The sequence below is a fragment of the Ranitomeya imitator genome, chromosome 1, assembly GCF_032444005.1.
Source record: "Ranitomeya imitator isolate aRanImi1 chromosome 1, aRanImi1.pri, whole genome shotgun sequence".
Taxonomy (NCBI): Eukaryota; Metazoa; Chordata; class Amphibia; order Anura; family Dendrobatidae; genus Ranitomeya; species Ranitomeya imitator.
The window spans coordinates 2848421-2992599 of NC_091282.1; the positions used below are offsets into that span (position 1 = coordinate 2848421).

The 144179-nt window shown below is 50.4% G+C and overlaps 1 protein-coding gene across 2 annotated transcripts; it reads left to right on the forward strand.

Annotated features, from left to right (window-relative positions):
• The first annotated feature begins 1881 nt into the window (after positions 1 to 1881).
• Positions 1882 to 75901, forward strand: HINT2 (histidine triad nucleotide binding protein 2). 2 transcript variants are annotated; one of them, XM_069745453.1, is made up of 6 exons: positions 1882 to 2175; positions 62487 to 62614; positions 71251 to 71403; positions 71477 to 71581; positions 75605 to 75677; positions 75757 to 75901. In XM_069745453.1, the coding sequence occupies exons 1-6, from the start codon at positions 2019 to 2021 to the stop codon at positions 75846 to 75848; spliced, it is 708 nt and encodes a 235-aa protein (XP_069601554.1). In that variant the 5' UTR covers positions 1882 to 2018; the 3' UTR covers positions 75849 to 75901. The 2 variants fall into 2 exon arrangements, with proteins under 2 accessions (XP_069601554.1, XP_069601549.1); XM_069745448.1 differs by having other exon boundaries at positions 1900 to 2137.
• The last annotated feature ends 68278 nt before the right edge of the window (positions 75902 to 144179 follow it).

Genomic DNA, 144179 nt, shown 5'->3' on the forward strand with positions numbered 1-144179 from the left:
CGGGACCCGGGAGATCGGCTGCAGGGGGCGGGACCCGGGAGATCGGCTGCAGGGGGCGGGACCCGGGAGATCGGCTGCAGGGGGCGGGACCCGGGAGATCGGCTGCAGGGGGAGGGACCCGGGAGATCGGCTGCAGGGGGAGGGACCCGGGAGATCGGCTGCAGGGGGAGGGACCCGGGAGATCGGCTGCAGGGGGAGGGACCCGGGAGATCGGCTGCAGGGGGCGGGACCCGGGAGATCGGCTGCAGGGGGAGGGACGCAGAGAGCGGCTGCAGTGGGCGGGACCCGGGAGATCGGCTGCAGGGGGAGGGACCCGGGAGATCGGCTGCAGGGGGAGGGACCCGGGAGATCGGCTGCAGGGGGAGGGATCCAGGAGATCGGCTGCAGGGGGCGGGACCCGGGAGATCGGCTGCAGGGGGCGGGATCCGGGAGATCGGCTGCAGGGGGCGGGACCCGGGAGATCGGCTGCAGGGGGCGGGACCCGGGAGATCGGCTGCAGGGGGAGGGACCCGGGAGATCGGCTGCAGGGGGCGGGACCCGGGAGATCGGCTGCAGGGGGCGGGACCCAGGAGATCGGCTGCAGGGGGCGGGACCCGGGAGATCGGCTGCAGGGGGAGGGACCCGGGAGATCGGCTGCAGGGGGCGGGACCCGGGAGATCGGCTGCAGGGGGAGGGACGCAGAGAGCGGCTGCAGTGGGCGGGACCCGGGAGATCGGCTGCAGGGGGCGGGACCCGGGAGATCGGCTGCAGGGGGCGGGACCCGGGAGATCGGCTGCAGGGGGCGGGACCCGGGAGATCGGCTGCAGGGGGCGGGACCCAGGAGATCGGCTGCAGGGGGCGGGACCCAGGAGATCGGCTGCAGGGGGAGGGACCCGGGAGATCGGCTGCAGGGGGAGGGACCCGGGAGATCGGCTGCAGGGGGCGGGACCCAGGAGATCGGCTGCAGGGGGAGGGACCCAGGAGATCGGCTGCAGGGGGAGGGACCCAGGAGATCGGCTGCAGGGGGAGGGACCCGGGAGATCGGCTGCAGGGGGCGGGACCCAGGAGATCGGCTGCAGGGGGAGGGACCCAGGAGATCGGCTGCAGGGGGAGGGACCCGGGAGATCGGCTGCAGGGGGAGGGACCCGGGAGATCGGCTGCAGGGGGCGGGACCCGGGAGATCGGCTGCAGGGGGGGGGACCCGGGAGATCGGCTGCAGGGGGAGGGACCCGGGAGATCGGCTGCAGGGGGGGGGACCCGGGAGATCGGCTGCAGGGGGAGGGACCCGGGAGATCGGCTGCAGGGGGAGGGACCCAGGAGATCGGCTGCAGGGGGAGGGACCCGGGAGATCGGCTGCAGGGGGAGGGACGCAGAGAGCGGCTGCAGTGGGAGGGACCCAGGAGATCGGCTGCAGTGGGAGGGACCCAGGAGATCGGCTGCAGGGGGAGGGACGCAGAGAGCGGCTGCAGTGGGCGGGACCCGGGAGATCGGCTGCAGGGGGCGGGACCCGGGAGATCGGCTGCAGGGGGCGGGACCCGGGAGATCGGCTGCAGGGGGCGGGACCCGGGAGATCGGCTGCAGGGGGCGGGACCCAGGAGATCGGCTGCAGGGGGCGGGACCCAGGAGATCGGCTGCAGGGGGAGGGACCCGGGAGATCGGCTGCAGGGGGCGGGACCCAGGAGATCGGCTGCAGGGGGAGGGACCCAGGAGATCGGCTGCAGGGGGAGGGACCCGGGAGATCGGCTGCAGGGGGAGGGACCCGGGAGATCGGCTGCAGGGGGCGGGACCCGGGAGATCGGCTGCAGGGGGGGGGACCCGGGAGATCGGCTGCAGGGGGAGGGACCCGGGAGATCGGCTGCAGGGGGGGGGACCCGGGAGATCGGCTGCAGGGGGAGGGACCCAGGAGATCGGCTGCAGGGGGAGGGACCCGGGAGATCGGCTGCAGGGGGAGGGACGCAGAGAGCGGCTGCAGTGGGCGCCTCCGGCCGGCAGGGGCCGCTCCTCCCTCGTCCGTCTCCCTCCAGGATCCAGCGTCTCTGATGACAGCGCGAGAGAAGAAACGGATCACGTGCTCCAGAAGTCACCAAAGGAAGAGCCACAACACCGTAATCAGGGCGTGGCCACAGGCGGCGGACACCGAGACTACCGGAAGTGACCGGTGCGTACTGACCGACGCCGCACACATCACCTGCATAAGTAATCTCCCCCGTATAGTGTGTGGTATATCCCGACCTCCCCCATAAGTAATCACCCCCGTATAGTGTGTGGTATATCCCGACCTGCCCCATAAGTAATCACCCCCGTATAGTGTGTGGTATATCCCGACCTCCCCCATAAGTAATCACCCCCCCCCGTATAGTGTGTGGTATATCCCGACCTCCCCCATAAGTAATCACCCCCCGTATAGTGTGTGGTATATCCCGACCTCCCCCATAAGTAATCACCCCCGTATAGTGTGTGGTATATCCCGACCTGCCCCATAAGTAATCACCCCCGTATAGTGTGTGGTATATCCCGACCTCCCCCATAAGTAATCACCCCCCCCCGTATAGTGTGTGGTATATCCCGACCTCCCCCATAAGTAATCACCCCCCGTATAGTGTGTGGTATATCCCGACCTCCCCCATAAGTAATCACCCCCCGTATAGTGTGTGGTATATCCCGACCTCCCCATAAGTAATCACCCCCCCCCTATAGTGTGTGGTATATCCCGACCTCCCCATAAGTAATCACCCCCCATATAGTGTGTGGTATATCCCGACCTCCCCCATAAGTAATCACCCCCCGTATAGTGTGTGGTATATCCCGACCTCCCCATAAGTAATCACCCCCCATATAGTGTGTGGTATATCCCGACCTCCCCCATAAGTAATCACCCCCCGTATAGTGTGTGGTATATCCCGACCTCCCCCATAAGTAATCACCCCCCATATAGTGTGTGGTATATCCCGACCTCCCCCATAAGTAATCACCCCCCGTATAGTGTGTGGTATATCCCGACCTCCCCATAAGTAATCACCCCCGTATAGTGTGTGGTATATCCCGACCTCCCCCATAAGTAATCACCCCCCATATAGTGTGTGGTATATCCCGACCTCCCCCATAAGTAATCACCCCCCATATAGTGTGTGGTATATCCCGACCTCCCCCATAAGTAATCACCCCCCATATAGTGTGTGGTATATCCCGACCTCCCCCATAAGTAATCACCCCCCGTATAGTGTGTGGTACATCCCGACCTCCCCCATAAGTAATCACCCCCCATATAGTGTGTGGTATATCCCGACCTCCCCCATAAGTAATCACCCCCCATATAGTGTGTGGTATATCCCGACCTCCCCCATAAGTAATCACCCCCCGTATAGTGTGTGGTATATCCCGACCTCCCCATAAGTAATCACCCCCGTATAGTGTGTGGTATATCCCGACCTCCCCATAAGTAATCACCCCCCGTATAGTGTGTGGTATATCCCGACCTCCCCATAAGTAATCACCCCCCTATAGTGTGTGGTATATCCCGACCTCCCCATAAGTAATCACCCCCCGTATAGTGTGTGGTATATCCCGACCTCCCCATAAGTAATCACCCCCCGTATAGTGTGTGGTATATCCTGACCTCTCCATAAGTAATCACCCCCCGTATAGTGTGTGGTATATCCCGACCTCCCCATAAGTAATCACCCCCGTATAGTGTGTGGTATATCCCGACCTCCCCCATAAGTAATCACCCCCGTATAGTGTGTGGTATATCCCGACCTCCCCCATAAGTAATCACCCCCGTATAGTGTGTGGTATATCCCGACCTCCCCATAAGTAATCACCCCCATATAGTGTGTGGTATATCCCGACCTCCCCATAAGTAATCACCCCCCTATAGTGTGTGGTATATCCCGACCTCCCCCATAAGTAATCACCCCCCTATAGTGTGTGGTATATCCCGACCTCCCCATAAGTAATCACCCCCCGTATAGTGTGTGGTATATCCCGACCTCCCCATAAGTAATCACCCCCGTATAGTGTGTGGTATATCCCGACCTCCCCATAAGTAATCACCCCCCGTATAGTGTGTGGTATATCCCGACCTCCCCCATAAGTAATCATCCCCCGTATAGTGTGTGGTATATCCCGACCTCCCAATAAGTAATCACCCCCCGTATAGTGTGTGGTACATCCCGACCTCCCCATAAGTAATCACCCCCCGTATAGTGTGTGGTATATCCCGACCTCCCCATAAGTAATCACCCCCGTATAGTGTGTGGTATATCCCGACCTCCCAATAAGTAATCACCCCCCGTATAGTGTGTGGTATATCCCGACCTCCCCCATAAGTAATCACCCCCCGTATAGTGTGTGGTATATCCCGACCTCCCCATAAGTAATCACCCCCCATATAGTGTGTGGTATATCCCGACCTCCCCCATAAGTAATCACCCCCCGTATAGTGTGTGGTATATCCCGACCTCCCCCATAAGTAATCATCCCCCGTATAGTGTGTGGTATATCCCGACCTCCCCATAAGTAATCACCCCCCGTATAGTGTGTGGTATATCCCGACCTCCCCCATAAGTAATCATCCCCCGTATAGTGTGTGGTATATCCCGACCTCCCAATAAGTAATCACCCCCCGTATAGTGTGTGGTATATCCCGACCTCCCCCATAAGTAATCACCCCCCGTATAGTGTGTGGTATATCCCGACCTCCCCATAAGTAATCACCCCCGTATAGTGTGTGGTATATCCCGACCTCCCCATAAGTAATCACCCCCCTATAGTGTGTGGTATATCCCGACCTCCCCATAAGTAATCACCCCCCGTATAGTGTGTGGTATATCCCGACCTCCCCATAAGTAATCACCCCCCGTATAGTGTGTGGTATATCCCGACCTCCCCCATAAGTAATCACCCCCCGTATAGTGTGTGGTATATCCCGACCTCCCCATAAGTAATCACCCCCGTATAGTGTATGGTATATCCCGACCTCCCCATAAGTAATCACCCCCCGTATAGTGTGTGGTATATCCCGACCTCCCCCATAAGTAATCACCCCCCGTATAGTGTGTGGTATATCCCGACCTCCCCATAAGTAATCACCCCCCGTATAGTGTGTGGTATATCCCGACCTCCCCATAAGTAATCACCCCCCTATAGTGTGTGGTATATCCCGACCTCCCCATAAGTAATCACCCCCCGTATAGTGTGTGGTATATCCCGACCTCCCCCATAAGTAATCACCCCCCGTATAGTGTGTGGTATATCCCGACCTCCCCATAAGTAATCACTCCCCGTATAGTGTGTGGTATATCCCGACCTCCCCATAAGTAATCACCCCCCGTATAGTGTGTGGTATATCCCGACCTCCCCATAAGTAATCACCCCCCGTATAGTGTGTGGTATATCCCGACCTCCCCATAAGTAATCACCCCCCGTATAGTGTGTGGTATATCCCGACCTCCCCATAAGTAATCACCCCCCGTATAGTGTGTGGTATATCCCGACCTCCCCATAAGTAATCACCCCCCTATAGTGTGTGGTATATCCCGACCTCCCCCATAAGTAATCACCCCCGTATAGTGTGTGGTATATCCCGACCTCCCCCATAAGTAATCACCCCCCGTATAGTGTGTGGTATATCCCGACCTCCCCATAAGTAATCACCCCCCTATAGTGTGTGGTATATCCCGACCTCCCCATAAGTAATCACCCCCGTATAGTGTGTGGTATATCCCGACCTCCCCATAAGTAATCACCCCCGTATAGTGTGTGGTATATCCCGACCTCCCCCATAAGTAATCACCCCCCGTATAGTGTGTGGTATATCCCGACCTCCCCATAAGTAATCACCCCCCTATAGTGTGTGGTATATCCCGACCTCCCCATAAGTAATCACTCCCCGTATAGTGTGTGGTATATCCCGACCTCCCCATAAGTAATCACCCCCCGTATAGTGTGTGGTATATCCCGACCTCCCCATAAGTAATCACCCCCCGTATAGTGTGTGGTATATCCCGACCTCCCCATAAGTAATCACCCCCCGTATAGTGTGTGGTATATCCCGACCTCCCCATAAGTAATCACCCCCCTATAGTGTGTGGTATATCCCGACCTCCCCCATAAGTAATCACCCCCGTATAGTGTGTGGTATATCCCGACCTCCCCCATAAGTAATCACCCCCCGTATAGTGTGTGGTATATCCCGACCTCCCCATAAGTAATCACCCCCCTATAGTGTGTGGTATATCCCGACCTCCCCATAAGTAATCACCCCCGTATAGTGTGTGGTATATCCCGACCTCCCCCATAAGTAATCACCCCCGTATAGTGTGTGGTATATCCCGACCTCCCCCATAAGTAATCACCCCCCGTATAGTGTGTGGTATATCCCGACCTCCCCATAAGTAATCACCCCCCTATAGTGTGTGGTATATCCCGACCTCCCCATAAGTAATCACTCCCCGTATAGTGTGTGGTATATCCCGACCTCCCCATAAGTAATCACCCCCCCGTATAGTGTGTGGTATATCCCGACCTCCCCATAAGTAATCACCCCCCGTATAGTGTGTGGTATATCCCGACCTCCCCCATAAGTAATCACCCCCCGTATAGTGTGTGGTATATCCCGACCTCCCCATAAGTAATCACCCCCCGTATAGTGTGTGGTATATCCCGACCTCCCCATAAGTAATCACCCCCGTATAGTGTGTGGTACATCCCGACCTCCCCATAAGTAATCACCCCCCCGTATAGTGTGTGGTATATCCCGACCTCCCCCATAAGTAATCACCCCCCGTATAGTGTGTGGTATATCCCGACCTCCCCATAAGTAATCACCCCCGTATAGTGTGTGGTATATCCCGACCTCCCCCATAAGTAATCACCCCCCTATAGTGTGTGGTATATCCCGACCTCCCCCATAAGTAATCACCCCCCGTATAGTGTGTGGTATATCCCGACCTCCCCATAAGTAATCACCCCCCTATAGTGTGTGGTATATCCCGACCTCCCCATAAGTAATCACCCCCCGTATAGTGTGTGGTATATCCCGACCTCCCCATAAGTAATCACCCCCGTATAGTGTGTGGTATATCCCGACCTCCCCATAAGTAATCACCCCCCTATAGTGTGTGGTATATCCCGACCTCCCCATAATTAATCACCCCCGTATAGTGTGTGGTATATCCCGACCTCCCCATAAGTAATCACCCCCCTATAGTGTGTGGTATATCCCGACCTCCCCCATAAGTAATCACCCCCGTATAGTGTGTGGTATATCCCGACCTCCCCCATAAGTAATCACCCCCGTATAGTGTGTGGTATATCCCGACCTCCCCATAAGTAATCACCCCCCGTATAGTGTGTGGTATATCCCGACCTCCCCATAAGTAATCACCCCCCGTATAGTGTGTGGTATATCCCAACCTCCCCCATAAGTAATCACCCCCCCGTATAGTGTGTGGTATATCCCGACCTCCCCATAAGTAATCACCCCCCTATAGTGTGTGGTATATCCCGACCTCCCCCATAAGTAATCACCCCCGTATAGTGTGTGGTATATCCCGACCTCCCCCATAAGTAATCACCCCCGTATAGTGTGTGGTATATCCCGACCTCCCCATAAGTAATCACCCCCCGTATAGTGTGTGGTATATCCCGACCTCCCCATAAGTAATCACCCCCCGTATAGTGTGTGGTATATCCCAACCTCCCCCATAAGTAATCTCCCCCCGTATAGTGTGTGGTATATCCCGACCTCTCCCATAAGTAATCACCCCCGTATAGTGTGTGGTATATCCCGACCTCCCCCATAAGTAATCACCCCCCGTATAGTGTGTGGTATATCCCGACCTCCCCATAAGTAATCACCCCCCGTATAGTGTGTGGTATATCCCGACCTCCCCCATAAGTAATCACCCCCGTATAGTGTGTGGTATATCCCGACCTCCCCATAAGTAATCACCCCCCGTATAGTGTGTGGTATATCCCGACCTCCCCCATAAGTAATCACCCCCGTATAGTGTGTGGTATATCCCGACCTCCCCATAAGTAATCACCCCCGTATAGTGTGTGGTATATCCCGACCTCCCCATAAGTAATCACCCCCGTATAGTGTGTGGTATATCCCGACCTCCCCCATAAGTAATCACCCCCCCCTATAGTGTGTGGTATATCCCGACCTCCCCCATAAGTAATCACCCCCGTATAGTGTGTGGTATATCCCGACCTCCCCCATAAGTAATCACCCCCGTATAGTGTGTGGTATATCCCGACCTCCCCATAAGTAATCACCCCCGTATAGTATGTGGTATATCCCGACCTCCCCCATAAGTAATCACCCCCCGTATAGTGTGTGGTATATCCCGACCTCCCCCATAAGTAATCACCCCCGTATAGTGTGTGGTATATCCCGACCTCCCCATAAGTAATCACCCCCGTATAGTGTGTGGTATATCCCGACCTCCCCATAAGTAATCACCCCCGTATAGTGTGTGGTATATCCCGACCTCCCCCATAAGTAATCACCCCCCCTATAGTGTGTGGTATATCCCGACCTCCCCCATAAGTAATCACCCCCCGTATAGTGTGTGGTATATCCCGACCTCCCCCATAAGTAATCACCGCCCGTATAGTGTGTGGTATATCCCGACCTCCCCATAAGTAATCACCCCCGTATAGTGTGTGGTATATCCCGACCTCCCCCATAAGTAATCACCCCCCGTATAGTGTGTGGTATATCCCGACCTCCCCCATAAGTAATCACCGCCCGTATAGTGTGTGGTATATCCCGACCTCCCCCATAAGTATTCACCCCCCCTATAGTGTGTGGTATATCCCGACCTCCCCATAAGTAATCACCCCCCGTATAGTGTGTGGTATATCCCGACCTCCCCATAAGTAATCACCCCCGTATAGTGTGTGGTACATCCCGACCTCCCCATAAGTAATCACCCCCCCGTATAGTGTGTGGTATATCCCGACCTCCCCATAAGTAATCACCCCCCGTATAGTGTGTGGTATATCCCGACCTCCCCCATAAGTAATCACCCCCCGTATAGTGTGTGGTATATCCTGACCTCCCCCATAAGTAATCACCTCCCGTATAGTGTATGGTATATCCCGACCTCCCCATAAGTAATCACCCCCCGTATAGTGTGTGGTATATCCCGACCTCCCCCATAAGTAATCACCCCCGTATAGTGTGTGGTATATCCCGACCTCCCCATAAGTAATCATCCCCCGTATAGTGTGTGGTATATCCCGACCTCCCCATAAGTAATCACCCCCGTATAGTGTATGGTATATCCCGACCTCCCCATAAGTAATCACCCCCGTATAGTGTGTGGTATATCCCGACCTCCCCCATAAGTAATCACCCCCCCGTATAGTGTGTGGTATATCCCGACCTCCCCATAAGTAATCACCCCCCGTATAGTGTGTGGTATATCCCGACCTCCCCCATAAGTAATCACCCCCTTATAGTGTGTGGTATATCCCGACCTCCCCCATAAGTAATCACCCCCGTATAGTGTGTGGTATATCCCAACCTCCCCCATAAGTAATCACCCCCCGTATAGTGTGTGGTATATCCCAACCTCCCCCATAAGTAATCACCCCCGTATAGTGTGTGGTATATCCCGACCTCCCCATAATTAATCACCCCCGTATAGTGTGTGGTATATCCCGACCTCCCCATAAGTAATCACCCCCGTATAGTGTATGGTATATCCCGACCTCCCCCATAAGTAATCACCCCCCGTATAGTGTGTGGTATATCCCGACCTCCCCCATAAGTAATCTCCCCCTTTATAGTGTGTGGTATATCCCGACCTCCCCCATAAGTAATCTCCCCCTTTATAGTGTGTGGTATATCCCGACCTCTCCATAAGTAATCACCCCCTTTATAGTGTGTGGTATATCCCGACCTCCCCCATAAGTAATCTCCCCCTTTATAGTGTGTGGTATATCCCGACCTCTCCATAAGTAATCACCCCCCGTATAGTGTGTGGTATATCCCGACCTCTCCCATAAGTAATCACCCCCGTATAGTGTATGGTATATCCCGACCTCCCCATAAGTAATCACCCCCCGTATAGTGTGTGGTATATCCCGACCTCCCCCATAAGTAATCTCCCCCGTATAGTGTGTGGTATATCCCGACCTCTCCATAAGTAATCACCCCCCGTATAGTGTGTGGTATATCCCGACCTCCCCCATAAGTAATCACCCCCCGTATAGTGTGTGGTATATCCCGACCTCCCCCATAAGTAATCACCCCCCGTATAGTGTGTGGTATATCCCGACCTCCCCCATATGTAATGTCCCCCGTATAGTGTGTGGTATATCCCGACCTCTCCATAAGTAATCACCCCCCGTATAGTGTGTGGTATATCCCGACCTCCCCCATAAGTAATCACCCCCCGTGTAGTGTGTGGTATATCCCGACCTCCCCCATAAGTAATCTCCCCCCGTATAGTGTGTGGTATATCCCGACCTCCCCATAAGTAATCACCCCCGTATAGTGTGTGGTATATCCCGACCTTCCCATAAGTAATCACCCCCCGTATAGTGTGTGGTATATCCCGACCTCCCCCATAAGTAATCACCCCCCGTATAGTGTGTGGTATATCCCGACCTCTCCATAAGTAATCACCCCCGTATAGTGTGTGGTACATCCCGACCTCCCCATAAGTAATCACCCCCCCGTATAGTGTGTGGTATATCCCGACCTCCCCATAAGTAATCACCCCCCGTATAGTGTGTGGTATATCCCGACCTCCCCCATAAGTAATCACCCCCCGTATAGTGTGTGGTATATCCTGACCTCCCCCATAAGTAATCACCCCCCGTATAGTGTGTGGTATATCCCGACCTCCCCATAAGTAATCACCCCCCGTATAGTGTGTGGTATATCCTGACCTCTCCATAAGTAATCACCCCTGTATCGTGTGTGGTATATCCCGACCTCCCCTGTTGTGAATTCTGTGGTCAGGCTCCCTCCTGTGGTCATGAGTGGTACTTCGGCTGGTTCTGTCTATGAGCTTCCTCTGGTGGATGTGAGTGGGGCTGCGGCTTCTGAGTTTCCTTCCTCAGGTGATGAGGTTAAGTCGTTAGGTGCTGCTCTATTTAACTCCACCTAGTGCTTTGCTCCTGGCCTCCAGTCAATGTTCTAGTATTGGTCTTGCTTTCTCCTGGATCGTTCCTGTGGCCTGTCTATCCTACATAAGCTAAGTTCTGCTTGTGTTACTTTTTGTTGCTATATTTTCTGTCCAGCTTGCTATATTGGTTTTTCTTGCTTGCTGGAAGCTCTGAGACGCAGAGGGAGCACCTCCGTACCGTTAGTCGGTGCGGAGGGTCTTTTTGCCCCTCTGCGTGGATGTTTGTAGGTTTTTGTGCTGACTGCAAAGCTATCTTTCCTATCCTCGGTCTATTCAGTAAGTCGGGCCTCTCTTTGCTAAATCTATTTCATCTCTGTGTTTGTATTTCATCTTTACTCACAGTCATTATATGTGGGGGGCTGCCTTTTCCTTTGGGGAATTTCTCTGAGGCAAGGTAGGCTTATTTTCCTATCTTCAGGGCTAGCTAGTTTCTCAGGCTGTGCCGAGTTGCATAGGGAGCGTTAGGCGCAATCCACGGCTACCTCTGGTGTGGTGTGATAGGATTAGGGATTGCGGTCAGCAGAGTTCCCACGTCTCAGAGCTCGTCCTATGTTTTGTGGTTTTTGTCAGGTCACCTTGTGTGCTCTGAACTTCAATGTCCATTGTGTTTCTGAATCACCTGTTCATAACAGCCAAAAGTACTAATGCTTCTCAATAGAGGGAAAAGAGAAGTTCTGAGACCATTTTGTTTTCTCTGCACTGTGTTTTGTCTTTTTTTTCCCCTAGACATTTGGGTGGTTCAGGACACAGGTGTAGTGATGGACATTAGAAGTCTGTCTTCATGTGTGTATAATCTCACTATAAGTGTACAGAATATTCAAGACTATGTGGTTCAGAATTCTATGTTAGAGCCAAGAATTCCTATTCCTGATTTGTTTTCTGGAGATAGAGCTAAGTTTCTGAGTTTTAAGAATAATTGCAAACTGTTTCTGGCTTTGAAACCTCGCTCCTCTGGTGACCCAGTTCAACAAGTTAAGATAATTATTTCTTTATTACGTGGTGACCTTCAAGACTGGGCATTTTCTCTTTCGTCAGGAGATCCTGCATTATGTAATATTGATGCATTTTTCCTGGCGCTCGGATTGCTGTACGATGAGCCTAATTCTGTGGATCAGGCAGAGAAAAATTTGCTGGCTCTGTGTCAGGGTCAGGATGAGATAGAGGTATATTGTCAGAAGTTTAGGAAGTGGTCTGTGCTCACTCAATGGAATGAATGTGCGCTGGCAGCAATTTTCAGAGAAGGTCTCTCTGAAGCCCTTAAGGATGTCATGGTGGGGTTTCCCATGCCTGCTGGTCTGAATGAGTCTATGTCTTTGGCCATTCAGATCGGTCGACGGTTGCATGAGCGTAAAACTGTGCACCATTTGGCGGTATTATCTGAGCATAGACCTGAGCCTATGCAATGTGATAGGACTTTGACCAGAGCTGAACGGCAAGAACACAGACGTCGGAATGGGCTGTGTTTTTACTGTGGTGATTCCACTCATGCTATCTCTGATTGTCCTAAGCGCACTAAGCGGTTCGCTAAGTCTGCCACCATTGGTACGGTACAGTCGAAATTTCTTTTGTCCGTTACTTTGATCTGCTCTTTGTCATCCTATTCTGTCATGGCATTTGTGGATTCAGGCGCTGCTCTGAATTTGATGGACTTGGAATATGCTAAGCGTTGTGGATTTTTCTTGGAGCCTTTGCGGTGTCCTATTCCATTGAGAGGAATTGATGCTACGCCTTTGGCCAAGAATAAGCCTCAGTACTGGACCCAGCTGACCATGTGCATGGCTCCTGCGTATCAGGAGGATATTCGCTTTTTGGTGTTGCATAATCTGCATGATGTGGTCGTGTTGGGGTTGCCATGGCTACAAGTACATAACCCAGTATTGGAATGGAAATCAATATCTGTGTCCAGCTGGGGTTGTCAGGGGGTACATGGTGATGTTCCATTTCTGTCTATTTCATCATCCACCCCTTCTGAGGTCCCAGAGTTCTTGTCGGATTACCGGGATGTATTTGATGAGCCCAAGTCCAGTGCCCTACCTCCGCATAGGGATTGTGATTGTGCTATCGATTTGATTCCTGGTAGTAAGTTTCCTAAAGGTCGACTGTTTAATTTATCTGTGCCTGAGCACACCGCTATGCGGAGCTACGTAAAAGAATCCTTGGAGAAGGGTCATATTCGCCCATCATCATCGCCATTGGGAGCAGGGTTCTTTTTTGTGGCCAAGAAGGATGGTTCGCTGAGACCTTGTATTGATTACCGCCTTCTAAATAAAATCACGGTCAAATTTCAGTACCCCTTGCCGCTGCTGTCTGATTTGTTTGCTCGGATTAAGGGGGCTAGTTGGTTCACCAAGATAGATCTTCGTGGTGCGTATAATCTTGTGCGTATTAAACGGGGCGATGAATGGAAAACAGCATTTAATACGCCCGAGGGCCATTTTGAGTACCTGGTTATGCCATTCGGGCTTTCCAATGCTCCATCAGTATTTCAGTCCTTTATGCATGACATCTTCCGAGAGTACCTGGATAAATTCCTGATTGTATACTTGGATGATATTTTGGTCTTCTCGGATGATTGGGAGTCTCATGTGAAGCAGGTCAGAATGGTGTTCCAGGTTCTGCGTGCGAATTCTTTGTTTGTGAAGGGGTCAAAGTGTCTCTTTGGTGTTCAGAAGGTTTCATTTTTGGGGTTCATTTTTTCCCCTTCTACTATCGAGATGGACCCTGTTAAAGTTCAGGCCATTTATGATTGGACTCAGCCGTCATCTCTGAAGAGTCTGCAAAAGTTCCTGGGCTTTGCTAATTTTTATCGTCGCTTCATCAGTAATTTTTCTAGTATTGCTAAACCGTTGACTGAGTTAACCAAGAAGGGTGCTGATGTGGTCAATTGGTCTTCTGCTGCTGTGGAAGCTTTTCAAGAGTTGAAGCGTCGTTTTTCTTCTGCCCCTGTGTTGTGTCAACCAGATGTTTTGCTCCCGTTCCAGGTCGAGGTTGATGCTTCTGAGATTGGAGCAGGGGCTGTTTTGTCGCAAAGAAGTTGTGATGGCTCGGTGATGAAACCATGCGCCTTCTTTTCCCAGGAAGTTTTCGCCTGCTGAGCGTAATTATGATGTTGGCAATCGAGAGTTGCTGGCCATGAAGTGGGCATTCGAGGAGTGGCGTCATTGGCTTGAAGGAGCTAAGCATCGCGTGGTGGTCTTGACTGATCACAAGAACTTGACTTATCTCGAGTCTGCCAAACGGTTGAATCCTAGACAGGCTCGTTGGTCGCTGTTTTTCTCCCGTTTTGACTTTGTGGTTTCGTACCTTCCGGGCTCTAAAAATGTGAAGGTGGATGCCCTGTCTAGGAGTTTTGTGCCCGACTCTCCGGGTTTGTCTGAGCCGGCGGGTATTCTCAAAGAGGGGGTAATTTTGTCTGCCATCTCCCCTGATTTGCGGCGGGTGCTGCAAAAATTTCAGGCTAATAGACCTTACCGTTGCCCAGCGGAGAAACTGTTTGTCCCTGATACATGGACGAGTAGAGTTATCTCTGAGGTTCATTGTTCGGTGTTGGCTGGTCATCCTGGAATCTTTGGTACCAGAGATTTGGTGGCTAGATCCTTTTGGTGGCCGTCTCTGTCGCGGGATGTGCGTTCGTTTGTGCAGTCCTGTGGGATTTGTGCTCGGGCTAAGCCCTGCTGTTCTCGTGCCAGTGGGTTGCTTTTGCCCTTGCCAGTCCCGAAGAGGCCCTGGACACATATCTCTATGGATTTTATTTCGGATCTCCCCGTCTCTCAAAAAATGTCGGTCATTTGGGTTGTTTGTGATCGCTTCTCTAAGATGGTCCATTTGGTACCCTTGTCTAAATTGCCTTCCTCCTCTGATTTGGTACCATTGTTCTTCCAGCATGTGGTTCGTTTACATGGCATTCCGGAGAACATCGTTTCTGACAGAGGTTCCCAGTTTGTTTCGAGGTTTTGGCGAGCCTTTTGTGCTAGGATGGGCATTGACTTGTCTTTTTCCTCGGCTTTCCATCCTCAGACAAATGGCCAGACTGAACGAACCAATCAGACCTTGGAAACATATTTGAGATGCTTTGTTTCTGCTGATCAGGATGATTGGGTGTCCTTTTTGCCTTTGGCTGAGTTCGCCCTTAATAATCGGGCCAGCTTGGCTACTTTAGTTTCGCCGTTTTTCTGTAATTCTGGTTTCCATCCTCGTTTCTCTTCAGGGCAGGTTGAGTCTTCTGACTGTCCTGGTGTGGATACTGTGGTGGATAGGTTGCAGCAGATTTGGACTCATGTGGTGGACAATTTGACATTGTCTCAGGAGAAGGCTCAACGTTTCGCTAACCGCAGGCGCTGTGTGGGTCCCCGACTTCGTGTTGGGGATTTGGTTTGGTTGTCATCTAGTTATATTCCTATGAAAGTTTCCTCTCCTAAGTTTAAGCCTCGTTTTATTGGTCCGTATAGGATTTCTGAGGTTCTTAATCCTGTGTCTTTTCGTTTGACCCTTCCAGCTTCTTTTTCCATCCATAACGTATTCCATAGGTCATTGTTGCGGAGATACGTGGCACCTGTGGTTCCATCCGTTGATCCTCCTGCCCCGGTGTTGGTTGAGGGGGAGTTGGAGTATATAGTGGAGAAGATTTTGGATTCTCGTATTTCGAGACGGAAACTCCAGTACCTGGTTAAGTGGAAGGGTTATGATCAGGAAGATAATTCCTGGGTCTTTGCCTCTGATGTTCATGCTGCCGATCTGGTTCGTGTCTTTCATTTGGCTCATCCTGGTCGGCCTGGGGGCTCTGGTGAGGGTTCGGTGACCCCTCCTCAAGGGGGGGTACTGTTGTGAATTCTGTGGTCAAGCTCCCTCCTGTGGTCATGAGTGGTACTTCGGCTGGTTCTGTCTATGAGCTTCCTCTGGTGGATGTGAGTGGGGCTGCGGCTTCTGAGTTTCCTTCCTCAGGTGACGAGGTTAAGTCGTTAGGTGCTGCTCTATTTAACTCCACCTAGTTCTTTGTTCCTGGCCTCCAGTCAATGTTCCAGTATTGGTCTTGCTTTCTCCTGGATCGTTCTTGTGGCCTGTCTGCCCTGCATAAGCTAAGTTTTGCTTGTGTTACTTTTGTTCACTATATTTTTTGTCCAGCTTGCTATATTGGTTTTTCTTGCTTGCTGGAAGCTCTGAGACGCAGAGGGAGCACCTCCGTACCGTTAGTCGGTGCGGAGGGTCTTTTTGCCCCCTCTGCGTGGTTGTTTGTAGGTTTTAGTGCTGACCGCAAAGCTATCTTTCCTATCCTCGGTCTATTCAGTAAGTCGGGCCTCACTTTGCTAAAACCTATTTCATCTCTGTGTTTGTATTTTCATCTTAACTCAAAGTCATTATATGTGGGGGGCTGCCTTTTCCTTTGGGGAATTTCTCTGAGGCAAGGTAGGCTTATTTTTCTATCTTCAGGGCTAACTAGTTTCTCAGGCTGTGCCGAGTTGCATAGGGAGCGTTAGGCGCAATCCACGGCTTCCTCTAGTGTGGTTTGATAGGTTTAGGGATTGCGGTCAGTAGAGTTCCCACGTCTCAGAGCTCGTCCTATGTTAGTAACTATCAGGTCACTTTGTGTGCTCTTAACCACTAGGTCCATTGTGGTTCTGAATCACCTGTTCATAACACTCCCCATAAGTAGTGTTCTGGAATCACTGCGTTGAGAAACACGTGATGGTGTCTCCGCGGTGTTGGATGTTTTGGTCTCCCCGAGGCCAATCATCTGTGCCTTTATAGCCTTTTTACTAGGCACTGCTCCTAATAGCCAGATTCCTACTCCACACTGATGAGGGGCAAAAACCCCGAAACAGCTGTCTGTGTATGGATACCATGCTTGGCATAGGTGGCTTTCCTTCATAGGATGCTGCCCTTCCCGTGGTTGTTCCTTCCCGAGGAAAGGCCTGGCTATTCACTGCTTGCGTCGAGAAACACGTGATGGTGTCTCCGCAGCTTCTTTGCATACTCCCCATAAGTAATCACCCCCGTATAGTGTGTGGTATATCCCGACCTCCCCCATAAGTAATCACCCCCGTATAGTGTGGTATATCCCGACCTCTCCATAAGTAATCACCCCCGTATAGTGTGTGGTATATCCCGACCTCCCCCATAAGTAATCACCCCCCGTATAGTGTGTGGTATATCCCGACCTCCCCCATAAGTAATCACCCCCATATAGTGTGTGGTATATCCTGACCTCCCCATAAGTAATCACCCCCCGTATAGTGTGTGGTATATCCCGACCTCTCCATAAGTAATCATTCCCCGTATAGTGTGTGGTATATCCCGACCTCCCCATAAGTAATCACCCCCATATAGTGTGTGGTATATCTCGACCTCCCCATAAGTAATCACCCCCGTATAGTGTGTGGTATATCCCGACCTCCCCATAAGTAATCACCCCCCGTATAGTGTGTGGTATATCCCGACCTCCCCATAAGTAATCACCCCCGTATAGTGTGTGGTATATCCCGACCTCCCCATAAGTAATCACCCCCCATATAGTGTGTGGTATATCCCGACCTCCCCCATAAGTAATCACCCCCCGTATAGTGTGTGGTATATCCCGACCTCCCCATAAGTAATCACCCCCGTATAGTGTGTGGTATATCCCGACCTCCCCCATAAGTAATCACCCCCCTATAGTGTGTGGTATATCCCGACCTCCCCCATAAGTAATCACCCCCCGTATAGTGTGTGGTATATCCCGACCTCCCCATAAGTAATCACCCCCCTATAGTGTGTGGTATATCCCGACCTCCCCATAAGTAATCACCCCCCGTATAGTGTGTGGTATATCCCGACCTCCCCATAAGTAATCACCCCCGTATAGTGTGTGGTATATCCCGACCTCCCCATAAGTAATCACCCCCCTATAGTGTGTGGTATATCCCGACCTCCCCATAATTAATCACCCCCGTATAGTGTGTGGTATATCCCGACCTCCCCATAAGTAATCACCCCCCTATAGTGTGTGGTATATCCCGACCTCCCCCATAAGTAATCACCCCCGTATAGTGTGTGGTATATCCCGACCTCCCCCATAAGTAATCACCCCCGTATAGTGTGTGGTATATCCCGACCTCCCCATAAGTAATCACCCCCCGTATAGTGTGTGGTATATCCCGACCTCCCCATAAGTAATCACCCCCCGTATAGTGTGTGGTATATCCCAACCTCCCCCATAAGTAATCACCCCCCCGTATAGTGTGTGGTATATCCCGACCTCCCCATAAGTAATCACCCCCCTATAGTGTGTGGTATATCCCGACCTCCCCCATAAGTAATCACCCCCGTATAGTGTGTGGTATATCCCGACCTCCCCCATAAGTAATCACCCCCGTATAGTGTGTGGTATATCCCGACCTCCCCATAAGTAATCACCCCCCGTATAGTGTGTGGTATATCCCGACCTCCCCATAAGTAATCACCCCCCGTATAGTGTGTGGTATATCCCAACCTCCCCCATAAGTAATCTCCCCCCGTATAGTGTGTGGTATATCCCGACCTCTCCCATAAGTAATCACCCCCGTATAGTGTGTGGTATATCCCGACCTCCCCCATAAGTAATCACCCCCCGTATAGTGTGTGGTATATCCCGACCTCCCCATAAGTAATCACCCCCCGTATAGTGTGTGGTATATCCCGACCTCCCCCATAAGTAATCACCCCCGTATAGTGTGTGGTATATCCCGACCTCCCCATAAGTAATCACCCCCCGTATAGTGTGTGGTATATCCCGACCTCCCCCATAAGTAATCACCCCCGTATAGTGTGTGGTATATCCCGACCTCCCCATAAGTAATCACCCCCGTATAGTGTGTGGTATATCCCGACCTCCCCATAAGTAATCACCCCCGTATAGTGTGTGGTATATCCCGACCTCCCCCATAAGTAATCACCCCCCCCTATAGTGTGTGGTATATCCCGACCTCCCCCATAAGTAATCACCCCCGTATAGTGTGTGGTATATCCCGACCTCCCCCATAAGTAATCACCCCCGTATAGTGTGTGGTATATCCCGACCTCCCCATAAGTAATCACCCCCGTATAGTATGTGGTATATCCCGACCTCCCCCATAAGTAATCACCCCCCGTATAGTGTGTGGTATATCCCGACCTCCCCCATAAGTAATCACCCCCGTATAGTGTGTGGTATATCCCGACCTCCCCATAAGTAATCACCCCCGTATAGTGTGTGGTATATCCCGACCTCCCCATAAGTAATCACCCCCGTATAGTGTGTGGTATATCCCGACCTCCCCCATAAGTAATCACCCCCCCTATAGTGTGTGGTATATCCCGACCTCCCCCATAAGTAATCACCCCCCGTATAGTGTGTGGTATATCCCGACCTCCCCCATAAGTAATCACCGCCCGTATAGTGTGTGGTATATCCCGACCTCCCCATAAGTAATCACCCCCGTATAGTGTGTGGTATATCCCGACCTCCCCCATAAGTAATCACCCCCCGTATAGTGTGTGGTATATCCCGACCTCCCCCATAAGTAATCACCGCCCGTATAGTGTGTGGTATATCCCGACCTCCCCCATAAGTATTCACCCCCCCTATAGTGTGTGGTATATCCCGACCTCCCCATAAGTAATCACCCCCCGTATAGTGTGTGGTATATCCCGACCTCCCCATAAGTAATCACCCCCGTATAGTGTGTGGTACATCCCGACCTCCCCATAAGTAATCACCCCCCCGTATAGTGTGTGGTATATCCCGACCTCCCCATAAGTAATCACCCCCCGTATAGTGTGTGGTATATCCCGACCTCCCCCATAAGTAATCACCCCCCGTATAGTGTGTGGTATATCCTGACCTCCCCCATAAGTAATCACCTCCCGTATAGTGTATGGTATATCCCGACCTCCCCATAAGTAATCACCCCCCGTATAGTGTGTGGTATATCCCGACCTCCCCCATAAGTAATCACCCCCGTATAGTGTGTGGTATATCCCGACCTCCCCATAAGTAATCATCCCCCGTATAGTGTGTGGTATATCCCGACCTCCCCATAAGTAATCACCCCCGTATAGTGTATGGTATATCCCGACCTCCCCATAAGTAATCACCCCCGTATAGTGTGTGGTATATCCCGACCTCCCCCATAAGTAATCACCCCCCCGTATAGTGTGTGGTATATCCCGACCTCCCCATAAGTAATCACCCCCCGTATAGTGTGTGGTATATCCCGACCTCCCCCATAAGTAATCACCCCCTTATAGTGTGTGGTATATCCCGACCTCCCCCATAAGTAATCACCCCCGTATAGTGTGTGGTATATCCCAACCTCCCCCATAAGTAATCACCCCCCGTATAGTGTGTGGTATATCCCAACCTCCCCCATAAGTAATCACCCCCGTATAGTGTGTGGTATATCCCGACCTCCCCATAATTAATCACCCCCGTATAGTGTGTGGTATATCCCGACCTCCCCATAAGTAATCACCCCCGTATAGTGTATGGTATATCCCGACCTCCCCCATAAGTAATCACCCCCCGTATAGTGTGTGGTATATCCCGACCTCCCCCATAAGTAATCTCCCCCTTTATAGTGTGTGGTATATCCCGACCTCCCCCATAAGTAATCACCCCCTTTATAGTGTGTGGTATATCCCGACCTCTCCATAAGTAATCACCCCCTTTATAGTGTGTGGTATATCCCGACCTCCCCCATAAGTAATCTCCCCCTTTATAGTGTGTGGTATATCCCGACCTCTCCATAAGTAATCACCCCCCGTATAGTGTGTGGTATATCCCGACCTCTCCCATAAGTAATCACCCCCGTATAGTGTATGGTATATCCCGACCTCCCCATAAGTAATCACCCCCCGTATAGTGTGTGGTATATCCCGACCTCCCCCATAAGTAATCTCCCCCGTATAGTGTGTGGTATATCCCGACCTCTCCATAAGTAATCACCCCCCGTATAGTGTGTGGTATATCCCGACCTCCCCCATAAGTAATCACCCCCCGTATAGTGTGTGGTATATCCCGACCTCCCCCATAAGTAATCACCCCCCGTATAGTGTGTGGTATATCCCGACCTCCCCCATATGTAATGTCCCCCGTATAGTGTGTGGTATATCCCGACCTCTCCATAAGTAATCACCCCCCGTATAGTGTGTGGTATATCCCGACCTCCCCCATAAGTAATCACCCCCCGTGTAGTGTGTGGTATATCCCGACCTCCCCCATAAGTAATCTCCCCCCGTATAGTGTGTGGTATATCCCGACCTCCCCATAAGTAATCACCCCCGTATAGTGTGTGGTATATCCCGACCTTCCCATAAGTAATCACCCCCCGTATAGTGTGTGGTATATCCCGACCTCCCCCATAAGTAATCACCCCCCGTATAGTGTGTGGTATATCCCGACCTCTCCATAAGTAATCACCCCCGTATAGTGTGTGGTACATCCCGACCTCCCCATAAGTAATCACCCCCCCGTATAGTGTGTGGTATATCCCGACCTCCCCATAAGTAATCACCCCCCGTATAGTGTGTGGTATATCCCGACCTCCCCCATAAGTAATCACCCCCCGTATAGTGTGTGGTATATCCTGACCTCCCCCATAAGTAATCACCCCCCGTATAGTGTGTGGTATATCCCGACCTCCCCATAAGTAATCACCCCCCGTATAGTGTGTGGTATATCCTGACCTCTCCATAAGTAATCACCCCTGTATCGTGTGTGGTATATCCCGACCTCCCCTGTTGTGAATTCTGTGGTCAGGCTCCCTCCTGTGGTCATGAGTGGTACTTCGGCTGGTTCTGTCTATGAGCTTCCTCTGGTGGATGTGAGTGGGGCTGCGGCTTCTGAGTTTCCTTCCTCAGGTGATGAGGTTAAGTCGTTAGGTGCTGCTCTATTTAACTCCACCTAGTGCTTTGCTCCTGGCCTCCAGTCAATGTTCTAGTATTGGTCTTGCTTTCTCCTGGATCGTTCCTGTGGCCTGTCTATCCTACATAAGCTAAGTTCTGCTTGTGTTACTTTTTGTTGCTATATTTTCTGTCCAGCTTGCTATATTGGTTTTTCTTGCTTGCTGGAAGCTCTGAGACGCAGAGGGAGCACCTCCGTACCGTTAGTCGGTGCGGAGGGTCTTTTTGCCCCTCTGCGTGGATGTTTGTAGGTTTTTGTGCTGACTGCAAAGCTATCTTTCCTATCCTCGGTCTATTCAGTAAGTCGGGCCTCTCTTTGCTAAATCTATTTCATCTCTGTGTTTGTATTTCATCTTTACTCACAGTCATTATATGTGGGGGGCTGCCTTTTCCTTTGGGGAATTTCTCTGAGGCAAGGTAGGCTTATTTTCCTATCTTCAGGGCTAGCTAGTTTCTCAGGCTGTGCCGAGTTGCATAGGGAGCGTTAGGCGCAATCCACGGCTACCTCTGGTGTGGTGTGATAGGATTAGGGATTGCGGTCAGCAGAGTTCCCACGTCTCAGAGCTCGTCCTATGTTTTGTGGTTTTTGTCAGGTCACCTTGTGTGCTCTGAACTTCAATGTCCATTGTGTTTCTGAATCACCTGTTCATAACAGCCAAAAGTACTAATGCTTCTCAATAGAGGGAAAAGAGAAGTTCTGAGACCATTTTGTTTTCTCTGCACTGTGTTTTGTCTTTTTTTTCCCCTAGACATTTGGGTGGTTCAGGACACAGGTGTAGTGATGGACATTAGAAGTCTGTCTTCATGTGTGTATAATCTCACTATAAGTGTACAGAATATTCAAGACTATGTGGTTCAGAATTCTATGTTAGAGCCAAGAATTCCTATTCCTGATTTGTTTTCTGGAGATAGAGCTAAGTTTCTGAGTTTTAAGAATAATTGCAAACTGTTTCTGGCTTTGAAACCTCGCTCCTCTGGTGACCCAGTTCAACAAGTTAAGATAATTATTTCTTTATTACGTGGTGACCTTCAAGACTGGGCATTTTCTCTTTCGTCAGGAGATCCTGCATTATGTAATATTGATGCATTTTTCCTGGCGCTCGGATTGCTGTACGATGAGCCTAATTCTGTGGATCAGGCAGAGAAAAATTTGCTGGCTCTGTGTCAGGGTCAGGATGAGATAGAGGTATATTGTCAGAAGTTTAGGAAGTGGTCTGTGCTCACTCAATGGAATGAATGTGCGCTGGCAGCAATTTTCAGAGAAGGTCTCTCTGAAGCCCTTAAGGATGTCATGGTGGGGTTTCCCATGCCTGCTGGTCTGAATGAGTCTATGTCTTTGGCCATTCAGATCGGTCGACGGTTGCATGAGCGTAAAACTGTGCACCATTTGGCGGTATTATCTGAGCATAGACCTGAGCCTATGCAATGTGATAGGACTTTGACCAGAGCTGAACGGCAAGAACACAGACGTCGGAATGGGCTGTGTTTTTACTGTGGTGATTCCACTCATGCTATCTCTGATTGTCCTAAGCGCACTAAGCGGTTCGCTAAGTCTGCCACCATTGGTACGGTACAGTCGAAATTTCTTTTGTCCGTTACTTTGATCTGCTCTTTGTCATCCTATTCTGTCATGGCATTTGTGGATTCAGGCGCTGCTCTGAATTTGATGGACTTGGAATATGCTAAGCGTTGTGGATTTTTCTTGGAGCCTTTGCGGTGTCCTATTCCATTGAGAGGAATTGATGCTACGCCTTTGGCCAAGAATAAGCCTCAGTACTGGACCCAGCTGACCATGTGCATGGCTCCTGCGTATCAGGAGGATATTCGCTTTTTGGTGTTGCATAATCTGCATGATGTGGTCGTGTTGGGGTTGCCATGGCTACAAGTACATAACCCAGTATTGGAATGGAAATCAATATCTGTGTCCAGCTGGGGTTGTCAGGGGGTACATGGTGATGTTCCATTTCTGTCTATTTCATCATCCACCCCTTCTGAGGTCCCAGAGTTCTTGTCGGATTACCGGGATGTATTTGATGAGCCCAAGTCCAGTGCCCTACCTCCGCATAGGGATTGTGATTGTGCTATCGATTTGATTCCTGGTAGTAAGTTTCCTAAAGGTCGACTGTTTAATTTATCTGTGCCTGAGCACACCGCTATGCGGAGCTACGTAAAAGAATCCTTGGAGAAGGGTCATATTCGCCCATCATCATCGCCATTGGGAGCAGGGTTCTTTTTTGTGGCCAAGAAGGATGGTTCGCTGAGACCTTGTATTGATTACCGCCTTCTAAATAAAATCACGGTCAAATTTCAGTACCCCTTGCCGCTGCTGTCTGATTTGTTTGCTCGGATTAAGGGGGCTAGTTGGTTCACCAAGATAGATCTTCGTGGTGCGTATAATCTTGTGCGTATTAAACGGGGCGATGAATGGAAAACAGCATTTAATACGCCCGAGGGCCATTTTGAGTACCTGGTTATGCCATTCGGGCTTTCCAATGCTCCATCAGTATTTCAGTCCTTTATGCATGACATCTTCCGAGAGTACCTGGATAAATTCCTGATTGTATACTTGGATGATATTTTGGTCTTCTCGGATGATTGGGAGTCTCATGTGAAGCAGGTCAGAATGGTGTTCCAGGTTCTGCGTGCGAATTCTTTGTTTGTGAAGGGGTCAAAGTGTCTCTTTGGTGTTCAGAAGGTTTCATTTTTGGGGTTCATTTTTTCCCCTTCTACTATCGAGATGGACCCTGTTAAAGTTCAGGCCATTTATGATTGGACTCAGCCGTCATCTCTGAAGAGTCTGCAAAAGTTCCTGGGCTTTGCTAATTTTTATCGTCGCTTCATCAGTAATTTTTCTAGTATTGCTAAACCGTTGACTGAGTTAACCAAGAAGGGTGCTGATGTGGTCAATTGGTCTTCTGCTGCTGTGGAAGCTTTTCAAGAGTTGAAGCGTCGTTTTTCTTCTGCCCCTGTGTTGTGTCAACCAGATGTTTTGCTCCCGTTCCAGGTCGAGGTTGATGCTTCTGAGATTGGAGCAGGGGCTGTTTTGTCGCAAAGAAGTTGTGATGGCTCGGTGATGAAACCATGCGCCTTCTTTTCCCAGGAAGTTTTCGCCTGCTGAGCGTAATTATGATGTTGGCAATCGAGAGTTGCTGGCCATGAAGTGGGCATTCGAGGAGTGGCGTCATTGGCTTGAAGGAGCTAAGCATCGCGTGGTGGTCTTGACTGATCACAAGAACTTGACTTATCTCGAGTCTGCCAAACGGTTGAATCCTAGACAGGCTCGTTGGTCGCTGTTTTTCTCCCGTTTTGACTTTGTGGTTTCGTACCTTCCGGGCTCTAAAAATGTGAAGGTGGATGCCCTGTCTAGGAGTTTTGTGCCCGACTCTCCGGGTTTGTCTGAGCCGGCGGGTATTCTCAAAGAGGGGGTAATTTTGTCTGCCATCTCCCCTGATTTGCGGCGGGTGCTGCAAAAATTTCAGGCTAATAGACCTTACCGTTGCCCAGCGGAGAAACTGTTTGTCCCTGATACATGGACGAGTAGAGTTATCTCTGAGGTTCATTGTTCGGTGTTGGCTGGTCATCCTGGAATCTTTGGTACCAGAGATTTGGTGGCTAGATCCTTTTGGTGGCCGTCTCTGTCGCGGGATGTGCGTTCGTTTGTGCAGTCCTGTGGGATTTGTGCTCGGGCTAAGCCCTGCTGTTCTCGTGCCAGTGGGTTGCTTTTGCCCTTGCCAGTCCCGAAGAGGCCCTGGACACATATCTCTATGGATTTTATTTCGGATCTCCCCGTCTCTCAAAAAATGTCGGTCATTTGGGTTGTTTGTGATCGCTTCTCTAAGATGGTCCATTTGGTACCCTTGTCTAAATTGCCTTCCTCCTCTGATTTGGTACCATTGTTCTTCCAGCATGTGGTTCGTTTACATGGCATTCCGGAGAACATCGTTTCTGACAGAGGTTCCCAGTTTGTTTCGAGGTTTTGGCGAGCCTTTTGTGCTAGGATGGGCATTGACTTGTCTTTTTCCTCGGCTTTCCATCCTCAGACAAATGGCCAGACTGAACGAACCAATCAGACCTTGGAAACATATTTGAGATGCTTTGTTTCTGCTGATCAGGATGATTGGGTGTCCTTTTTGCCTTTGGCTGAGTTCGCCCTTAATAATCGGGCCAGCTTGGCTACTTTAGTTTCGCCGTTTTTCTGTAATTCTGGTTTCCATCCTCGTTTCTCTTCAGGGCAGGTTGAGTCTTCTGACTGTCCTGGTGTGGATACTGTGGTGGATAGGTTGCAGCAGATTTGGACTCATGTGGTGGACAATTTGACATTGTCTCAGGAGAAGGCTCAACGTTTCGCTAACCGCAGGCGCTGTGTGGGTCCCCGACTTCGTGTTGGGGATTTGGTTTGGTTGTCATCTAGTTATATTCCTATGAAAGTTTCCTCTCCTAAGTTTAAGCCTCGTTTTATTGGTCCGTATAGGATTTCTGAGGTTCTTAATCCTGTGTCTTTTCGTTTGACCCTTCCAGCTTCTTTTTCCATCCATAACGTATTCCATAGGTCATTGTTGCGGAGATACGTGGCACCTGTGGTTCCATCCGTTGATCCTCCTGCCCCGGTGTTGGTTGAGGGGGAGTTGGAGTATATAGTGGAGAAGATTTTGGATTCTCGTATTTCGAGACGGAAACTCCAGTACCTGGTTAAGTGGAAGGGTTATGATCAGGAAGATAATTCCTGGGTCTTTGCCTCTGATGTTCATGCTGCCGATCTGGTTCGTGTCTTTCATTTGGCTCATCCTGGTCGGCCTGGGGGCTCTGGTGAGGGTTCGGTGACCCCTCCTCAAGGGGGGGTACTGTTGTGAATTCTGTGGTCAAGCTCCCTCCTGTGGTCATGAGTGGTACTTCGGCTGGTTCTGTCTATGAGCTTCCTCTGGTGGATGTGAGTGGGGCTGCGGCTTCTGAGTTTCCTTCCTCAGGTGACGAGGTTAAGTCGTTAGGTGCTGCTCTATTTAACTCCACCTAGTTCTTTGTTCCTGGCCTCCAGTCAATGTTCCAGTATTGGTCTTGCTTTCTCCTGGATCGTTCTTGTGGCCTGTCTGCCCTGCATAAGCTAAGTTTTGCTTGTGTTACTTTTGTTCACTATATTTTTTGTCCAGCTTGCTATATTGGTTTTTCTTGCTTGCTGGAAGCTCTGAGACGCAGAGGGAGCACCTCCGTACCGTTAGTCGGTGCGGAGGGTCTTTTTGCCCCCTCTGCGTGGTTGTTTGTAGGTTTTAGTGCTGACCGCAAAGCTATCTTTCCTATCCTCGGTCTATTCAGTAAGTCGGGCCTCACTTTGCTAAAACCTATTTCATCTCTGTGTTTGTATTTTCATCTTAACTCAAAGTCATTATATGTGGGGGGCTGCCTTTTCCTTTGGGGAATTTCTCTGAGGCAAGGTAGGCTTATTTTTCTATCTTCAGGGCTAACTAGTTTCTCAGGCTGTGCCGAGTTGCATAGGGAGCGTTAGGCGCAATCCACGGCTTCCTCTAGTGTGGTTTGATAGGTTTAGGGATTGCGGTCAGTAGAGTTCCCACGTCTCAGAGCTCGTCCTATGTTAGTAACTATCAGGTCACTTTGTGTGCTCTTAACCACTAGGTCCATTGTGGTTCTGAATCACCTGTTCATAACACTCCCCATAAGTAGTGTTCTGGAATCACTGCGTTGAGAAACACGTGATGGTGTCTCCGCGGTGTTGGATGTTTTGGTCTCCCCGAGGCCAATCATCTGTGCCTTTATAGCCTTTTTACTAGGCACTGCTCCTAATAGCCAGATTCCTACTCCACACTGATGAGGGGCAAAAACCCCGAAACAGCTGTCTGTGTATGGATACCATGCTTGGCATAGGTGGCTTTCCTTCATAGGATGCTGCCCTTCCCGTGGTTGTTCCTTCCCGAGGAAAGGCCTGGCTATTCACTGCTTGCGTCGAGAAACACGTGATGGTGTCTCCGCAGCTTCTTTGCATACTCCCCATAAGTAATCACCCCCGTATAGTGTGTGGTATATCCCGACCTCCCCCATAAGTAATCACCCCCGTATAGTGTGGTATATCCCGACCTCTCCATAAGTAATCACCCCCGTATAGTGTGTGGTATATCCCGACCTCCCCCATAAGTAATCACCCCCCGTATAGTGTGTGGTATATCCCGACCTCCCCCATAAGTAATCACCCCCATATAGTGTGTGGTATATCCTGACCTCCCCATAAGTAATCACCCCCCGTATAGTGTGTGGTATATCCCGACCTCTCCATAAGTAATCATTCCCCGTATAGTGTGTGGTATATCCCGACCTCCCCATAAGTAATCACCCCCATATAGTGTGTGGTATATCTCGACCTCCCCATAAGTAATCACCCCCGTATAGTGTGTGGTATATCCCGACCTCCCCATAAGTAATCACCCCCCGTATAGTGTGTGGTATATCCCGACCTCCCCATAAGTAATCACCCCCGTATAGTGTGTGGTATATCCCGACCTCCCCATAAGTAATCACCCCCCATATAGTGTGTGGTATATCCCGACCTCCCCCATAAGTAATCACCCCCCGTATAGTGTGTGGTATATCCCGACCTGCCCCATAAGTAATCACCCCCCGTATAGTGTGTGGTATATCCCGACCTCCCCCATAAGTAATCACCCCCGTATAGTGTGTGGTATATCCTGACCTCCCCATAAGTAATCACCCCCGTATAGTGTGTGGTTTATCCCGACCTCCCCATAAGTAATCACCCCCGTATAGTGTGTGGTATATCCCGACCTCCCCCATAAGTAATCACCCCCGTATAGTGTGTGGTTTATCCCGACCTCCCCATAAGTAATCACCCCCGTATAGTGTGTGGTATATCCCGACCTCCCCCATAAGTAATCACCCCCGTATAGTGTGTGGTATATCCCGACCTCCCCCATAAGTAATCACCCCCGTATAGTGTGTGGTATATCCCGACCTCCCCATAAGTAATCACCCCCGTATAGTGTGTGGTATATCCCGACCTCCCCATAAGTAATCACCCCCCGTATAGTGTGTGGTATATCCCGACCTCCCCCGTAAGTAATCACCCCCTTATAGTGTGTGGTATATCCCGACCTCCCCATAAGTAATCACCCCCATATAGTGTGTGGTATATCCCGACCTCCCCCTATAGTGTATGGTAACATAGTTATTAACCCCTTCACCCCCGAGGGTGGTTTGCACGTTAATGACCGGGCCAATTTTTACAATTCTGACCACTGTCCCTTTATGAGGTTATAACTCTGGAACGCTTCAACTGATCTTGGCGATTCTGACAATGTTTTCTCGTGAGATATTGTACTTCATGATAGTGGTAACATATCTTTGATATTACCTGCGTTTATTTGTGAAAAAAACGGAAATTTGGCGAAAATTTTGAAAATTTCGCAATTTTCCAACTTTGAATTTTTATGCAATTAAATCACAGAGATATGTCATACAAAATACTTAATAAGTAACATTTATTCAGTCGCCATGACAGCACAACGAGAGAGGGGATCCGCCCTTCAGGGACAGGAAACCTCAGACATAAAAAGGGCGGCACCTCACTCCCCCGCCAGTTGGTTTCCTGTCCCTGACAGTGGAACCTCTTCAGGCAGACCTTTTTTTTTGAAGAAGGTTGAAGAAAGAAGTCTTCCCACTCCTGACAGGCCGGATCAGGTAGCGGGGGTCCCCTGCCTCGGCCTAGTCAGGAGGCCGGTAGCACCACACGGCAGGGGGACTGTTAGTGTCGGTGAGAGCAGGAGGAAGCAACCCCAAGGGGTTAGCTTCTAGGTGTCACATTACCTTGTGAGTATACGCCGCCGTGTCTACGTGGCCTCTGGGGTCTGTCCACTCCTGCCTTGGTGGTCCGTCTTGGCCGGAGGACGCTGCCGTCCTCTGTTCGGCGCGTCTGCCCTCGGCGCCGCGGCTGTGACCGGAAGGGGCGTGTCCGGATGACGCAGCGAGCGGCGCCGGGCGGTGGCGCGGCCGCGCATGCGCGGTGGCGTTCTTTCGCCGGCTAATGGCGGCGCCCAGGGGCAGGGGGAGGATACTGGCCGCAGGGAGTTCGGCGCTCAGCGTGGGGCACGGCGTGCAGTGGCCAGAGCCTATCGGTAGTTAATACCGATCGTTGACACCTGGAGGAAGCCCTGCTGACCCCCATCCGGGGGTGGTACCCAGGGGGATGTATTTAAGAGCCGCACAGATGCCCATCCTGGTTCCTGTCCATTTCCTAATGGAGTCACCGGAGGGAACTCCGCAGCTGTGCGGTGAACAGCAGCAGCCTTTGGAGCAGCCACAAACAGGAAAGTCTGAGAAGCTCCCAGCGGCGTTCCAGTGGCAGTAGTCGTGCTGGTGGAGCTAAAGCTGCTCAGAGGTCCACCAAATCCTCGGGCCGTAGGAATTCTCCGGCCAAAGAGGACCCCCCGATCACGGTACCGTTTACTTCAAGGATGGGTAAGTGAGCTACGTGAAAGTACGCTTTCTGATTGGTGTCCCTCCTTGTATTCCCTCTCTCCTTATTTAGGGGAAAAAATGTGCTTCCAAAGCTAAACATAGGGAGTGTGCCGTTTGTACAGAGCCTCTCCCAGATGGGCATAAAAAGAAGCTGTGCAGATCCTGCATACAGCACTTAATAGAGGAGGAGGCCCCTGACCTGACGTCTACCCTTAGGGACATGGTCAGACAGGAGATCAGGGACTCCTTAAAATCCAGTTCTCATAAGAAACAATCCAAGAAGAGAATACTAGGTTCATCCCCTGTATCAGAGATGGATTCCGATAGTGTGAGCTCGGATTCTCATCCATCATCTTCATCTTCAGAGGACGTAGAGTCTAGCCGAACATGTCTATCATTAGATAGGATTAATCATCTGGTGAAAGCTGTCAACAACACCATGGGGATTGAAGAGACTCAGCCAGAATGCTCCATTCAGGACATTATGTTCAGGGGCATAGACCGTAAATCCCGAAGGGTTTTTCCTGTAGTGGAGAAAATCAAGTCTCTGATTTTGAAGGAGTGGAAGAAGCCCGAAAGAAAGGGGTCACTTCCGCCAGCATTTAAGAGAAGATACCCGTTCGAGGAAGAAGCTTCAGCTTCTTGGGACAAAGTCCCGAAGTTAGACGCAGCAGTGGCCAAAGCATGCAAAAAGTCTTCTCTTCCATTTGAAGATTTAGGTAACTTAAAGGACCCGCTCGATAGAAAGGCTGATGTGTTCCTTAAAGGAGCTTGGGAGACTTCTGCGGGATCCCTGAGACCGGCAGTGGCGGCTACTTGCACAGCTCGGTCCTTGATGGTGTGGCTAGGCCACCTGGAAGATCAACTTAAGGATAAAGTTACATAGTAACATAGTAACATAGTTAGTAAGGCCGAAAAAAGACATTTGTCCATCCAGTTCAGCCTATATTCCATCATAATAAATCCCCAGATCTACGTCCTTCTACAGAAGTTCCTAGAAGTGAAATCCTATCATCTATGCCCATGATCCAAGATGCTGCAGCCTTCCTTTCGGATGCATCAGCGGATTCGGTCAGGCTGGCCGCAAGATCTTCAGCCTTATCCAACGCAGCCCGCAGAGCACTTTGGATTAAATGTTGGCCAGGTGATTTACAAGCTAGGTCAAGGCTATGCGGCATCCCCTGTGAAGGAGTTCATCTGTTCGGTCCGGTACTTGATGAGCTGCTTGAGAAGGCGGGCGACTCTAAGAAGCGGTTCCCTCTATTAAGAAAACCTTTTTATAGGCGTGACTACAGCAGGGGATGGTCTTATCGCCGCAGATCTGATAGAGAACCAAATAGAGATTCATCCAAATATTACAGCAGCAGCAGAAGAAGAGGTAGGGGGTATATGTTTAACACCCCTCGGGACTCGAAGAAAACTCAATGACTAGCGGTCCAGGTGGGCGGTAGGCTTTTAGCTTTCTACCCAGCCTGGTTGAGGATCACCAACAGTCCATGGATACTCAGTATCATTAAAGAGGGATTAAAGTTCCAGTTTCATTAGATCCCTCAGGACAAATTTAAACTAACTCCTATCCGTTCTTCTCCTGCAGAACAGTTGGCGTTGGAGTCAGAAGTTCAGGATCTCAGACAAAAGGGGGTTCTTATTCGGGTACCCACGGAAGAGCGAGGTAGGGGGTTCTATTCCCCGTTATTCTTGGTAAAGAAGCCAGATGGGTCATACCGTACCATTATTAATCTGAGAGGCCTGAATGAATTCTTGCTAATCCCATCCTTCAAAATGGAATCTGTGAAAACGGCAATAAAGCTTCTTTTTCACAAGTGCTTCATGGTGGTCTTAGATCTAAAAGACGCCTATTACCATGTTCCGATACATGCAGATCACCAGCGTTTTCTCAGGGTGGCGATTTCTCTTGCCGGCACAGTGGAGCACTTCCAATATCAGGCACTCCCCTTTGGTGTTGCAGTCGCACCCCGGGTCTTTACTAAGGTTATGGTAGAGGTTATGGCACACCTTCATGAGCAAAACATACTGATAATTCCTTACTTGGATGACTTACTGATCGTGGGGCATTCAGAGTTACACTGTAAAGAGCAGTTAGAGAAAGTGATGGTAGCACTTCGTAACTTAGGTTGGATTGTCAATCTTAAAAAATCGCGTCTTCAACCCTCCACATCACAGCAGTTTTTGGGTCTTATTGTAGATTCAGCTCAGCAGGAATGTCGCCTGCCAGACTCAAAAGTTGATGCTATCCACCGGCTGGCCTCTAGAGCAATTAAAAATCCCGTAGTCTCCTTGAGAAGTGCTATGTCTCTTTTGGGGTCACTTACTTCTTGTTTTCCGGCGGTGATGTGGGCACAGTTTCACTCTAGGTCTCTTCAGTGGGATGTCCTACGTAATTTTCGGCGACTAGGCGCCAACCTAGATAAGAAATTCTCTCTATCCGTAGAGGCCACGGTTTCACTAAGGTGGTGGACGCACATCCCTAATCTGCGTAAAGGGGTACCTTGGACATATCATATATCACGAGTAATAACAACTGATGCTAGTCCCACGGGGTGGGGAGCACATTGGGAAAATAATTACGTTCAGGGTCTATGGTCCCGATCTGAGCAGGACTCGTCTTCCAATCTGAAAGAATTGATGGCGGTGGAACGCGCCTTGGATAGGTTTCTTGTACCTCTACAGGGTAGACATGTTAGAATACTCTCTGACAACCAGGTGACCGTTGCTTATGTGAACCGCCAAGGAGGCACACGGTCTACGTCATTAATGAACGTTACAAATCGTATTTTTCAGATGGCCGAAAATCACCTACTCTCCCTTACGGCCCTTCATATAAAGGGGAAACTAAATACCATGGCCGATTACTTAAGCCGCAACGAGCTCAAACAAGGGGATTGGTCTCTAAAACCGGCTGTCTTCAATCAGATCGTACGGTTGTGGGGATGTCCAGAAATAGATCTGTTTGCCAGTCGAGGAAACAAGAAGCTCCATCAATTCTGTTCCCTAGACCCAAGAGACAACCCGTACGCAATCGACGCTCTTCTGATCTCCTGGAACTTCAGTCTCGCCTATGCGTTTCCCCCTCTGAATCTAATTCCTTTAGTTCTGAGGAAGATTCGGGAAGACAAAGCCCGAGTTATAGTAATAGCTCCATTCTGGCCCAGAAGGTCTTGGTTCCCATGGTTAAGAAGCATGTCCATTTCCCAACCATGGATTCTCCCAGAAATTCCAGACCTCCTCTCCCAGGGTCCAGTTTTGCATCCACGAGTAGCCAACTTACATCTGACAGCGTGGAACTTGAGAGGTCACTTCTGAAAAAGAAGGGATTCTCTCAGAACCTTGTAAATACGCTGCTTAAGAGTAGGAAAGCCTCCACGACTAGCATTTATGTTAGGATATGGAGGAAGTTCCTATCAAGCTCAGGAGCACAGATCGATCAGAAACCTGATATTACTCAGATCCTAGAATTTCTACAGAAGGGCCTAGATTTAGGCTTAGCCACCAGCACCCTTAGAGTTCAGGTTTCGGCTCTAGGGGCACTATATAATTCCAACATAGCTAGTAATCACTGGATAACAAGGTTTTTCAAAGCGGTCACCAGATCCAGGCCAGTTATTAAACAGAGAATAGTTCCATGGGACCTAAATCTTGTGCTCTCGGCTCTAACACAAGCTCCGTTCGAGCCCATTGACTCTGTCCCGATCAAGATCCTGTCTGTCAAAACAGCCCTCTTAGTTGCCCTCACATCGGCAAGAAGGGTTAGTGATCTGCAAGCATTGTCCAGGCAGCGTCCGTATATGCAAATTACGGAAGATAGAGTGGTGATGAGGCCTGACCCTCTTTATCTTCCAAAGGTCGCGTCAAAATTTCATAGGTCCCAGGACAGGAGGTAATCTTGCCTTCATTTTGTCCTAATCCCTCTAACAATAAAGAACAGAGATTTCATTGTTTGGACGTGCGTAGATGCCTTCTCAGATATATTGCAGTAACAGACGCCTGGAAAAAAGATCATTCCTTATTTTTATCCTACCAGGGAGTTAGGAAGGGGCTTAGGGTATCAAAGAATACGCTAGCCAGATGGATTAGGGAGGCCATATTTCTTGCTTATACCGCAGGTGGCGTGGAAATTCCAGAAGGCATAAAGGCACACTCCACTCGTGCGGTAGCCACATCTTGGGCTGAGAGGGCAGAAGTGTCGATTGAAGACATCTGTAAGGCGGCCACATGGTCTTCTCCATCCACCTTTCTTAGACACTATAGGTTAGATCTAGGTGGCTCCTCCGACCTCACGTTTGGGAGAAGGGTGCTGGAGGCGGTTATCCCTCCCTAGTCACTTTTTTCACTTCTCTGAAAGTCTCTCGTTGTGCTGTCATGGCGACTGAATAAATACGTACGCTACTCACCTGGTAGCTGTGTTTTTTCAGGAGCCATGACAGCACCCTTATATTCCCTACCCTCTTTGTTTATGGGTTCAACACTTCCTTTAGTTAATTCCTAAGTTTAGTCACTGGGTGAATTGTACCATATATTAATATTGTCTATGTGCTACTAACCTAGAAGGTCCTTTCATACTCTGTAAACCAACTGGCGGGGGAGTGAGGTGCCGCCCTTTTTATGTCTGAGGTTTCCTGTCCCTGAAGGGCGGATCCCCTCTCTCGTTGTGCTGTCATGGCTCCTGAAAAACACTGCTACCAGGTGAGTAGCGTACGTATTTCCCACATGTCTACTTTACATCAGCACAATTTTGGAACCAAAATTTTTTTTTGTTAGGGAGTCATAAGGGTTAAAAGTTGACCAGCAATTTCTCATTTTTACAACACGATTTTTTTTTAGGGACCACATCTCATTTGAAGTCATTTTGAGGAGTCTATATGATAGAAAATACCCAAGTGTGACACCATTCTAAAAACTACACCCCTCAAGATGCTCAAAACCATATTCAATAAGTTTATTAACCCTTCAGGTGCTTCACAGGAATTTTTGGAATGTTAAAATAAAAATGAACATTTAACTTTTTTTCAGACAAAATTTACTTCAGCTCCAATCTGTTTTATTTTACCAAGGGTAACAGGAGAAAATTGACCCCAAAAGTTGTTGTACAATTTGTCCTGAGTACGCCAATACCCCATATGTGGGGGTAAACCACTGTTTTGGCGCATGGGAGAGTTCGGAAGCGAAGGAGCGCCATTTGACTTTTCAATGCAAAATTGACAGGAATTGAGATGGGACGCCATGTTGCGTTTGGAGAGCCCCTGATGTGCCTAAACATTGAAACCCCCCACAAGTGACACCATTTTGGAAAGTAGACCCCCTAAGGAACTCATCTACATGTGTTGTGAGAGCTTTGAGCCCCCAAGTATTTCACTACAGTTTGTAACGCAGAGCCGTGAAAATAAAAAAATAAAAACTTTCCCCCCAAAAAATTATTTTTTAGCCCCCAGTTTTGTATTTTCCTGGAGGTAAGAGGAGAAATTCAACCCCAAAAGTTGTTGTCCAATTTGTCCTGAGTACGCTGATACCCCATATGTGGGGAAGAACCACCGTTTGGGCGCATGGCAGAGCTCGGAAGGGAAGGAGCGCCATTTGGAATGCAGACTTAGATGGAATGGTCTGCAGGCGTCACATTGCGTTTGCAGAGCCCCTAATGTACCTAAACAGTAGAAATCCCCCACAAGTGACCCCATATTGGAAACGAGACCCCCCAAGTAACTTATCTAGATGTGTTGTGAGAACTTTGAACCCCCAAGTGTTTCACTACAGTTTATAACCCAGAGCCGTGAAAATAAAAAATAATTTTCCCACAAAAATGTTTTTTTAGCCCCCCAAATTTTTATTTTCCCAAGGGTAACACGAGAAATTGGACCCCAAATGTTGTTATCCAATTTGTCCTGAGTACGCTGATACCCCATATGTTGGGGTAAACCCCTGTTTGGGCGCATGGAAGAGCTCGAAAGGGAAGAAGCACTGTTTTACTTTTTCAACACAGAATTGGCTGGAATTGAGATTGGACGCCATGTCGCATTTGGAGAGCCCCTGATGTGCCTAAACAGTGGAAACCCCCCAATTATAACTGAAACCCTAATCCCAACACACCCCTAACCCTAATTCCAACGGTAACCCTAACCACACCTCTAACCCTGATACACCCCTAATCCCAACCCTATTCCCAACCGTAAATGTAATCTAAACCCTAACCGTAACTTTAGCCCCAGCCCTAACCCTAGCCCTAACCCTAGCCCTAACCCTAGCCCTAGCCCTAATGGGAAAATGGAAATAAATACATTTTTTTAATTTTCCCTAACTAAGGGGGTGATGAAGGGGGGTTTGATTTACTTTTATAGCGGGTTTTTTAGTGGATTTTTATGATTGGCAGCCGTCACACACTGAAAGACGCTTTTTTATAGCAAAAAAGTTTTTGCGTCTCCACATTTTGAGACCTATAATTTTTCCATATTTTGGTCCACAGTCATGTGAGGTCTTGTTTTTTGCGGGACGAGTTGACGTTTTTATTGGTAACATTTTTGGGCACGTGACATTTTTCGATCGCTTTTTATTACGATTTTTGTGAGGCAGAATGACCGAAAACCAGCTATTCATGAATTTCTTTTGGGGGAGGCGTTTATACCGTTCCACGTTTGGTAAAATTGATAAAGCAGTTTTATTCTTCGGGTCAGTACGATTACAGCGACACCTCATTTATATCATTTTTTTATGTTTTGGCGCTTTTATACGATAAAAACTATTTTATAGAAAAAATAATTATTTTTGCATCGCTTTATTCTGAGGACTATAACTTTTTTATTTTTTCACTTATGTTCCTGTGTGGCGGCTCGTTTATTTGCGGGACAAGATGACGTTTTCAGCGGTATCATGGTTGTTTATATCCGTCTTTGTGATCGTGTGTTATTCCACTTTTTGTTCGGCAGTATGATAATAAAGCGTTTTTTGACTATTTTTTTTTTTTTTTTTTTTTTACTGCGTTCACTGAAGAGGTTAACTAGTGGGACAGTTTTATAGGTCGGGTCGTTACAGACGCGGCGATACTAAATATGTGTACTTTTTTTTTTTATTATTATTATTTAGATAAATGTATTTATGGGAACAATATATATATATTTTTTTTCTTTATTTAGGTCACTGAATCACAAGTCACACTTACCGCAGCTCACACTTACACTCAGGTCACACTCAGCTCGCTCACACTTACCGCCGCTCACACTTACCGCCGCTCACACTTACCGCCGCTCACACTTACACTCAGGTCACACTTACCGCCGCTCACACTTACCGCCGCTCACACTTACCGCCGCTCACACTTACACTCAGGTCACACTTACCGCCGCTCACACTTACCGCCGCTCACACTTACCGCCGCTCACACTTACCGCCGGTCACACTTACACTCAGGTCACACTTACCGCCGCTCACACTTACCGCCGCTCACACTTACCGCCGGTCACACTTACCGCCGCTCACACTTACCGCCGGTCACACTTACCGCCGGTCACACTCAGCTCGCTCACACTCACTAAGATTTAAAGAGATTTTTTTCCTCTCTCTTTCCCCTCAGCTGCAATCCACCTTGCTGTTCAATGCACTTCCAAATACCGTGGAGAAGAAGGTGTTTAAAGGGAATCTGTCACTCCAAAAATCGTATATGAGCTGCGGTCACCGGCATCAGGGGCTTATCTATGGCATTGTGTAATGCATTCTGTAACGCTGTAGATAAGCCCCTGATGTATCCTGAAAGATGAGAAAAAGACGTTATATTATACTCACCCAGGGGCGGTCCGGTCCGATGGGCGTTGTGGTCCGTTCCGGGGCTTCCCATCTTCTTACGATGTCGTCATCCTCCTTGCTTCGTGTCGCGGCTGCAGCGCAGGCGTACTTTGTCCTGTTGAGGGCAGAGCAAAGTACTGCAGTGCACAGGGAAAGGTCAGAGAAGCCCAGCGCCTGCGCACTGCAGTACTTTGCTCTGCCCTCAACAGGACAGATCAGTATGTCTGCACCGCAGTCGGGGCAAGAAGAGGACGTCATCGTATGAAGATGGGAGGCGCCGGACACAGACCGCGACGCTCATCGGACCTGGACCGCAGCAGGTCCACCCCTAAGTGAGTATAATATGACCTGTTTTTCTTACTTTTCAGGTCACATCGGGGGCTTATCTACAGCATTACAGAATGCATTACAGAATGCTGGAGACAAGCCCCTGATGCCAGTGGGCTTGGCTCATATACGATTTTTGGGGTGACAGATTCTATTTAATATATTTGCTTTTTCCTCGTCATCTACCTGCCTAGGCTGCAATCCATCTGCTCAGAAGACGAAGGAAAACAAGCTGCTTTGTGTCCAGGACCGTAACACCGCCAGCATGATTAGGTCTTTACCAGCCGTCTTATGCAACCCCTCAATGGCTCCTTGGCACCTCGGACTTCCCGCAGAGGTGGCTCTGCTTCCCCTCTTTTGGGACTTTGGCTCCCACTGGATACCCTAGTATGGAGATGTACCACCCCCCAGCTTCCTTAGGGACCTCTCGACCACCTGGTACCTTTCTACTAGGTCGACCAGGTCATCCGCATTCCAGGGATCCCCCTGGGCAACCCATGTCTGCACCGACTTTGGTAGGGAGTAGATAAATCTGTCTATTACAACCCTGTCCACCATCTGGGCTGGAGTGGAGAACTCCGGCTACAACCATTTCTGTACCAGATGCAGCAAATCGATCATTTGGGAGTGAGGAGGTTCATCACTGCAATACACCCAGTGATGAACGCTTTGTGCTCGGACAGACATAGTTACCCCAGAAAGTGGCAGTATCTTTTTTTATTTTGGCTTATTCCTGGGCATCTTGTAAGGCCAGGTCATAACAAGCCTTCTGGGGTTCGCCGGTTAGATAGGGGGCCAGCACCTCTGCCCACTGGTCCGGTGGCAGACTCTCTTGCTCCGATACCTACTCAAAAACACTCAGAAATGCCTCTTCATCATCACCCGGGGTCATCTTCTGCATGGCTCGTCTTACCGCCTTCCAGTCCTACGTGTTGTGACCTGGCATGTGGAACGGGCTTCCGGTCTCTCCCGAACCGCCTTGGCAAGCATCTCAATCTGCTGCTGCTGTTGTCTGAACTGGTCCTGATGCTGTTGCTGCTGTTGTTGCATCTGCTGGATAAGCAACTTACTCGTTTCCTGATGTGCCAGCTGTTGCTGCGTGTTCACCAGGTGCTTGAGCAAGTCCTCCATTTTGCCTGTCGTCATCCGCTGGCTTGTGGCCTCCTTTACCCAGGACATGCGGTTTGACCACGGCTGCTGTTGGTGTTCCCAGAACGTTGCCCGCATTCGAAACACCACTTCAGCGGTATACAGGAGTAGAAAATAGGTACAGTGTCTCTTTAAATCTTTGGTTGGTTTTTAAAATGGTGGCATAAACCAAGAAGAAGGGGAAAGTAAACACAGCCCTTCAGGCAAAAACAGGAAAGCAACAAAGAAAACAAAATGCTGTACACAGTCTATACATTTACGGGGAGCTGCACGCTCTGCAGCACAACAGGTTCAGTCTTTCCTCCTCAGGACACAAATCACTGCTGGACAAAGACTGCCTCTGGAGCCCAGACCATGCCATCATAAACCACATAACATTCATTTCAATACCTCCACAAACATGTCATGACCCCAGTCTGTTCATGTAGCAGATAAACTTCTCTTGGGTATATTACAATCCCCCCTTGTCCAGGGTTACCTTCCAGGAGCTCCTGCTCCACAGGCTGACTCCTCGTCAGTCCAAGGTCCTCAACAGGGCGGCGTCTTTCTCAGCGTAGGGCCATCCCAGGCTCTTTTCACACATGTAGCCTGTCCAGTTGCTATTCAGGACGCTCGTCCAACACCCAGGCCACCAGGTCCAAAGCCCCACCACGTGCTATTCAGGTAGACAGCACTCCCAACACATAGGCCTTTCCAGGACCTACAATACAGACCATTCAGGTCCAAACACTCTCAACCATGTGACCCACACCCTGGGTCCAGAGCGCCGACCTGGGGAATGAGTTGTGTACTGTATATGCATAACTGGGGGTAACTCCAACTGATAATTCCCTGGGCTGAGAATGGCCGACACCCGATATGGCCCAATCACCCTGGAACTCCAAGACCCCGTTGCACACTGCCACCTGATGTTTTTGGTGGATACCCATACGTACTCATTCACACCCAGGTCCGGACCTGAACGTTTATTTCCATGCAAACATTTGCCACAGGACGGAGAATTATTTGAGGAATTGACAACAGAGGCGTCCCCCTGTGTCACTACACTTACACCCCCACAATGCTCCGAGGGAACCACCACCCTCATCTGACCCTTCCTCCTAAGAGGTCTCTGACGCATCGGGTAAACCTGTAGTGAGGGTAAAGTCTTGCCCATAGTCCCTGGCAGCGTCTCTGCTGCCCCCACAGAAGGGGAAGGGGTAGGTTTTAGAAGAACGGCAGAGATCGTAGCTCCCAGGCAGCAGTCCTTACACGACTGACCCCAGCTAACTACTTTCCTGGACCGCAAGTCTATGACCGGGTTATGTCTTTCCAACCAAGGGAGTCCTAAAACCATGGGAGTTGGTATGCCCTCCAAGACGTAGCATGATAAATACTCTTCATGACAAGCCCCTAAACGCAGATGTATATTGTCTACAACTTGTGTAATGCTCCCCTAGCTGAGCGGAGCAGAGTCAATGGCCTGGACGCTTAAAGGGACTCTGTCACCTGAATTTGGAGGGAACAATTTTCAGCCATAGAGGCGGGGTTTTCGGGTGTTTGATTCCTAGGGTAACTAGTCGCCAGAAAGGCTGCCTGCTATGTACTGGCTATTGGGCACGCTACAATGAGGCGATATAACTACTCCCGCTCAGGCAGGAACAATAATTATCAACGCCACAGTCGCTACAACGACTCCCAAAGGCTCAGAACAAAGGTATGCTGCCACCAGCTTCGATTAAACGGGTCCGAAGCTAACCCAAAACAGTAGTGTAATTCCCTTCAGAAGACTTGGGGTACGTTTTAGAACAGGAGAACGAATCTAGTATTTTAAATATTTTACTCCATTAAAGATTAAGGCAGTGTTTATACTAAGGTATAAAAGATGTTACAATATGAGACAATTGAAAATATGTACCAAGTAATTATAAAATAAAGGGATTAAATGAGAATTAACACTTACATGTGTTCAGGTCATTTCAGGCAAAACCAGGCTAGTGGGCGGAGCTCCCAAATGTCCCAGTACATCAGGACTGGCAGTGAGGGCTCCTCAAGTCAGACTCAGTCAGACTCTGCAGACTCTGAAGACTGGGCAAAGTGGAGTCACTTAAATAACCACAGCCTCGTGACTTCACTAACAGGGCTGGTTTCCTCAGACCTTCCTATCTCTTCAGCCTTACTAAATTTAACACAAGTTTGTCTAATGCCTGTATCTCCGCTACAGAACATGTCAGAATCATAACACACCCAGCATTCATCTTGTATTAACATTGGCGTTCTAATGAGACTAAATTTGGGCTTGATGGGATGCATAGTTCCAGAGAAATCCATACTCTGTCCCTGTTGGAACTAGAAGCCCGCGTTTACCGTGGCAGATAGATCCGCCGATGGACGTTAACAATATGTACTTTTTATTTTCCTAGCCTAAATCGTTGTCCCAATATCTTGCAATATTAGGACAAAGGACCTCATGTTTTAAAGAACTTCTATACCAGTCCTAGCTAGTACAGATGGGAGGGGCGAGTAAGTTGCTCAGAGCTTTGAATTTATGGCCAGAGCAATAAAAACCTCTTCTACACATACATTCAGAAAAGAAGGGTTTTTTTTAGCCCGCAGCATGGGTCTGAAGGGCAAAGCTATAAAATCATATTATATTTCATACAATATCGTGACAGTCATTAAAAAAAAAAAAACAATTCCTGAAATCCTGGTGTTTGTTCATTGTGTCTCCCGAAAATCGGAATAGAAAGTGATCAACAAATGTCATGTGACCGAAAATGGTCCCGCAAATAATGAGCCGTCACATGACTCTGTTGGCCGAAATATGAAAAATTATAGCTCTCAAAATGTGGTGATGCAAAAACTAGTTTTTTAAATAAAAAGCGTCTTTTAGTGTGTGACAGCAGCCAAACATACAAACCCGCTATAAATCTGGTAGCGCTGTAATCGCACCGACCAAAAGAATAAAGTCACCTAATCACTTATACCGCACGAGGAAAGGCGTAAAAAATAAAACCAGTTTTTCACCTGCTGTTGATTTTTTCATTCTGCCTCCCAAAGATTACAGTAAGGCTCGGCGCACATTTATCCTGCGTTCTGCGCTGAGCGCTTACACCGGGGCTTCCATGTACATCTCTGAAATACATGATTCAAACGGAACCTCTGGCTGAAGATTCCCTATAATGAGACAGATGGAGACACTGTGGACGCCGTCTGACCTGTGATCCGGCGGTGTCCGTCTTTTTAGTCATACATAAAAGCGCAGGCAGCCAGTTTTGTGCGCTTCTGAAAAGGACCCCACTGAACAGAGGCCAGAACGGAGTCCAGAGTAACTCTGCTGCCTCATTATAGTGAATGGATCGGGGGTTTCATCTGTCACATCACTCAGAGATTTAGATATACACCCCGAAGTAAGTGCTCAGCGTAGAGCGCCGGATAAATATGATCCCAAACGTTATGTAAAATGTTCCTAATAGAAGCTTCAACTCAATCCACAAAAAAAGCAAGTCCCCACTCAGGTCCGTCATCTGTTAATGGAAATATCGGGGGCTTCCACGTTACTGGTAGCACAAAGGCTCTGGAAAAGCGTTATGGCTACTCACCCCCCTAATAGAAATTCTGCACTTCCAAATTCAAATGCCCCCCTCCGTTCTGAGCCCCACAGTGTAACTAAACCACATATATCATCCACATGTTTGGCATTGCTGTAGTGATGAGTAGGGTTGAGCGAAACGGGTCGAACATTTTCAAAAGTCGCCGACTTTTGGCTAAGTCGGGGTTTCATGAAACCCGATCCGACCCCTGTGCGGGGTCGGCCATGCGGTACGCGACTTTCGCGCCAAAGTCGCGTTTCAATGACGCGAAAAGCGCCATTTCTCAGCCAATGAAGGTAAACGCAGAGTGTGGGCAGCGTGATGACATAGGTCCTGGTCCCCACCATCTTAGAGAAGGGCATTGCAGTGATTGGCTTGCTGTCTGCGACGTCACAGGGGCTATAAAGAGGCGTTCCCGCCGACCACCATCTTACTGCTGCTGATCTGAGCTTAGGGAGAGGTTGCTGCCGCTTTGTCAGAAGCAGGGATAGCGTTAGGCAGGGTCCATTAACCACAAAACCGCTTGTGCTGCAGCGATTTGCACTGTCCAACACCACCCTCGGTGTGCAGGGACAGTGGAAGTTTTTTTTTTTTTTTTTTTCCCCTCAGCGCTGTAGCTCATTGGGCTGCCCTAGAAGGCTCCCTGATAGCTGCATTGCTGTGTGTACGCCGCTGTGCAAACCAACTGCTTTTTTCAAAGCACAAATCCTCTTGTTCCTTCCTTTCTGCACAGCTATCTTTTTTGTTTGTCCACACTTTTTATTTCATTTGTGCATCAGTCCACTCCTTATTGCTGCCTGCCATACCTGGCTGAGATTACTGCAGGCAGGGAGATAGTAGCTGCCTGCCATACCTGGCTGAGATTACTGCAGGCAGGGAGATAGTAATTGTAGGACATTCCCTGTGTTTTTTTTTGTTTTTTTTTTTGGTGGGAGATTAAGATTGGCAATTTGGCATTTCTGCTAGAGTGCCATCCCTGTGTGTGCCATCTCTCTCACATAGTGGGCCATAGAAAGCCTTTTCATTTTTCTGTATTTTTTTTTGTGGGGTGTATAAATTCTCCCTGATAAAAATACAGTGGGAGATTAATATTGGCCTTTGGGCTTGTGTGCCAGTCCTGAGTGTGCCATCTCTCTCACAAATAGTGGGCCATAGAAAGCCTATTTTATTTTTTTTTGGGTTTTATAAATTCTCCCTGAAAAAAAGGGAGATTAATATTGGCCTCTGGGCTTGTGTGCCAGTCCTGAGCGTGCCATCTGTGCCAGCCCTGAGCGTGCCATCTCTCTCACAAATAGTGGGCCATAGAAAGCCTATTTAATTTTTTTTTTGGTTTTATAAATTCTCCCTGAAAAAAAGGGAGATTAATATTGGCCTCTGGGCTTGTGTGCCAGTCCTGAGCGTGCCATCTGTGCCAGCCCTGAGCGTGCCATCTCTCTCACAAATAGTGGGCCATAGAAAGCCTATTTAATTTTTTTTTTTGTTTTATAAATTTTCCCTGAAAAAAGGGAGATTAATATTGGCCTCTGGGCTTGTGTGCCAGTTGTGAGCGTGCCATCTGTGCCAGTCCTGAGCGTGCCATCTCTCTCACAAATAGTGGGCCATAGAAAGCCTATTTAATTTTTTTTTTGGTTTTATAAATTTTCCCTGAAAAAAGGGAGATTAATATTGGCCTCTGGGCTTGTGTGCCAGTTGTGAGCGTGCCATCTGTGCCAGTCCTGAGCGTGCCATCTCTCTCACAAATAGTGGGCCATAGAAAGCCTATTTAAATATTTTTTTGGTTTTATAAATTCTCCCAGAAAAAAAGGGAGATTAATATTGGCCTCTGGGCTTCTGTGCCAGTCCTGAGCGTGCCATCTGTGCCAGTCCTGAGCGTCCCATCTCTCTCACAAATAGTGGGCCATAGAAAGCCTATTTTTTTTTTTTTTTGGGTTTTAGAAATTCTCCCTGGAAAAAAAAAGGGAGATTAATATTGCCCTTTGGGCTTGTGTGCCAGTACTAAGCGTTCCATCTCTCTCTCTCTCTCAGTCAGTGGGCCATAGAACGCCTATTTTTGGTTTTATTTGTTTTCTAAATTCTCCCTGAAAAAATCATTTTATTTTATTTGGTTTCTAAATTCTTCCTGATAAAATCATATTTTTTTTATTATTTTTTTTTCTAAAGTCTCCCTGAAAAAAAAAAAAAAAAACAGTGGGAGATTAATATTGGCCTTTCTGCTTGTGTGCCAGTCTTGACTCCTGGGTGCGTCATCTCTCAGTCAGTGGGCCATAGAACGCCTATTTTTGGTTTTATTTGTTTTCTAAATTCTCCCTGAAAAAATCATTTTATTTTATTTGGTTTCTAAATTCTTCCTGATAAAATCATATTTTTTTTATTATTTTTTTTTCTAAAGTCTCCCTGAAAAAAAACAAACAAAAAAAACAGTGGGGGATTAATATTGGCCTTTCTGCTTGTGTGCCAGTCTTGACTCCTGTGTGCGTCATCTCTCACTCAGTGGGCCATAGAACGCCTATTTTTTGTTTTATTAGTTTTATAAATTCTCCCTGAAAAAATCATTTTATTTTATTTGGTTTCTAAATTCTTCCTGATAAAATCATATTTTTTTTATTATTTTTTTTTCTAAAGTCTCCCTGAAAAAAAAAAAAAAAAAACAGTGGGAGATTAATATTGGCCTTTCTGCTTGTGTGCCAGTCTTGACTCCTGTGTGCGTCATCTCTCAGTCAGTGGGCCATAGAACGCCTATTTTTGGTTTTATTTGTTTTATAAATTCTTCCTGAAAAAATCATTTTATTTTATTTGGTTTCTAAATTCTTCCTGATAAAATCATATTTTTTTTATTATTTTTTTTTCTAAAGTCTCCCTGAAAAAAAAAAAAAAAAAACAACCAAAAAAAACAGTGGGAGATTAATATTGGCCTTTCTGCTTGTGTGCCAGTCTTGACTCCTGGGTGTGCCATCTCTCTCTCTCTCTCTCTCTCTCTCTCCAATTGTGGTCCATAGAAAGCCTATATTTTTTTTCCTTGATTTGGGTTCCAAAATCTACCAGAGAAAATAACTACATCAATCATTGGTAGAAAAATATTGGCCTCTGGGCTTGTGTGCCACTCCTGACTCCTGTGTGCGTCATCTCTCAGTCAGTGGGCCATAGAACGCCTATTTTTGTTTTTATTTGTTTTATAAATTCTCCCTGAAAAAATAATTTTATTTTATTTGGTTTCTAAATTCTTCCTGATAAAATCATATTTTTTTTATTATTTTTTTTTCTAAAGTCTCCCTGAAAAAAAAAAAAAAAAAAAAAAAAAAACAAACCCCAAAAAAAAATGGGAGATTAATATTGGCCTTTCTGCTTGTGTGCCAGTCTTGACTCCTGGGTGTGCCATCTCTCTCTCTCTCTCTCTCTCTCTCTCTCTCTCCAATTGTGGTCCATAGAAAGCCTATATTTTTTTTCCTTGATTTGGGTTCCAAAATCTACCAGAGAAAATAACTCCATCAATCATTGGTAGAAAAATATTGGCCTCTGGGCTTGTGTGCCACTCCTGATTCCTGTGTGCGTCATCTCTCACTCAGTGGCCCATAGAAAGCATATAGTTTGTTACATTTGTTTTCTAAATTCTCCCTGCAAAAATCTATTATTTTTTTTTGGGGGGGTTTCTAAAGTGTTCCTGAAAAAAATAAAAATAAAAAAAAAATAATAGTGTGACATTAATATTAACATTTGTGCTTCAGTGACAGTCCTGCGTGTGGGGCATCTCTCTAATTTGCAGCCACCAAAAAAAGAGTGTGTAACATTGGGCCTGATTTTCGCTGTGGTCTCACCAACCTGTAAAGGGGTAGCTAAATCATACTGAAGTTATAGCTCACCGTGTAAGTTGTGTGACTGCAACAAATAACGTTAGTTTGGTTACGTTTTTAAAACAATGAGGAAGTCTAGTGGAAGAGGTCGTGGCCGGGGGCGTTCATTGTCAGCTGGTAATGAGGGTAGTGGTAGTGGTGGAGCATCAGGTGGTCGTGGGGAAAAAAATATTGCACCTAAGTCTGGAGCTGTGGAGCCAGGTTCGTCGTCCGGCTACACAAGGCCTCGAACGCTCCCTTTTCTGGGATTAGGAAAACCGCTTTTAAAGCCGGAGCAGCAAGAGCAAGTTTTGGCTTATCTTGCTGACTCAGCCTCTAGCTCTTTTGCCTCCTCTCGTGAAACTGGTAAAAGTAAAAGCAGCGCGTCGTTAGTGGATGTTCACGGTCAGGGACAAGTCACTTCCTTGTCCTCTTCAGCAAAAACAACAACAGAGAAGAATGCAGCAGGCGACACAACGGGTTACTCCATGGAGCTCTTTACACATACCGTCCCTGGCTTAGAAAGTGAAGCAGTTAACAGTCCATGCCCATTACAAATTGAATCTGACATGGAGTGCACTGACGCACAGCCACAGCCAGACTACTATGCTGGTCCTTTGACTCAGACCACAACATTGCCCTCGCAGGGTGCTGATCAAGAATCAGACCCTGATGAGACTATGTTGCCCCATCACGAACGCTATACCACCGAACGACACGGTGACACAGACGAAGTTGCGCAGGAGGTACAAGAAGAGTTATTAGATGACCCAGTTCTTGACCCCGATTGGCAGCCATTGGGGGAACAGGGTGCAGGCGGCAGCAGTTCTGAAGCAGAGGAGGAGGAGGGGCCGCAGCAGGCATCAACATCGCCACAGGTTCCATCTGCCGGGCCCGTATCTTGCCCAAAACGCGTGGCAAAGCCAAAACCTGGTGGAGGACAGCGTGGCCATCCGGTTAAAGCTCAGTCTGCAATGCCTGAAAAGGTATCCGATGCTAGAAAGAGTGCAGTCTGGCATTTTTTTAAACAACATCCAATTGATCAGCGCAAAGTCATCTGTCAAAAATGTTCTACTTCCTTAAGCAGAGGTCAGAATCTGAAAAGTCTCAATACTAGTTGCATGCATAGACATTTAACCACCATGCATTTGAAAGCTTGGACTAACTACCAAACGTCCCTTAAGGTTGTTGCACCCTCGGCCAATGAAGCTAGTCATCAACGCAACATCCCTTCCGGCAGTGTAGGACCACCATTTAGCGCACCACCTGCTGTATCTGTGCAGGTATCTTTGCCAGGCCAAAGCAGTCAGGGTCAGGGAATCACCAGTTTCGTAGTAGGAAACACTGCATCTAGGGCACCGGCGGCAACAATACCATCTCCCACCGTCTCTCAGTCTGCCATGTCCACCGGCACCCCCGCTAGTTCCACGATCTCCAGCTCTCCAGTCCAGCTCACCCTACATGAGACTATGGTTAGAAAAAGGAAATACTTAGCCTCGCATCCGCGTACACAGGGTTTGAACGCCCACATAGCTAGACTAATCTCGTTAGAGATGATGCCCTACCGGTTAGTTGAAAGCGAAGCTTTCAAAGACCTGATGGACTACGCTGTACCACGCTACGAGCTACCCAGTCGACACTTTTTTTCCAGAAAAGCCATCCCAGCCCTCCACCAGCATGTTAAAGAGCGCATCGTCCATGCACTCAGGCAATCTGTGAGCACAAAGGTGCACCTGACAACAGATGCATGGACCAGTAGGCATGGCCAGGGACGTTACGTGTCCATCACGGCACACTGGGTAAATGTGGTGGATTCAGGGTCCACAGGGGACAGCAAGTTTGGGACAGTTCTGCCTAGCCCACGGTCTAGTAAACAGTTGTCTGTAGCCGTTCGCACCCCCTCCTCCTCCTCCTCCTCCTCGTCCTCCTGCAGAAGCAAGAGCTCGTCCACAGACCGCAGTCGCACAAACACTCCATCCGCACCTGCCACTGTTGCACACCAGGTCTCCCATTATGGGGCAGCTACTGGCATACGTCAGCAGGCTGTATTGGCTATGAAGTGTTTGGGCGACAATAGACACACCGCGGAAGTTCTGTCCGAGTTCTTGCAGCAAGAAACGCAGTCGTGGCTGGGCACTGTAGATCTTGAGGCAGGCAAGGTAGTGAGTGATAACGGAAGGAATTTCATGGCTGCCATCTCCCTTTCCCAACTGAAACACATTCCTTGCCTGGCTCACACCTTAAACCTGGTGGTGCAGTGCTTCCTGAAAAGTTATCCGGGGTTATCCGACCTGCTCCTCAAAGTGCGTGGACTTTGCGCACATATCCGCCGTTCGCCTGTACACTCCAGCCGTATGCAGACCTATCAGCGTTCTTTGAACCTTCCCCAGCATCGCCTAATCATAGACGTTGCAACAAGGTGGAACTCAACACTGCACATGCTTCAGAGACTGTGCGAACAGAGGCGGGCTGTTATGTTTTTGTGGGAGGATACACATACACGGGCAGGCAGTAGGATGGCAGACATGGAGTTGTCAGGTGTGCAGTGGTCGAAGATTCAAGACATGTGTCAAGTCGTTCAGTGTTTTGAGGAATGCACACGGCTGGTTAGTGCAGACAACGCCATAATAAGCATGAGCATCCCCCTAATGCGTCTGCTGATGCAAAGTTTGACGCACATAAAGGATCAGGCGTCTGCACCAGAGGAAGAGGAAAGCCTTGATGACAGTCAGCGATTGTCTGGTCAGGGCAGTGTACATGACGAGGTACCGGGCGAAGAGGAGGTGGAGGATGAGGAGGATGATGGGGATGAGTATATTTTTAATGAGGAAGCTTTCCCGGGGGCACGGGAAATTGGTGGCGTGGCAAGGCCGGGTTCTGGTTTTTTGAGGGACACAAGTGACGTAGATTTGCCTGCAACTGCCCCTCAACCAAGCACAACCGCAGATTTGACAACGGGAACTTTGGCCCACATGGCGGATTATGCCTTGCGTATCCTCAAAAGGGACACACGCATTACAAAAATGATGAACGATGACGATTACTGGTTGGCCTGCCTCCTTGATCCTCGCTATAAAGGCAAATTGCAAAATATTATGCCACATGAGAACTTGGAACTAATATTAGCAACAAAACAATCAACTCTTGTTGACCGTTTGCTTCTGGCATTCCCTGCACACAGCGCCCGTGATCGTTCTCACACGAGCTCCAGGGGCCAGCAGACCAGAGGTGTTAGAGGGGCAGAAATCAGAAGTGGCGTTGGCCAGAGGGGTTTTCTGACCAGGTTGTGGAGTGATTTTTCTATGACCGCAGACAGGACAGGTACTGCAGCATCAATTCAAAGTGACAGGAGACAACATTTGTCCAGTATGGTTACAAACTATTTTTCATCCCTTATCGACGTTCTCCCTCAACCGTCATTCCCATTTGATTACTGGGCATCCAAATTAGACACCTGGCCAGAATTGGCAGAATATGCATTGCAGGAGCTTGCTTGCCCGGCAGCTAGTGTCCTATCAGAAAGAGTATTCAGTGCTGCAGGTTCAATACTAACAGAAAAAAGGACTCGTCTGGCTACCCAAAATGTAGATGATCTAACCTTCATTAAAATGAACCACAACTGGATTTCAAAATCTTTTGCCCCACCCTGCCCGGCTGACACCTAGCTTTCCTATGAAAAGGTCTTGCCTGTGGACTATTCTGAATGACTTTTCCAATCTCGTAATTTTCTTCACCTGATTGTCCAGCATACGACATGTTTCCACCTCACGAAATGGCCAAACTCCCCACACGGGGCCGTGCTATCGCCACTTTGCGCTTGGACCCTTGAGAGTGCTGTTTGTCTGAAGAGGTGGGTGTGGCCGCTTTTGGTCGACGGCACTGCCACTGGGTCCCTCATAGTACAATAAAGTGTCTCTGGCGGTGGTGGTGCGCACCCAACGTCAGACACACCGTTGTAATATGAGGGGCCCTGTGCCTGTACCGCCGGCCACAAGACAGTTCTCCCCCCCAGCTCAAACAGTGCTCTACCACTAGCAAAATTATCTCTCACAGCTTCACCAATGTGTAGTCTAGGCGCTGACATCCTTCAATGCCTGGCACTGACAATACCATTGTTTTGACATTTTTGTTATGTTAGGCCTTCGAAGCCTGTCTGCGGTCCCTTCTTTCTACAACTACTACACTGACCAGGCCACTGCTGGCCGTGTTACCCTGGAACCAATTTAAAAGTGCCTACAGTCAGCCCAATTTTGTTATGTTAGGCCTTCGAAGACTGTCTGCCGTCACTCCTTCCACTAGACTTCCACTGACCATACACTGCTGCCCATGTACCCCTGGAACCAATTTAAAGTGCCTACAGCCAGCCCAATTTTGTTATGTTAGGCCTTCGAAGCCTGTCTGCGGTCACTCCTTCCACTAGACTTCCACTGACCAGACCACTGCTGCCCGTGTACCCCTGCAACCAATTTAAAAGTGCCTACAGCCAGCCCAAGTTTGTTATGTTAGGCCTTGGAAGCCTGTCTGCGGTCACTCCTTCCACTAGACTTCCACTGACCAGACCACTGCTGCCCGTGTACCCCTGGAACCAATTTAAAAGTGCCTACAGCCAGCCCAAGTTTGTTATGTTAGGCCTTGGAAGCCTGTCTGCGGTCACTCCTTCCACTAGACTTCCACTGACCAGACCACTGCTGCCCGTGTACCCCTGGAACCAATTTAAAAGTGCCTACAGCCAGCCCAAGTTTGTTATGTTAGGCCTTGGAAGCCTGTCTGCGGTCACTCCTTCCACTAGACTTCCACTGACCATACACTGCTGCCCATGTACCCCTGGAACAAATTTAAAAGTGCCTACAGCCAGCCCAAGTTTGTTATGTTAGGCCTTCGAAGCCTGTCTGCGTCCCGTTCTTTCAACTACAACTACACTGACCAGGCCACTGATGGCCGTGTTCCCTTGGAACCAATTTTAACTTGCCTACAGCCAGCCCTATGTTATTATGTTAGGCCTTCGAAGCCTGTCTGCGTCCCGTTCTTTCAACTACAACTACACTGACCAGGCCACTGATGGCCGTGTTCCCCTGGAACCAATTTTAACTTGCCTACAGCCAGCCCAATGTTAGGCCTTTGATGCCTGTCTGCCGTCACTCCTTCCACTAGGCCTCCACTGACCTGTCTATTGCTGCCCGTGTACCCCTTGAACCAACATCATTAAATATAAAAAAAATTAATTTGATTATAAAAAATAAGATCGTGTTGAGATCTCAAATGCAGACATTTTAACAATCAAAACAAACACACAACAAATATCTGGAACTGTACTACAAAGGTCCAACAGCTACAATTTCTTTCTCCTGCAAGAAGTTAACTGAAAGTTTTTTGGAGTTGTTAACACAGATATGGCATCCACCGAGTGTTGTCCTGTCGCGTCTCCTTTAAATTATTTCCAATAAGATGTTAAACTATTAATTTAATAAAATCAATAATTAAAAAAATAATTGAGTAAGTCAAAAGCACATTGCAAATAAACATTAATTACAAATCAAGAAGCATGGCGCGTCCGAGGGTGAGTAGATACCGAATAAGAATATAATCACCCTCGGACGCGCAATGCTTATTTACAACAGCCTTCCTTCCTAAGAATCAGCCCTTCCGTGGTGTAGAGAGAGGTTGTGTTACACTCCAAGGTGTTCCCCAGGTTGCCTTTCCTGAGCTTCGATCTTCCGGCTCTCGTTTAGTAGCTGTTGGAAACTACGCTGCATTAGGCCTACTAATTGTGTATGGGTGAAACAGTGGCGCATCTGCGGTCCCTCCTTCCACTAGGCCTCCACTGACCTGTCTACTGCGGCCCGTGTACCCCTTGAACCAACCTAATAAAATATTTAAAAAATTAATTTGATTATAAAAAATAAGATCGTGTTGAGATCTCAAATGCAGACATTTTAACAATCAAAACAAACACACAACAAATATCTGGAACTGTACTACAAAGGTCCAACAGCTACAATTTCTTTCTCCTGCAAGAAGTTAACTGAAAGTTTTTTGGAGTTGTTAACACAGATATGGCATCCACCGAGTGTTGTCCTGTCGCGTCTCCTTTAAATTATTTCCAATAAGATGTTAAACTATTAATTTAATAAAATCAATAATTAAAAAAATAATTGAGTAAGTCAAAAGCACATTGCAAATAAACATTAATTACAAATCAAGAAGCATGGCGCGTCCGAGGGTGAGTAGATACCGAATAAGAATATAATCACCCTCGGACGCGCAATGCTTATTTACAACAGCCTTCCTTCCTAAGAATCAGCCCTTTCGTGGTGTAGAGAGAGGTTGTGTTACACTCCAAGGTGTTCCCCGGGTTGCCTTTCATGAGCTTCGATCTTCCGGCTCTCGTTTAGTAGTTGGTGGAAACTACGCTGCATTAGGCCTACAAATTTGGTATGGGGTGTAGAGACAGGTTGTGTTACACTCCAAGGTTTTCACCAGGTAGCCTTTCCTGAGCTTCGATCTTCATGCTCTCGTTTAGTAGGTGTCGGAAAGTAGGCTGCATTAGGCCTACAAATTGGGTATGGGGTGGAGAGAGATGGTGTGTTACACTCCAAGGTGTTCCCCAGGTTTCCTTGCCATTGCTTCGGTCTTCCGACTCTCGTTTAGTAGTTGTAGAAAAGTACACAGCATTAGGCCTACAAAATGGGTATGGGGTGGAGAGAGATGGTGTGTTACACTCCAAGGTGTTCCCCAGGTTGCCTTTCCTGAGCTTCGATCTTCATGCTCTCGTTTAGTAGGTGTCGGAAAGTAGGCTGCATTAGGCCTACAAATTGGGTATGGGGTGGAGAGAGATGGTGTGTTACACTCCAAGGTGTTCCCCAGGTTTCCTTGCCATTGCTTCGGTCTTCCGACTCTCGTTTAGTAGTTGTAGAAAAGTACACAGCATTAGGCCTACAAAATGGGTATGGGGTGGAGAGAGATGGTGTGTTACACTCCAAGGTGTTCCCCAGGTTGCCTTTCCTGAGCTTCGATCTTCATGCTCTCGTTTAGTAGGTGTCGGAAAGTAGGCTGCATTAGGCCTACAAATTGGGTATGGGGTGGAGAGAGATGGTGTGTTACACTCCAAGGTGTTCCCCAGGTTGCCTTTCCTGAGCTTCTATCTTCAGGCTCTCATTAAATTGTGGTTAAATGGAACAACTGCATTTGGCGTACGAGTTGGTTTGGGGCCTACTATCGGTGTCTGCCACTCCTTGCTGTTCTCCTGGTTTCCTGTCCTGAAATACCATTTTCAGCCTCTCGTTAAGTAGTTGTTAATGTTAGACTGCATTTGGCCTACTAGTTGGGTTGGGGCCTACTATCGGTGTCTGCCACTCCTTGCTGTTCTCCTCCACTGAACAAAGCTGTGCCGCCTGTTTACTACGGTTGCCAATTTTGAACTGCATTTCGACTACTTACTGATTTGGCCCTACTCTCTGTGTCAGCCTCTCATTCCAGTTGTCCTCCACTGCAATGCCCCCTGGTTATTCCTGTGTTACCAATTTTGAACTGCATTTAGCCCACTTTCTTCTTTGGGCCTATATCTGTGTTTCCACTTCATCGTGCCCATTGCCCAGCCAGTGATAGATGAGTCTGCTGGTACATTGACCCATAACGCAACATTCCCCGTGCACGCTACACAACAACATTGTGACCCTGCTGAAAGTCAGGTTGCTCTTCCCGCATACCATACCACCTTACACGGGGACAAAGAGGAAGGTGCAGATGAAAGTGCAGGTTCCTTCATCAGGTGGGGGGAGGAATACTAGTTGGCGACGTCACTGGCACAGGGCCTCTCATAGTACGCAAAAGTGTTGCTGCCGGTGGGAGGCGCCCCCGCCGTGCAAACACACCGCTGTACTTTGAGGGGCCCTGTGCCAGTGCCAATGCCAACGAGTGGGCCCCCCCTGCTTGCTCAGGTTCACAGCACTTGCAAAGTTGAAATACTTACCTCTCCCTGCTCCACTGCCGTGACGTGGTCCAGATTTCCTGGGCCCACTAATTACTTGAACCAGCCCTACCCCCCACAACTTTAGCCAAATGACCCCCAATTTCAAATGCCTTCCAATTATTATAAGGTAAATTACGCTTGACAAGCTTCATTAAGAAGAATGGATGGTTTTGACATTAAAATGGGCACTCTAGGTGTTTTCCTGGCCCCCACTCACTGCCGACTATGCTGCCCCATTGACTTGCATTGGGTTTCGTGTTTCGGTCGATCCCGACTTTACGTCATAATCGGCCGATTTCACTCGACCCGACTTTGGACATAGTCGGGTTTCGCAAAACCCGGCTCGACTCTAAAAAGGTCAAGGTCGCTCAACTCTAGTGATGAGAGTCCACCTAATTTATGGGTGCATGTATCCAGAAGCACGGGTTGGGCATAACGTACTGGTGGCTGCAACATACTGGTGACTGCAACGTACTGGTCACAACAGCGTACTGGTCACTACAGCGTACTGGTCACTACAGCGTACTGGTCACTACAGCGTACTGGTCACTACAGTGTACTGGTCACAACAGCGTACTGGTCACTACAACGTACTGGTCACAACAGCGTACTGGTCACTACAACGTACTGGTCACAACAGCGTACTGGTCACTACAGCGTACTGGTCACTACAGCGTACTGGTCACTACAGCGTACTGGTCACAACAGCGTACTGGTCACTACAACGTACTGGTCACAACAGCGTACTGGTGACTACAGCGTACTGGTCACAACAGCGTACTGGTCACAACAGCGTACTGGTCACAACAGCGTACTGGTCACAACAGCGTACTGGTCACAACAGCGTACTGGTCACTACAGCGTACTGGTCACTACAGCGTACTGGTCACTACAGCGTACTGGTCACTACAGCGTACTGGTCACTACAGTGTACTGGTCACAACAGCGTACTGGTCACTACAGCGTACTGGTCACTACAGCGTACTGGTCACTACAGCGTACTGGTCACTACAGCGTACTGGTCACTACAGCGTTCTGGTCACTACAACGTCAGTCTGCATTTTTCACTCTGCAACATCCACTGCTGTCTGTTTGTGGAAAACATTTATGGAGTTAAAATCGTCACTACCCTTGTAGATAAATTCCTAAAGGGGTATAATTTCCAAACTGGGGTCACTTGAGGGGAATTCTGGCATTTAGGGCTCTTTATATAGAGTCTGGAAACTCTTCTATAACACTGGTCAACAGCATTTTTGGTGCCAAAGATATTTCATCGAATTTAGGGTATTTTTGGGGTGCTGATTCTGAATATGTCATCAGTTTTGCCAGATTGGCTCAAGTTTTTGAGATTTTTGGTATCTTATTTATAGCACTTGTTGGTAAATGCGACGCATCATCTCATTAATTTCTTTGGATTAGTACTTGAACTGAGCAGTTCTCAATATAGTTTTGTGTTAATTAGTGTTCTAAAAGTTTGTTCATAGCTTGATTTTTGCACTAACTTTATGTTGTTGTCTGTTTTCCAGTGAAAAGCATGAACTCATCAAGAAGAAGTTGTCTTAACGATCCAGACTCATTCTGTTACATTTGTGGTGAATACACACTGCCAAAACATAGAAGAAACATAACAGACTTCGTAAAAAAAGTGTATTTTGCCTATTTTGGGGTTATGCTTGGGGACCAAGACAAGTTTTGGGCACCACACATAGTGTGCAAAGCATGTATCGAATTATTACGAAAATGGAGCAAAGGACAAAGAAAAAGCTTCAAATTTGGTGTTCCAATGGTGTGGAGAGAGCAAAAAAATCATCATGATGACTGTTATTTCTGTGCAGTGCAAGTGCAAGGATTCAATAAGCATAAGAAACGAAAATGGGAGTAACCTAACATGGAATCTGCAAGAAGGCCTGTCCCTCATTGTGAAGATGTGCCTGTACCTGTGGTTACCATGTTACCTGATGATGATGAAGTGTGTATTCACCACAAATGTAACAGAATGAGTCTGGATCGTTAAGACAACTTCTTCTTGATGAGTTCATGCTTTTCACTGGAAAACAGACAACAACATAAAGTTAGTGCAAAAATCAAGCTATGAACAAACTTTTAGAACACTAATTAACACAAAACTATATTGAGAACTGCTCAGTTCAAGTACTAATCCAAAGAAATTAATGAGATGATGCGTCGCATTTACCAACAAGTGCTATAAATAAGATACCAAAAATCTCAAAAACTTGAGCCAATCTGGCAAAACTGATGACATATTCAGAATCAGCACCCCAAAAATACCCCAAATTCATTAAAATATTTTGGACACCAGAAAAATTTTTTTTTTTTGTTGACCTGTGTAATAGTTTGTTCACCTAGAGTCAAATAGCGCTCCGTCCCTTTAGAGTCTCGCTGTGTGGCTAAGCAGTACTGTACCGCCACATATGGGGTATTGCCAAGTTCAGAAAACATTGTGTAACACATTTTGGCACAATTTCTACCCATTTCCAAATGTGAAAATGTAAAATCTGGGGATAAAACAAAATTTTTGTGTTAAAAATGTAATTATTCTCTCTTCACTACCCTATGGTATCACATTCCGTGACACACTTGTGTCAAAATGATCAATGCACCCCTAGATGAACTAATTGAGAGGTATAGTTTGTAAAATGGGATCACTTACAGGGGAGGGGTTCTGCTGTTCTGGCAACTCAGGGGCTCTGCCAGTGTGACATGGCCCCCTCAAACCAATGCAGCAAACCTGCACTGTAATATGGTTCTCCTTCCCTTTCATGCCCTGCCATGCTCTCAGACAGTAGTTTTCCACCACATACTGGCTAATGACATACTCAGGAGAAATTGCACAACAAACTTTGGGGTCCATTTTTTATTGCTACCCTTGTGAAAATAAAAAAGTGGGGGCTAAAATAGCATTTTAGTGGTAAAAATGTTTTTTTTTTATTCTGACGGCTCAATATTATGAAATTCTGTGAAACCCCTGGATGTTCAAGTTGCTCACCAGACATCAAGATAAATTCCTTGAGGGGTCTAATTTCCAAAATGGGGTCACTTGTTAGGGGGTTCCCACTGTTTAGGCATGTCAGGGGCTCTCCAAACGCAACATGGCGTCCGCTATCGGTTCCAGTCAATTTTGCATTCCAAAAGTCAAATGGCGATCCTTCCCTTCCGAGCCCTGCCATGCGCCCAAACAGTAGATTTCCCCCACATATGGGGTATCGAGGAGAAATTGCACAAATTGTATGGAGCAATTTCTCCTGTTCTCTTATGAAAATGCAAAATATGGAGCTAAAAAGATTTATTTGGGAAAAATGTGATTTTTTTTTTTATTTCCACGGCTCTACGTTATAAACTTCTGTGAAGCACCCGTGGGTTCAAAGTGCTCAATACACATCTAGATAAGTTCCATAAGGGGTCTAGTTTCCAAAATGTCGTCATTTGTGGAGGTTTCCACTATTAAGGCACATCAGGGGCTCTCCAAATGGGACATGGCAACCGCTAATTATTGCATCTTAATAGCGCTGTGCAGCCCGCCTGAGCTAATAGAAGGGTATAACTAATAGGCTGTTAACCTGGATGCTGTGCATTCCCATTGTGTGAACAGCGCCACATACAAGTCTCTAATGTGCAGTCATATGCCTAGCAGCCACCCCCTCCATTAATTTGGTAGGTCGTGAGTGGCTGCCTCATCGGTATTTCTGCACCTGTGTTGCCATCTTAACCATATGGGTCCACTGCATACTTTTTTGCTATTTTTTTTCAACCGCTAATTATTCCAGCATATTTTACATTCAAAAAGTGAAATTGCGCTCCTTCCCTTCCGAGCCCTGCTGTGCACCCAAGCAGTAGATTTCCCCCACATATGGGGTGTCGGCGCACTAGGAGAAATTGCAAAACAAATTGCTTGGTGCATTTTCTCCTGTTACCCTTGCGAAAGTAAAAAAAACGCAGAGACCTTCTGCAGCCAGATGCAGAGCGACAGTCTGTTACATCTGACACACCTGTGACACTAACTACACTACACTTCTACATACATCGCTTATCTACTGAGCTGTGTGTCCTGCAATGTGCAGTATGTCGGCTGCATCACAGGCCGTTAATGATCAGTCAGGAGACGTCGATCTGCCGCTGCCAACTCATAAGTTTACACCCCCTTTATGGAATATAATATCTCCCAATAACCCCCTTAAGTATACACCCCCATACAGTATATGGTATATTCCAATCACCCCCATAAATATACACCCCCCCATATTGTATATGGTGTAATCCAATCACCCCATAGTTATACAACCCCTGTGTATTATATGGAGGACTGTCTCTGCTCTTTCTAGCACAGTGTAGTTCTTTTTCTCTGCTCACTGGCATGGTTTGACTTGTTCTCTACTGAGGTCTGTTTCTGCTCTTTGGCTATATCCATTTCTTTTCGTCTGCTCTCGAGTGAGGTCTCGCCCCCTTTTTCTGCTGAGGGTTATCTGCTCCTTGGCGAGATCTGGCTGTCTCTGCTGTCCGGTGAGGTATGGCTATACTCTTTGATAAAGTCTCTTGTACTGTCACTGCACTCTGGAGATACCTGGTTTTGCTATTTGGCTAGATCTGTATTTCTGTCTTTGGTGAGGTCTGGCTCGCTGTTCCTTCTCTCTGGTGAGTTCTGACTCTCTGGTGAGGTCAAGCTTATTACTCTTGTGAAGCCTGGCTTTCTGTCCCTGCTGTCTTGTGAGGTCTTGCTTTATGGTGAGGTCTGGTTTTTTGTTCCTGCTCTCTGGTGAGGTTTGAATTTCTGTCCCTGCTCTGTGGTGAGGTCTGGCTTTCTGTCCATGCTCTATGGTGAGGTCTGGCTTTCTGTCCCTGCTCTATGGTGAGGTCTGGCTTTCTGTCCCTGCTCTGTGGTGAGGTCTGGCTTTCTGTCCCTGCTCTCTGGTGAGGTCTGGCTTTCAGTCCCTGCTCTCTGGTGAGGTCTGGCTTTCTGTCCCTGCTCTATGGTGAGGTCTGGCTTTCAGTCCCTGCTCTCTGGTGAGGTCTGGCTTTCTGTCCCTGCTCTATGGTGAGGTCTGACTTTCTGTCCCTGCTCTCTGGTGAGGTCTGGCTTTCTGTCCCTGCTCTATGGTGAGATCTGGCTTTTTGTTCCTGCTCTCTGGTGAGGTTTGAATTTCTGTCCCTGCTCTGTGGTGAGGTCTGGCTTTCTGTCCCTGTTCTCTGGTGAGGCCTGGCTTTCAGTCCCTGCTCTCTGGTGAGGTCTGGCTTTCTGTCCCTGCTCTATGGTGAGGTCTGGCTTTCAGTCCCTGCTCTCTGGTGAGGTCTGGCTTTCTGTCCCTGCTCTATGGTGAGGTCTGACTTTCTGTCCCTGCTCTGTGGTGAGGCCTGGCTTTCTGTCCCTGCTCTATGGTGAGATCTGGCTTTCTGTCGCTACTCTGTGGTGAGGTCTGGCTTTCAGTCCCTGCTCTGTGATGAGATCTGGCTTTCTGTCCCTGCTCTATGGTGAGGTCTGGCTTTCTGTCCCTGTTCTCTGGTGAGATCTGGCTTTCTGTCCCTGCTCTATGGTGAGGTCTGGCTTTCTGTCCCTGCTCTCTGGTGAGATCTGACTTTCTTTCCCTTCTCTCTGGTGAGGTCTGGCTTTCTGTCCCTGCTCTCTGGTGAGGTCTGGCTTTCTGTCCCTGGTCTCTGGTGAGATCTGGCTTTCTGTCCCTGCTCTCTGGTGAGGTCTGGCTTTCTGTCCCTGCTCTATGGTGAGATCTGGCTTTCTGTCCCTGCTCTGAGGGCTTTGTGGCGAGGTCTGGCTTTCTGTCCCTGCTCTATGGTGAGATCTGACTTTCTTTCCCTGCTCTCTGGTGAGGTCTGGCTTTTTGTCCCTGCTCTATGGAGACCTCACCATAGAGCAGGGACAAAAAGCCAGACCTCACCACAGAGCAGGGACTGAAAGCCAGGCCTTACCACAAAGCAGGGAAAGAAAGTCAGATCTCACCATAGAGCAGGGACAAAAAGCCAGACCTCACCAGAGAGCAGGGAAAGAAAGTCAGATCTCACCATAGAGCAGGGACAAAAAGCCAGACCTCACCACAGAGCAGGGACTGAGAGCCAGGCCTCACCACAGAGCAGGTACAGAAAGCCAGACCTCACCACAGAGCAGGGACTGAAAGCCAGACCTCATCACAGAGCAGGGACTGAGAGCAAGGCCTCACCACAGAGCAGGGACTGAAAGCCAGACCTCACCAGAGAGCAGGGAAAGAAAGCCAGACCTCACCACAGAGCAGGGACTGAGAGCCAGGCCTCACCACAGAGCAGGGACTGAGAGCCAGGCCTCACCACAGAGCAGGGACTGAGAGCAAGGCCTCACCACAGAGCAGGGACAGAAAGCCAGACCTCACCAGAGAGCAGGGAAAGAAAGTCCGACCTCATCACAGAGCAGGGACTGAAAGCCAGACCTCACCACAGAGCAGGGACTGAAAGCCAGGCCTCACCACAGAGCAGGGACTGAGAGCCAGGCCTCACCATAGAGCAGGGACAGAAAGCCAGACCTCACCAGAGAGCAGGGAAAGAAAGCCATACCTCACCAGAGAGCAGGGAAAGAAAGCCAGGCCTCACCACAGAGCAGGGAAAGAAAGCCAGGCCTCACCACAGAGCAGGGACAGAAAGCCAGACCTCGCCACAAAGCCCTCAGAGCAGGGACTGAAAGCCAGGCCTCACCAGAGAGCAGGGAAAGAAAGTCAGACCTCACCAGAGAGCAGGGAAAGAAAGTCAGACCTCACCAGAGAGCAGGGACAGAAAGCCAGACCTCACCACAGAGCAGGGACTGAAAGCCACGCCTCACCACAGAGCAGGGACTGAGAGCCAGGCCTCACCACAGAGCAGGGACAGAAAGCCAGACCTCACCACAGAGCAGGTACAGAAAGCCAGGCCTCACCACAGAGCAGGGACAGAAAGCCAGACCTCACCAGAGAGCAGGGACAGAAAGCCAGGCCTCACCACAGAGCAGGGACTGAGAGCCAGGCCTCACCACAGAGCAGGGACAGAAAGCCAGATCTCACCAGAGAGCAGGGAAAGAAAGTCAGACCTCATCACAGAGCAGGGACTGAAAGCCAGACCTCACCACAGAGCAGGGACTGAAAGCCAGACCTCACCAGAGAGCAGGGAAAGAAAGCCAGGCCTCACCACAGAGCAGGGTCTGGCTTTCAGTCCCTGCTCTGTGGTGAGGCCTTGCTCTCAGTCCCTGCTCTCTCGTGAGGTCTGGCTTTCTGTCCCTGCTCTCTGGTGAGGTCTGGCTTTCTGTACCTGCTCTCTTTATCTCAATTCTATCGATTTCTATCTCAATTCTTTTGAGCTTCTCTTGCTCAGTTTATTGTGTGTCTTCCAGCAATGTCATCACTGCGACTGTGGAGGTCACTGCCGCTGTGGAGGGCGCTATACACCGGGTTTGCTGTAGGATGTGCAGGAACATTTCATTCCTCATTGGCCTTGAGAAATTCATGGAGTTGTCAGCAGGTAGGTGGAAAATGCATGTGAACCGCTATGATATGTGTCACTTCTGAAGGATGTACTGTATGTCCAGTCTCAGCTCAGTATGGCAGCTTTCTGCAGAAGTCGACAGCTGGTGACATGCCGCGTAGCTGAACTTAGGACTGAGACCAGACACCTGTAGCCAAGAACCAGACGGGGTGTCCAGAAAGGTCCCAATGGAAGTGAACGTACCCACAAAGCCTTTCCCATAACCACATGAGTCATAAGGCCCCAGGCCCTGCTGCCGAGAGCAATGGACGGTCTGAAAAGGAGCAGCCACAAACCACACAGAGATTATTAGTCAGCCTCTATCAGGGTTCTATTTCTGCTTACTATTCCTAAACAACTGGGACTGCAGGGAACAACCACTAGAGCCGCTGTCTGCAAGTGAGCAAAATCCGGATCGGCACTGAATTTTCCAATAAATATCTAAAATAGCTCAGAGATCAATGCTCATCCAGCAAATCACAGAGAGACATCAAGAAATTTGGGTGCAAGACCCGCGAGAGACTGTTTGAGCTAGACCCCAGAGTGAATGCAAAGACTCTCCTTAAATCACATGGAATATATGACCCCTGGTCCAACTGCAGACAGCAATGCCTGGCAGCCCCGAGAAACACTAGGGAGACCCACTCCTCTCTCCCTAGAGACGGCAGGTGCGAGTTCCCCCTCTCCCCCTAAAGATGGCAGGCGAAAGTCCCCCCTTTCCCTCTAGAGATGGCAGGCGCGAGTCCCCCCTCTCCCCCTAGAGACAGCAGGCGCGAGTCCCCCCTCTCCCTCTAGAGATGGCAGGCGCGAGTCCCCCCTCTCCCTCTAGAGATGGCAGGCGCAAGTCCCCCCTCTCCCTCTAGAGATGGCAGGCGCGAGTCCCCCCTCTCCTCTAGAGACGTCAGGTGCGAGTCCCGCCTCCCTCCCTAGAGATGGCAGGCGCGAGTCCCCCCTCTCCCTCTAGAGATGACAGGCGCGAGTCCCTCCTCTCTCCCTAGAGACGGCAGTCCTCCTAGAGATGGCAGGCGCAAGTCCCCCTACAGACGACAGTCACGAGTCCCCCCTCTCCCCCTAGAGGTGGCAAGCACGAGTCTTCCCCCGCCCTCCGAGAGACGGCAAGCGTGACTCCTCCCCCGTCTCCTGAGAGACGGCAGATGTGAGTCCCCACCGTGAGTGGCCCCTTCTCCACATGATACGGCAGTCACAAAGCCCCTCACACCCCTGTCTGCGAGAGGTAGCAGGCACGAGTCCCCCTTTAATCACATGGAATATATGACCCCTGGTCCAACTGCAGACAGCAATGCCTGGCAGCCCCCCGAGAAAAACTAGGGAGACCCACTCCTCTCCCCCGAAAGATGGCAGGTGCGAGTCCTGCTCGCTCCCCCTAGAGACGGCAGGCGCCAGTCCCCCCTCTCCCCCTAGAGACGGCAGGCGCCAGTCCCCCCTCTCCCCCTAGAGACGGCAGGCGTGAGTCCCCCCTCTCTCCCTAGAGACGGCATGCGCGAGTCCCCCCTCTCCCCCTAGAGATGGCAGGTGCGAGTCCCCCTAGAGACGATAGTCGCGAGTCCCCCCTCTCCCCCTAGAGGCGGCAAACGCGAGTACTCCCCGTCCCCTGAGACACAGAAGGCGCGAGTCCCCCCTCTCCCCCTAGAGATGGCAGGCGCGAGTCCCCCCTCTCCCTCTAGAGACGGCAGGCGCGAGTCCCCCCTCTCCCTCTAGAGACGGCAGGCGTGAGTACCCCCTCTACCCCTAGAGACGGCAGGGGCGAGTCTCCCCCCTAGAGATGGCAGGCGCCATTCCCCCCTCTCCTCTAGAGGCGGCAGGCTCTTCCTAGAGACGTCAGATGCGAGTCCCCCCTCTCCCCCTAGAGATGGCAGGCGCGAGTCCCTCCTCTCCCTCTAGAGATGGCAGGCACCAGTCCGCCCTCTCCCCCTAGAGACGGCAGGCACGAGTCCCCCCTCTCCCTAGAGACGGCAGGCGCGAGACCCCCCTCCCACTAGAGATGGCAGGCGCAAGTCCCCCCTCTCCCCCTAGAGGCTGCAAGCGTGAGTCCTCCCCATCCCCTGAGAGACGGCAAGCACGAGTCCTCCCCTGCCCCCCCCCCCGAGATATGGCAAGCGTGAGTCCCCCCCGAGATGGCAGATGTGAGTCCCCACCTCTCTACGAGAGATGGCAGGCGTGAGTGGCCCCCTCTCCACGTGATACGACAGTCACGAGGCCCCTCACACACCCCGTCCGCGAGAGATAGCAGGCACGAGTCCCCCTTTAAACACATGGAATATATGACCCCTGGTCCAACTGCAGACAGCAGTGCCTGGCAGCCCAGAGAAAAACTAGGGAGACCCGCTCCTCTCCCCCGAAAGACGGCAGGCGCAAGTCCTGCCCGCTCTCCCTAGAGACGGCAGGCGCGAGTTCCCCCTCTCCCCCTAGAGACGGCAGGCGCGAGTCCCCCCTCTCCCTCTAGAATAGAATGGCAGGCGCGAGTCCCCCTCTCCCTCTAGAGATGGCAGGCGCGAGTCCCCCGGCTCTCCCTAGAGACGGCAGGTGCGAGTCCCCCCTCTCCCTCTAGAATAGAATGGCAGGCGCGAGCCCCCCTCTCCCTCTAGAGATGGCAGGCGCGAGTCCCCCGGCTCTCCCTAGAGACGGCAGGTGCGAGTCCCCCCTCTCCCTCTAGAATAGAATGGCAGGCGCGAGCCCCCCTCTCCCTCTAGAGATGGCAGGCGCGAGTCCCCCGGCTCTCCCTAGAGACGGCAGGTGCGAGTCCCCCCTCTCCCTCTAGAGATGGCAGGTGTGAGTCCCTCCTCTCCCTAGAGATGGCAGGCGCGAGTCCCTCCCTCCCCTAGAGATGACAGTCGCGAGTCCCCCCTCTCCCCCTAGAGGCGGCAAGCGCGAGTCCTCCCCCGTCTCCTGAGAGACGGCAGATGTGAGTCCCCACCTCTCTACGAGAGATGGCAGGCGTGATACGGCAGTCACGAGGTCCCTCACACCCCCTGTCCACGAGAGATGGCAGGCAAGAGTCCCCCTGCACACAAACCCTTCCTCGATAGATGGAAGGCTCCAGTCTCCACCCTACCCCTGTCAGATGGCAGGCGCGAGTCCTCTGTCCCCCGAGAATGGCTGGCGCTAATCCCACCCCTCTTCCACGAGAGATGGCATGTGCGAGTCACCCCAAGGCCCAGTGAGACAGCAACCGCGAGTTTCACCACAGACCAAAGTCTCAGATTCCTCAGATGACACAAGTGATGTTGCCGGGGACGTGCCCAGGTCACAGGTGGTCGCAGTGTAGGAGATGAGGTTGGACTGCAGTCTCCTATGCGCAGGGGCTGCCATTATATCATCAATTATTAACCCCTTTCTGACATCAGACGTAATATTCTGTCCATGTGACCTGTCCCTATTTGACCATGGACGGAATATTACGTCTGAGGGATCGTCCGCGCTCACGATGGGTGTGTGGGCCATCGCCGCTGGGTGTCAGCTGATTGCGAAATAATGCGATCGAACATGATTGCGTCATTCCAGAAGCCGGCACAGGGCTGACAGCCCCTCTGCCTTTGGATCGTAGACCCCAGGGTGTGACGCGGGCTCCGATCGTTGCCATGGTGAGAGGATGTCGTCATGAAGATATCCGGGTCACCAGAGCTAGGAATCCTGGCGATCCAGCGCTCACAGCTTCTATGGCTTCATCTGCAAACTACAGAAGCCATCAGCCTGCAAAAAAGGATTGTCCCATAGTTAGAAAAAAGCAAAAAAATATTTTTTTAAATAATTGAAAAAATATTTAAAAAAATAAAAATAAATAATTATTAAAAAATTTATATTTATTCTATCTCAAATAAATATTTAATATGCAAAAAAAAAGAGAACTTGATCTCCATATCGCCACCTGTTGGAAGTAGCGATCCTGCAGCATCACTACCTCCAACAGGTGGCGCTATAGAGTTCAAGTCCTCTTTTTCTCTGAAGAGGCAATTTGCATATTAAATTTCCCAGAGGAGCATTGCACGGCGAGTAATCTCCTTACCTTGGCAAGCCAGAGCTGGTGTGTCACTCTCCACAAGGAGAAACCTTACCTCTTAGACCTAAATAAATATTTCAATGAAAAAAAAATCTAAACAATAAAAGTACATATTTGGTATCGCCGCAACCGCAGCAACCCGACCTATAAAACTGGCCCACTACTTAACCCCTTTAGTGAACACCATTGAAAAAAAAACAAGGCAAAAAACAATGCTTTATCATGCCGCCGAACAAAAAGTGGAATAAAACGCGATCAAAAAGATGGATATAAATGAACTTTGTACCGCTGAAAACGTCATCTTGTCCTGCAAAAAACAAGCCCCCATACAGCTCCATCACCGGAAAAATAAAAAAGTGATACCTCTCAGAATAAAGCAAAAATAATGATTTTTTTCTGTAAAAGTTTTTATTGTACAAAAGTGACAAAACATAAAAAAAACTATAAATGAGGAATCGCTGTAATCGTACGGACCCAACGGAATTCATGAATTGCTGGTTTTTGTTCATTCTGCCTCCCAAAAATCAGAATAAAAAGCGATCAAAAAATGTCACGTGCCTGAAAATGTTACCAATAAAATCATCAACTGGTCCCGCAAAAAAACAAGACCTCACATGACTCTGTGGGCCAAAATATGGAAAAATTATAGCTCTCAAAATGTGGTGATGCAAAAACTACTTTTTGCAATAAAAAGTGTCTGTTAGTGTGTGACAGCTGCCAATCATAAAAACCCGCTATAACGCCTCTTTCACACATCCTGATATTTCTGGTACCGGAGATGTCAGTGTCTGTGTGTGTGTAATACTTGCAGCACACTTGTGGCATGCGTGTGCCGCATCAGTACCACAAGGACGGGTGCCAGGGAAGAAGCGTTACAGTAAGCGCTGTTCCCCGGCGCCGGGTGCTGAACACAGCTCTCATCATTCTCCCCTGCTCTGCCGGCAATCGGTGCAAGCAGGGGAGAATGATCAGTTACATTTAAAGGTACCGTCACATTTAGCGACGCTGCAGCGATCCAGACAACGATGCCGATCGCTGCAGCGTCGCTGTGTGGTCGCTGGAGAGCTGTCACACAGACCGCTCTCCAGCGACCAACTATGCCGAAGTCCCCGGTAACCAGGGTAAACATCGGGTTACTAAGCGCAGGGCCGCGCTTAGTAACCTGATGTTTACCCTGGTTACCAGTGTAAATGTAAAAAAAACAAACACTACATACTTACATTCCGGCGTCTGTCCTCTCCGGCGTTCTGCTTCCCTGCACTGTCAGCGCCGGCCGTAAAGCAGAGTGGTGACGTCACCGCTGTGCTCTGCTTTATGGCCAGCCGGCGCTGACAGTACAGGGAAGCAGAACGCCGGACGACAGACACCGGAATGTAAGTATGTAGTGTTTGTTTTTTTTACATTTACACTTGTAACCAGGGTAAACATCGGGTTACTAAGCGCGGCCCTGCGCTTAGTAACCCGATGTTTACCCTGGTTACCAGTGAAGACATCGCTGAATCGGCGTCACACACGCCGATTCAGCGATGTCAGCGGGTGATCCAGCGACGAAATAAAGTTCTGGCCTTTCTGCTCCGACCAACGATGTCACAGCAGGATCCAGATCGCTGCTGCGTGTCACACTGGACGATATCGCTATCCAGGACGCTGCAACGTCACGGATCGCTAGCGATATCGTTGTTAAATTGTTCAGTGTGAACGTACCTTAAGTGATTAAAGAGACAGCAGGTGGTGGCTGATGGGAATAATACTCGCGGTGTTAGTGGGGATCTCACCGCAGCTCAGCCCGGATGAGAGCTGAGCTTTGTGACCGGAGGTTACCTCTACGACGTCACCCCCGGTCACTGACACTGTGTTCGCAGCAGCTCTTTCACCTGTGGTTCTCAGCCGGGACGGTCGCATCTTGGCACCATCCAGGTTGAAAACTAATTATCCCCCAGACATGGATTACGATGTGGGACACAACGACGGACAGGTGAGGGATATTGTTGTTTTTTATTTTATTTTTATTACAGGAGAACGAGGGCTTCAGTGGAATTAGGCGTTGCAGCAAGTATGGTTTAATTGAGAATATTAAAGGAGTCTGTGTCATTTTTTCAAATAAAGGACTTTATTCTGGCTGTGACTTTATTTACAATGTATTTATAAGATTAGTAATGGATATGCTTCTCCGTTACTAAGCTGTGGGCTTGATGTCACCAGAGAATACAAAGGTGACATTAACCCCACAAATATGAACCCCAGTTGCCACCGCTACAGGGTAAGTGGGAAGAGCCAGGCAAAGTATCAGAAATGGCATCTAATAGATGTGCCTTTTGTGGACAGTTGCAGGCTGCTATTTTTAGGATGGGGGTGGTAATATCCATGGCTCCTTACCAGCCTGAGAATACCAGCCCCAAGCTGTGAGCCAAGGCTGGTTGTCAAAAATGGGGGGACCCCACACTGTTTTTTTTAAATTCTTTATTTAAAGAATTAAAAAAAAAAAAACAGCATGGGGACCCCTCTATTCTTGATAACCAGCTTTGCTGACAGTTGAGGGTTGCAGCTCCTAGCTGTGAGTTTGCCTGGCTGGTTATAGAAAATACAGGAGAACACACACCGTTTTTTTCTTTTTTTTTTCATTTATTTAGTTATAGCGCAGGTGGCGGCTGATGAAAACCCCCATCATTTGCTCCTGTTGTCACTGTTATTAGCACCAGCAGGGGTGGGCTGATGGGAGTAATAGTCCTATCAGTCTTTGCCTGCTGTCTCTTTTATCACTTAAATGTAACTCATCATTCTCCCCTGCTCATTCCGATCGCCGGCAGAGCAGGGGAGAATGATGAGAGCCGTGTTCAGCACCTGGGGAACAGCGCTTACTGTAACGCTTCTTCCCCGGCGCCGATGTGTGTGACATGGATGACATCCATGTGTGTTATGCGTGTGCATGTGTGCCGGACGTTTATGGCCCCTGCTGACACCCGTGGTGTCAATATGATCACTGCACCCCTAGATGAATTCATTGAGAGGTATAGAGTGTAAAGTGGGGTCCCTTATGGGGGGTTCTGCTGTTCTGGCCCCTCAGGGGCTCGGCCAATGTGACATGGCACCTGCAAACCGTAACAGTAAGATCTGGCGCTCCTACCCTTCTGAGCTTTGCGCCTGAAAAATATTTCCTGATTACATGTAGGGTATTGGCGCACTCAGAAAAAAATGGACCTCAGTTTGTTGTAAAAAAAAAAAAAGGTCCTATCATCCCTTAGAAAAATTACAAACTTGGGGCCAAAACAACATTTTAGTGGTAAAAATGTAATTAATCTTATTCTTCACCACTCAGTGATATAAAATGTGGGGAATCCGTCCAATATAATGCACTGCCTATAGCATCTTGTTCTATCCAATTAGTGCGATGGCAGCATATGGGTTAATCCTATTGGATGAGAGTGCGCCTGCGCAGCAGAGAGGCGGCCATTATGGAAACTGAGTATGTCAGAGTCCGGGAGCAGAATGATTGTTCTGCGCTGCGCCGTGGAAGGACATATGGTGGAGCGCACTCGGCGTCATTTCCGGACCCAGCGCAGCACGTGCATCATGGAGCCCACATGTAGGGACGCCAAGGCTCGCTAGTCAGGTGGGAGTGGCACAGATTCGGGGAGACGGGATAATGGTTCCTGCCTGTAGCTCTACAGCCTATTAAGGACGATTGAGGTCATTTCTAAGTCCCCTGATGACCCCCAAGGAAGGATGTATGGGGGAGAAACGCGTCGGGACATGGAGAGCTAATGTATCGGCACAGCTAATCAGAGGGACTGGCTGAGAAGTGATAAGTGAACAGATTTATCAGCCAGGGTTTTGTATCATGATTGCACATTCAGCACTTTACACAATGAGGCATCAGTTCTGCAGGATATAAATGAGGGTATATGTCTCTGATGAAATCTATGGAGCTGTTAATGCCTGATTAGGTAATGTTTTCTGTGACAGCCATAAGGGCGGCTTAGATTCAGCAGAGCTCCGCTTTTTCTCGTCTCTTTTGACTCCACAGTCTGACCACATATATCTAAAGTCTCTACTAAGACTGTTGTTACACATGGAGTAGAACTAGTTATAGACTGGCCGAGAAGCCGTACAATGGCGATGACTGTGATAGACAGAGGGATCACCCCGGGATATAAGGGGCAGCCGTCGTGGGCGGGGCGCCACATCACATATTTAGGGGGCCAACCTCCGCACCCTCCGGTATATTATATCCTGCACACCTTTTGTCATTTTTTGATATCACGTTTTGGTGAGAATTGTTTTGGATATCCTTCCCCATATACAGGCTGTATCCTTAAACCCCGTTATGTGATGCCTTAGTGGGATGTTTTTTATCTATTTTTTGGATTGATAGTATTATCTGGGATTATTAATAAAGATTAATGTTTTAGGTTTTTTGTTTGGTACTTCGATCCCCGGACGGCACGTGTCAGGCACCAGCTGTAATGACATCTGATATACGCCGACTTTGGACAATTCATGGTGGGGTCTGTCCTGCACTCTGGGTGTTTTGGCAGCTTGGTGACTGTGCTAAGACCTGGAGGAAACGTCCTGACGTGTGGCCCTGATATCGGCTCTTCTCTTTGTTGTTTTTCAGCGGTCTTATAGTGGCAGCGATGAGGTGCAGAAGGCCCAGCGAGCAGCAGCACAGGAGGCCCAGCGAGCAGCAGCACAGACGGCCTCACCCACCATCTTCTCCAGGATCCTGGACAGGACTCTTCCTGCTGATATCATTTATGAAGATGACCAGGTAGTGACCCCTAAAGAGCCCCCCAGTCACTGTCTGATGTAGGGTCACCGCTCACCGCACTCCTCTCTTCTAGTGTTTGGCATTTCGCGATGTCGCCCCTCAGGCTCCAGTTCATTTCCTTGTGATTCCCAAAGTTCAGATTCCCAGAATAAGTCAAGTAGCTCAGGAAGACAAGGAGGTAATGCTACTGACCCCCAACCTGCTGTCTATAACCCCCCCACCCTACTAACCCCCGACCTGCTGTCTATAACCCCCCACGCAACTGACCCCCAACCTGCTGTCTATAACCCCCACCCTACTGACTCCCGACCTGCTGTCTATAGCCCCCATGCTGTTGACCCCCGACCTTCAGTCTATAGCCCCCCACACTACTGACCCCCGACCTGCTGTCTATAACCCCCCACCCTACTGACCCCCGACCTGCTGTCTATAACCCCCACCCTACTGACCCCCGACCTGCTGTATATAACCCCCCATGCTGTTGACCCCCGTATATAACTCCCCATGCTGTTGACCCCCTGTTGTGAATTCTGCTCTTGGGTTCCCTCCAGTGGTTGTAAGTGGGAATGCTGTTGTCTCTGACTTGCAGTCCTGGCCAGGTGTATCGGATAATTACAATTCTGACTGGGATATTTAGGTGTGCAGGATCCTTTAGCCCTTGCCAGTTGTCAATGTTCCTTGTGAAGTGTTGGATCTCTTTCTGGCTTCTCCTGCTTGCTGCCAAATTCAGCAAAGATAATTGTTTGGTTTTTGTATCTGTGGCACACTGCTGTGTGCTTGTTTCAGTTTTATTCCTGCTCTGTTTGTAGGATTCACTGGAGTTGCAGATTTACGCTCCTACATCTTTAGTTGGATGTGGGAAGTATTTAGTGTATTCTGCTGTGGATTTTTTGAAGGGTTTTAATACTGACCGCACAGAACTCTGTCCTATCCTGTCCTATCTAGCTAGAGTGGCCTCCTGTGCTAAATCCTGTTTTTCTGCCTGTGTATGTTTTTTCCTCTCCGACTCACCGCCAATATTTGTGGGGGGCTGTCTATCCTTTGGGGATTTTCTCTGAGGCGAGATAGTATTCCGATTTCCATCTTTAGGGGTATTTAGTCCTCCGGCTGTGACGAGGTGTCTAGGTGTATTAGGTACACTCCACGGCTACTTCTAGTTGCGGTGTTAAGTTCAGGTTTGCGGTCAGTATAGTGAAGAAAAAATTCCAGCTCAACCAGGCGTGAAAAGTAAAAACTAAATACTTTATTCACTTCAATCAGAAGCAGAGGATGAAACATCAGCACAATACAATAAAAACACTATCTACGCGTTTCAGGTGACCACTTTCTCCAGTGAAAGTTCTCATGCAGCTCCAAGGTCACTGGATCATAACACCCCCGACCTTCAGTCTATAGCCCCCACTCTACTGACCCCCGACCTGCTGTCTATAACCCCCCGCCTATGTGCTGTCTGTTGTGTCGGGGTATGCGACAGAGCAGGAAGAGACACCAGGACGACAATCCAACGAGATTCATTAGAACAGTGACAGTGGGCAGCACAAAGGAGGGTAAAGCTACAGCTTCCGTCATGAGTCCACACAGAGAGAGCAGATCCGGGGGCGCCACCCGGCAATCCAACGCCACCCGGCAATCCAACGCCACCCGGCAATCCGGCGCCAGGGAATTATGGAAATAGTCCTTGAGTGAATTCAATGGCTCCAGCAGATGAGGGACACAACACAGTCCAACTTGAAAGCTTCTAACAATACGCACGGGCACCAGGATCTCGCCTCAGCATAAGATCCCAGCCCTTCGCAGGTCACCACCAACAGTCTTCAGATTCAGTCCTTAAATCCAGTAGGGTGGTGAGACCTCACGATTCCATGTGGCAAATGATCTCCAAGCTCCATACATGATACCAGGATCCAGCTGAGGATCCTTGTCCTTCAAAGCACACAGCATCCACTAAGGCTACGTTCAGACTAGCGTTGTGCGCCGCTGCGTCGGCGACACAACGCACGCAAAAACGCAGCAAAACGCACGCAAAAACGCTGCGTTTTGCGACGCGTGCGTCGTTTTTTGCCGAAAATCGGACGCAAGAAAAATGCAACTTGTTGCGTTTTCTTGGTCCGACGCTTGCGGCAAAAAAGACGCATGGTTCGCAAAACGCAACAAACAAAAACGCATGCGTCCCCCATGTTAAACATAGGGGCGCATGACGCGTGCGTCGCCGCTACGTCGCCCGACGCTAACCCGACGCACACTAGCAGAACGCTAGTCTGAACGTAGCCTTAAGGTACCTTCACACATAACGATATTGTTAACGATATCGTTGCTATTTGTGACGTAGCAACGATATCGTTAATGAAATCGTTATGTGTGACAGCGACCAACGATCAGGCCCCTGCTGGGAGATCGTTGGTCGCTGAATAAAGTCCAGAACTTTATTTCGTCGCTGGACTCCCTGGAGACATCGCTGGATCGGCGTGTGTGACACCGATCCAGCGATGTCTTCACTGGTAACCAGGGTAAACATCGGGTAACTAAGCGCAGGGCCGCGCTTAGTAACCCGATGTTTACCCTGGTTACCATGCTAAAAGTAAAAAAAAAAAAACACTACATACTTACCTACCGCTGTCTGTCCTCCAGCGCTGTGCTCTGCACTCCTCCTGCACTGGCTGTGAGCCGGAAAGCAGAGCGGTGACGTCACCGCTCTGCTTTCCGGCTCCCAGACAGTACAGGAGGAGAGCAGAGAAGCAGAGCGCAGCGCTGGAGGACAGACAGCGGTAGGTAAGTATGTAGTGTTTTTTTTTTTTTTACTTTTAGCATGGTAACCAGGGTAAACATCGGGTTACTAAGCGCGGCCCTGCGCTTAGTTACCCGATGTTTACCCTGGTTACCGGCATCGTTGGTCGCTGGAGAGCGGTCTGTGTGACAGCTCTCCAGCGACCAAACAGCGACGCTGCAGCGATCCGGATCGTTGTCGGTATCGCTGCAGCGTCGCTTAATGTGAAGGGGTCTTAACTGAACATGTGGACTATTGTCCGACCACTCTTGGGATCAGCCCCATTGTTCAGCAGAGATACTAACACCCACCCCCTCAATGATAGCTCCAAGGATTAAGAATCTTCCAGAAACCCTGTCTGCAGTTTGTCTACAGGTTTGTGTATTGGTGATGCCCCCTGCAGAGGGGAACAAAGACAAGCAGCCCCCAGATACAGGGCAAGGAATGCTAATGTAAGCCTGATTACTGTATGGTCCCTGTTTACAGGCTGGGGGGACACTCTGCTACATCTATGACCCCCCACGCTACTCACCCCCAACCTGCAGTATATAACCCTCTGCTACAGATCCCGACCCGCTGTATATAAACATCTACTGACCCTTGACTTGCTATATAAAACCCTCAGCTACCAACCCCCAACCAGCTGTATATAAACCTCTGCTACAGACCCCCGACCTGCTGTATATAACCCTCTGCTACAGACCCCCGACCTGCTGTATATAACCCTCTGCTACAGACCCCTGACCTGCTGTATATAACCCTCTGCTACAGACCCCCGACCTGCTGTATATATCCCTCTGCTACAGACCCCCGACCCGCAGTATATAACCCTCTGCTACAGACCCCCGGCCTGCTGTATATATCCCTCTGCTACAGACCCCCGAACTGCTGTATATAACCCTCTGCTACAGACCCCCGACCTGCTGTATATATCCCTCTGCTACAGACCCCCGACCTGCTGTATATAACCCTCTGCTACAGACCCCGACTTGCTGTGTATAAACATCTACCGACCCCTGACCTGCTGTATATATCCCTCTGCTACAGACCCCCGACCCGCTGTATATATCCCTCTGCTACAGACCCCCGACCTGCTGTATATAACCCTCTGCTACAGACCCCCGACCCGCTGTATATATCCCTCTGCTACAGACCCCCGACCTGCTGTATATAACCCTCTGCTACAGACCCCCGACCCGCTGTATATAACCCTCTGCTACAGACCCACTGTATATAACCGGACCCCGACCCGCTGTATATAACCCTCTGCTACAGACCCCGACCCGCTGTATATAAACATCTACTGACCCCTGACCTGCTATATAAAACCCTCCACTACCGACCCCTGACCCGCTGTATATATCCCACAACTGGTCCCAACCTGCTGTATACGATCCTCTCACACTGTTGGTCACTGACCTTTTTGTGGTTGTCCAGCTCCTGGGTCACCTACTGGTCACCGCCAGTCACCTGGCACAGAAGGAAGGTCTGGTGAATGGATATCGGATCGGTGAGTATATATAATATACACATAGAGGTCAATACTAATGGTGATCCCCCCCCTACAATAATTGTCACTCTTCTTACAGTTATCAATGATGGCCAGCAGGGGGCACAGTCCGTCTACCACCTCCATCTACATGTGATCGGTGGCCGTCAGATGAGGTGGCCTCCAGGATAATACTCCTGCACATGTGTATCACTGCTGCAATAAAAAGAAGGGTTTCTGTCTCAGTCCACAGTCCTATGTAACACCACACATAACAGTGAGTCCACTGATGACAGATAACGTAGTAGATGTCTGTTATGAAAAGATAATTCAGTACCACAATGGACATAGAGGTCAGAGCACATACAGTGACCTGACAATAACCCAAAATCATAGAACGAGCTCTGAGACGTGGGAACTCTGCTGACCGCAATCCCTAATCCTCTCCAACACACACTAGAGGCAGCCGTGGATTGCGCCTAACGCTCCCTATGCAACTCGGCACAGCCTGAGAAACTAGCTAGCCTGAAGATAGAAAATAAGCCTACCTTGCCTGAGAGAAATACCCCAAAGGAAAAGGCAGCCCCCACATATAATGACTGTGAGTTAAGATGAAAAGATAAACGTAGAGATGAAATAGATTTAGCAAAGTGAGGCCCGACTTTCTGAACAGAGCGAGGATAGGAAAGGTAACTTTGCGGTCAACACAAAACCCTACAAAAACCACGCAAAGGGGGCAAAAAGACCCTCCGTACCGAACTAACGGCACGGAGGTACACCCTCTGCGTCCCAGAGCTTTCAGCAAGCAGGAAAAAACAAATAGACAAGCTGGACAGAAAAAAACAGCAAACAAAATAGCAAAGCGGAACTTAGCTATGCAGAGCAGCAGGCCACAGGAACGATCCAGGAGGAAACAGGTCCAATACTAGAACATTGACTGGAGGCCAGGATCAAAGCACTAGGTGGAGTTAAATAGAGCAGCACCTAACGACTTCACCACATCACCTGAGGAAGGAAACTCAGAAGCCGCAGTACCACTTTCCTCCACCAACGGAAGCTCACAGAGAGAATCAGCCGAAGTACCACTTGTGACCACAGGAGGGAGCTCTGCCACAGAATTCACAACAGTACCCCCCCCCCCCCTTGAGGAGGGGTCACCGAACCCTCACCAGAGCCCCCAGGACAACCAGGATGAGCCAAATGAAAGGCACGAACAAGATCGGGAGCATGGACATCAGAGGCAAAGACCCAGGAATTATCTTCCTGAGCATAACCCTTCCACTTAACCAGATACTGGAGTTTCCGTCTTGAAACACGAGAATCCAAAATCTTCTCCACAATATACTCCAACTCCCCCTCCACCAAAACCGGGGCAGGAGGATCAACAGATGGAACCATAGGTGCCACGTATCTCCGCAACAATGACCTATGGAATACGTTATGTATGGAAAAAGAATCTGGAAGGGTCAGACGAAAAGACACAGGATTAAGAACCTCAGAAATCCTATACGGACCAATGAAACGAGGTTTAAACTTAGGAGAGGAAACCTTCATAAGAATATGACGAGAAGATAACCAAACCAAATCCCCAACACGAAGTCGGGGACCCACACAGCGTCTGCGATTAGCGAAACGTTGAGCCTTCTCCTAGGACAAGGTCAAATTGTCCACTACATGAGTCCAAATCTGCTGCAACCTGTCCACCACAGTATCCACACCAGGACAGTCCGAAGACTCAACCTGCCCTGAAGAGAAACGAGGATGGAATCCAGAGTTGCAGAAAAATGGCGAAACCAAGGTAGCCGAGCTGGCCCGATTATTAAGGGCGAACTCAGCCAAAGGCAAAAAGGACACCCAGTCATCCTGATCAGCAGAAACAAAGCATCTCAGATATGTTTCCAAGGTCTGATTGGTTCGTTCGGTCTGGCCATTAGTCTGAGGATGGAAAGCCGAGGAAAAAGACAAGTCAATGCCCATCCTACCACAAAAGGCTCGCCAAAACCTCGAAACAAACTGGGAACCTCTGTCAGAAACGATATTCTCTGGAATGCCATGTAAACGAACCACATGCTGGAAGAACAATGGCACCAAATCAGAGGAGGAAGGCAATTTAGACAAGGGTACCAAATGGACCATCTTAGAGAAGCGATCACAGACCACCCAAATGACTGACATCCTTTGAGAGACGGGAAGATCCGAAACAAAATCCATAGAGATATGTGTCCAAGGCCTCTTCGGGACCGGCAAGGGCAAAAGCAACCCACTGGCACGAGAACAGCAGGGCTTAGCCCGAGCACAAATCCCACAGGACTGCACAAAAGAACGCACATCCCGCGACAGAGATGGCCACCAAAAGGATCTAGCCACTAACTCTCTGGTACCAAAAATTCCAGGATGACCGGCCAACACCGAACAATGAACCTCAGAGATAACTTTATTCGTCCACCTATCAGGGACAAACAGTTTCTCCGCTGGGCAACGATCAGGTTTATTAGCCTGAAATTTTTGCAGCACCCGCCGCAAATCAGGGGAGATGGCAGACACAATTACTCCCTCTTTGAGGATACCCGCCGGCTCAGATAAACCCGGAGAGTCGGGCACAAAACTCCTAGACAGAGCATCCGCCTTCACATTCTTAGAGCCCGGAAGGTACGAAATCACAAAGTCAAAACGGGCAAAAAACAGCGACCAACGAGCCTGTCTAGGACTCAACCGCTTGGCAGACTCGAGATAATTCAAGTTCTTATGATCAGTCAAGACCACCACGCGATGCTTAGCTCCTTCAAGCCAATGACGCCACTCCTCGAATGCCAACTTCATGGCCAGCAACTCTCGATTGCCCACATCATAATTTCGCTCAGCAGGCGAAAACTTCCTGGAAAAGAAGGCGCACGGTTTCATCACCGAGCAATCAGAACTTCTCTGCGACAAAACAGCCCCTGCTCCAATCTCAGAAGCATCAACCTCGACCTGGAACGGAAGCGAAACATCTGGTTGACACAACACAGGGGCAGAAGAAAAACGACGCTTCAACTCTTGAAAAGCTTCCACAGCAGCAGAAGACCAATTGACCACATCAGCACCCTTCTTGGTCAAATCGGTCAATGGTTTAGCAATACTAGAAAAATTGCAGATGAAGCGACGATAAAAATTAGCAAAGCCCAGGAACTTTTGCAGACTTTTCAGAGATGTCGGCTGAGTCCAATCATGGATGGCTTGGACCTTAACAGGATCCATCTCGATAGTAGAAGGGGAAAAGATGAACCCCAAAAATGAAACCTTCTGAACACCAAAGAGACACTTTGATCCCTTCACAAACAAAGAATTAGCACGCAGGACCTGAAACACCGTTCTGACCTGCTTCACATGAGACTCCCAATCATCCGAGAAGATAAAAATGTCATCCAAGTACACAATCAGGAATTTATCCAGGTACTCTCGGAAGATGTCATGCATAAAGGACTGAAACACTGATGGAGCATTGGCAAGTCCGAATGGCATTACTAGATACTCAAAATGGCCCTCGGGCGTATTAAATGCAGTTTTCCATTCATCGCCTCGCTTAATACGCACAAGATTATACGCACCACGAAGATCTATCTTGGTGAACCAACTAGCCCCCTTAATCCGAGCAAACAAATCAGATAACAACGGCAAGGGGTACTGAAATTTAACCGTGATCTTATTTAGAAGGCGGTAATCTATACAAGGTCTCAGTGAACCATCCTTCTTGGCTACAAAAAAGAACCCTGCTCCTAATGGCGACGATGACGGGCGAATATGCCCCTTCTCCAAGGACTCCTTCACATAACTCCGCATAGCAGCGTGCTCAGGCACAGATAAATTAAACAGTCGACCTTTTGGGAATTTACTACCAGGAATCAAATCGATAGCACAATCACAATCCCTATGCGGAGGTAGGGTATCGGACTTGGGCTCATCAAATACATCCCGGTAATCAGACAAGAACTCTGGAACCTCAGAAGGGGTGGATGACGAAATAGTCAGAAATGGGACATCACCATGTACCCCCTGACAACCCCAGCTGGACACAGACATGGATTTCCAATCTAATACTGGATTATGGACTTGTAGCCATGGCAACCCCAACACGACCACATGATGCAGATTATGCAACACCAGAAAGCGAATAACCTCCTGATGTGCAGGCAGGGCCGGCGTCAGCACCCGGCACAGCGGGCAAATGCCGGGGCCCTGGGGAGAGGGGGGGCCCACTCATGCTGTCATAGATACAGCTGGGAGAGCAGAGCAGGAGATAACATGCTCTCTCCCCCCACAAAGTCATGCTGGCTGCGTTCTCTTAACCCCTATGTGCCAGCTCTGACACAAGCATCTTCTCACTCAGTCAGTGCAGCCAGGCAGGCACACATAGGGGTTAACAGAAGGCAGCCAGTGTGACATTGTTTGTGGGCGGAGAGAGCACGTTCTCTGCTCTCCCCCCTGGGTGGCTGCAGACAGTGCTGAAGTTTATCAGGCAGATTCCGGAGGAGCTCCATCCTACCCGTGCCCCAGTGAGTGCAAAGGTATCCAGCAGTGGTTGCAGTTGTGCCTCAGTCTGCTGCTGTCTTTCTCTGCTGCCTAAAAATGTGGGTGATGTCTGGAGGAGCAGCTGGTGGGGTGCAGCCTGTAGCCGCCCAGCTCACCCAGAATACATGCATGCTGCACCAAACCTGCACCAGTGGGGTAGGAAGAAGCTTAACCCCTTCCCATCTGTATGAAGGTTATTGCTAAACCTTAAAGATAACAATCCGACACGCATAAATGGGGTTAACCAGATGCCAGGAGGAAGGGGAGCTGCTGCCATGGATAAATCTGAGCTGTGGGCTGTATGTTGGGGCCCCGTGGCCCCAGGCTGGTGACTGGAGGGACTCTGCCCCGTGCAGGCATGTGGGTGATTTCTGCTCCGGAGTCTCAGCTTCTCTCCTCCAGGTCACACTGTGCAGTCACAGCAACATTGGTTGTGTCTGTCCAGGTCCCAGCAGCTGCCACTGCTCCCACCAAGGACATGGCATCACTTAACCCTTCCCCTGCAGCCACCGGCAACAAATCCACATTATTCCTTGATTAAATCAGGTTCCAACCCAATAGAGGAGCAGACATTTCCTGCTGCCATTAGGGTCCGGGAGGGGGTGACATTGGCTGCCCTGCTACTCTGTAGTGGGGGGTGACAAGTGTAACATGGGGTAATGATGAAGGAGAAATGCACAGGATAATAGTGAGCGCGACAGTGTATGGTATGGAGCAGTCAGGGGGTGGCTGCAGGATCCCCCCATACTGTACATGACTGCTCGGGACAGGGAGGCGTTTAATGAGCTTCTAATGACGGGGCACTAATTGGGTCATTAGGGTTTGTGGAAAGGATTCAGCATCAGGTCCCTCATTAATGCCCGAGCCGCCTGTTACTTTGTAGCACAGATCTGTTGGGGCCACAAAACCAAACAACATTGTTTATGTAGAAAAGTCTTTGTTTCATAGAAAAACTCAAAACAGAAAAAGCACCTCTCCTGTATATATACACTGCACAGCACCTTTCCTCCTGTATATATACACTGCACAGCACCTCTCCTGTATATATACACTGCACAGAGCCTTTCCTCCTGTATATATACACTGCAGAATCTACAATAGCTGTCACTCATGTAAGAAGTGAAATCTGGCATTGTACTATACATTTCTCTGCCGTATCTGTGCATCATAAATCGGGGTATGTGTTAAAGGGGGGGGGCCCACTGAGACTCTTTCGCCCGGGGCCCTCGAAAACCTGGAGCCGGCCCTGTGTGCAGGAGCCATGCACATGGTCAGCTGGGTCCAGTACTGAGGCTTATTCTTGGCCAAAGGTGTAGCATCAATTCCTCTCAATGGAATAGGACACTGCAAGAGCTCCAAGAAAAACCCACAACGCCTAGCATACTCCAAGTCCATCAAATTCAGGGCAGCGCCTGAATCCACAAATGCCATAACAGAATAGGATGACAAAGAGCAGATCAAGGTAACGGACAGAAGAAATTTTGACTGTACCGTACCAATGGTGGCAGACCTAGCGAACCGCTTAATGCGCTTAGGACAATCAGAGATAGCATGAGTGGAATCACCACAGTAGAAACACAGCCCATTCAGACGTCTGTGTTCCTGCCGTTCAACTCTGGTCAAAGTCCTATCGCACCGCATAGGCTCAGGTTTAAGCTCAGGTAATACCGCCAAATGGTGCACAGATTTACGCTCACGCAAGCGTCGACCGATCTGAATGGCCAAAGACATAGACTCATTCAGACCAGCAGGCATAGGAAATCCCACCATGACATCCTTAAGGGCTTCAGAGAGACCTTTTCTGAAAATAGCTGCGAGCGCACCTTCATTCCATTGAGTGAGTACGGACCACTTTCTAAATTTCTGACAATATACCTCTATCTCATCCTGACCCTGACACAGAGCCAGCAAGTTTTTCTCTGCCTGATCCACTGAATTAGGTTCATCGTACAGCAATCCGAGCGCCAGGAAAAACGCATCGATATTACTTAATGCAGGATCTCCTGACGCAAGAGAAAATGCCCAGTCCTGAGGGTCGCCGCGCAAAAAATAAATAATGATCCTAACTTGTTGAACTGGGTCACCAGAGGAGCGAGGTTTCAAAGCCAGAAATAGTTTACAATTATTTTTGAAACTCAGAAATTTAGTTCTATCTCCAAAAAACAAATCAGGAATAGGAATTCTCGGTTCTAACATAGAATTCTGAACCACAAAGTCTTGAATATTTTGTACTCTTGCCGTGAGCTGATCCACACATGAAGACAGACCTTTAATGTCCATCGCTACACCTGTGTCCTGAACCACCCAAATGTCTAGGGAAAAAAAAAGGCAAAACACAGTGCAGAGAAAAAAAATGGTCTCAGAACTTCTTTTTTCCCTCTATTGAGAATCATTAGTACTTTGGGCCTCCAGTACTGTTATGATAAGGTAATTCAGTACCACAATGGACATAGAGGTCAGAGCACATACAGTGACCTGACAATAACCCAAAAACATAGAACGAGCTCTGAGACGTGGGAACTCTGCAGACCACAATCCCTAATCCTCTCCAACCACACTAGAGGCAGCCGTGGATTGCGCCTAACGCTAACTATGCAACTCGGCACAGCCTGAGAAACTAGCTAGCCTGAAGATAGAAAATAAGCCTACCTTGCCTCAGAGAAATACCCCAAAGGAAAAGGCAGCCCCCACATGTAATGACTGTGAGTTAAGATGAAAAGACAAACGTAGAGATGAAATAGATTTAGCAAAGTGAGGCCCGACTTTCTGAACAGAGCGAGGATAGGAAAGGTAACTTTGCGGTCAACACAAAACCCTACAAAAACCATGCAAAGGGGGCAAAAAGACCCTCCGTACCGAACTAACGGCACGGAGGTACACCCTCTGCGTCCCAGAGCTTCCAGCAAGCAGGAAAAAACAAATAGACAAGCTGGACAGAAAAAAACAGCAAACAAAATAGCAAAGCGGAACTTAGCTATGCAGAGCAGCAGGCCACAGGAAAGATCCAGGAGGAAACAGGTCCAATACTAGAACATTGACTGGAGGCCAGGATCAAAGCACTAGGTGGAGTTAAATAGAGCAGCACCTAACGACTTCACCACATCACCTGAGGAAGGAAACTCAAGCCGCAGTACCACTTTCCTCCACCAACGGAAGCTCACAGAGAGAATCAGCCGAAGTACCACTTGTGACCACAGGAGGGAGCTCTGCCACAGAATTCACAACAGATGTCGCCTGCAGTCCTATGCAAATTGTCTCTTCAGTGAGGAAGAGGACTAGAACTCTTACGCCACCTATAGGAAGTAGCAATCCTAAAAGTTATTATTGACCTTTAACGAGCCTTGTCACACGACTTAGGATAAAAGCCAAAACCAGAATCTCAATTTGCAGACACTGTTTCAGGGTACTGCACCTCATTAGTGCAAAGTGTGAGATCTGGTTTGGCTGGGTGAAAGGTGCCTGACCGGGATCCAAGGGGTAACGTTTCTCCTTGTGGAGAGTGACATGTCAAGCCTGTCAAGGCTTTTATTTTTAAGTTGTGGCAAGGCTCATTAGAGGGTCGAAACTTTGGGGATTGCTACTTCCTATAGGTGGCACTAGAGTTCTAGTCCTTGTGGAGACTCTGGGGTCCGTGAGTGTTCTCGTTCACTGGACCACATGGACCAAGGGTCATCCTGGTGAACGCCCACTCTCCTTTTACCATGGGCATAACGTTACTCTGACAACACAGGGTGAGGGTAAACAGTGTGGCAATACTTTACTGATCCACAAAACAGGCAGATAACACACAGAACAGTCCCAGCACAGTATCCAAGAGGGTGCAACTTACAAAGTCTTACCCTTCTGCTGACTCAACGGGATTAGCGCATCTGCTGTTTTGGGGCTTCCAGGACGGACTACCTCCACCAATGGCACGCACAGAGAGGAGGTAACAACAAGCGTAGGAAGATGATAGTCCATTGAGGCATATGACCAGGTGACCGGAGGGTCACAACCTGGTTACTCCAACTGTTTCCATGGGTACAGGTGTCCGGTGGGTTTCAATCATGGCTTCCAAAAACATATCCATGAGTTCAGGTGCCACTCCAGGACTTACTAACAGACGCTCGGCAGCTGGACCCGGAAGGACAGACTGGATGGTGCGGCAGGCAGAGTTCATATCAGAGTGCAGCAGGCAGGATCTGCACCAGAGTGCAGCAAGAACTGGTAAACAACCTTACGCAACTTAGACTGCAGAACAGGAAGGTTGCTCAGGCACCTCCCCAGTGGGGAGGAAGCAATATATATATACTGCCCCACAGCCATTTTGGCTGGGGAAGAAATAGCAAGTACACGTGCTGGCCCTTTAAGAGGTCGGGAGCGTGCTTGTGTGCGTGCGCTCTAAGGAAATGGCTAAAGGCCCGGCTGGAAGCATGCGGAGCACAAGAAAGGGGAGAACCAACCGCAGCTCGGGTGAGTGAAGTGACATGCCGGAGGCCCTGCCTGTCAGAGCAGGTATCCGACGTGGTGCTTACAGTACCCCCATCCTTTATGCTTCAAGCCATCAAGAAAGTTCTGGAGGAGAATCGGAGCATGAATATTCTCCTTAGGCTCCCAGGATATCTCCTCGGGACCAAACCCCTTCCAGTTTACAAGGAAAAAGGTCTTTCCTCTCACCCTCTAAATGGCCAAGATGTTCTTCACCTCAAAAACGTCATCAGATGCTGTTGGCATGGGCATGGTACTGGGATCCTTGAAGTAGGGACTCAGCACAGAGACATGAAATGAATTCGCAATCCGTAATGGAGGCAACTTCAGTTTATAGGACACCTCGTTGATCCGCTTCAGAACCTTGAAAGGTCCAATAAAACGAAGACCCAACTTGTAAGAGGGAACCTTCAGTCGGACGTACCTGGACTAGAGCCATACCTTGTCGCTGGGGCGGAAACATGGAGGATCCAGGCGCCTTTTGTCTGCATGTCTCTTCATACAGGTGGAGGATGCTTCTAAAGTCTCTTTGGTATCCTCCCACAACTTTACAAAATTATTGGAGAGGACATCTGCCGCAGGAACATCAGAAAGAACAGTCACCAGAAGAAGAACCTCGGGTTGTCGACCGAACACAATGTAGAAAGGAGATTCTCTTGAGGCTTCACCAACATGATAGTTGTACAAGAAAGGAAATAATTTCACCTAATCATGGTGGGCATTGCCAAAGTGTTGCAGATAGTTACCCAGGACCTGGTTGACACGCTCCACTTGCCAATTGGACTGAGGGTGATAGGACGAGGAGAAGTCCAAGACGATATCCAGATGTTTACAGAGAGCTCGCCAGAATCTGGAAGTGAACTGCGAACTTCGATCGGACACAATGTGATGAGGAAATCCGTGCAGGTGGAAAATATATTTGATGAAGCTGTCAGCCAGTTCAGGAGCAGACAATGGGGTAAAATGCGCCATTTTGGAGAAGCGATCCATGACTACCCAGATAACGGTGCAATCCTCAGATACTGGCAAATCTGTAATGAAGTCCATTGCTATGTGCTGCCATGGACCAGATCGCACGGGTAATGGCAGGAGAGAACCGATAGGAAGTCGTCTGGGGACCTTATCGCGGGCACAAATCGGACAAGCAGCCACATAAGAATAATCTCCCTTCTCATGGATGGCCACCAGTAGTGGCGAGAAATCAACTGTAGAGTCTTCCTTTGTCCCGCGTGACCAGCTACCTTGGACGAGAGGCCCCAAGACAAAACCCACTCATCAGATTCAGCCACAAGGGTTTTTCCTGGGGGAATTCACGAAGGGCTAATTGGAGTGACAGTGACCATCTTGGACGGTTCGATGATAAATTGAGGATCCTCCTCTTGGTCCCCGGACAAAAAAGAGCGAGAGAGGGCATCAGCTCTAACATTCTTGTCACCATACTGAAATGCAACAACAAGTTAAAGCGGGCAAAAAACAAAGACCACCTGGCTTGTCGTGGATTAAGTCTCTTGGCCGACTGGCGGTACGCCAGGTTCTTATGGTCCGTGTAGATAACCACTCCAGCAGATATTGCCACTTCTCTAAAGCCATCTTAATGGCGAGTAACTCTTGATCACCAATGGAGTATTCGCGCCCTGGAGCAGAGAAGGCCTTAGAGAAGAAACCACAGGACACGCGGCGACCCGAGGAAGATTTCTGAGTGAGCACAGCTCCAGCCCCTAACGAGGATGCGTCTACCTCTAAGAAGAACTGTTTGTTTAAATCCAGACGATGCAGAACATGAGCAGTGGAAAAGGACCGTTTAAGAGAGCAGAAGGCCTCCTCAGCCTCTGAGGACCAGTTCTTTGGATCGGCTCCTTTTCGGGTCATAGCAGAGATGGGAGCGGTCAGAGTGGAGAAGTGAGGAATGAATTGTCGATAATAGTTAGCAAAGCCAAGGAATCTCTGCATTGCTTTGACTCCAATGGGCAGCGGCTATTTAAGGATGGAAGAGACTTTCTCAGGATCCATCCTGAGTTCAGTATCTGAGATAATGTAACCTAAGAAGGGAAGAGAGGACTGTTCGAAAACACATTTCTCATACTTGGTGTAGTCGATTCTCCCTAAGATGCTGAAGAACTTGCTGAACTGCTCGTCTGTGGGAGGCCAAATCCGGGGAAAATAACAAAATATCGTCCAGATGCACAACAACGCAGGAATAAAGCAGGTCCCGGAAGATATCACTGATGAACTCTTGAAAAATGGCCGGTGCATTACTGAGACTGAAGGGAATCAATTGGTATTCATAATGTCTGTCCCTGGTGTTCAAAGCAGTCTGCCATTAGTCTCCCCGGTGAATGCGGATTAGATTGTAGGTACTCCTTAAATCTAATTTGGTGAAGATCCTGGCACCTCTTAGTCGGTCAAACAACTCAGTGATCAATGGGATAGGGTATTTATTTTTCACCGTGATCTGGCTGAGGCCCCGATAATCTATATAGGGTCAGAGTGACCCATCCTTCTTAACAAAGAAAAACCCGGCCCCAGCAGGAGAGGAAGACTGCTGAATGAACCCCCTGGCCAAATTCTCCAGAATGTAGTCCGACATAGCTTAAATCTCGGCTGGGGACAGAGGGTACATTCGACCTCTAGAGGGTGTAGGTCTGGGAATTAGGCTAGGTTCACAATTGCGTTGTGCAGTCCGTCTAGCGCATACGCTAACGGATTGCGTTAACGAAATGTCTAAAAAGGGATCGCGTTTAGCCCGATCTGCGCTAGCGACAACGGACCCAAAAACGCTGCAAGCAGGGTTCGAGGTCCGTCACAAATTAACGGAACATCGCTAACGCATGCCAAAAATGGCATGTGTTAGGATGCGTTAGTTACATTGCGGTCAATGGGTGCACTAACGGATCCGTTACATTGCATTAGTGGCGCTATGTAACGGATTCCGTTAGCGGATACCCACTAGCGCAATGTGAACCTAGCCTTAAGTCAGAGTGCAGCAGGCAGGATTTGCACTGGAATGCAACCATTGGCTGGGGAGGAAATGGCAAGTGCACACGCTGGCCCTTTAAGAGGGCAGGAGCGCACGTGCGCTAAGGACATGAATAAAGGACCGGCTGGAAGCATGCGGAGCACGAGAAAGGGAAGAACTGACCGCAGCGCGGATGAGTGAAGTGACAGTCCGGAGGCCCTGCCTGTCAGAGCAGAGATCCGGCGTGGTGCTAACATTTTGTCATTTTGTGTAATATTTATTCTCAGGGTTTGAGTTAATGATCAGCCCGTGCTCCAGGGCGGCCTGATTAGGTATTCATAATGCAGACTGCTGACAGGTCGCTGATCCCTCACTGACCCACCCCCTAGTTTACATAATGAATATCTGTACATATTATTAAAAAAACCTGCAGGTGTCGGCCGTGGCTCCTGCCTGAAGCGTAATCGCATGTTTCATATCCAGTAATACATGCTCTTCATGTTAAATAGCTCGAAAAAAAATATAGTTACTTACCGATAATGGTATTTCTCTGACCCCATGAGGGCACCACGGAGAGAGGGGACAGGAAACCTACAGATAAAAAGGGCAGTACCCCTCAAAAAAGGCAGTACCCCTCAAAAAAGGCAGTACCCCTCTTCCGCATACAGAGCTCTAAAGGAACTTTCAGGTTAATCGACTTTATTATTTAAAACCAAAGATTTTATATTGGCGCTAAGGTGTGTCCTATGTACCTATCGATAGAGCTGATTTAACTGTAAATTAACTGGTTGACTGCTCAATCAGCAAAAAGGAGAATAGATCTGTTGTGATTAAGAGTAGACCCGTGGTAGTGATTATTATATCTGATTGGCAATAAAATAACAATTGTGCGCACAACAGGACAAATAATAATTTATAATTAAAATAATAAGGGAGAGGGTATAGGCTGACCTGAATATATATTCAAAATACAAGGTTAATACAGCCCCAGAAGAACTTGTAAAATGACCAAAAACATTTTTTATATGTGAGCTATGACATAAAAAATATAAAATATACATGTACATAAAAAAATATATTTAAATATAGGCCCATATACTATCTACACTATGGTGTGATCAAGTGTAAAAACATAAGGCAAAAAACTCGGTCAGAATTACCGTACTGTATGAAATTATGTGCAAAAATACAATATATAAAGTGCAAAATTAGTAGATGTAAAAAAAACCCTTTTGGAACATATGCTACCTACATAATGCGCCTCACAAGGTATAGTGCAAATAATGCAGAGAAAATATATATGGTGCAAAGTGAAAGGTATTAATGTGCAAAAACGATGTAAACCGTGGAAAATGTCACATCCACACTAAAGGTGCTTTATGAAAAAAGTGCAACTGCAATTTGTAATGTGCAAATAGCACCAATTGGGAGATTCCGTATAGGTAGCTAGGGGTATTTAGCAGCACAGCACCACCAGGTGCCTAGATTGAGTGGTGGCAGATACAGAGTATTACTCTGTAGGCCAAATAAAGCCGAAGTCCCACGGCAGATAACCAAGTGCACTGAGTAAAAAAGTAGGGGAATGTACGCAATATACCTGTATAAAAAGGGTCAGCCAGGTCCCGTGATGGCGCACCCCGACGCGCGTTTCGGATCTCAATCCTTCGTCAGGAGGACGGAGTATAACAGTATCACGGACCTGCCTGTTGTGTTCCTTGGTCTTCATGATGCTCTCTGTGCTTCACACAGAACCCTGAGACTATCACAGAGCAGGTGCATTTATACGGAGACTTGATTACACACAGGTGGATTATATTTATCATCATTAGGCATTTAGGACAACATTGGATCATTCAGAGATCCACAATGAACTTCTGCACTGAAAGTAAAGGGGCCGAATAATATTGCACGCCCCACTTTTCAGTTTATGAATTTCCACAAAAATGTAAAATGACCAATAAATTTCGTTCAACTTCACAATTGTGTTCCACTTGTTGTTGATTCTTCACCAAAAATTTACATTTGGTTTCTTTATGTTTGGAGCATGATATGTGGGAAAAGGATGAAAAGTTCCAGGTGGCCGAATAATTTCGCAAGGCACTGTTAGGACACTACTTCAGCCCATGGTGGCAGGCAGGAAAATTACGGCCATAGAAACTGCAATAACTACCACGGGTCTACTCTTAATCACAACGGATCTATTGTCCTTTTGGCTGATTGAGCAGTCAACCAGTTAATTTACAGTCAGATCAGCTCTATCGATAGGTACATAGGACACACCTTAGCACAAATATAAAATCTTTGATTTTCAATTTTTGCACATTGGGGACAAAAGGGTGGGATTGTCCTACTATTTGCAGCAGAGGGCCTAATCATGCTAGCGGCATTAGTTTTCTTTGCATTTTTAGACATTATTATTTACATCAAATACTTATTACTGAACGGAAGCACCGTGTGACATTATTTACTAAATAACTAGATATCTAAAAGTGCACACCCACGTGTGAAGGGAGGGAATATACGGGCACCGTCATGAGGTCAGAATAATACCGTTATCGGTAAGTATATTTTTCTCTCTTCCCCCCCCCCCCATGACGGCACCACGGAGAGAATTGCAGAGACATGCAGATTAGGGTGGGACCACCACCTCCAGAACCTTTTTGCCGAAAGAAAGATCTGAAGAGGAGGCTAAATCCAGCCGACAGTGGTTGAAGAACGTAGAGGGAGAGGACCAAGCAGCTCTACATATCTGTTCTATTGAGGATCCAGCTCTTTCCAAGGAAGTTGCCACTGATCTTGTTGAGTGAGCCTTTATTGTCTCTGGAATGGCTGCCCCACGAGAGGAGTATGAGAGTGTAATAGCATCTCTTATCCAACTTGCGAGTGTACTTTTGGATGCTCTCTGCCTTTTCCGCGGTCTTTGAAAGCACACAAAAAGAGACCTCTCCTTCCTACACTCCCGTGTAGCCACTAGATATTGAACTATGCATCTCCCAACGTCTAGGGTGTTTAAGGCTTCCTCCCTACTATTTTTGAGGATGGGACAAAAAGCCGGAAGGGAAATTTCCTGAGCCCTGTGAAAACGTGATGCCACTTTTGGAAGGTAACCCGGGTCCGTTTTAAGGACCACTCTATTCTCTTAGACCTGAGTAAAAGGTGGGTATGCCAATAGAGCCTGAATATCGCTGACCCTACACGCCAAAGCTAAGGCCACTAGTAAGGAAGTTTTTAGGGACAACACTTTCAGCGGGGCTTCTGATAGAAGTTCAAAAGGGGCCTTAGTTAGAGCTGAAAGGACCAAATTCAGATCCCAGGGGCAACATGCTGAGGTAAGATGGGTCTGGATCTACTTGCAGCCTTGATAAATCTAGCTATACCCAGCGATCCCCAGCCAAGTTATAATTGTACAGGGCTCCTAGTGCTGCAACCTGAACTTTTAGGGTACTTGTGGCCAACCCCTGTGTCATGAATCCCACCGGATGTAAGGGATCCCACCAATCTGTCACGGTTCACGGGGAAGATACCTTTATCATCCCCACCACTCACACCAATTTGTCACGATCCAGGATTGATTGGTTGCCCGTGGTTCCTTCTGAATGGGATTTATCTATATTCCACTTCCCAGTTCAGGTTAGGAACTTGCAGCTCTCTGGCGCTCCCCTTACCCTCAGGTCAGTCAGGGTACTGCACCTAGGTGTTGTGAATTCTGTGGTCAAGCTCCCTCCTGTGGTCACAAGTGGTACTTCGGCTGATTCTGTCTATGGGCTTCCGTTGGTGGATGTGAGTGGTACTGCGGCTTCTGAGTTTCCTTCCTCAGGTGATGAGGTTAAGTCGTTAGGTGCTGCTCTATTTAACTCCACCTAGTGCTTTGATCCTGGCCTCCAGCCAATGTTCTTGTATTGGTCTTGCTTCCTCCTGGATCGTTCCTGTGGCCTGTCTGCTCAGCATAAGCTAAGTACTGCTTGTGTTGCTTTTGTTTGCTATATTCTCTGTCCAGCTTGCTTAATTGGTTTTTCTTGCTTGCTGGAAGCTCTGAGACGCAGAGGGAGCACCTCCGTGCCGTTAGTCGGTGCGGAGGGTCTTTTTGCCCCTCTGCGTGGTTGTTTGTAGGTTTTTGTGTTGACCGCAAAGCTATCTTTCCTATCCTCGGTCTATTCAATAAGTCGGGCCTCACTTTGCTAAATCTATTTCATCTCTGTGTTTGTATTTTCATCTTACTCACAGTCGTTATATGTGGGGAGCTGCCTTTTCCTTTGGGGAATTTCTCTGAGGCAAGGTAGGCTTATTTTTCTGTCTTCAGGCCTAGCTAGTTTCTCAGGCTGTGCCGAGTTGCATAGGGAGCGTTAGGCGCAATCCACGGCTACCTCTAGTGTGGTGTGATAGGATTAGGGATTGCGGTCAGCAGAGTTCCCACGTCTCAGAGCTCGTCCTATGTTTTTTGGTTATTGTCAGGTCACTTTGTGTGCTCTGAACTTCAAGGTCCATTGTGGTTCTGAATTACCTATTCATAACAGTACTGGAGGCCCAAAGTTCTATGCTTCTCAATAGAGGGAAAAAAGAAGTTCTGAGACCATTTTTTTTTCTTTGCACTGTGTTTTGCCTTTTTTTCCCCTAGACATTTGGGTGGTTCAGGACACAGGTGTAGTGATGGACATTAAAGGTCTGTCTTCATGTGTGGATCATCTCGCTGCAAGAGTACAAAATATTCAAGACTTTGTGGCTCAGAATTCTATGTTAGAACCAAGAATTCCTATTCCTGATTTGTTTTCTGGAGATAGAGCTAAATTTCTGAGTTTCAAAAATAATTGCAAACTGTTTCTGGCGTTGAAACCTCGCTCCTCTGGTGACCCAGTTCAATAAGTTAAGATCATTATTTCTTTATTACGTGGCGACCCTCAAGACTGGGCATTTTCCCTTGCGCCAGGAGATCCTGCATTATGTAATATTGATGCGTTTTTTCTGGCGCTCGGATTACTGTACGATGAACCTAATTCAGTGGATCAGGCAGAGAAAAATTTGCTGGCTCTGTGTCAGGGTCAGGATGAGATAGAGATTTATTGTCAGAAGTTTAGAAAGTGGTCCGTGCTCACTCAATGGAATGAAGGTGCGCTCGCAGCTATTTTCAGAAAGGGTCTCTCTGAAGTCCTTAAGGATGTCATGGTGGGATTTCCTATGCCTGCTGGTCTGAATGAGTCTATGTCTTTGGCCATTCAGATCGGTCGACGCTTGCGTGAGCGTAAATCTGTGCACCATTTGGCGGTATTATCTGAGCATGAACCTGAGCCTATGCAGTGCGATAGGACTTTGACCAGAGCTGAAAGGCAAGAACACAGACGTCAGAATGGGCTGTGTTTCTACTGTGGTGATTCCACTCATGCTATCTCCGATTGTCCTAAGCGCACTAAGCGGTTCGCTAAGTCTGCCACCATTGGTACGGTACAGTCGAAATTTCTTTTGTCCGTTACTTTGATCTGCTCTTTGTCTTCCTATTCTGTCATGGCATTTGTGGATTCAGGCGCTGCCCTGAATTTGATGGACTTGGAGTTTGCTAGGCGCTGTGGGTTTGTCTTGGAGCTGTTGTGAATTCTGTGGCTGAATTCACTCCTGTGGTCACAAGTGGTACTGCAGCTTCTGAGCTTCCTTCCTCAGGTGTTCTGGTGAGCTCATTAGCTGCTTCGTTACTTAACTCCACCTGATGCTGCTATCCTTGCTCCTAGTCAATGTTCCAGTGTTGGATCTGAGCTTCTCCTGATTGTTCCTGTGACCTGCTGCTCTGTATAGCTAAGTGCTTTTTTGCTATTTTGTTGCCTTTTTTCTGTCCAGCTTGTCTTTTGTTTTGCTGGAAGCTCTGAGACGCAAAGGGTGTACCGCCGTGCCGTTAGTCCGGCACGGTGGGTCTTTTTTGCCCCCTTTGCGTGGGTTTTGCTTTAGGGTTTTTTGTAGACTGCAAAGTTCGCTTTACTGTCCTCGCTCTGTCTAAGAATATCGGGCCCCACTTTGCTGAATCTATTTCATCCCTACGTTTTGTCTTTTCATCTTACTCACAGTCATTATATGTGGGGGGCTGCCTTTTCCTTTGGGGTATTTCTCTGGGGGCAAGTCAGGCCTATTTTTCTATCTTCAGGCTAGCTAGTTTCTTAGGCTGTGCCGAGTTGCATAGGTAGTGGTTAGGCGCAATCCACAGCCACTTTTAGTTGTGTTTAGGATAGGATCAGGTGTGCAGTCTACAGAGTTTCCACGTCTCAGAGCTCGTTCTTGTATTTTTGGGTATTTGTCAGATCACTGTGTGCGCTCTGATCGCTAAGCACACTGTGTTTCTGGATTGCCTTCATAACACCTGTCATTAGCAAACATAACAGTACTAGGAGCCAACTAATGATTCTCAATAGAGGGAAAGAAAAAGTTCTGACATCATTTTTTTTTTTTCCTCTGCTCTGTGTTCACTTTTCTTTTTTTTTTCCCCTAGACATTTGGGTGATTCTGGACACAGGTGTGGACATGGATTTTCAGGGTCTGTGCTCTTCAATGGATAATCTCGTTATAAATGTACAAAAAATTCAAGATACTATTGATCAGAAATCTATGTTAGAACCAAGAATTCCTATTCCTGATTTGTTTTTTGGAGATAGAACTAAGTTTCCAAGTTTCAAAAATAATTGTAAGCTATTTCTGGCCTTGAAACCTCATTCTTCTGGTAATCCTATTCAACAGGTTTTGATTATTATTTCTTTTTTGCGCGGCGACCCTCAAGACTGGGCATTTTCTCTTGCGCCAGGAGACCCTGCATTGAGTAGTGTCGATGCGTTTTTCCTGGCGCTCGGATTGCTGTACGATGAGCCTAATTCAGTGGATCAGGCTGAGAAAAATTTGCTGGCTTTGTGCCAGGGTCAGGATGATATAGAAGTATATTGTCAGAAATTTAGGAAATGGTCAGTACTCACTCAGTGGAATGAATCTGCGCTGGCAGCTTTGTTCAGAAAGGGTCTCTCTGAGGCTCTTAAGGATGTCATGGTGGGATTTCCTATGCCTGCTGGTTTGAATGAGTCTTTGTCTTTAGCCATTCAGATCGGTCGACGCTTGCGCGAGCGTAAATCTGTGCACCATTTGGCGGTACTGCCTGAGGTTAAACCAGAGCCTATGCAGTGCGATAGGACTATGACTAGAGTTGAACGGCAGGAATACAGACGTCTGAATGGTCTGTGTTTCTACTGTGGTGATTCCACTCATGCTATTTCTGATTGTCCTAAGCGCACTAAGCGGTCCGCTAGGTCTGCCGTCATTGGTACTGTACAGTCCAAATTCCTTCTGTCCATTACCTTGATATGCTCTTTGTCGTCGTTTTCTGTCATGGCGTTTGTGGATTCAGGCGCTGCCCTAAATCTGATGGATTTGGATTATGCTAAACGTTGTGGGTTTTTCTTGGAGCCTTTGCGGTGTCCTATTCCATTGAGAGGAATTGATGCTACACCTTTGGCCAAGAATAAACCTCAGTACTGGGCCCAGCTGACCATGTGCATGGCTCCTGCACATCAGGAAGTTATTCGCTTTCTGGTGTTGCATAATCTGCATGATGTGGTCGTGTTGGGGTTGCCATGGCTACAAACCCATAATCCAGTATTGGATTGGAATTCCATGTCGGTATCCAGCTGGGGTTGTCAGGGGGTACATGGTGATGTTCCATTTTTGTCGATTTCGTCATCCACCCCTTCTGAGGTCCCAGAGTTCTTGTCTGATTATCAGGATGTATTTGAAGAGCCCAAGTCCGATGCCCTACCTCCGCATAGGGATGGTGATTGTGCTATCAATTTGATTCCTGGTAGTAAATTCCCTAAAGGTCGATTATTTAATTTATCCGTGCCCAAACACGCCGCTATGCGCAGTTATGTGAAGGAATCCCTAGAGAAGGGACATATTCGCCCATCGTCTTCACCACTGGGAGCAGGGTTCTTTTTTGTAGCCAAGAAGGATGGTTCGCTGAGACCTTGTATAGATTACCGCCTTCTTAATAAGATTACTGTTAAATTTCAGTATCCCTTGCCATTGTTATCTGACTTGTTTGCTCGGATTAAGGGGGCTAGTTGGTTCACTAAGATAGATCTTCGTGGTGCGTATAATCTGGTGAGAATCAGGCAAGGAGATGAATGGAAAACTGCATTCAATACGCCCGAGGGTCATTTTGAGTATCTAGTGATGCCGTTCGGACTTGCCAATGCTCCATCAGTGTTTCAATCCTTTATGCATGACATCTTCCGTGAGTACCTGGATAAATTCCTGATTGTTTACTTGGATGACATTTTGATCTTCTCAGATGATTGGGAGTCTCATGTGAAGCAGGTCAGAATGGTTTTTCAGGTCCTGCGTGCTAACTCTTTGTTTGTGAAGGGATCAAAGTGTCTCTTCGGTGTGCAGAAAGTTTCATTTTTGGGATTCATCTTTTCCCCTTCTACTATCGAGATGGATCCAGTTAAGGTCCAAGCCATCCAGGATTGGATTCAGCCGACATCTCTGAAAAGTCTGCAAAAGTTCCTGGGCTTTGCTAATTTTTATCGTCGCTTCATCTGTAATTTTTCTAGCATTGCTAAACCATTGACCGATTTGACCAAGAAGGGTGCTGATTTGGTCAATTGGTCTTCTGCTGCTGTGGAAGCTTTTCAGGAGTTGAAGCGTCGTTTTTGTTCTGCCCCTGTGTTGTGTCAGCCAGATGTTTCTCTTCCGTTCCAGGTCGAGGTTGATGCTTCTGAGATTGGAGCAGGGGCGGTTTTGTCACAGAGAGGTTCTGATTGCTCAGTGATGAAACCATGTGCTTTCTTTTCCAGGAAGTTTTCGCCCGCTGAGCGTAATTATGATGTGGGCAACCGAGAGTTGCTGGCCATGAAGTGGGCATTCGAGGAGTGGCGTCATTGGCTTGAAGGAGCTAAGCATCGCGTGGTGGTATTGACTGATCATAAGAACTTGACTTATCTCGAGTCTGCTGTTGTGAATTCTGTGGCTGAATTCACTCCTGTGGTCACAAGTGGTACTGCAGCTTCTGAGCTTCCTCCCTCAGGTGTTCTGGTGAGCTCGTTAACTGCTTCATTACTTAACCCCGCCTGATGCTGCTATCCTTGCTCCTTGTCAATGTTTCAGTGTTGGATCTGAGCTTCTCCTGATTGTTCCTGTGACCTGCTGCTCTGTATAGCTAAGTGCTTTTTGCTTTTTTGTTGCTTTTTTTCTGTCCAGCTTGTCTTTTGTTTTGCTGGAAGCTCTGAGACGCAAAGGGTGTACCGCTGTGCCGTTAGTTCGGCACGGTGGTTTTTTTTTGCCCCCTTTGCGTGGTTTTGCTTTAGGGTTTTTTGTAGACTGCAAAGTTTGCTTTACTGTCCTCGCTCTGTCCTAGAATATCGGGCCCCACTTTGCTGAATCTATTTTATCCCTACGTTTTGTCTTTTCATCTTACTCACAGTCATTATATGTGGGGGGCTGCCTTTTCCTTTGGGGAATTTCTCTGGGGCAAGTCAGGCCTATTTTTCTATCTTCAGGCTAGCTAGTTTCTTAGGCTGTGCCGAGTTGCCTAGGTAGTTGTTAGGCGCAATCCACAGCCGCTTTTAGTTGTGTTTAGGATAGGATCAGGTGTGCAGTCTACAGAGTTTCCACGTCTCAGAGCTCGTTCTTGTATTTTTGGGTATTTGTCAGATCACTGTGTGCGCTCTGATCGCTAAGCACACTGTGTTTCTAGATTGCCTTCATAACACCTGTCATTAGCAAACATAACAGTACAAGGAGACAAACTAATGATTCTCAATAGAGGGAAAGAAAAAGTTCTGACATCATTTTTTTTTTTTTTCTGCTCTGTGTTCACTTTTTTTTTTTTCCCCTAGACATTTGGGTGATTCTGGACACAGGTGTGGACATGGATATTCAGGGTCTGTGCTCTTCAATGGATAATCTCGTTATAAATGTACAAAAAATTCAAGATACTATTGATCAGAAATCTATGTTAGAACCAAGAATTCCTATTCCTGATTTGTTTTTTGGAGATAGAACTAAGTTTCTAAGTTTCAAAAATCATTGTAAGCTATTTTTGGCCTTGAAACCTCATTCTTCTGGTAATCCTATTCAACAGGTTTTGATTATTATTTCTTTTTTGCGCGGCGACCCTCAAGACTGGGCATTTTCTCTTGCGCCAGGAGACCCTGCATTGAGTAGTGTCGATGCGTTTTTCCTGGCGCTCGGATTGCTTTACGATGAGCCTAATTCAGTGGATCAGGCTGAGAAAAATTTGCTGTGCTTGTGCCAGGGTCAGGATGATATAGAAGTATATTGTCAGAAATTTAGGAAATGGTCAGTACTCACTCAGTGGAATGAATCTGCGCTGGCAGCTTTGTTCAGAAAGGGTCTCTCTGAGGCTCTTAAGGATGTCATGGTGGGATTTCCTATGCCTGCTGGTTTGAATGAGTCTTTGTCTTTGGCCATTCAGATCGGTCGACGCTTGCGCGAGCGTAAATCTGTGCACCATTTGGCGGTACTGCCTGAGGTTAAACCTGAGCCTATGCAGTGTGATAGGACTATGACTAGAGTTGAACGGCAGGAATACAGACGTCTGAATGGTCTGTGTTTCTACTGTGGTGATTCCACTCATGCTATTTCTGATTGTCCTAAGCGCACTAAGCGGTCCGCTAGGTCTGCCGTCATTGGTACTGTACAGTCCAAATTCCTTCTGTCCATTACCTTGATATGCTCTTTGTCGTCGTTTTCTGTCATGGCGTTTGTGGATTCGGGCGCTGCCCTGAATCTGATGGATTTGGATTATGCTAAACGTTGTGGGTTTTTCTTGGAGCCTTTGCGGTGTCCTATTCCATTGAGAGGAATTGATGCTACACCTTTGGCCAAGAATAAACCTCAATACTGGGCCCAGCTGACCATGTGCATGGCTCCTGCACATCAGGAAGTTATTCGCTTTCTGGTGTTGCATAATCTGCATGATGTGGTCGTGTTGGGGTTGCCATGGCTACAAACCCATAATCCAGTATTGGATTGGAATTCCATGTCGGTATCCAGCTGGGGTTGTCAGGGGGTACATGGTGATGTTCCATTTTTGTCGATTTCGTCATCCACCCCTTCTGAGGTCCCAGAGTTCTTGTCTGATTATCAGGATGTATTTGAAGAGCCCAAGTCCGATGCTCTACCTCCGCATAGGGATTGTGATTGTGCTATCAATTTGATTCCTGGTAGTAAATTCCCTAAAGGTCGATTATTTAATTTATCCGTGCCCGAACACGCCGCTATGCGCAGTTATGTGAAGGAATCCCTGGAGAAGGGACATATTCGCCCATCGTCATCACCACTGGGAGCAGGGTTCTTCTTTGTAGCCAAGAAGGATGGTTCGCTGAGACCGTGTATTGATTACCGCCTTCTTAATAAGATCACTGTTAAATTTCAGTATCCCTTGCCATTGTTATCTGACTTGTTTGCTCGGATTAAGGGGGCTAGTTGGTTCACTAAGATAGATCTTCGTGGTGCGTATAATCTGGTGAGAATCAGGCAAGGAGATGAATGGAAAACTGCATTCAATACGCCCGAGGGTCATTTTGAGTATCTAGTGATGCCGTTCGGACTTGCCAATGCTCCATCTGTGTTTCAGTCTTTTATGCATGACATCTTCCGTGAGTATCTGGATAAATTCCTGATTGTTTACTTGGATGACATTTTGATCTTCTCAGATGATTGGGAGTCTCATGTGAAGCAGGTCAGAATGGTTTTTCAGGTCCTGCGTGCTAACTCTTTGTTTGTGAATGGATCAAAGTGTCTCTTCGGTGTGCAGAAAGTTTCATTTTTGGGGTTCATCTTTACCCCTTCTACTATCGAGATGGATCCAGTTAAGGTCCAAGCCATCCAGGATTGGATTCAGCCGACATCTCTGAAAAGTCTGCAAAAGTTCCTGGGCTTTGCTAATTTTTATCGTCGCTTCATCTGTAATTTTTCTAGCATTGCCAAACCATTGACCGATTTGACCAAGAAGGGTGCTGATTTGGTTAATTGGTCTTCTGCTGCTGTGGAAGCTTTTCAGGAGTTGAAGCGTCGTTTTTGTTCTGCCCCTGTGTTGTGTCAGCCAGATGTTTCTCTTCCGTTCCAGGTCGAGGTTGATGCTTCTGAGATTGGAGCAGGGGCGGTTTTGTCACAGAGAGGTTCTGATTGCTCAGTGATGAAACCATGTGCTTTCTTTTCCAGGAAGTTTTCGCCCGCTGAGCGTAATTATGATGTGGGCAATCGAGAGTTGCTGGCCATGAAGTGGGCATTCGAGGAGTGGCGTCATTGGCTTGAAGGAGCTAAGCATCGCGTGGTGGTATTGACTGATCATAAGAACTTGACTTATCTCGAGTCTGCCAAGCGCTTGAATCCTAGACAGGCCCGTTGGTCGTTATTTTTTGCCCGCTTCGACTTTGTGATTTCGTACCTTCCGGGCTCTAAAAATGTGAAGGCGGATGCTCTGTCTAGGAGTTTTGTGCCCGACTCTCCGGGTTTATCTGAGCCAGCGGGTATCCTCAAGGAAGGAGTCATTGTGTCTGCCATCTCCCCTGATTTGCGGCGGGTGCTGCAAAAATTTCAGGCGAATAAACCTGATCGTTGTCCAGCAGAGAAACTGTTCGTCCCTGATAGGTGGACTAATAAACTTATCTCTGAACTTCATTGTTCGGTGTTGGCTGGTCATCCTGGAATCTTTGGTACCAGAGAGTTAGTGGCTAGATCCTTCTGGTGGCCATCTCTGTCACGGGATGTACGTACTTTTGTGCAGTCCTGTGGGATTTGTGCTCGGGCTAAGCCCTCCTGTTCTCGTGCCAGTGGGTTGCTTTTGCCCTTGCCGGTCCCGAAGAGGCCTTGGACACATATCTCTATGGATTTTATTTTGGATCTCCCCGTCTCTCAAAAAATGTCGGTCATTTGGGTAGTTTGTGATCGCTTCTCTAAGATGATCCATTTGGTACCCTTATCTAAATTACCTTCCTCCTCTGATTTGGTGCCATTGTTCTTCCAGCATGTGGTTCGTTTACATGGCATTCCAGAAAACATCGTTTCTGACAGAGGTTCCCAGTTTGTTTCGAGGTTTTGGCGAGCCTTTTGTGCTAAGATGGGCATTGATTTGTCTTTTTCCTCGGCTTTCCATCCTCAGACAAATGGCCAAACTGAACGAACCAATCAGACCTTGGAAACATATCTGCGATGTTTTGTTTCTGCTGATCAGGATGATTGGGTGTCCTTTTTGCCGTTGGCTGAGTTCGCCCTTAATAATCGGGCCAGCTCGGCTACCTTGGTTTCGCCGTTTTTCTGCAATTCTGGGTTCCATCCTCGTTTCTCTTCAGGGCAGGTTGAGTCTTCGGACTGTCCTGGTGTGGATACTGTGGTGGACAGGTTGCAGCGGATTTGGACTCATGTAGTGGACAATTTGACCTTGTCCCAGGAGAAGGCTCAACGTTTCGCTAATCGCAGACGCTGTGTGGGTCCCCGACTTCGTGTTGGGGATTTGGTTTGGTTGTCATCTCGTTATATTCCTATGAAGGTTTCCTCTCCTAAGTTTAAGCCTCGTTTCATTGGTCCGTATAGGATTTCTGAGGTTCTTAATCCTGTGTCTTTTCGTTTGACCCTTCCAGATTCTTTTTCCATCCATAACGTATTCCATAGGTCATTGTTGCGGAGATACGTGGCACCTATGGTTCCATCTGTTGATCCTCCTGCCCCGGTTTTGGTGGAGGGGGAGTTGGAGTATATAGTGGAGAAGATTTTGGATTCTCGTGTTTCGAGACGGAAACTCCAGTATCTGGTTAAGTGGAAGGGTTATGGTCAGGAAGATAATTCCTGGGTCTTTGCCTCTGATGTCCATGCTGCCGATCTTGATCGTGCCTTTCATGTGGCTCATCCTGGTCGGCCTGGGGGCTCTGGTGAGGGTTCGGTGACCCCTCCTCAAGGGGGGGGTACTGTTGTGAATTCTGTGGTCAAGCTCCCTCCTGTGGTCACAAGTGGTACTTCGGCTGATTCTGTCTATGGGCTTCCGTTGGTGGATGTGAGTGGTACTGCGGCTTCTGAGTTTCCTTCCTCAGGTGATGAGGTTAAGTCGTTAGGTGCTGCTCTATTTAACTCCACCTAGTGCTTTGATCCTGGCCTCCAGCCAATGTTCTTGTATTGGTCTTGCTTCCTCCTGGATCGTTCCTGTGGCCTGTCTGCTCTGCATAAGCTAAGTTCTGCTTGTGTTGCTTTTGTTTGCTATATTTTCTGTCCAGCTTGCTTAAAGGGAACCTGTCACCCCGTTTTTTGAGATTGAGCTATAAATACTGTTAAATAGGGCCTGCGCTGTGTGTTCCTATAGTGTATGTAGTGTACCCCGATTCCCCATGTATGCTGAGAAATAACTTACCAAAGTCGCCGTTTTCGCCTGTCAATCAGGCTGGTCAGGTCGGGAGGGCGTGGTGACATCGGTGGTTCTTCCTCAGCTTTACGTTGGTGGCGTAGTGGCGTAGTGGTGAACAAGCAGCGCGCGATCTGCGCTGTAATCCCTTGCATCGGTGGGGGCGGCCATCTTCCTGGGGCCGCGCGTGCGCATATCGAGTGCTCTGCTGCACGGGGCTTCAGGAAAATGGCCGCGGGATGCCGCGCGTGCGCATTAGAGATCGCGGCGGCCATTTTCCCAAAGCCGAGATGCAAACTCGGCTTTGGGAAAATGGCCGCCGCGATCTCTAATGCGCACGCGCGGCATCCCGCGGCCATTTTCCTGAAGCCCCGTGCAGCAGAGCACTCGATCTGCGCACGCGCGGCCCCAGGAAGATGGCCGCCCCCACCGACGAAAGGGATGACAGCGCAGATCGCGCGCTGTGTCTTCACCACTACGCCACTACGCCACCAACGTAAAGCTGAGGAAGAACCACCGATGTCACCACGCCCTCCCGACCTGACCAGCCTGATTGACAGGCGAAAACGGCGACTTTGGTAAGTTATTTCTCAGCATACATGGGGAATCGGGGTACACTACATACACTATAGGAACACACAGCGCAGGCCCTATTTAACAGTATTTATAGCTCAATCTCAAAAAACGGGGTGACAGGTTCCCTTTAATTGGTTTTTCTTGCTTGCTGGAAGCTCTGAGACGCAGAGGGAGCACCTCCGTACCGTTAGTCGGTGCGGAGGGTCTTTTTGCCCCTCTGCGTGGTTGTTTGTAGGTTTTTGTGTTGACCGCAAAGCTATCTTTCCTATCCTCGGTCTATTCAGTAAGTCGGGCCTCACTTTGCTAAATCTATTTCATCTCTGTGTTTGTATTTTCATCTTACTCACAGTCATTATATGTGGGGGGCTGCCTTTTCCTTTGGGGAATTTCTCTGAGGCAAGGTAGGCTTATTTTCTATCTTCAGGCTAGCTAGTTTCTCAGGCTGTGCCGAGTTGCAAAGGGAGCGTTAGGCGCAATCCACGGCTACCTCTAGTGTGGTGTGATAGGATTAGGGATTGCGGTCAGCAGAGTTCCCACGTCTCAGAGCTCGTCCTATGTTTTCTGGTTATTGTCAGGTCACTTTGTGTGCTCTGAACTTCAAGGTCCATTGTGGTTCTCAATTACCTATTCATAACACCTAGGGTAATTAGACACCAGAAAGGCTGCCAGCTATGTACTGGCTATTGGGCACGCTGCAGCGAGGATGATATAACTATTCCCACTCAGGCGGGAACGATAATTATCAACGCAGCTGATCGCTACAAAACCTTCCAATTGCACAGGACAAATTCTGCTGCCACCAGCTCCGATTTTCTAATTATTAACGGGTCTGGAGCCAACCCAAATCAGTAGCGTAATTCACTTCAGAGGACGCGACAGTTCATTATAGAGCATGGAGAGACAAGCTAGTAGTTTTATATTTTACTCCAAAAAAGGTAGGCAGTGTTTACAGAGGTATAAAAGATGTTATAAAGGAGACAAATCATATGTACAATACAATTACAAATAAAATGGGATTAAAATTCAAAAGAACACTTACAGGTTGTTATGTCAATGCATCATCATGGCTGGCCGTGTGCAGATGAGGAAGGTGAGCATATATCCAGATGCATCACCCCTTTATAGCAGCTAGACTCCAGACAAAAGACATGTGAAGACTGCTCGCTTCACTAGTTATTTCCTAGCCTAAAACCCAGGAACTCCCCCTGTGGTGAAATGACTTAGAGGCTGAAACCTCGTATAAGAAAGCCACAATGATCAGGATGTGCAGCACATCATGGGGGTTCTTTTAAGTGTAAACACGGAGTAACTACATAAATCCATGCTTTGCACTCGTTGCGTTTAGCTGCTAGCTTTTTCAGTGCGTTATAGATCTATCGAGGGACACCTGGAATATATAATTCTTATAGCTCTAGCCCGGAACGATGCCCTTATATATCAATTTAATAGAATAATAGAAGCTCATGGTTTCTACACCAGTTTCCACCAGTACCAGGTGGGAGGGGGAACAAGTAGTTTAGGGAGACTGGTCTGCCCGCAGCATAGAACTATATAAGTTCTGGTGGGAGGGGTGAAATGAGGGGTTTAGGATACACACATAATGGCAGCAGGCAGAATGAGAAGAGGGGGGTCGGAATGGCCCACAGCGTGTCTGTTCTCTGCTCTTGGATGTAGCAGGGCTCAGTGTGCGCGATAATACACAATTAAAATACCTCATGTTCCTGACACCCTGTTCTAGACCCTTCTGTAAAAATTGTAATATGGCCTTGAGTGGAACCTCCCCGTCCCAGGAAGCGCCTGACACTGAGATAATTTTTTTCCAAATTCTACCTTATATTTTGGTAGTAACTAGTTTTCTGCTTTTTTGGAGGGTGACAATTAAGTTTGGGGAGAACTGTTATGGACCTGGTGGTTAGGAGCACCCGGAATGACCTGATGGTTAAACTAACACAGGACAAGCTCTGGGAAGTGGGAGCTCTGATGACCGCAACCCCTAATCCTATCACACACACTAGAAATAGCCGTGGAGCGTACCTAACTCTGCCTAGACGCCTCTTCACAGCTAAGAGCTAACTAGCCCTAGAGATAGAAAATAAAGCCTACCTTGCCTCAGAGAAATTCCCCAAAGGAAAAGGCAGCCCCCCACAAATATTGACTGTGAGTTAAGATGAAAGTCACAAACACAGAAATGAAACAGGTTTCAGCAAAGGAGGCCAAACTTACTAAACAGACAGAGTATAGGAAAGGTATCTTTGCGGTCAGCACAAAAAACTACAAAAGACCACGCAGAGTGTGCAAAAAGACCCCCGCACCGACTCACGGTGCGGAGGTGCCACTCTGCATCCCAGAGCTTCCAGCTAGCAAGGCAAAATCATGATAGCAAGCTGGACAAGAAAACAATGAACAAATAATAAACTAGCAGGGACTTAGCTTCTGCTGGAGTAGACAGGTCACCAGAAAGATCCAAGAGCGAACTGAACCAGTACAAGAACATTGACAGCTGGCATGGAGTAACAATCTGAGTGGAGTTAAATAGAGCAGCCAGCCTAAGAATAAACTAAGTCACCTGTGGAAGGAACCTCAGAACCAGCAGCTCCACTCACAGCCACCAGAGGGAGTCCATGGACAGAACTCGCCGAAGTACCATTCATGACCACAGGAGGGAGTTCAATAACAGAGTTCACAACAGTACCCCCCCTTGAGGAGGGGTCACCGAACCCTCACCAGAGCCCCCAGGCCGATCAGGACGAGCCAAATGAAAGGCACGAACTAGATCGGCAGCATGAACATCAGAGGCAACAACCCAGGAATTATCTTCCTGACCATAACCCTTCCACTTGACCAGGTACTGGAGTTTCCGTCTCGAAATACGAGAATCTAAAATCTTCTCCACCACATACTCCAACTTCCCCTCGACCAACACCGGGGCAGGAGGGTCAACGGAGGGAACCATAGGCGCCACGTATCTCCGCAATAACGACCTATGGAACACATTATGGATGGCAAAAGAAGCTGGAAGGGCCAAACGAAATGACACAGGATTGAGAACTTCAGAAATCTTATAAGGACCAATGAAACGAGGCTTAAACTTAGGAGAGGAAACCTTCATAGGAACATAACGAGACGACAACCAAACCAAATCCCCAACACGAAGTCGGGGACCAACACAGCGACGACGGTTAGCGAAACGTTGAGCCTTCTTCTGGGACAATGTCAAATTGTCCACTACATGAGTCCAAATTTGCTGCAACCTGTCCACCACAGAATCTACACCAGGACAGTCCGAAGGCTCAACCTGCCCTGAAGAGAAACGAGGATGGAAACCAGAATTACAGAAAAAAGGCGAAACCAAAGTAGCCGAGCTGGCCCGATTATTAAGGGCGAACTCAGCCAAAGGCAAGAAGGACACCCAATCATCCTGATCAGCAGAAACAAAGCATCTCAGATATGTTTCCAAAGTCTGATTGGTTCGTTCGGTTTGGCCATTAGTCTGAGGATGGAAAGCCGAAGAAAAAGACAAATCAATGCCCATCTTAGCACAAAAGGACCGCCAAAACCTCGAAACAAACTGGGAACCTCTGTCCGAGACTATGTTCTCCGGAATGCCAATCAAACGAACCACATGCTGGAAAAATAATGGCACCAAATCAGAGGAGGAAAGCAATTTAGACAAGGGTACCAAATGGACCATCTTAGAGAAGCGATCACAAACCACCCAGATGACCGACATCCTTTGAGAGACAGGGAGATCTGAAATAAAATCCATGGAAATATGCGTCCAGGGCCTCTTCGGGACCGGCAAGGGCAAAAGCAACCCACTGGCACGAGAACAGCAGGGCTTAGCCCGAGCACAAGTCCCACAGGACTGCACAAAAGAACGCACATCCCGCGACAAGGAAGGCCACCAAAAGGATCTAGCCACCAAATCTCTGGTACCAAAGATTCCAGGATGACCAGCCAACAGCGAACAATGAACCTCAGAGATAACTCTAGTAGTCCATCTATCAGGGACACAGTTTCTCCGCTGGACAACGGTCAGGTCTATCAGCCTGAAACTTCTGCAGCACCTGCCGCAAATCAGTGGAGATGGCAGACAAAATTACCCCCTCTTTGAGAATACCAGCCGGCTCAGGAACATCCAGAGTGTCAGGCACAAAACTCCTTGAAAGGGCATCAGCCTTCACATTCTTAGAGCCCGGAAGGTATGAAACCACAAAATCAAAACGGGAGAAAAACAGCGACCATCGAGCCTGTCTAGGATTCAACCGTTTGGCAGACTCGAGATAAGTTAAATTCTTGTGATCCGTCAAGACCACCACGCGATGTTTAGCTCCTTCAAGCCAATGTCGCCACTCCTCGAATGCCCACTTCATAGCCAATAACTCTCGATTGCCAACATTATAATTGCGCTCAGCAGGCGAGAACTTTCTAGAAAAGAAGGCACATGGTTTCATCACCGAGCCATCAGAACTTCTTTGCGACAAAACAGCCCCTGCTCCAATCTCAGAAGCATCAACCTCGACCTGAAACGGGAGCGAAACATCTGGCTGGCACAACACAGGGGCAGAAGAAAAACGACGCTTCAACTCCTGAAAAGCCTCAACGGCCGCAGAGGACCAATTGACCACATCAGCACCTTTCTTGGTCAAATCAGTCAACGGTTTAACAACACTAGAAAAATTAGCGATGAAGCGACGGTAAAAATTAGCAAAGCCCAGGAACTTCTGCAGGCTCTTCACAGATGTAGGCTGAGTCCAATCATAAATGGCCTGAACTTTAACAGGGTCCATCTCGATAGTAGAAGGGGAAAAATTGAAACCCAAAAATGAAACCTTCTGAACTCCAAAGAGACATTTAGACCCCTTCACAAACACGGAATTCGCACGAAGGACCTGGAACACCATTCTGACCTGCTTCACATGAGACTCCCAATCATCCGAAAAGACCAAAATATCATCCAAATATACAATCATGAATCTATCCAGGTACTTTCGGAAGATGTCATGCATAAAGGACTGAAACACAGATGGAGCATTAGAAAGCCCGAATGGCATCACCAGGTACTCAAAATGGCTCTCGGGCGTATTAAATGCTGTTTTCCATTCATCGCCCTGTTTAATACGCACAAGATTATACGCCCCTCGAAGATCTATCCTGGTGAACCAACTAGCCCCCTTAATCCGAGCAAACAAATCAGACAGCAGCGGCAAAGGGTACTGAAATTTGACCGTGATCTTATTGAGAAGGCGGTAATCAATACAAGGTCTCAAAGAACCATCCTTCTTGGCCACAAAAAAGAACCCTGCTCCCAACGGTGACGACGGGCGAATATGCCCTTTCTCCAAGGACTCCTTTACATAATTCCGCATAGCGGCGTGTTCTGGCACAGATAAATTAAACAGTCGGCCCTTAGGAAACTTACTACCAGGAATCAAATCAATAGCACAATCACAGTCCCTATGAGGAGGTAGGGCACTGGATTTGGGCTCATCAAATACATCCCGGTAATCCGACAAAAACTCAGGGACTTCAGAAGGAGTGGAAGACGAAATTGACAGCAATGGAACATCACCAAGTACCCCTTGACAACCCCAGCTGGACACAAACATAGATTTCCAATCCAATACTGGATTATGGACCTGTAGCCATGGCAACCCCAAAACGACCACATCATGCAGATTATGCAACACCAAAAAGCGAATATCCTCCTGATGTGCAGGAGCCATGCACATGGTCAATTGAGTCCAGTACTGAGGCTTATTCTTGGCCAAAGGCGTAGCATCAATTCCTCTCAATGGAATAGGATACTGCAAGGGCTCCAAGAAAAAACCACAGCGCCTGGCAAACTCCAAGTCCATCAAATTCAGGGCAGCGCCTGAATCCACAAATGCCATAACAGAATAGGACGACAAAGAGCAAATCAGAGTAACGGACAAAAGAAACTTAGGCTGTACCGTACCAATGGTGGCAGACCTAGCGAACCGCTTAGTGCGCTTAGGACAATCGGAGATAGCATGAGTGGAGTCACCACAGTAAAAACAAAGCCCATTCTGACGTCTGTGTTCTTGCCGTTCAGCTCTGGTCAAAGTCCTATCACATTGCATAGGCTCAGGCCTCTGCTCAGAGAATACCGCCAAATGGTGCAGTTTTGCGCTCACACAAGCGCCGATTGATCTGAATGACCAAGGAAATAGACTCATTCACACCAGCAGGCGTGGGAAATCCCACCAGGACATCCTTAAGGGCTTCAGAAAGACCCTTTCTGAAAATTTCCACCAGGGCACACTCATTCCACTGAGTAAGCACAGACCACTTTCTAAACTTCTGACAATATACCTCTGCTTCATCCTGACCCTGACACAAAGCCAGCAAGATTTTCTCTGCCTGATCCACTGAATTTGGTTCATCATAAAGCAATCCAAGCGCCAGAAAAAACGCATCTACATCACGCAATGCAGGATCTCCTGGCGCAAGGGAAAATGCCCAGTCTTGAGGGTCGCCACACAACAAAGAAATAATGATTTTTACTTATTGAACGGGGTCACCAGAGGAGCGGGGTTTCAAAGCAAGAAACAGTTTACAATTATTTTTGAAATTCAGGAACTTAGATCTATCCCCAGAAAATAAATCAGGAATTGGAACTCTAGGCTCAAACATCGGATTCTGAACTACAAAATCTTGAATGCTTTGTACCCTTGCAGTGAGATGATCCACACAAGAGGACAGACCTTGAATGTCCATATCTACACCTGTGTCCTGAGCCACCCAGAGGTTAAGGGGAAAAGAAAGACAAAACACACTGCAGAGAAAAAAAAATGGTCTCAGAACTTCTCTTATCCCTCTATTGAGATGCATTAACACTTTTGGCCAGCTGTACTGTTATGGACCTGGTGGTTAGGAATGACCTGATGGTTAAACTAACACAGGACAAGCTCTGGGAAGTGGGAGCTCTGCTGACCGCAACCCCTAATCCTATCACACACACCAGAAATAGCCGTGGAGCGTACCTAACTCTGCCTAGACGCCTCTTCACAGCCTAAGAGCTAACTAGCCCTAGAGATAGAAAATAAAGCCTACCTTGCCTCAGAGAAATTCCCCAAAGGAAAAGGCAGCCCCCCACATATATTGACTGTGAGTTAAGATGAAAGTCACAAACACAGAAATGAAACAGGTTTCAGCAAAGGAGGCCAAACTTACTAAACAGACAGAGGATAGGAAAGATATCTTTGCGGTCAGCACAAAAAACTACAAATGACCACGCAGAGTGTGCAAAAAGACCCCCGCACCGACTCACGGTGCGGAGGTGCCACTCTGCATCCCAGAGCTTCCAGCTAGCAAGGCAAAATCATGATAGCAAGCTGGACAAGAAAACAATGAACAAATAATAAACTAGCAGGGACTTAGCTTCTGCTGGAGTAGACAGGTCACCAGAAAGATCCAAGAGCGAACTGAACATTGACAGCTGGCATGGAGTAACGATCTGAGTGGAGTTAAATAGAGCAGCCAGCCTAAGAATAAACTAAGTCACCTGTGGAAGGAACCTCAGAACCAGCAGCTCCACTCACAGCCACCAGAGGGAGTCCATGGACAGAACTCGCCGAAGTACCATTCATGACCACAGGAGGGAGTTCGATAACAGAATTCACAACAGAGAACCCCCTATTGCTTTAAAATGACCTTTCAAGTTCCATGCTGTCAGGTGTAAGTTTTTTTCTTGTGGATGGATCACAGGCCCTTAGGAAATAAGGCCGGAAGATCCGGAAGGACCCAAGGGTCTGAGATGGACAGCATCCTCAGCCACGAAAACCATGGTTTCCTCGGCCAGAAGGGGGCTAACAAGATTACCCTCGCCCCGCCCTCCCGAATCTTCCTCAGGACTGCTGGAATCAGTATCATAGGTGGGAAGGCGTAGGCTAGGTGATAATTCCAAGGTATCATGAGGACGTCTAGAGCAACCGGGTTCCCCAGGGGATCTATTGAACAGAAGGTGTCGACTTTGCGGTTCTTCCTGTTTGTGAAAAGGTCTATGGCACGATTTGATTGAACACCAACTGCTTCAATTACAATTCGCCCTGCTTTAGCTGGGTTCGACTCAGGAAATCCGCTGTTTGACTTTCTGACCGCTTTATGTGTAGTGCTGACAGCGACTTCAAGCGGTTTTCATCTGTCTGCAAAATTGACACCGTTACCTCTATCAGAGAACGGGATCTTGTGCCCCCTGATGATTTAGATTGGCCACTACTACTTGATTTCCGAAAATATTCTCACATGGTGGGACTGGAGTGAGCTCAGAAAATGTGTCAGGGCGAAATTTACAGCTACGTATCAGTGTAATCAGTATAACAGCACCGACCTGACACTGTCTGTAGTCACTGAGCACAATCCTGATCACAGGTATCAGTGTAATCAGTATAATGACACCGACCTGACAATGTCTGTAGTCACTGAGCACAATCCTGATCACAGGTATCAGTGTAATCAGTATAAAGGCACCGACCTGACACTGTCTGTAGTCACTGAGCACAATCCTGATCACAGGTATCAGTGTAATCAGTATAATGACACCGACCTGACAATGTCTGCGGTCACTGAGCACAATCCTGATCACAGGTATCAGTGTAATCAGTATAAAGGCACCAACCTGACAATGTCTGTAGTCACTGAGCACAATCCTGATCACAGGTATCAGTGTAATCAGTATAACGGCACCGACCTGACAATGTCTGTAGTCACTGAGCACAATCCTGATCACAGGTATCAGTGTAATCAGTATAACGGCACCGACCTGACAATGTCTGTAGTCACTGAGCACAATCCTGATCACAGGTATCAGTGTAATCAGCATAACGGCACCGACCTGACACTGTCTGGAGTCACTGAGCACAATCCTGATCACAGGTATCAGTGTAATCAGTATAATGGCACCGACCTGACACTGTCTGTAGTCATTGAGCACAATCCTGATCACAGGTATCAGTGTAATCAGTATAATAGCACCGACCTGACACTGCCTGTAGTCACTGAACACAATCCTGATCACAGGTATCAGTGTAATCAGTATAACGGCACCGACCTGACACTGTCTGTAGTCACTGAGCACAATCCTAAACACAGGTATCTGTGTAATCAGTATAACGGCACCGACCTGACACTGCCTGTAGTCACTGAACACAATCCTGATCACAGGTATCTGTGTAATCAGTATAAAGGCGCCGACCTGACACTGTCTGTAGTCACTGAGCACAATCCTGATCACAGGTATCAGTGTAATCAGTATAACTGCTCCGACCTGACACTGTCTGTAGTCACTGAGCACAATCCTGATCACAGGTATCAGTGTAATCAGTATAACGGCACCGACCTGACACTGTCTGTAGTCACTGAGCACAATCCTGATCACAGGTATCAGTGTAATCAGTATAACGGCACCGACCTGACACTGCCTGTAGTCACTGAGCACAATCCTGATCACAGGTATCAGTGTAATCAGTATAACGGCTCCGATCTGACACTGCCTGTAGTCACTGAGCACAATCCTGATCACAGGTATCAGTGTAATCAGTATAATGGCACCGACCTGACACTGTAGTCACTGAGCACAATCCTGATCACAGGTATCAGTGTAATCAGTATAACGGCACCGACCTGACACTGTCTGTAGTCACTGAGCACAATCCTGATCACAGGTATCAGTGTAATCAGTATAACGGCACCGACCTGACACTGTTTGTAGTCACTGAGCACAATCCTGATCACAGGTATCAGTGTAATCAGTATAACGCCACCGACCTGACACTGTCTGTAGTCACTGAGCACAATCCTGATCACAGGTATCAGTGTAATCAGTATAACGGCACCGACCTGACACTGTCTGTAGTCACTGAGCACAATCCTGATCACATGTATCAGTGTAATCAGTATAAAGGCACCGCCCTGACACTGTCTGTAGTCACTGAGCACAATCCTGATCACAGGTATCAGTGTAATCAGTATAACGGCACCGACCTGACACTCTCTGTAGTCACTGAGCACAATCCTGATCACAGGTATCAGTGCAATCAGTATAACGTGTTATGAATAGGTAATTCAGAACCACAATGGACCTTGAAGTTCAGAGCACACAAAGTGACCTGACAATAACCAAAAACATAGGACGAGCTCTGAGACGTGTGAACTCTGCTGACCGCAATCCCTAAACCTATCAAACCACACTAGAGGTAGCCGTGGATTGCGCCTAACGCTCCCTATGCAACTCGGCACAGCCTGAGAAACTAGCTAGCCCTGAAGATAGAAATATAAGCCTACCTTGCCTCAGAGAAATTCCCCAAAGGAAAAGGCAGCCCCCCACATATAATGACTGTGAGTAAAGATGAAAATACAAACACAGAGATGAAATAGATTTAGCAAAGTGAGGCCCGACTTACTGAATAGACCGAGGATAGGAAAGATAGCTTTGCGGTCAACACAAAAACCTACAAACAACCACGCAGAGGGGCAAAAAGACCCTCTGCACCGACTAACGGTACGGAGGTGCTCCCTCTGCGTCTCAGAGCTTCCAGCAAGCAAGAAAAACAAATATAGCAAGCTGGACAGAAAATATAGCAACAAAAAGTAACACAAGCAGAACTTAGCTTATGCTGAGCAGACAGGCCACAGGAACGATCCAGGAGGAAGCAAGACCAATACTAGAACATTGACTGGAGGCCAGGATCAAAGCACTAGCTGGAGTTAAATAGAGCAGCACCTAACGACTTAACCTCATCACCTGAGGAAGGAAACTCAGAAGCCGCAGTACCACTTGTGACCACAGGAGGGAGCTCGACCACAGAATTCACAACAATAACGGCACCGACCTGACACTGTCTGTAGTCACTCAGCACAATCCTGATCACAGGTATCAGTGTAATCAGTATAACGGCACTGACCTGACACTGTCTGTAGTCACTGAGCACAATCCTGATCACAGGTATCAGTGTAATCAGTATAACGGCACCGACCTGACACTGTAGTCACTGAGCACAATCCTGATCACAGGTATCAGTGTAATCAGTATAATGGCACCAACCTGACACTCTGTAGTCACTGAGCACAATCCTGATCACATGTATCAGTGTAATCAGTATAACGGCACCGACCTGACACTGTCTGTAGTCACTGAGCACAATCCTGGTCACAGGTATCAGTTTAATCAGTATAACGGCACAGACCTGACACTGTCTGTAGTCACTGAGCACAATCCTGATCACAGGTATCAGTGTAATCAGTATAACGGCACCAACCTGACACTATCTGTAGTCACTGAGCACAATCCTGATCACAAGTATCAGTATAATCAGTATAACGGCACCGACCTGACACTGTAGTCACTGAGCACAATCCTGATCACAGGTATCAGTGTAATCAGTATAACGGCACTGACCTGTCACTGTCTGTAGTCACCGAGCACAATCCTGATCACAGGTATCAGTGTAATCAGTATAACGGCACCGACCTGACACTGTCTGTAGTCACTGAGCACAATCCTGATCACAAGTATCAGTATAATCAGTATAACGGCACCGACCTGACACTGTAGTCACTGAGCACAATCCTGATCACAGGTATCAGTGTAATCAGTATAACGGCGCCGACCTGACACTGTCTGTAGTCACTGAGCACAATCCTGATCACAGGTATCAGTGTAATCAGTATAACGGCACCGACCTGACACTGTCTGTAGTCACTGAGCACAATCCTGATCACAAGTATCAGTATAATCAGTATAACGGCACCGACCTGACACTGTAGTCACTGAGCACAATTCTGATCACAGGTATCAGTGTAATCAGTATAACGGCGCCGACCTGACACTGTCTGTAGTCACTGAGCACAATCCTGATCACGGGTATCAGTGTAATCAGTATAACGGCACCGACCTGACACTGTCTGTAGTCACTGAGCACAATCCTGATCACAGGTATCAGTGTAATCAGTATAACGGCGCCGACCTGACACTGTCTGTAGTCACTGAGCACAATCCTGATCACAGGTATCAGTGTAAACAGTATAACGGCACCGACCTGATACTGTCTGTAGTCACTGAGCACAATCCTGATCACAGGTATCAGTGTAATCAGTATAACTGCACCGACCTGACACTGTCTGTAGTCACTGAGCACAATCCTGATCACAGGTATTAGTGTAATCAGTATAACGGCGCCGACCTGACACTGTCTGTAGTCACTGAGCACAATCCTGATCATAAGTATCAGTATAATCAGTATAACGGCACCGACCTGACACTGTAGTCACTGAGCACAATCCTGATCACAGGTATCAGTGTAATCAGTATAACAGCGCCGACCTGACACTGTCTGTAGTCACTGAGCACAATCCTGATCACAGGTATCAGTGTAATCAGTATAACGGCACCGACCTGATACTGTCTGTAGTCACTGAGCACAATCCTGATCACAGGTATCAGTGTATTCAGTATAACTGCACCGACCTGACACTGTCTGTAGTCACTGAGCACAATCCTGATCACAGGTATCAGTGTAATCAGTATAACGGCACCGACCTGACACTGTCTGTAGTCACTGAGCACAATCCTGATCACAGGTATCAGTGTAATCAGTATAACTGCACCGAGCACAATCCTGCTGGTATGATCCCTTGAAAGGTCAAGAGGCTTCTCGTTGAAAGGGGAATACTGTCACAATTATGGGATTCGCGGCAGCTCTTGGTTCTGATGAAACTTAACCCCTCTCTGACCTTAGACGTACTATCTTGTCGAGGTGACCTGGGTCTATCTGACCCTCGACAGGATAGTACCCGTCATGCCCTTTAATGTGATACCGCGACTTAAGTCGCAGTGATCGCATTAAAATTCCGACGCCATCTTACCTTAGGGGAGATGGTGTCGGCATCCAGGGCACATTCACCACCCACCCGGCCTCTCGATCGCTGTGATTGGCTGTTCAATTCTGAACAGCCATTATCATTGTTTCAGCCAATCGGAGCAGCTGAAACAATGAGGTCACAGGCTAGGATCGAGTACCGATGTGTTCGATCCTAGGTCCAGAGCCTGGCAACGCCAGGCACCGGCAAAACACCCCAAATTCGCGCGATCACGTCAATCGCGGTATTACCGCGCTGTGCCCTGCCGGAACCTGCCTGGATCGGTGCTCTAAAAGCACCGATCCTAGGCTAGAATCTAGGACAGGCCCAGTAGGGCCTGCAGGAGCTGATTGGAGCGATCAATGTCATCTTCGATCGCACCAATCACAGGGCACAGCGGCGGTCACGCTCTGTGCCCTGCTGGTGACCTGGCTGTGACCTGTCTAGGATCGGAGCTCACAGCTCCAATCCTAGGCAGGTCACAGCCAGGTCACCAGCAGTTTCCAGGGTGACCAGGAAAGCTCTGATTTGTGGGATCGATGTAATGGTCGATCCCACCAATGACAGGTCACAGCAGCAGTATGACCGCTCTGTGACCTGTCTGTCACCTGCCTGACCTATGTATGACCGCTCTGCAGGGGTCCTCACTCTAGCTGAGGATTCCTACAGAGCGGTCATACTGCTGGATCTCCCTGCTGGATCTCTTTGCTGTGCTGGGTATTGTGGTGCCATAGCAGCCTGTAGCACCACAATCCCTTCTAAAGAAAGAAGACAACTAAAACATAAGTTTTATCCCTGCCCAATCCCCACATCCACCCCCATCCCCCCTCTTTCTACCCCTCCTCCCCCATTTGCGCCACCTCCGTGCACATTTAGTAGCCGCCGAGCGTTAATTGGTTCACCGATCAATGCGCTCGTTTTCTTTTTCCTCAGCCCCCTTTGCGCCATCTCCGTACACACATCCCGCAGCTGCCAAACTTTGATAAGTGACACAATTCACTAATCAGAGGTTGTGCCTGCCGTTTTCCTTTTTTTTTTCATCCCCCTTTGCACCACTTGGCTACAACCGTACGTTTTGATCACTGATCCCTGCCCAATCCTCACACACCCCCATCCCCCCTCTTTTTACCCCCCTCCATCCCCTTTGCACCTCCTTCCGTGCGCCCATTTAACAGCCGCCGAGCGTTCATTGGTGACGTAGTTCACCGATCAACACTCGCTCTCCCTTTTTTTCTCACCCCCTTTACGCCAACTCCATACACACATTCCGCAGCCGCCAAACTTTGATAAGCGACAGTTCACTTATCAGAGCTTGTGCCTGCCATTTTCCTTTTATTTTTTGACCCCCAATCCTTCCTCGACCCCTGTGCACACATCAAGCAGCCGCCAAACTTTGATAAGTGAAACAGTTCACTTATCAGAGCTAGAGCTTGCTGTTTTAGACTTTTCTAAACTTTAATTAAACTCTAAACCCTTATATCCCTGCAGTCCTATGTAACACCACAGATAACACTACCTCCATGGAACGGGTTGTGCTATAGATGACATTTGGGTGGGGTCTTCCAGAGTCTGCGTGTATGAGGTTTGGGACAGTCTTGGTGCGGCCCTCCATACTATCAGCGCCATCTCTTTGAACCACTGCAGATACATAATGAAGGTAGCAGGATCCTGCGTACTGTTCAAACATTGCACCGCCACACCTCGGCCGCACCGCCACGGCGACACCGCTACGCCTCAGCGGCGCCACCACGGCTTATCCACACAGCCACGCCTCAGCCACACCACCACGCCTCGCCCACACCACCATGCTTCAGCCGCACCGCCACACCTCGGCCGCAGCGCCACGCCTTGGCCGCACTGCCACGCCTCAGCCGCACCGCCACACCTCGGCCGCACCACCATGCCTCAGCCGCACCACCACGCTTCGGCCACACCGCCATGCCTTAGACGCACGGACACGCCTCAGCCCCCGGCGCAGTCTCTCCTGTGCCTCACAGGACGGACAGACGTTAAGGCCTCATTCACACCTCAGTAGTCGATGTCGTGGATTTATCGACCGTTGTAGTCAATATTAGGAGCGGCTCCAAAACACTGAACTGGAGAGAATCCTTCCAGAGGTTTGCACATCGATTCCAGGTCCAGTGGCCACCGACCAAAGCTCTGCACCTTCCGCTACCATCTGTGTCCCTGCCACCTCTTGGGTTAATATTCCTCGTGAACCATCATGTGCCTTGCCACAAAAAGAAGCTGCGCCAAATAAGAGGAGGTGCTGGGGATAGCGGCTGACAGGAGGCAGCTCCATGACCAGATCAGATCTATCCTTAATAGGATCTCTGGGGCCTCCGCACACCTCATAGGTCTTGCACTGCTGGCTGCAGCAACCGGGAGTCTCCACACACACCTCATAGGTCCTGAACCGCGGGCTGCAGTACCCTGGAGTCTCCACACACACCTCATATGTCCTGAACCGCGGCTGCAGCACCCTGGAGTCTCCACACACACCTCATATGTCCTGGACCATGGGCTGCAGCACCCTGGAGTCTCCACACACACCTCATATGTCCTGGACCGCGGCTGCAGCACCCTGGAGTCTCCACACACACCTCATATGTCCTGGACCATGGGCTGCAGCACCCTGGAGTCTCCACACACACCTCATATGTCCTGGACCGTGGCTGCAGCACCCTGGAGTCTCCACACACACCTCATATGTCCTGGACCATGGGCTGCAGCACCCTGGAGTCTCCACACACACCTCATATGTCCTGGACCATGGGCTGCAGCACCCTGGAGTCTCCACACACACCTCATATGTCCTGGACCATGGGCTGCAGCACCCTGGAGTCTCCACATACACCTCATATGTCCTGGATCTCGGGCTGCCACACCCTGGAGTCTCCACACACCTCATATGTCCTGGACCGCGGCTGCAGCACCCTGGAGTCTCCACACACACCTCATATGTCCTGGATCGCAGGCTGCAGCACCCTGGAGTCTCCGCACACACCTCATATGTCCTGGACCACCGGCTGCAGCACCCTGGAGTCTCCACACACAGCTCATATGTCCTGGACCATGGGCTGCAGCACCCTGGAGTCTCCACACACCCCACATAGGTCTTGGATCGCAGGCTGCAGCATCCTGGAGTCTCCACACACACCTAATATGTCCTGGACCGCGGGTTAGTAAACTCTCAGAGTCTATCGTATTAAGCTCACTGCTACCATCCACGCATCAGCAGTCAGTACTAGCTACAGCATTTTAGTGTGTGTATTCACTTTTTTCTGTTTTTGTGGTGTTTGTTTGGGTGGTGGCTTGTAGTAGGGATACCTATTAGGGTTACCAGGGTCAGTCTACGTTGAACGGGGGCGCCATTTTGTATCCCAGGGTGCCAACCTCCGCTGCAAGGAAGGGAATAGCTTAGGGTGAGGCACCACTATCCTCCCTAGTCCTTTCCTATTATTACAATTTTTTGTGTTCTGTATTCCATCACTACCTGATCCTGACCCATAGGATCCCTACTTTTGGTTTATAGGTTAAGTGGTTCCTAATTTTATTTTTATTTATTGATAATAAAGTATATTCATTTACGGCTTTTTTTGAATCTTTTCGGTTTAGTCTCCACACACCTCATATGTCCTGGATCTCGGGCTGCAGCACCCTGCAGTCTCCACACACACCTCATATGTCCTGGACCACGGGCTGCAGCACCCTGGAGTCTCCACACACACCTCATATGTCCTGGACCGCGGGCTGCAGCACCCTGGAGTCTCCACACACATCTCATATTTCCTGAACCGTGGGCTGCAGCACAATGGAGTCTCCACACACACCTCATATGTCCTGAACCATGGGCTGCAGCACCCTGGAGTCTCCACACACACAGCTCATATGTCCTGGACCGTGGCTATAGCACCCTGGAGTCTCCACACACAGCTCATGTGTCCTGGACCGCGGCTGCAGCACCCTGGAGTCTCCACACACACCTCATATGTCCTGGACCACGGGCTGCAGCACCCTGGAGTCTCCACACACACCTCATATGTCCTGGATCTCGGGCTGCAGCACCCTGGAGTCTCCACACACCTCATATGTCCTGGACCGCGGCTGCAGCACCCTGGAGTCTCCACACACACCTCATATGTCCTGGACCATGGGCTGCAGCACCCTGGAGTCTCCACACACACCTCATATGTCCTGGACCGTGGCTGCAGCACCCTGGAGTCTCCACACACACCTCATATGTCCTGGACCATGGGCTGCAGCACCCTGGAGTCTCCACACACAGCTCATATGTCCTGCACCATGGGCTGCAGCACCCTGGAGTCTCCACACACACCTCATATGTCCTGGACCATGGGCTGCAGCACGCTGGAGTCTCCACACACACCTCATATGTCCTGGACCATGGGCTGCAGCACCCTGGAGTCTCCACATACACCTAATATGTCCTGGATCTCGGACTGCAACACCCTGGAGTCTCCACACACCTCATATGTCCTGGACCGCGGCTGCAGCACCCTGGAGTCTCCACACACACCTCATATGTCCTGGACCGCGGGCTGCAGCACCCTGGAGTCTCCACACACCTCATATGTCCTGGACCGTGGCTGTAGCACCCTGGAGTCTCCACACACACCTCATATGTCCTGGACCATGGGCTGCAGCACCCTGGAGTCTCCACACACACCTCATATGTCCTGGACCGCGGCTGCAGCACCCTGGAGTCTCCATACACACCTCATATATCCTGGACCATGGGCTGCAGCACCCTGGAGTCTCCACACACGCCTCATATGTCCTGGACCGCGGCTGCAGCACCCTGGAGTCTCCACACACACCTCATATGTCCTGGATCTCAGGCTGCAGCACCCTGGCATCTCCACACACCTCATATGTCCTGGACCGCGGCTGCAGCACCCTGTAGTCTCCACACACACCTCATATGTCCTGGACCGCGGGCAGCAGCACTCTGGAGTCTCCACACACACCTCATATGTCCTGGACCGCGGCTGCAGCACCCTGGAGTCTCCACACACACTTCATATGTCCTGGACCATGGGCTGCAGCACCCTGGAGTCTCCACACACACCTCATATGTCCTCGACCGCGGCTGCAGCACCCTGGACTCTCCACACACACTTCATATGTCCTGGACCATGGGCTGCAGCACCCTGGAGTCTCCACACACACCTCATATGTCCTGGATCTTGGGCTGCAGCACCCTGGAGTCTCCACACACCTCATATGTCCTGGACCGCAGGCTGCAGCACCCCGGAGTCTCCACACACAGCTCATATGTCCTGGACCGCGGGCTGCAGCACCCTGGAGTCTCCACACACACCTCATATGTCCTGGACCGTGGCTGCAGCACCCTGGAGTCTCCACACACACCTCATATGTCCTGGACCATGGGCTCCAGCACCCTGGAGTCTCCACACACACCTCATATGTCCTGGACCGCGGCTGCAGCAACCTGGAGTCTCCACACACACCTCATATATCCTGGACCGTGGGCTGCAGCACCCTGGAGTCTCCACACACACACACAGCTCACATGTCCTGCACCGCGGGCTGCAGCACCCTGGAGTCTCCACACACACCCCATATGTCCTGGATCTCGGGCTGCAGCACCCTGGAGTCTCCACACACACACCTCATATGTCCTGGATCTCGGGCTGCAGCACCCTGGAGTCTCCACACACAGCTCATATGTCCTGGATCTCGGGCTGCAGCACCCTGGAGTCTCCAGAAAGAAACGAAGAAAAAGATATGCACACAATGCTTTTGCTATACCCTGGAGTCTCCACACACAGCTCATATGTCCTGGATCTCGGGCTGCAGCACCCTGGAGTCTCCACACACACCTCATATGTCCTGGATCTCGGGCTGCAGCACCCTGGAGTCTCCACACACCTCATATGTCCTGGACCGCGGCTGCAGCACCCTGGAGTCTCCACACACACCTCATATGTCCTGGACCATGGGCTGCAGCACCCTGGAGTCTCCACACACACCTCATATGTCCTGGACCGCGGCTGCAGCACCCTGGAGTCTCCACACACATCTCATATGTCCTGGATCTCGGGCTGCCGCACCCTGGAGTCTCCACACACCTCATATGTCCTGGACCGCGGCTGCAGCACCCTGGAGTCTCCACACACACCTCATATGTCCTGGACCGCGGGCTGCAGCACCCTGGAGTCTCCACACACCTCATATGTCCTGGACCGCGGCTGTAGCACCCTGGAGTCACCACACACACCTCATATGTCCTGGATCTCGGGCAGCAGCACCCTGGAGTCTCCACACACACCTCATATGTCCTGGACCGCGGGCAGCAGCACTCTGGAGTCTCCACACACACCTCATATGTCCTGGACCGCGGCTTCAGCACCCTGGAGTCTCCACACACACTTCATATGTCCTGGACCATGGGCTGCAGCACCCTGGAGTCTCCACACACACCTCATATGTCCTGGACCACGGCTGCAGCACCCTGGAGTCTCCACACACACTTCATATGTCCTGGACCATGGGCTGCAGCACCCTGGAGTCTCCACACACAGCTCATATGTCCTGGATCTTGGGCTGCAGCACCCTGGAGTCTCCACACACCTCATATGTCCTGGACCGCGGCTGCAGCACCCTGGAGTCTCGACACAGAGCTCATATGTCCTGGACCGCGGCTGCAGCAACCTGGAGTCTCCACACACACCTCATATGTCCTGGACCGCGGCTGCAGCACCCTGGAGTTTCCACACACACCTCATATGTCCTGGACCGCGGCTGCAGCACCCTGGAGTCTCCACACACCTCATATGTCCTGGACCATGGGCTGCAGCACCCTGGAGTCTCCACACACAGCTCATATGTCCTGGACCGCGGCTGCAGCATCCTGGAGTCTCCACACACACCTCATATGTCCTGGACCGCGGCTGCAGCACCCTGGAGTCTCCACACACCTCATATGTCCTGGACCACGGCTGCAGCACCCTGGAGTCTCCACACACACCTCATATGTCCTGGACCGCGGCTGCAGCACCCTGGAGTCTCCACACACACCTCATATGTCCTGGACCGCGGCTGCAGCACCCTGGAGTCTCCACACACACCTCATATGTCCTGGATCTCGGGCAGCAGCACCCTGGAGTCTCCACACACACCTCATATGTCCTGGATCTCGGGCTGCAGCACCCTGGAGTCTCCACACACAGCTCATATGTCCTGGACCACTGGCTGCTGCACCCTGGAGTCTCCACACACCTCATATGTCCTGGACCGCGGCTGCAGCACCCTGGAGTCTCCACAAACCTCATATGTCCTGGATCTCGGGCTGCAGCACCCTGGAGTCTCCACACACACCTCATATGTCCTGGACCGCGGCTGCAGCACCCTGGAGTCTCCACACACCTCATATGTCCTGGATCTCGGGCTGCAGCACCCTGGAGTCTCCACACACACCTCATATGTCCTGGACCGCGGCTGCAGCACCCTGGAGTCTCCACACACACCTCATATGTCCTGGACCGCGGCTGCAGCACCCTGGAGTCTCCACACACACCTCATATGTCCTGGACCATGGGCTGCAGCACCCTGGAGTCTCCACACACAGCTCATATGTCCTGGACCATGGGCTGCAGCACCCTGGAGTCTCCACATACAGCTCATATGTCCTGGACCATGGGCTGCAGCACCCTGGAGTCTCCACACACACCTCATATGTCCTGGACCATGGGCTGCAGCACCCTGGAGTCTCCACACACACCTCATATGTCCTGGACCGCGGCTGCAGCACCCTGGAGTCTCCACACACATCTCATATGTCCTGGATCTCGGGCTGCCGCACCCTGGAGTCTCCACACACCTCATATGTCCTGGACCGCGGCTGCAGCACCCTGGAGTCTCCACACACACCTCATATGTCCTGGACCGCGGGCTGCAGCACCCTGGAGTCTCCACACACCTCATATGTCCTGGACCGCGGCTGTAGCACCCTGGAGTCTCCACACACACTTCATATGTCCTGGACCATGGGCTGCAGCACCCTGGAGTCTCCACACACAGCTCATACGTCCTGGATCTTGGGCTGCAGCACCCTGGAGTCTCCACACACCTCATATGTCCTGGACCGCGGCTGCAGCACCCTGGAGTCTCGACACAGAGCTCATATGTCCTGGACCGCGGCTGCAGCAACCTGGAGTCTCCACACACACCTCATATGTCCTGGACCGCGGCTGCAGCACCCTGGAGTTTCCACACACACCTCATATGTCCTGGACCGCGGCTGCAGCACTCTGGAGTCTCCACACACCTCATATGTCCTGGACCATGGGCTGCAGCACCCTGGAGTCTCCACACACAGCTCATATGTCCTGGACCGCGGCTGCAGCATCCTGGAGTCTCCACACACACCTCATATGTCCTGGACCGCGGCTGCAGCACCCTGGAGTCTCCACACACCTCATATGTCCTGGACCACGGCTGCAGCACCCTGGAGTCTCCACACACACCTCATATGTCCTGGACCGCGGCTGCAGCACCCTGAAGTCTCCACACACACCTCATATGTCCTGGACCGCGGCTGCAGCACCCTGGAGTCTCCACACACACCTCATATGTCCTGGATCTCGGGCAGCAGCACCCTGGAGTCTCCACACACACCTCATATGTCCTGGATCTCGGGCTGCAGCACCCTGGAGTCTCCACACACAGCACATATGTCCTGGACCGCAGGATGCAGCACCCTGGAGTCTCCACACACCTCATATGTCCTGGACCGCGGCTGCAGCACCCTGGAGTCTCCACACACCTCATATGTCCTGGATCTCGGGCTGCAGCACCCTGGAGTCTCCACACACAGCTCATATGTCCTGGACCACTGGCTGCTGCACCCTGGAGTCTCCACACACCTCATATGTCCTGGACCGCGGCTGCAGCACCCTGGAGTCTCCACACACCTCATATGTCCTGGATCTCGGGCTGCAGCACCCTGGAGTCTCCACACACACCTCATATGTCCTGGACCGCGGCTGCAGCACCCTGGAGTCTCCACACACACCTCATATGTCCTGGACCGCGGCTGCAGCACCCTGGAGTCTCCACACACAGCTCATATGTCCTGGACCATGGGCTGCAGCACCCTGGAGTCTCCACACACACCTCATATGTCCTGGACCATGGGCTGCAGCACCCTGGAGTCTCCACATACAGCTCATATGTCCTGGACCATGGGCTGCAGCACCCTGGAGTCTCCACACACACCTCATATGTCCTGGACCGCGGCTGCAGCACCCTGGAGTCTCCACACACACCTCATATGTCCTGGACCATGGGCTGCAGCACCCTGGAGTCTCCACACACAGCTCATATGTCCTGGACCATGGGCTGCAGCACCCTGGAGTCTCCACACACACCTCATATGTCCTGGACCATGGGCTGCAGCACCCTGGAGTCTCCACATACAGCTCATATGTCCTGGACCATGGGCTGCAGCACCCTGGAGTCTCCACACACACCTCATATGTCCTGGACCGCGGCTGCAGCACCCTGGAGTCTCCACACACACCTCATATGTCCTGGACCATGGGCTGCAGCACCCTGGAGTCTCCACACACAGCTCATATGTCCTGGACCATGGGCTGCAGCACCCTGGAGTCTCCACACACAGCTCATATGTCCTGGACCACGGGCTGCAGCACCCTGGAGTCTCCACACACAGCTCATATGTCCTGGACCACTGGCTGCTGCACCCTGGAGTCTCCACACACCTCATATGTCCTGGACCGCGGCTGCAGCACCCTGGAGTCTCCACACACCTCATATGTCCTGGATCTCGGGCTGCAGCACCCTGGAGTCTCCACACACACCTCATATGTCCTGGACCGCGGCTGCAGCACCCTGGAGTCTCCACACACACCTCATATGTCCTGGACCGCGGCTGCAGCACCCTGGAGTCTCCACACACACCTCATATGTCCTGGACCATGGGCTGCAGCACCCTGGAGTCTCCACACACAGCTCATATGTCCTGGACCATGGGCTGCAGCACCCTGGAGTCTCCACACACACCTCATATGTCCTGGACCGCGGCTGCAGCACCCTGGAGTCTCCACACACACCTCATATGTCCTGGACCATGGGCTGCAGCACCCTGGAGTCTCCACACACACCTCATATGTCCTGGACCATGGGCTGCAGCACCCTGGAGTCTCCACATACAGCTCATATGTCCTGGACCATGGGCTGCAGCACCCTGGAGTCTCCACACACACCTCATATGTCCTGGACCGCGGCTGCAGCACCCTGGAGTCTCCACACACACCTCATATGTCCTGGACCATGGACTGCAGCACCCTGGAGTCTCCACACACAGCTCATATGTCCTGGACCATGGGCTGCAGCACCCTGGAGTCTCCACACACAGCTCATATGTCCTGGACCATGGGCTGCAGCACCCTGGAGTCTCCACACACACCTCATATGTCCTGGACCATGGGCTGCAGCACCCTGGAGTCTCCACACACACCTCATATGTCCTGGACCATGGGCTGCAGCACCCTGGAGTCTCCACACACACCTCATATGTCCTGGACCGCGGCTGCAGCACCCTGGAGTCTCCACACACAGCTCATATGTCCTGGACCGCGGCTGCAGCACCCTGGAGTCTCCACACACACCTCATATGTCCTGGACCATGGACTGCAGCACCCTGGAGTCTCCACACACAGCTCATATGTCCTGGACCATGGGCTGCAGCACCCTGGAGTCTCCACACACACCTCATATGTCCTGGACCATGGGCTGCAGCACCCTGGAGTCTCCACAAACCTCATATGTCCTGGACCGGGGGCTGCAGCACCCTGGAGTCTCGACACACACCTCATATGTCCTGGACCGCGGGCTGCAGCACCCTGGAGTCTCCACACACCTCATATGTCCTGGACCGCGGCTGTAGCACCCTGGAGTCACCACACACACCTCATATGTCCTGGATCTCGGGCAGCAGCACCCTGGAGTCTCCACACACACCTCATATGTCCTGGACCGCGGGCAGCAGCACTCTGGAGTCTCCACACACACCTCATATGTCCTGGACCGCGGCTTCAGCACCCTGGAGTCTCCACACACACTTCATATGTCCTGGACCATGGGCTGCAGCACCCTGGAGTCTCCACACACACCTCATATGTCCTGGACCACGGCTGCAGCACCCTGGAGTCTCCACACACACTTCATATGTCCTGGACCATGGGCTGCAGCACCCTGGAGTCTCCACACACAGCTCATATGTCCTGGATCTTGGGCTGCAGCACCCTGGAGTCTCCACACACCTCATATGTCCTGGACCGCGGCTGCAGCACCCTGGAGTCTCGACACAGAGCTCATATGTCCTGGACCGCGGCTGCAGCAACCTGGAGTCTCCACACACACCTCATATGTCCTGGACCGCGGCTGCAGCACCCTGGAGTTTCCACACACACCTCATATGTCCTGGACCGCGGCTGCAGCACCCTGGAGTCTCCACACACCTCATATGTCCTGGACCATGGGCTGCAGCACCCTGGAGTCTCCACACACAGCTCATATGTCCTGGACCGCGGCTGCAGCATCCTGGAGTCTCCACACACACCTCATATGTCCTGGACCGCGGCTGCAGCACCCTGGAGTCTCCACACACCTCATATGTCCTGGACCACGGCTGCAGCACCCTGGAGTCTCCACACACACCTCATATGTCCTGGACCGCGGCTGCAGCACCCTGAAGTCTCCACACACACCTCATATGTCCTGGACCGCGGCTGCAGCACCCTGGAGTCTCCACACACACCTCATATGTCCTGGATCTCGGGCAGCAGCACCCTGGAGTCTCCACACACACCTCATATGTCCTGGATCTCGGGCTGCAGCACCCTGGAGTCTCCACACACAGCACATATGTCCTGGACCGCAGGATGCAGCACCCTGGAGTCTCCACACACCTCATATGTCCTGGACCGCGGCTGCAGCACCCTGGAGTCTCCACACACCTCATATGTCCTGGATCTCGGGCTGCAGCACCCTGGAGTCTCCACACACAGCTCATATGTCCTGGACCACTGGCTGCTGCACCCTGGAGTCTCCACACACCTCATATGTCCTGGACCGCGGCTGCAGCACCCTGGAGTCTCCACACACCTCATATGTCCTGGATCTCGGGCTGCAGCACCCTGGAGTCTCCACACACACCTCATATGTCCTGGACCGCGGCTGCAGCACCCTGGAGTCTCCACACACACCTCATATGTCCTGGACCGCGGCTGCAGCACCCTGGAGTCTCCACACACAGCTCATATGTCCTGGACCATGGGCTGCAGCACCCTGGAGTCTCCACACACACCTCATATGTCCTGGACCATGGGCTGCAGCACCCTGGAGTCTCCACATACAGCTCATATGTCCTGGACCATGGGCTGCAGCACCCTGGAGTCTCCACACACACCTCATATGTCCTGGACCGCGGCTGCAGCACCCTGGAGTCTCCACACACACCTCATATGTCCTGGACCATGGGCTGCAGCACCCTGGAGTCTCCACACACAGCTCATATGTCCTGGACCATGGGCTGCAGCACCCTGGAGTCTCCACACACACCTCATATGTCCTGGACCATGGGCTGCAGCACCCTGGAGTCTCCACATACAGCTCATATGTCCTGGACCATGGGCTGCAGCACCCTGGAGTCTCCACACACACCTCATATGTCCTGGACCGCGGCTGCAGCACCCTGGAGTCTCCACACACACCTCATATGTCCTGGACCATGGGCTGCAGCACCCTGGAGTCTCCACACACAGCTCATATGTCCTGGACCATGGGCTGCAGCACCCTGGAGTCTCCACACACAGCTCATATGTCCTGGACCATGGGCTGCAGCACCCTGGAGTCTCCACACACAGCTCATATGTCCTGGACCACTGGCTGCTGCACCCTGGAGTCTCCACACACCTCATATGTCCTGGACCGCGGCTGCAGCACCCTGGAGTCTCCACACACCTCATATGTCCTGGATCTCGGGCTGCAGCACCCTGGAGTCTCCACACACACCTCATATGTCCTGGACCGCGGCTGCAGCACCCTGGAGTCTCCACACACACCTCATATGTCCTGGACCGTGGCTGCAGCACCCTGGAGTCTCCACACACACCTCATATGTCCTGGACCATGGGCTGCAGCACCCTGGAGTCTCCACACACAGCTCATATGTCCTGGACCATGGGCTGCAGCACCCTGGAGTCTACACACACACCTCATATGTCCTGGACCGCGGCTGCAGCACCCTGGAGTCTCCACACACACACCTCATATGTCCTGGACCATGGGCTGCAGCACCCTGGAGTCTCCACACACACCTCATATGTCCTGAACCATGGGCTGCAGCACCCTGGAGTCTCCACACACACCTCATATGTCCTGGACCATGGGCTGCAGCACCCTGGAGTCTCCACATACAGCTCATATGTCCTGGACCATGGGCTGCAGCACCCTGGAGTCTCCACACACACCTCATATGTCCTGGACCGCGGCTGCAGCACCCTGGAGTCTCCACACACACCTCATATGTCCTGGACCATGGACTGCAGCACCCTGGAGTCTCCACACACACCTCATATGTCCTGGACCATGGGCTGCAGCACCCTGGAGTCTCCACACACAGCTCATATGTCCTGGACCATGGGCTGCAGCACCCTGGAGTCTCCACACACACCTCATATGTCCTGGACCATGGGCTGCAGCACCCTGGAGTCTCCACACACACCTCATATGTCCTGGACCATGGGCTGCAGCACCCTGGAGTCTCCACACACACCTCATATGTCCTGGACCGCGGCTGCAGCACCCTGGAGTCTCCACACACAGCTCATATGTCCTGGACCGCGGCTGCAGCACCCTGGAGTCTCCACACACACCTCATATGTCCTGGACCATGGACTGCAGCACCCTGGAGTCTCCACACACAGCTCATATGTCCTGGACCATGGGCTGCAGCACCCTGGAGTCTCCACACACACCTCATATGTCCTGGACCATGGGCTGCAGCACCCTGGAGTCTCCACAAACCTCATATGTCCTGGACCGGGGGCTGCAGCACCCTGGAGTCTCGACACACACCTCATATGTCCTGGACCGCGGGCTGCAGCACCCTGGAGTCTCCACACACCTCATATGTCCTGGACCGCGGCTGTAGCACCCTGGAGTCACCACACACACCTCATATGTCCTGGATCTCGGGCAGCAGCACCCTGGAGTCTCCACACACACCTCATATGTCCTGGACCGCGGGCAGCAGCACTCTGGAGTCTCCACACACACCTCATATGTCCTGGACCGCGGCTTCAGCACCCTGGAGTCTCCACACACACTTCATATGTCCTGGACCATGGGCTGCAGCACCCTGGAGTCTCCACACACACCTCATATGTCCTGGACCACGGCTGCAGCACCCTGGAGTCTCCACACACACTTCATATGTCCTGGACCATGGGCTGCAGCACCCTGGAGTCTCCACACACAGCTCATATGTCCTGGATCTTGGGCTGCAGCACCCTGGAGTCTCCACACACCTCATATGTCCTGGACCGCGGCTGCAGCACCCTGGAGTCTCGACACAGAGCTCATATGTCCTGGACCGCGGCTGCAGCAACCTGGAGTCTCCACACACACCTCATATGTCCTGGACCGCGGCTGCAGCACCCTGGAGTTTCCACACACACCTCATATGTCCTGGACCGCGGCTGCAGCACCCTGGAGTCTCCACACACCTCATATGTCCTGGACCATGGGCTGCAGCACCCTGGAGTCTCCACACACAGCTCATATGTCCTGGACCGCGGCTGCAGCATCCTGGAGTCTCCACACACACCTCATATGTCCTGGACCGCGGCTGCAGCACCCTGGAGTCTCCACACACCTCATATGTCCTGGACCACGGCTGCAGCACCCTGGAGTCTCCACACACACCTCATATGTCCTGGACCGCGGCTGCAGCACCCTGAAGTCTCCACACACACCTCATATGTCCTGGACCGCGGCTGCAGCACCCTGGAGTCTCCACACACACCTCATATGTCCTGGATCTCGGGCAGCAGCACCCTGGAGTCTCCACACACACCTCATATGTCCTGGATCTCGGGCTGCAGCACCCTGGAGTCTCCACACACAGCACATATGTCCTGGACCGCAGGATGCAGCACCCTGGAGTCTCCACACACCTCATATGTCCTGGACCGCGGCTGCAGCACCCTGGAGTCTCCACACACCTCATATGTCCTGGATCTCGGGCTGCAGCACCCTGGAGTCTCCACACACAGCTCATATGTCCTGGACCACTGGCTGCTGCACCCTGGAGTCTCCACACACCTCATATGTCCTGGACCGCGGCTGCAGCACCCTGGAGTCTCCACACACCTCATATGTCCTGGATCTCGGGCTGCAGCACCCTGGAGTCTCCACACACACCTCATATGTCCTGGACCGCGGCTGCAGCACCCTGGAGTCTCCACACACACCTCATATGTCCTGGACCGCGGCTGCAGCACCCTGGAGTCTCCACACACAGCTCATATGTCCTGGACCATGGGCTGCAGCACCCTGGAGTCTCCACACACACCTCATATGTCCTGGACCATGGGCTGCAGCACCCTGGAGTCTCCACATACAGCTCATATGTCCTGGACCATGGGCTGCAGCACCCTGGAGTCTCCACACACACCTCATATGTCCTGGACCGCGGCTGCAGCACCCTGGAGTCTCCACACACACCTCATATGTCCTGGACCATGGGCTGCAGCACCCTGGAGTCTCCACACACAGCTCATATGTCCTGGACCATGGGCTGCAGCACCCTGGAGTCTCCACACACACCTCATATGTCCTGGACCATGGGCTGCAGCACCCTGGAGTCTCCACATACAGCTCATATGTCCTGGACCATGGGCTGCAGCACCCTGGAGTCTCCACACACACCTCATATGTCCTGGACCGCGGCTGCAGCACCCTGGAGTCTCCACACACACCTCATATGTCCTGGACCATGGGCTGCAGCACCCTGGAGTCTCCACACACAGCTCATATGTCCTGGACCATGGGCTGCAGCACCCTGGAGTCTCCACACACAGCTCATATGTCCTGGACCATGGGCTGCAGCACCCTGGAGTCTCCACACACAGCTCATATGTCCTGGACCACTGGCTGCTGCACCCTGGAGTCTCCACACACCTCATATGTCCTGGACCGCGGCTGCAGCACCCTGGAGTCTCCACACACCTCATATGTCCTGGATCTCGGGCTGCAGCACCCTGGAGTCTCCACACACACCTCATATGTCCTGGACCGCGGCTGCAGCACCCTGGAGTCTCCACACACACCTCATATGTCCTGGACCGCGGCTGCAGCACCCTGGAGTCTCCACACACACCTCATATGTCCTGGACCATGGGCTGCAGCACCCTGGAGTCTCCACACACAGCTCATATGTCCTGGACCATGGGCTGCAGCACCCTGGAGTCTACACACACACCTCATATGTCCTGGACCGCGGCTGCAGCACCCTGGAGTCTCCACACACACCTCATATGTCCTGGACCATGGGCTGCAGCACCCTGGAGTCTCCACACACACCTCATATGTCCTGAACCATGGGCTGCAGCACCCTGGAGTCTCCACACACACCTCATATGTCCTGGACCATGGGCTGCAGCACCCTGGAGTCTCCACATACAGCTCATATGTCCTGGACCATGGGCTGCAGCACCCTGGAGTCTCCACACACACCTCATATGTCCTGGACCGCGGCTGCAGCACCCTGGAGTCTCCACACACACCTCATATGTCCTGGACCATGGACTGCAGCACCCTGGAGTCTCCACACACAGCTCATATGTCCTGGACCATGGGCTGCAGCACCTTGGAGTCTCCACACACAGCTCATATGTCCTGGACCATGGGCTGCAGCACCCTGGAGTCTCCACACACACCTCATATGTCCTGGACCATGGGCTGCAGCACCCTGGAGTCTCCACACACACCTCATATGTCCTGGACCATGGGCTGCAGCACCCTGGAGTCTCCACACACACCTCATATGTCCTGGACCGCGGCTGCAGCACCCTGGAGTCTCCAAACACAGCTCATATGTCCTGGACCGCGGCTGCAGCACCCTGGAGTCTCCACACACACCTCATATGTCCTGGACTATGGACTGCAGCACCCTGGAGTCTCCACACACAGCTCATATGTCCTGGACCATGGGCTGCAGCACCCTGGAGTCTCCACACACACCTCATATGTCCTGGACCATGGGCTGCAGCACCCTGGAGTCTCCACAAACCTCATATGTCCTGGACCGGGGGCTGCAGCACCCTGGAGTCTCGACACACACCTCATATGTCCTGGACCGCGGGCTGCAGCACCCTGGAGTCTCCACACACCTCATATGTCCTGGACCGCGGCTGTAGCACCCTGGAGTCACCACACACACCTCATATGTCCTGGATCTCGGGCAGCAGCACCCTGGAGTCTCCACACACACCTCATATGTCCTGGACCGCGGGCAGCAGCACTCTGGAGTCTCCACACACACCTCATATGTCCTGGACCGCGGCTTCAGCACCCTGGAGTCTCCACACACACTTCATATGTCCTGGACCATGGGCTGCAGCACCCTGGAGTCTCCACACACACCTCATATGTCCTGGACCACGGCTGCAGCACCCTGGAGTCTCCACACACACTTCATATGTCCTGGACCATGGGCTGCAGCACCCTGGAGTCTCCACACACAGCTCATATGTCCTGGATCTTGGGCTGCAGCACCCTGGAGTCTCCACACACCTCATATGTCCTGGACCGCGGCTGCAGCACCCTGGAGTCTCGACACAGAGCTCATATGTCCTGGACCGCGGCTGCAGCAACCTGGAGTCTCCACACACACACCTCATATGTTCTGGACCGCGGCTGCAGCACCCTGGAGTTTCCACACACACCTCATATGTCCTGGACCGCGGCTGCAGCACCCTGGAGTCTCCACACACCTCATATGTCCTGGACCATGGGCTGCAGCACCCTGGAGTCTCCACACACAGCTCATATGTCCTGGACCGCGGCTGCAGCATCCTGGAGTCTCCACACACACCTCATATGTCCTGCACCGCGGCTGCAGCACCCTGGAGTCTCCACACACCTCATATGTCCTGGACCACGGCTGCAGCACCCTGGAGTCTCCACACACACCTCATATGTCCTGGACCGCAGCTGCAGCACCCTGAAGTCTCCACACACACCTCATATGTCCTGGACCGCGGCTGCAGCACCCTGGAGTCTCCACACACACCTCATATGTCCTGGATCTCGGGCAGCAGCACCCTGGAGTCTCCACACACACCTCATATGTCCTGGATCTCGGGCTGCAGCACCCTGGAGTCTCCACACACAGCACATATGTCCTGGACCGCAGGATGCAGCACCCTGGAGTCTCCACACACCTCATATGTCCTGGACCGCGGCTGCAGCACCCTGGAGTCTCCACACACCTCATATGTCCTGGATCTCGGGCTGCAGCACCCTGGAGTCTCCACACACAGCTCATATGTCCTGGACCACTGGCTGCTGCACCCTGGAGTCTCCACACACCTCATATGTCCTGGACCGCGGCTGCAGCACCCTGGAGTCTCCACACACCTCATATGTCCTGGATCTCGGGCTGCAGCACCCTGGAGTCTCCACACACACCTCATATGTCCTGGACCGCGGCTGCAGCACCCTGGAGTCTCCACACACACCTCATATGTCCTGGACCGCGGCTGCAGCACCCTGGAGTCTCCACACACAGCTCATATGTCCTGGACCATGGGCTGCAGCACCCTGGAGTCTCCACACACACCTCATATGTCCTGGACCATGGGCTGCAGCACCCTGGAGTCTCCACATACAGCTCATATGTCCTGGACCATGGGCTGCAGCACCCTGGAGTCTCCACACACACCTCATATGTCCTGGACCGCGGCTGCAGCACCCTGGAGTCTCCACACACACCTCATATGTCCTGGACCATGGGCTGCAGCACCCTGGAGTCTCCACACACAGCTCATATGTCCTGGACCATGGGCTGCAGCACCCTGGAGTCTCCACACACACCTCATATGTCCTGGACCATGGGCTGCAGCACCCTGGAGTCTCCACATACAGCTCATATGTCCTGGACCATGGGCTGCAGCACCCTGGAGTCTCCACACACACCTCATATGTCCTGGACCGCGGCTGCAGCACCCTGGAGTCTCCACACACACCTCATATGTCCTGGACCGCGGCTGCAGCACCCTGGAGTCTCCACACACACCTCATATGTCCTGGACCGCGGCTGCAGCACCCTGGAGTCTCCACACACACCTCATATGTCCTGGACCATGGGCTGCAGCACCCTGGAGTCTCCACACACAGCTCATATGTCCTGGACCATGGGCTGCAGCACCCTGGAGTCTCCACACACAGCTCATATGTCCTGGACCATGGGCTGCAGCACCCTGGAGTCTCCACACACAGCTCATATGTCCTGGACCACTGGCTGCTGCACCCTGGAGTCTCCACACACCTCATATGTCCTGGACCGCGGCTGCAGCACTCTGGAGTCTCCACACACCTCATATGTCCTGGATCTCGGGCTGCAGCACCCTGGAGTCTCCACACACACCTCATATGTCCTGGACCGCGGCTGCAGCACCCTAGAGTCTCCACACACACCTCATATGTCCTGGACCGCGGCTGCAGCACCCTGGAGTCTCCACACACACCTCATATGTCCTGGACCATGGGCTGCAGCACCCTGGAGTCTCCACACACAGCTCATATGTCCTGGACCATGGGCTGCAGCACCCTGGAGTCTCCACACACACCTCATATGTCCTGGACCGCGGCTGCAGCACCCTGGAGTCTCCACACACACCTCATATGTCCTGGACCATGGGCTGCAGCACCCTGGAGTCTCCACACACACCTCATATGTCCTGGACCATGGGCTGCAGCACCCTGGAGTCTCCACACACACCTCATATGTCCTGGACCATGGGCTGCAGCACCCTGGAGTCTCCACATACAGCTCATATGTCCTGGACCATGGGCTGCAGCACCCTGGAGTCTCCACACACACCTCATATGTCCTGGACCGCGGCTGCAGCACCCTGGAGTCTCCACACACACCTCATATGTCCTGGACCATGAACTGCAGCACCCTGGAGTCTCCACACACAGCTCATATGTCCTGGACCATGGGCTGCAGCACCTTGGAGTCTCCACACACAGCTCATATGTCCTGGACCATGGGCTGCAGCACCCTGGAGTCTCCACACACACCTCATATGTCCTGGACCATGGGCTGCAGCACCCTGGAGTCTCCACATACAGCTCATATGTCCTGGACCATGGGCTGCAGCACCCTGGAGTCTCCACACACACCTCATATGTCCTGGACCGCGGCTGCAGCACCCTGGAGTCTCCACACACACCTCATATGTCCTGGACCATGGGCTGCAGCACCCTGGAGTCTCCACACACAGTTCATATGTCCTGGACCATGGGCTGCAGCACCCTGGAGTCTCCACACACACCTCATATGTCCTGGACCATGGGCTGCAGCACCCTGGAGTCTCCACATACAGCTCATATGTCCTGGACCATGGGCTGCAGCACCATGGAGTCTCCACACACACCTCATATGTCCTGGACCGCGGCTGCAGCACCCTGGAGTCTCCACACACACCTCATATATCCTGGACCATGGGCTGCAGCACCCTGGAGTCTCCACACACAGCTCATATGTCCTGGACCATGGGCTGCAGCACCCTGGAGTCTCCACACACAGCTCATATGTCCTGGACCATGGGCTGCAGCACCCTGGAGTCTCCACACACAGCTCATATGTCCTGGACCACTGGCTGCTGCACCCTGGAGTCTCCACACACCTCATATGTCCTGGACCGCGGCTGCAGCACCCTGGAGTCTCCACACACCTCATATGTCCTGGATCTCGGGCTGCAGCACCCTGGAGTCTCCACACACACCTCATATGTCCTGGACCGCGGCTGCAGCACCCTGGAGTTTCCACACACACCTCATATGTCCTGGACCGCGGCTGCAGCACCCTGGAGTCTCCACACACACCTCATATGTCCTGGACCATGGGCTGCAGCACCCTGGAGTCTCCACACACAGCTCATATGTCCTGGACCATGGGCTGCAGCACCCTGGAGTCTCCACACACACCTCATATGTCCTGGACCGCGGCTGCAGCACCCTGGAGTCTCCACACACACCTCATATGTCCTGGACCATGGGCTGCAGCACCCTGGAGTCTCCACACACACCTCATATGTCCTGGACCATGGGCTGCAGCACCCTGGAGTCTCCACACACACCTCATATGTCCTGGACCATGGGCTGCAGCACCCTGGAGTCTCCACATACAGCTCATATGTCCTGGACCATGGGCTGCAGCACCCTGGAGTCTCCACACACACCTCATATGTCCTGGACCGCGGCTGCAGCACCCTGGAGTCTCCACACACAGCTCATATGTCCTGGACCGCGGCTGCAGCACCCTGGAGTCTCCACACACAGCTCATATGTCCTGGACCGCGGCTGCAGCACCCTGGAGTCTCCACACACACCTCATATGTCCTGGACCATGGACTGCAGCACCCTGGAGTCTCCACACACAGCTCATATGTCCTGGACCATGGGCTGCAGCACCCTGGAGTCTCCACACACACCTCATATGTCCTGGACCATGGGCTGCAGCACCCTGGAGTCTCCACACACACCTCATATGTCCTGGATCTCGGGCTGCAGCACCCTGGAGTCTCCACATACAGCTCATATGTCCTGGACCATGGGCTGCAGCACCCTGGAGTCTCCACACACAGCTCATATGTCCTGGACCACTGGCTGCAGCACCCTGGAGTCTCCACACACACCTCATATGTCCTGGACCATGGGCTGCAGCACCCTGGAGTCTCCACACACACCTCATATGTCCTGGACCGCGGCTGCAGCACCCTGGAGTCTCCACACACACCTCATATGTCCTGGATCTCGGGCTGCAGCACCCTGGAGTCTCCACATACAGCTCATATGTCCTGGACCATGGGCTGCAGCACCCTGGAGTCTCCACACACAGCTCATATGTCCTGGACCACCGGCTGCAGCACCCTGGAGTCTCCACACACACCTCATATGTCCTGGATCGCAGGCTGCAGCACCCTGGAGTCTCCACACACAGCTCATATGTCCTGGATCGCAGGCTGCAGCACCCTGGAGTCTCCACACACAGCTCATATGTCCTGGACCACCGGCTGCAGCACCCTGGAGTCTCCACACACAGCTCATATGTCCTGGACCATGGGCTGCAGCACCCTGGAGTCTCCACACACACCTCATATGTCCTGGACCATGGGCTGCAGCACCCTGGAGTCTCCACACACACCTCATATGTCCTGGACCATGGGCTGCAGCACCCTGGAGTCTCCACACACACCTCATATGTCCTGGACCGCGGCTGCAGCACCCTGGAGTCTCCACACACAGCTCATATGTCCTGGACCGCGGCTGCAGCACCCTGGAGTCTCCACACACACCTCATATGTCCTGGACCATGGACTGCAGCACCCTGGAGTCTCCACACACAGCTCATATGTCCTGGACCATGGGCTGCAGCACCCTGGAGTCTCCACACACACCTCATATGTCCTGGACCATGGGCTGCAGCACCCTGGAGTCTCCACAAACCTCATATGTCCTGGACCGGGGGCTGCAGCACCCTGGAGTCTCGACACACACCTCATATGTCCTGGACCGCGGGCTGCAGCACCCTGGAGTCTCCACACACCTCATATGTCCTGGACCGCGGCTGTAGCACCCTGGAGTCACCACACACACCTCATATGTCCTGGATCTCGGGCAGCAGCACCCTGGAGTCTCCACACACACCTCATATGTCCTGGACCGCGGGCAGCAGCACTCTGGAGTCTCCACACACACCTCATATGTCCTGGACCGCGGCTTCAGCACCCTGGAGTCTCCACACACACTTCATATGTCCTGGACCATGGGCTGCAGCACCCTGGAGTCTCCACACACACCTCATATGTCCTGGACCACGGCTGCAGCACCCTGGAGTCTCCACACACACTTCATATGTCCTGGACCATGGGCTGCAGCACCCTGGAGTCTCCACACACAGCTCATATGTCCTGGATCTTGGGCTGCAGCACCCTGGAGTCTCCACACACCTCATATGTCCTGGACCGCGGCTGCAGCACCCTGGAGTCTCGACACAGAGCTCATATGTCCTGGACCGCGGCTGCAGCAACCTGGAGTCTCCACACACACCTCATATGTCCTGGACCGCGGCTGCAGCACCCTGGAGTTTCCACACACACTTCATATGTCCTGGACCGCGGCTGCAGCACCCTGGAGTCTCCACACACCTCATATGTCCTGGACCATGGGCTGCAGCACCCTGGAGTCTCCACACACAGCTCATATGTCCTGGACCGCGGCTGCAGCATCCTGGAGTCTCCACACACACCTCATATGTCCTGGACCGCGGCTGCAGCACCCTGGAGTCTCCACACACCTCATATGTCCTGGACCACGGCTGCAGCACCCTGGAGTCTCCACACACACCTCATATGTCCTGGACCGCGGCTGCAGCACCCTGAAGTCTCCACACACACCTCATATGTCCTGGACCGCGGCTGCAGCACCCTGGAGTCTCCACACACACCTCATATGTCCTGGATCTCGGGCAGCAGCACCCTGGAGTCTCCACACACACCTCATATGTCCTGGATCTCGGGCTGCAGCACCCTGGAGTCTCCACACACAGCACATATGTCCTGGACCGCAGGATGCAGCACCCTGGAGTCTCCACACACCTCATATGTCCTGGACCGCGGCTGCAGCACCCTGGAGTCTCCACACACAGCTCATATGTCCTGGACCGCGGCTGCAGCACCCTGGAGTCTCCACACATACCTCATATGTCCTGGACCATGGACTGCAGCACCCTGGAGTCTCCACACACAGCTCATATGTCCTGGACCATGGGCTGCAGCACCCTGGAGTCTCCACACACACCTCATATGTCCTGGACCATGGGCTGCAGCACCCTGGAGTCTCCACAAACCTCATATGTCCTGGACCGGGGGCTGCAGCACCCTGGAGTCTCGACACACACCTCATATGTCCTGGACCATGGACTGCAGCACCCTGGAGTCTCCACACACCTCATATGTCCTGGACCGCGGCTGCAGCACCCTGGAGTCTCCACACACCTCATATGTCCTGGATCTCGGGCTGCAGCACCCTGGAGTCTCCACACACACCTCATATGTCCTGGACCGCGGCTGCAGCACCCTGGAGTCTCCACACACACCTCATATGTCCTGGACCGCGGCTGCAGCACCCTGGAGTCTCCACACACAGCTCATATGTCCTGGACCATGGGCTGCAGCACCCTGGAGTCTCCACACACACCTCATATGTCCTGGACCATGGGCTGCAGCACCCTGGAGTCTCCACATACAGCTCATATGTCCTGGACCATGGGCTGCAGCACCCTGGAGTCTCCACACACACCTCATATGTCCTGGACCGCGGCTGCAGCACCCTGGAGTCTCCACACACACCTCATATGTCCTGGACCATGGGCTGCAGCACCCTGGAGTCTCCACACACAGCTCATATGTCCTGGACCATGGGCTGCAGCACCCTGGAGTCTCCACACACACCTCATATGTCCTGGACCATGGGCTGCAGCACCCTGGAGTCTCCACATACAGCTCATATGTCCTGGACCATGGGCTGCAGCACCCTGGAGTCTCCACACACACCTCATATGTCCTGGACCGCGGCTGCAGCACCCTGGAGTCTCCACACACACCTCATATGTCCTGGACCATGGGCTGCAGCACCCTGGAGTCTCCACACACAGCTCATATGTCCTGGACCATGGGCTGCAGCACCCTGGAGTCTCCACACACAGCTCATATGTCCTGGACCACGGGCTGCAGCACCCTGGAGTCTCCACACACAGCTCATATGTCCTGGACCACTGGCTGCTGCACCCTGGAGTCTCCACACACCTCATATGTCCTGGACCGCGGCTGCAGCACCCTGGAGTCTCCACACACCTCATATGTCCTGGATCTCGGGCTGCAGCACCCTGGAGTCTCCACACACACCTCATATGTCCTGGACCGCGGCTGCAGCACCTTGGAGTCTCCACACACACCTCATATGTCCTGGACCGCGGCTGCAGCACCCTGGAGTCTCCACACACACCTCATATGTCCTGGACCATGGGCTGCAGCACCCTGGAGTCTCCACACACAGCTCATATGTCCTGGACCATGGGCTGCAGCACCCTGGAGTCTCCACACACACCTCATATGTCCTGGACCATGGGCTGCAGCACCCTGGAGTCTCCACATACAGCTCATATGTCCTGGACCATGGGCTGCAGCACCCTGGAGTCTCCACACACACCTCATATGTCCTGGACCGCGGCTGCAGCACCCTGGAGTCTCCACACACACCTCATATGTCCTGGACCATGGACTGCAGCACCCTGGAGTCTCCACACACAGCTCATATGTCCTGGACCATGGGCTGCAGCACCCTGGAGTCTCCACACACAGCTCATATGTCCTGGACCATGGGCTGCAGCACCCTGGAGTCTCCACACACACCTCATATGTCCTGGACCATGGGCTGCAGCACCCTGGAGTCTCCACACACACCTCATATGTCCTGGACCATGGGCTGCAGCACCCTGGAGTCTCCACACACACCTCATATGTCCTGGACCGCGGCTGCAGCACCCTGGAGTCTCCACACACAGCTCATATGTCCTGGACCGCGGCTGCAGCACCCTGGAGTCTCCACACACACCTCATATGTCCTGGACCATGGACTGCAGCACCCTGGAGTCTCCACACACAGCTCATATGTCCTGGACCATGGGCTGCAGCACCCTGGAGTCTCCACACACACCTCATATGTCCTGGACCATGGGCTGCAGCACCCTGGAGTCTCCACAAACCTCATATGTCCTGGACCGGGGGCTGCAGCACCCTGGAGTCTCGACACACACCTCATATGTCCTGGACCGCGGGCTGCAGCACCCTGGAGTCTCCACACACCTCATATGTCCTGGACCGCGGCTGTAGCACCCTGGAGTCACCACACACACCTCATATGTCCTGGATCTCGGGCAGCAGCACCCTGGAGTCTCCACACACACCTCATATGTCCTGGACCGCGGGCAGCAGCACTCTGGAGTCTCCACACACACCTCATATGTCCTGGACCGCGGCTTCAGCACCCTGGAGTCTCCACACACACTTCATATGTCCTGGACCATGGGCTGCAGCACCCTGGAGTCTCCACACACACCTCATATGTCCTGGACCACGGCTGCAGCACCCTGGAGTCTCCACACACACTTCATATGTCCTGGACCATGGGCTGCAGCACCCTGGAGTCTCCACACACAGCTCATATGTCCTGGATCTTGGGCTGCAGCACCCTGGAGTCTCCACACACCTCATATGTCCTGGACCGCGGCTGCAGCACCCTGGAGTCTCGACACAGAGCTCATATGTCCTGGACCGCGGCTGCAGCAACCTGGAGTCTCCACACACACACCTCATATGTCCTGGACCGCGGCTGCAGCACCCTGGAGTTTCCACACACACCTCATATGTCCTGGACCGCGGCTGCAGCACCCTGGAGTCTCCACACACCTCATATGTCCTGGACCATGGGCTGCAGCACCCTGGAGTCTCCACACACAGCTCATATGTCCTGGACCGCGGCTGAAGCATCCTGGAGTCTCCACACACACCTCATATGTCCTGGACCGCGGCTGCAGCACCCTGGAGTCTCCACACACCTCATATGTCCTGGACCACGGCTGCAGCACCCTGGAGTCTCCACACACACCTCATATGTCCTGGACCGCGGCTGCAGCACCCTGAAGTCTCCACACACACCTCATATGTCCTGGACCGCGGCTGCAGCACCCTGGAGTCTCCACACACACCTCATATGTCCTGGATCTCGGGCAGCAGCACCCTGGAGTCTCCACACACACCTCATATGTCCTGGATCTCGGGCTGCAGCACCCTGGAGTCTCCACACACAGCACATATGTCCTGGACCGCAGGATGCAGCACCCTGGAGTCTCCACACACCTCATATGTCCTGGACCGCGGCTGCAGCACCCTGGAGTCTCCACACACCTCATATGTCCTGGATCTCGGGCTGCAGCACCCTGGAGTCTCCACACACAGCTCATATGTCCTGGACCACTGGCTGCTGCACCCTGGAGTCTCCACACACCTCATATGTCCTGGACCGCGGCTGCAGCACCCTGGAGTCTCCACACACCTCATATGTCCTGGATCTCGGGCTGCAGCACCCTGGAGTCTCCACACACACCTCATATGTCCTGGACCGCGGCTGCAGCACCCTGGAGTCTCCACACACACCTCATATGTCCTGGACCGCGGCTGCAGCACCCTGGAGTCTCCACACACAGCTCATATGTCCTGGACCATGGGCTGCAGCACCCTGGAGTCTCCACACACACCTCATATGTCCTGGACCATGGGCTGCAGCACCCTGGAGTCTCCACATACAGCTCATATGTCCTGGACCATGGGCTGCAGCACCCTGGAGTCTCCACACACACCTCATATGTCCTGGACCGCGGCTGCAGCACCCTGGAGTCTCCACACACACCTCATATGTCCTGGACCATGGGCTGCAGCACCCTGGAGTCTCCACACACAGCTCATATGTCCTGGACCATGGGCTGCAGCACCCTGGAGTCTCCACACACACCTCATATGTCCTGGACCATGGGCTGCAGCACCCTGGAGTCTCCACATACAGCTCATATGTCCTGGACCATGGGCTGCAGCACCCTGGAGTCTCCACACACACCTCATATGTCCTGGACCGCGGCTGCAGCACCCTGGAGTCTCCACACACACCTCATATGTCCTGGACCGCGGCTGCAGCACCCTGGAGTCTCCACACACACCTCATATGTCCTGGACCGCGGCTGCAGCACCCTGGAGTCTCCACACACACCTCATATGTCCTGGACCATGGGCTGCAGCACCCTAGAGTCTCCACACACAGCTCATATGTCCTGGACCATGGGCTGCAGCACCCTGGAGTCTCCACACACAGCTCATATGTCCTGGACCATGGGCTGCAGCACCCTGGAGTCTCCACACACAGCTCATATGTCCTGGACCACTGGCTGCTGCACCCTGGAGTCTCCACACACCTCATATGTCCTGGACCGCGGCTGCAGCACTCTGGAGTCTCCACACACCTCATATGTCCTGGATCTCGGGCTGCAGCACCCTGGAGTCTCCACACACACCTCATATGTCCTGGACCGCGGCTGCAGCACCCTGGAGTCTCCACACACACCTCATATGTCCTGGACCGCGGCTGCAGCACCCTGGAGTCTCCACACACACCTCATATGTCCTGGACCATGGGCTGCAGCACCCTGGAGTCTCCACACACAGCTCATATGTCCTGGACCATGGGCTGCAGCACCCTGGAGTCTCCACACACACCTCATATGTCCTGGACCGCGGCTGCA

What these genes read in the sequence shown, in the direction of transcription:
- HINT2 (XM_069745453.1), top strand. Translation starts at nt 2,019, where the DNA reads ATGACAGCGCGAGAGAAGAAACGGATCACGTGCTCCAGAAGTCACCAA. An exon ending in TAGCTCAGGAAGACAAGGAG is followed by an intron (nt 71,582 to 75,604) that starts GTAATGCTACTG and finishes GTGGTTGTCCAG; the next exon opens with CTCCTGGGTCACCTACTGGT. An exon ending in GGTGAATGGATATCGGATCG is followed by an intron (nt 75,678 to 75,756) that starts GTGAGTATATAT and finishes CTCTTCTTACAG; the next exon opens with TTATCAATGATGGCCAGCAG.